At 42.7% G+C, this 144179-nt stretch overlaps 1 protein-coding gene across 5 annotated transcripts; it reads left to right on the top strand.

Annotated features, from left to right (window-relative positions):
* The first annotated feature begins 53310 nt into the window (after positions 1-53310).
* LOC147424229 (protein ZINC INDUCED FACILITATOR-LIKE 1-like) lies at positions 53311-126140 on the top strand. Of its 5 annotated transcripts, XM_086500932.1 has the most exons (18): positions 53316-53830; positions 54025-54065; positions 54294-54354; positions 55035-55137; positions 55238-55340; positions 101004-101057; positions 101151-101213; positions 104614-104663; positions 104724-104799; positions 116699-116929; positions 117014-117101; positions 117192-117277; positions 117592-117699; positions 123749-123793; positions 124683-124771; positions 125498-125541; positions 125668-125715; positions 125820-126140. In XM_086500932.1, exons 1-18 carry the CDS (start codon positions 53677-53679, stop codon positions 125975-125977), a joined length of 1602 nt encoding a protein of 533 aa, XP_086357058.1. In that variant the 5' UTR covers positions 53316-53676; the 3' UTR covers positions 125978-126140. The 5 variants fall into 5 exon arrangements, with proteins under 5 accessions (XP_086357061.1, XP_086357062.1, XP_086357059.1 ...); XM_086500936.1 differs by lacking the exon at positions 116699-116929 and having other exon boundaries at positions 53312-53830; XM_086500933.1 differs by lacking the exon at positions 123749-123793 and having other exon boundaries at positions 53313-53830.
* Positions 126141-144179: the final 18039 nt, after the last annotated feature.

Below are 144179 nucleotides of genomic sequence, written 5' to 3'. Positions count from 1 at the left end.
GATGATTATGTTATCACGGCAGTGTTTATGTGATGAGACTTGACATTATGAGATTGATGATGAGTGTGACCAATGATATCCTGATTCATCAGGGTATGACATATACTGCTTATTCTAGTGGTATGGGACACTAGAATAGGTAGTATGTGGATGACGACAGGCATAAGCAATGTTGTCTAGTTTTATGGATTTTTTTACTATTTGATACAGATTTTCTAATCATTGTTTTTGACAAGTATTGTTGCAGATTTTTATCTTCGCAACTGAGGACAGTTGCTTTCCAACGGAGAGGTATATTATAGAATTCACATTTTATTATTTATTGCAACTGACAGGTGGAAAAGACTAGACCCAGCTTGGCCTATGCAAATGTATTTGTATATCATGTACATTTTATTATTCAAGTGCTCTTTTATGAGCTTTGGCCAATTATGACCGGACGGCCAATTTGTAACCAATTTGATCATTCAAGAAATCTATGTAACAAATACGTTCAAGAGGGAAATGGTCACTCTTGCACGGGGGGAGATTGTACCCAGTGCTTGTGTCTTGTTCTCTCCTCTCTTCTCTCTTGCCGTGCCGGCGTAGCACTTCGCTCTAGGAGGTGCGCCTGCACGTGTTCTTTCGCTCTCTCCCGCTCTCTATCTCTCTCTGTTCGTGTACGACTTGATCATATACTCACAGGCTTTGTCAGGTATGCGTAATTGCGGTGTTTTGTTGTTTCCATCATGCTATTCGAGGTATTTTGCAGGGACGCTACGCTCCTGTCTGTAGCAGATGTTATAGAACTCAAATTTTATTATTTATTGCAGCTGACAGGTGGAAAAGACTAGACCCAACTTGGCCTATGCAAATGTATTTGTATATCATGTACATCAAGTGCTCTTTTATGAGCTTTGGCCAATTATGACCGGCCGGCCAATTTGTAACCAATTTGACCATTCAAGAAATCTATATAACAAATACGTGCAAAAGGGAAATGGTCACTCTTGCACGGGGGGAGATTGTACCCAGTGCTTGTGTCTTGTTCTCTCCTCTCTTCTCTCTCGTCATGCCGGCGTAGCACTTCACTCTAGGAGGTGCGCCTGCACGTGTTCTTTCGCTCTCTCCCGCTCTCTATCTCTCTCTGTTCGTGTACGACTTGATCATATACTCACAGGCTTTGTCAGGTATGTGTAATTGTGGTTTTGTTGTTTCCATCATGCTATTCGAGGTATTTTGTAGGGACGCTACGCTCCCGTCTGTAACAGTGGTATCAGAGCGAGGTGCTACGCTCCCAGACTGAACAATCTGAGAAGCAACAGCTAAGTGGTTTTTCTTTCTTATGTTTGCAGATTGTGCTAATTGCTTCACTTAATGTTGATTGCATGATGCAATTAATGTTTTTTTGGTTGAAATTTAAGAGAGTCCTTTCTTTATCGCCATAATTTAGTGCTTGTTAATTTAAATATTGTGTTAATTAAACACAGAAAACATGGATTAAACTAAAAATCATGTCGATATGATTAGTTACGACAAAGAGGAGTAATGCATAGCATTTAGTAGGTCGATATTAAGCAGAGCAGAATCTCACTTGAGAGGGCTTAGTGACAGTTTACATTATAGGATTACGAGGAGAAATTTTAATTTAAGGTCGTAGAAAAGTTGAACGCAGACAAGAATAGAAGCAAAGGAAGATTAAGGATCCCGAGTGAACCTTTGAGCTACGCTCAAACTTGATCGTGGAGTGGATTATGACAAGGAGATAAGCACAATCGTTAGCACCGATGCCGCTTGCCAAGGGGCAGGCATGAGTATTATACCGTTCTCCGAATTCACGATGAGATAGTTCTCAAGGGAAAAAGCCCTTGAGCTTCCCTTTACTAACAAGAGACAATGGAAGCATACTCCACAATAGGTGGCGCAAGATGGCAAGACACATCACAGAGAAGTGCGAAGATAAGCGATTTTGCTCTCCCCCTCGACGGCAGTAGGCAAAGGGAACCGCCACCAGTGTTGGTTTGGGCGCAACCTACTCGACCTGCATATATGTTACTTGGCGGTAGCAAATGATCTCATGGCTTCACTGCAGCCAAGGCATCACCGACATGGAATATCCAGGTGTTCAAACTCATCGTCATTTAGCCCTGATCATTTGCGCACGTCATCGTCATTTAGCCATGATACCTAATTGCCGCTCCAGTCTGAGTTCAGTGTTGTCGACCACATCTGACAGTCATGTACAATGCCGGACGCTTTTGTCTAACGCCAACATAGGGAGTGTCTGGTAGGTAACGAACTGAGAAAAATGGCAACACCACCCGGCCTGCACCACTCATTCGCATCGCATGCAAACTGAAGCTGCAGGAAACCAACCGTTCGTGCCTTTCTGAGAAGAGACGTCAACTGGACCTTTTGCGTAACCATGCAGCAGTCCTCAGCCACTCACCGAAGACTGCCACTCATCTTCCAACCACCCGCCACCCTCGATCTCTCTCTATCTCTCCTTTGCAGACGCCAGTCCCACTGCATGTCTCTCTCTTACTCAGGCCACCAACCACTCCGTGTGTTCTCCATGCAAGCTGGTCGAGACCACTTCCAGGTTCACCGAGCTTCACCCACTCCTCGACATGCTTTCTCTGCACCCAAGTAGTTACCTCTCTCTTTCAGTGGCGCCCACCTTGCAGCTATCAACCACCTACAGTTTTTTTTCTGTGGCCACCACTCCAGTAAAGTTTGCGGCATAGTTTTTTTTTTAACTACTCACGACCACACCAGCTGCATGTCATGGAGTCTCTCTCTCTCTCTCTCTCTCTCTCTCTCTCTCTCTCTCTCTCTCTCTCTCTCTCTCTCATGTGTTCGCATGGAGCCATCCATCTTTCTCCCTCTCATCTTCAACCATCCCCCACCCAACTTCTCATCACTCGGTGGGCCGCATGCAGTCTCCAACCACTCCATTGCAGCTGTGATCGTCTGCCAACCCACCCTTATCGTCCCGCTTCTCTCCCTCACTTGATGCAACCACGCTCTCTCTAAACGAGTCAGCCAAATCCACACGAGCTCTCTGCTCCCCTTGTTGGCAACAAGGAATGGGCAGCACCACCTTTGCTAGTTCCTACCATCGAAAAACAGACGAACTCCTTACAATATTGTTATCACTGTGGCATCAAGCCTTCCATGGCGCGTTGATCAGTTATAAGATCGAGGCTGCTTAAGTACGTGTGACCACTAGAGACGTAGCACCAAGCCAGGGCACCTCAGATTCGCACGCCTCGTCCACTAGCAACTAGTGCTCATTCGACAGCTCCGACAGTAAAACCATGGCCTGGAGCACTCTCTATTACTGAAAAATGCATGGCTTGGTGCTCCAAGGGTTTCTTGTACATGCAGCAAGCAGTGTGCGCTCCGAAGCTCGATCTAATTTTTTTCTTTGAGAATCCCTTTGTTGCTCTCGAAGAACTTTTACAAGTGCCCAAGTTTCTGAATCCTTGTGGGTTCCTCAACCTTCCTATTCCACCACAGGTGCTCCTCTCGAATGTATTGAATATGATGTTTATGTCCAGCGGTTCCCTTGTGGCAATTGGCCCTACTCCTACGGGGCTACACTCCGAGAGTACCTGCCACACTCGCCTTGTCATCATGAATTCTCCCTCCCTTGTTGAGACCCTATGGATGTGGAACGCTGGGCAGAAATGTTCCCTTCCATTATCTCTCAAGTTCACCCTGTTGAGATCCTTTCTACTTACGGCGCCCTTCAGCTGATGTACTCAGAGTTTTAGCTGCCTACCCAATTGGTTCCCACTCGGGAAAACTAATTCTTGAGATATTCGAATCGCGTAGGCCGTCGATGGGTTTTTGTAGATGTCTCGATCGATAGTCGACGTAATCTCTTAGCAAATAATGTACCAACTGGAGGTATGAATGGACATACAGTAGTCATAACTGCTTCACTTATTTCATAATGTGTTCATTGACTAACAATCGAGGTATTTCTATAAGCAATCTCAAACCTATTACTAACAATTTCGTGCAACTACTTCTTGCGTAATCAAAACAATACCGCTCACAAAAGCAAAATCTCATTCTATCAACAGTATTGGTCAGTGTTTTATTTAAATTGAATGATTTTTGAAACTGGCTAAGCAAAACCAAGGGTGTTTGATGTTGACGCTTCTGCATTTTCCTACGATGTCCCATCTTTTCCCCTATTCTCTAAATTTACACCGTGTCTCACAAAATATTGAACGACATTATTGGTTTGTCCAAGCTAATATATATTCTTTGTAAAATCATCTACAAATGCACCCACATTCACTACTCTATTCACTCCAAGTCCTTACAGGGACACGATACTTCATAAGAAGCTAATAATTAGCATGCTATCATGTTTGCAAGACTTTTATAAATATGTCGGTCAGTTGTTGTCACTCTTCCTGTTGTAATTTTTCAACGGTTGTTAACTAGATGTTAACTGGGAGGAGGTAGGATGGGAGTTGGTATCTTATACAAATTACCTAAACTTGACAAAACAATGCGTCGACAGTCGGTGAGCGCAGACCACAGTAGTTGTAATCACATATTTCGACATAAATAATAAATCATTACATAATGAAAATCATTGAAATCATAGGAGAAAGGGATCAACGTTCTCCTCGGTAGGTATAGCAATCATGGATGATGAGGGTTCCGTAAAGACTGCTTGATAAGCTTCATCATTGCCATAAATGGAGAAAGAGGTATCCAGGAACTTGCTCCATGCATCATCAAAGCCCATGTCCCCCGACGTGCAGCAACACTACAGGAAAGGCAAGCTCCTCAATCGGTGAATACCTTTAATTAGCACAGGCTAGCACAAAAAAAAAAAAAAAAAACCTGTTGATTTAGGGTTCATCAGAATCAAAAATGTAATACTGAGGCTATTTTTGCAAATTCATCCAGTTATAGCTAGGCTATACCATCTGATATTCTCTGTGATTCCATTCATCGATTCAAGTTGTCAATTGTCATGCATTCATAAGTCATCTTAAAATTTGTTGCACTTATAAAACACTGAAGATTTTCTTGTTTTTGTCCTCTTCAAATGGCTCATTGTGGTTTTTTTTGTTTTTTTTTTATTTTGTATTTTTTTAGAAAAGTTTTGCAGATAATCTCAGTACAATGTTCTCATATCAAAATTTAGATATTCTCATACCCCTACTATAGATACCCAGCACCGTTGCAACAGGCAAATTTTTTCAGATGCTCTCTTACTTGTTAACATTATGTTGCAAAATCCATTGTTTCTACTGTCATGGGCTCTCCTTTCTTTCATTGGACTCTTACTGAGTGACTTGTCATACCCCTACTTACATGAGCTCAGTTCGTATGCGATGACAGCTAAGATTTGGTACATGCTTCCACATTACAATATATTCCAATTTCATATCAAATAGGTCATTATTTGTCACTTCTTATGCCATGTCTAGTCCATTGGTCACAGGCACACAGATTCGCCGATTTAGGCAGTGTGTCAATGCTCATCTAGTGCAGATTCGCCGATTTAGGCATCACAACAACAAACTACAGATTCACGCTTTTTGAACTTATATCAAATGCAGATTCTCCGATTTAGGCAGCATTAGTGCAGATTCGTTGATTTAGGCAGCACATTGAACATTACAGATTCATGAATTTTAAACAATACCAAATGCAGATTCGCCGATTTAGGCAGCATTAGTGCAGATCCGTCGATTTAGGCAGCACGTCTTATTGGTGTAGATTCGCCGATTTAGGCAACACCAATCACAGAATCATGCTGCAGTGGCTGGCCACCATTGCAACTAGTATGATTTTGTTACATGGGTACATAATGAAAGTGATTTGGATTTGGACTTATATTGTGGAATTGGAATTGGATTGGTATTTGGTATCTGGTGATTATTATGGAACTGTTTAGGTGATGAGACTTGACATTATGAGATTAATGATGATTGTGACCAATGATATCCTGATTCATCAGGGTATGACATATATTGCTTATTCTAGTGGTATGGGACACTAGAATAGGTAGTATGTGAATGATGACAGGCATAAGCTAATGTTGTTTAGTATCATAAAATTTTCTTTTATTATGTGATGTTCTTGACACAACATACTAATCACTGTTTTTGACAAGTATTGTTTGCAGATTTTTATACTCGCAACTGAGGACAGTTGCTTTCCAAAGGAGAGGTATGTTATAGAAATGATATTTTATGATTTTATTATAGCTGACAGGTGGAAAAGACTAGACCCAGCTTGGCCTATGCAAATGTATTTGTATATCATGTACATTCAAGTGCTCTTTTATGAGCTTTGGCCAATTATGACCGGCCGGCCAGTTTGTAACCAATTTGACCATTCAAGAAATCTATATAACAAATACGTGCAAGAGGGAAATAGTCACTCTTGCACGGGGGGAGATTGCACCCAGTGTTTGTGTATTTCTTCTCCCTTCTCCTCTCTTCTCTCTCGCCGTGCCGGCGTAGCACTCCGCTCTCGGAGGTGCGCCTGCACGTTCTCCCTCGCTTTATTCTATTCTCTATCTCTCTCTGTTTGCATACGTTGTGGTTATGTGCTATGGATGACGGCAGGTACGTAGATTTAGTCGTTTATGTCTTGCTATGTGCTATTTTTGAGTATTTTGCAGGGCAGCCAGGCTTCCGGCTGTAGCAGAATGTTATGGAATTAATATCTTATTATTTCTTGCAGCTGTGACAGGTGGAAAATGCTTGACCGAGCTAAGCTATTGCAAAAGGATATCACATTTTATGTACATTTTATTATTCAATCGCTGTTTTATGAGCTTTGGCCATTTATGACCAGCCGGCCAGTCTGTAACCAATATGACCATTCAAGAAATCTATAAAACAAATACGTGCAAGAGGAAAATGGTCACTCTTGCACGGGGGGAGATTGCACCCAGTGTCTGTGTACTTCTTCTCTCCTCTCCCCTCTTCTCTCTCGTCGTGCCGGCGTAGCACTCCGCTCTAGGAGGTTGCTTGCACGTGCTCTCTCGTTCTATCACGCCCTCTTTCTCTCTCTACTCGTGTACAACTCGGATTATGCTTTGTGTGATTCGAGGTATGCAGATTTGTTCGTTTCATGGCTTGTAGTATATTGTTTTTGCTATTTTGCAGGGCCCGCGACGTTCCCGATTATAGCAGTGGTATCAGAGCGTAGGCTACGCTCCAAAGATTAAAGATAATCAACAGCTAAGTACCTTGGTTTTTTTTAATGTTTGTAGAGTTTGTTATTTGCTTTCATTTGTAGTAATTAGTGTGATTGAACAAGACAGATAGGGGTCTTGAAAATGAAAGAGAATCTCTTCTTTGTTGTCGTAATATGGTGATTAGCAATGTAATTATGATAATTAAACATAATAACATATTAAAATTGAATCTTATGAGAATACTCATAAAAAGAAGAGCTTGGAGATGTTGCTATATAGGGAAGAAATAGGGAGTACTTTATTCAGGGGATTAACATAGAGTAATAATGATTTTTCTTCTGAAAGCGTAGCAAGATGACGGTTTATGACGGCAAGACGAGCAAGATAGGGTAGCAATTTGGATATTAAGCCCGTTAGGAAGGAGACGACTCAAAGAAGAAGGTGAGCTTAAATAAATAAATAAATAAATAAATATATATATATATATATATATATATATATATATATATTACTCTCTCTCTCTCTCATAGGGCTATTGACTCTCGTCAGTCTGCACACACCACCTAGGCGAATAGCAGCGAGTGCGAGCACGACTTATAGACAAGAAACCTCATTTGTCATAATGGGGAGAATCCATAGATGTAGGAAGATGAGACAAAATAAAAAAAATGCAACTTAATAGCAACCTCTGGCGTCAACGTCTACAGCGCCCTCACAAATGGCAAGAATCTCCATTGCAGCCCCCTGCCAATCTCGACACTTTTTCAAGCATGCCAAACTGGCTCTTTAACTCGCACAAGCAGCAGCCAATCCCTTGCGTCCATGTATACTCCAGCCGTCCAAGTGAATGGGCACGAGAGTGCATGCAAAGACAAAATAAATAAATAAATAAATAATAATAATAAAATGCTTTCCATCTCTCTCTCACTGCGAGTGAACAGTTGTACGTTGTCTCTTTGCTCAATCAACTAGTGACCGTAGTCACCATCCTCAAACTCAGCCAATTGTCGTAAACGCTAGCTTGGTTTCTGCTAGCCAACTGCCGTCCACGCTTTTGCCCCCACTCATCAACCCACCTCTGCATGAGCCGCTAGTACTGATCGAAGGCTAAGGGCGGTCTGTAGGAAGGGGAGCAAACTGTAGTATGTTTCATTTTGCATGGCGGCACCCCTCGTAGCAAGTTGCATGCGCCACTGGTGTCAAACACACTGTGGGTTGCAGTTGAAGCGGCCTGTAGTTGGTGCATGCACTCAACAAAAATCAGTGGTGCTCCTGATCACACGCCGCCCACCTCACACCCAAACTCCCTTCTCATGAATGTAGAACACACAATCAACATATTGTTCTAACCATCTCTCTCTTCACCTTACGGCTGTGATCGTCTGCCAACCCACACATGCAATACACGGGATCCTCCCACTCTCTCTCTCTCTCTCTCTCTCTCTCTCTCTCTCTCTCTCTCTCTCTCTCTCTCTCTCTCTCTCTCTCTCTCTCTCTCTCTCTCTCTCTCTCTCTCTCTCTCTCTCTCTCTCTCTCTCTCTCTCTCTCTCTCTCTCTCTCTCTCTCTCTCTCTCTCTCTCTCTCTCTCTCTCTCTCTCTCTCTCTCTCTCTCTCTCTCTCTCTCTCTCTCTCTCTCTCTCTCTCTCCTCAACCAAATCCCTAACTCTCTACAACCACCATGCACACTTTCGACGGAGCAGTCGTTGCATGCAGCAGAAAGGGTCACCACTCTTTTGCTATCTTTATTATGCATGCTAGCGCCTAGTATTGAACGCAGGAGCCGCTCTTCTCTCGCTCTCTCCTACCAGTCAACTCCAGTCCGACTCATTCTCTCTTTGTCTCACCAACCTGAAGTTGATTGGACCATACCCATCCCCCACGTACCCATGCAACCATATCTCTCTTTTTGGGACCAAATTCTGGTCGCATCATCGCATGGCGCAGCACAAGATCATGCAATGCACTGGCAATACAAGCTGTGCTTGCATATTACAATGGGCAGCACAATAAGAAGCAAACGTGGCAGGGACTGCTTACAGAGGCGGACATCGAGGAAGCTCGGCAGCGGCTGCTGCAAGACTCAAACGACGTCAGAGCATTGACGATACTGCTTGATGAATTTTTTTACTTTGCTTCATTTCAATTTGTACCCAGATTGTATAAGTGAGGTCCCATAACCCTGTGAAAGATGGTTAATATACCATTTCATTTCATCTCTCTCTCTCTCTCTCTCTCTCTCTCTCTCTCTCTCTCTCTCTCTCTCTCTCTCTCTCTCTCTCTCTCTCTCTCAACGTTGATGATGCATAACCAATTACCCTCTCTCTTACCTACACGCCCACAAGCTTTGTACAAGACCCAATATACTTGTGCAGGTTTACGATCAATGCAATTTGACCACTGAAAAGCCCTCTTGTCAATCGTGTGTATCTGTTGCTAACAAAAGGTAGGCAAAATCTCTGGTAGATTGCCCCCATAAGGCAAGAAATCATGTTTCATTTGGTATGGCTTTGCAGATTACAATGAGACTTATCATGTCTCGTCTCGAGGGATACTCGACTTGTTATTCGGCTATCCGTGCTCACCTAGATCTAACAAAAATAATAATAAATAAATCTTATTAGTATGTCGTTGTTGTGATTTTGTTTTGGCTTTGCATACTCTCAAGCTGTAATATTCAAGATTTCCTAGTAAAAGTAGTCACAAATTGAACACCATTTTCTAGTCCTTGGTATGTTCTAATTGTTTGTGCTAGTGAGTCTATGGTATATCACAACATATTTGCTTACCTTCAACTAAAAATAATTTGAAATGAAATAACGATCGAATATGACCATGGTAAGGCTTTACTAAAGCTTTTAAACGTAAATTTATTATCTTTGATGGGCACAAATACTCATTCTCTATTACATTTTGTTACAAATGATAGTCCAAAACTTCTTTACATTGTTATATTTCTAACTTTCTATGGTTTGCTTTGATAGAGCTTGCCAAAGTATACACAATTGTCATTATTTATTTCACGATTCAAAAGCTACAAGTAGTGACACTGCTAACTTTTCAACCTCAACCCTTGCCCCGTATTGTAGACCACCCTCTCGAGAAAGATTGTGCGCTCCTTGCCGCACTGTCGAAGCAAGGGCCTTGCCTAACACTGTGTGCGAACCATAGACGGCTCCAAGCACACAACTAGCTTAATTAGTAAGCTCAAAAGAGGGCAATGGTGTGTCACTCACCGCTTTATGCTCCTGCCGTGGAGGATTCCTCGCTGCGAAGAAGAAGGAGACGCCGCTACGTCGCGCTCAACCGCTTCACCGCCGTCGTGCCGCCGCAATGCTCGATCGCTCTCTCTCTCTCTCTCTCTCTCTCTCTCTCTCTCTCTCTCTCTCTCTCTCTCTCTCTCTCTCACACACACACACACACACACACACACACACACACACACACACACGAGGAGGTGAAGTAGAAGAAGATGGAGATGGAGATGGAGCAAGAGCACTCTTCTATTGCACAAATGAGAGAATGAGTGAATTTTAGGTTTAGTTGGCTTTTATATGAGCTCACCCCATTCACACTTGGGCGCCCATGCTTAGCCAACTAATCCCTTGAATGTCCCAGTTAGAGTGCGCCTCTCATCGGCGATCACTCTTACCCTTTTCCTATTGGTCCGACAAGCCCGGTACCTGACTCTACCAAATACATAATACACGTCCGTCGTAGGTGATGGGGTGTTCGTGAGCCGTGAGGGTTAACATGGCCCCCTTCCTGATGTAGATTCCGTCCTCGGAAGCTATTTGAGTTGAAGCTCGTTCGTCAAGGTGGAAGAGCATTTGAGATGAATGTCCTTAGCCTTCTTCAGTCAGTGCAAAATCAAACAACATTGGCACAGTAATTGCATTCTCATAAGTGAGTAAAAAGCATATGCAGTTTTAGGTAGACAAATTGATTGGTAAAAGAATTTCAAACAATTTGTTAGCAATGAACATTAAATTGCAATGTAATCAAATGCATAAACATATGTAAAGGTAAAAAATTAAACAAGTCTGGGGTCGCTAATTTGACGGTCGAAAGGCACTAGAGATCGAATATTAATACCATGGGTAAGCTTCTTAATTTTCTGTGGTCAATTAAGTTGTTTAATCACGAGAGCCAAGTATTCATGTTCGAGGGCTGACTAGAGGCTATATCTAGAAGACCTTATAGTTAAGCTACCATAAAAGGAATTTCTCATGAAATCATCGCCTAACTGATTACTTTTTCTTTGACCCCCCAAAGTCTTTTCACAGTGATTCAATTTGATGTGTGTGCTTATTTTGTATGCCTTGGGTTTTTTGCTTTTCAAGGAAAAGCGCCCACACTGGGAACCTCTAGGGCTCTAGTACCATAGGCAATACATGTGAGTGAAGTACCAAATCAAGCTGAGATTTCTCTTCCAGCTTAAGATTTTACAGTGTGGCACTTTGATTTTTTGTTTGTTCATTTTCAGCATTTTAATTTTGTAACTTTGGGGGGTCATATAACACTGATACACCTCCCCAGGCTCATCACACTAGTAAACTCCCTTTATAATACTTAAGCTAAAGGTCAATAGGGTCAAGCCCACTAGAAAGCCCTAGTACATTTCACACAATGCTGCCTAAATCGGATTAAGAACCTAAGTAACCATTGATTATTAGGAAGGCATTCCCCATGGTATTAAGAGAAGATCTCTAACACCTAACTTGGTCAAACTAGCTTAGTTGGACTGCTTGATTTTTAAACCTAGACAAGTGATTGTGACAAAAAATTACATTGAATTAAATGTTTGTTACTAAGCAAATGTGTTGGATATTATCCTACCAATCACAATTAAAGCAGACAATCATAGATGCAAAAAAGATAAGGGGCAATGCTAATGGACAAGAAACACATGTTTGTGTCGATGGTCGCGCTTGATTTGAAGAGTGAGTCGAGATAAAGATTCCATGAAGGTCCAAATCCTACCAATAGCAACACGCTCCTGTACACACTAGGAAACAAAAGGAATACCTCCAGGAGGCACATTAGTGGAAAAAGGTACCAACACTTATTGAACACAACAAAAAACATAAGGAACCCTAACCTAATTATTTGCACTCCCCCTAGAGAGTCAAGGGAATAGGATATTGTAGAGGTTGGGGGGAAACCCTAAGGCTAAACCCCTATCCTCGCCGTCGAGATAAACAAAGTCATCATCCATGAGACCATATGTGCCATCCGTGTAGTCGTGTAAATTTTCTTCTTCATCATAGGTGCCCATGTTTACTAAGAAGGTCACTAGACGCCTATAGTCATCTTGGTCAAAAGGGTAGGCTTGTGCAATGGGAGAAACGCTCTCTACTAAGTATGGATCAGACGTGGTCAAGAGACGTATCAGCCATTCTAACTCCTCAAAATTCCTCTCACATGCTAGCGTACCTATCAAATCCCATTCACATGCAAGCACTCAAAAGACCATGTGAAATATTTGTGAAAAGTAACGAGGGTACCTCTCACCCAAGGCAGGAGTGGATGACTCTAGCGTACTAGCCATATCTATACACGCAAATAGATGATGGTTAGAGTGCAAATATTACAAGGGTCGTGTTCTTGTGCATAATTTGTTTTTATGATTTGTGTTATGGCTCTTGCTCTTTTACTTTTTTATCTAGTTTTTGTGAGTATAAAGCTTTATATGTACATTCCCTAAGATTGGGAGATATAGAGGTCAGGGAGGAAGGTTGAGAGGGAAACAAATGAATGATGACTGTCAGCAAACACTCCCCCCTTCCTTGGGTAGATCATTCCGTTTGAAATGAGCTTGTCACCCTTTGAAACCAATTGTTCCAGTTGGTAATAGGTGGAGATTTTTGCCAGTAGTTTTCTATTACCTTAGGCGACTCGTCGAGTTGCAAGGGTGGTAAGGTACTCTCCCAAGATCGAACTTGAAGTAGTTCATCAGGTGATTCTTGAACACTGGGAGGTGTGGATTCCTTTGTAGCTTTATGGAGGTCCACTATTGTAGATGGAGGCTGTGGAGAAGTTTTTACCTCTACGGATGCATTACATGAGGAGCTAGAAGCTTCATGGGACTCCCCCCTTCCTGAGCTAGGTGGAACAAATCGTTCTTTCTTTGGTACCCAAACTAGCTCGGGAGCGGGTGTGTAGCATTCTGTGATTTTTTTCTTTCCACGATCATTGATTCGTTTTGGAGCTACGGGATTGGGCTCACATGGGTCAGGTGATAGGTAAGAGCACAATCTACGTTTTGGCACCCAGATTTGATCATTTCCTTCAGTCATCCCAGGTAGGATATCCATGTAAGGAAAGTTCTCCCCAATATCCGTGTCTTCGTTACATGTGTAACAATACTGTAATGGAGCTGAGTGAATTGTTGTGTCTGATCGATTATCAATGATGAATTTATTTCCTAGAGGATGCGTTCGACCACTTAAAAGATCAACTCGAATGACAGAGTCTTGGAACTGTAAGTAGACGTGGTTTTTGGACTAGTCATGCACCATTTTTGCTTCCCTCATGAATGGACGCCCTAAGATCATCTCAAATGACATAGGATGCTTGGAAAAATCCATAACAATGAAAGTTTGCCTTACCTTGTGTCCCAAGACCTTGATTCTGAGATCCTTTAGCATTCCAATAGGCATAACAATAGATCCATTAGCCATTTTTACCACTACGCTTGTGGCTTCAAGGTGAGGTCGGCCCATAGACTCCCAACAACTCTTTGTCACCATGCTGACTCCCGCACCACCGTCAAGGACCCCCTTTACAGTTAATCCTTTAGTAGTGATTGGTAGAGTAGCATTAGATTCATCACCTTCAAAGTATTGCCCCAACTTGTTAACGGGTACTTCAATTACAGATTCATGTCCCGCCAGGTCAGATGGTGGTGCTAAATGTTCCTCATCATTCATTATCGAGTCAGGTTTGTTCATATGTGCAAACTGTGGTAATCCAGCCTGTACTTCTCCATTGAGGAAGGCTCGAAGAGCTGAGACTAGCTCGGGGTCTTTATATAGTTTGGACATGATGGTGGTTCTAACTTCTGAAGACATGAAATCCATCAATTTGGCAACATTTAATGGCATCTTGTGGGATGTAGGACCCTGACAAGAGAATGGTGAAGATGGAATCTCCACTTCCTCAAGGGGGTCGGGCATTCCCTCACCAAACATTCTCTCTAGTAGGAAAGGTGTGTGTCCACTTTCAGATGTCCTACCCTCACTCTCTTCCCGAATGATACTGGGTATAGCTAACGGCCTGTAGTTCTTGTGAGGTTGAACTTGTGTGGGAAACACTGTGTCCGACATCTGGATATGTTTGGGTTCAGGTTCTAATGTTCGTTGAGTTTCTTTCACCAAACCCCTCAGTTGTTGGACTCGTTCAATTTCCACTGTTGGGTTTGGATAGGTTCCAATCTTTCTCTTGCAATCCTCATTTTTCGTCTCTCGTGGCTTATCTTGGGGGTTTGCAACTGGGTGGTTTAACTTTGAATACTCTTTTGGTGTTCGTCGTAATTCCCTCTCGTGATCCTCCTCACTGGCTTTTTCCTTTGTAGTAATAGTTTTGGTCTCCGTGGTTTCTATCGAATCTGAGTCATCCTCAGGGTCATTCATATACACGGGATCCTCTCCTATCCCTATATTAGTCTTTGAACTAGGTTTTGAGCTAGAAGCATTAAGGGATTTCTTTCTTCGTGTTTTCTTCTTTCTCGCTCGGCCAATGGATGCAGCATCTCTCTCTTCGAGGATGTAATTTTGCTTTTGGAGCATCGACCGTGTGAGTGCATTCACTGGTGCTATGTTTATAGTTGGTGGTGTCCCATCAACAATCTCTATTATGTTCAATGGTGTGATTTTCGGTGCGTTTGGATTGTTAGGACACTGTGCGATCAAATGATCTATGCCACAACGATTACAAGTGAGTATTGGCATTGCCAATGCACTCCCTTGACTTGTTTGCATTAGTGCGGCATTCTTTTGCATTCTAATGGGGCACTCAGCTACTCGATGTGGTCCACCACATTCGTAGCACTGAAGAGGTGGTCTCTTGGTAAAACTATTAATGTTTTGGCCTCTTGCTGCTAGCGCAGTAGCTTGATATACCAGTTTGATTTGTCCCCAATGGTCTTCCATATAGTACATGGGACACTCCTCAATCATGTCGACTCCATAGGTGATACTAGAGTCTATGTCCTCTTCGCAATCTACATAAGTATTAGATGACTCACAACCTATTTGGTTCATAGGTGTAACTCTTGGATGAGGGGGTTGCGGTCCTAGCACTGGAGGTGGCAACGGTGTGGTTTGGACCACATTTTGGGTTCTAGGGACCATGTGCTGTAATGGTAACTGTTGCTCCATGGGTGGGGTAGGCATCAATGCAGGAACTCGAGGTGAGTCTGCCCAAGCTATAGGCGGTCTATTTTCCATGATGCGTTTAAGCATTAGGCAATCCTTCGCTTGATGGACATACCTACTGATAGCCGTTTTTCGGCTTTCCATAATTGCCATAGTAAGCTACCTCACCCTATCAAATCACTCAAACACTGTGGTTACCCTCACCCTTTCACTGTATATAGGTGAGTGTGAGTTAGAGGACATTTTCCCATATCTCTTTACTGAAATAAAAAACCCTCAATTAGCTAGTCATTGGGCTAGTTGAGCCAAAAATATAAAAAATATAAGTATATTATGGCCCATGCGTATGTAAATATTTCTTTGTATATAGGGCCTAAATAAAAGATTTTTTCATAATTATTTTGGTATTTATTTAAATATTTCTATCTATGTGTGTGTTATTTATGCTTTGTACATTGCCTCACCATTACCACAATTTTTCTTATCATTTTTCATACTCTTTATTCTATATAGAAATATTTTCATGTAAGCTTCTCTTATATTTGGTGTAACTCCACCCCAAAAAAAATCCCAAAAAACTAGTTTTATTTATGTGTATATTTTTTTCACTATTGTGATTTTTCCCTTCCTACATCTATTTTGTTTTTTTTCTAAAAAATTAGAACACCAAAAATATTTATCTTTTTATGATAGCCTGATAATGAGAGAGATTTCTTTTGACCCCGTTATATTTTTTCCACTTATATTATTTATATTTGACATGTACATATTTTTTTAGACCCCTCAATATTTGATTTTCTTAGTTGTACTATTCACTTATATCACAATCTCAACAATATCTTTAATTATAGACCTACCAAATAAAGTCAAGGGTAGGTGGCATGCATACATGCACTATGGAGGGCTCACTCTTGGAGGTATTCAAAAGAATCATCCAAAGAAGGACCCCACAAAGACCTTGTGCAGTGGAAAAAAACGGTCGGTTTTGCTGAATTTTTAAAGTTCACTTGCTCTCCGAATTTGAAAAGGTGATACAAACAAAAGTTGTAGCTCGTGGGCTGAACTTTTGTCTCAAATTTTTTCATATTTTTTTGAGCTACGAGCTGTGAGCTATGATTTTATTAGTGGACCCCAGTTTTCCCATGCTATGCAGCCACACTCTCTCTTCCACTTTATCATTTTCCTCTTTCACACACACTTCTCCACTTATCATCCCCACCTCTCTCACCACTCCTCTCTGCACCCTACTCACCTTCTCCTCAACCTTGAAGAATAAGAGAAACCATGGTGAACTCATACCTCCCACACACAATTCCATTCCAAAATTGACTACCTAGTCTCATTTTTCCTCCTCCAAATTACCCATATCTATCAAAAAAACCACAAAATTCAGCCTCTTCTCTTAAAAGACAGCATCATGGTGGTTGATTACTCAGCTTCAATTACCTTGTCTCTCAAGGAAGGTCAAGAGTGGAGAAAAAATGTATCGTCAAAGCTAGTGGACCGTCAACAAGCGTCAAAATTGGCCCTACTCAAGACACTTGGAGCATCAACCTTGTAAAAAATCCACCTTTTCTTACCTCTTAAGAGTTTTTCTTCCTTATTTGTATCCTACATGGATACTCCCATTGTAAATATCCAATTCCATTTGTAAATTAATACTAACTCTACTAACACTAACCCACTATGAAAAGTCCTATCACCTCCATTTCTCTCCTCTCTCTTTCCCCACCAACTTCTTGATAATTCCAAGCAAAAGAAATTAGATAAATTGCTGAAAATCTAACCCAACCATGGTTAGAGGAGTAACCCTAGCCTTCAAAATTGCTATAAAAGGAGGGTGTAGCTAGCACAAAAAGGAGGAGCCTTAAGCAAGAGCACTATGCTATAGCTTGAGAAGCCAAGCTCAACCTCTCTAGAAGGAGCTCTTGAGTGGAAGCTCATTGTCTTATGCATGTGCATGTGTTGTAATAGGGGATTAGCAAGGGAACTCTATGCCATTGTAACAGAGAGAGTGATCATTCAATTGAGAGTAGGAAATCTATCATTTCTCCTACTAGTGTAAGCCCAACATTTGCTGAATCAAGGAGGGTGGATTTGGACTAAGCTTGGATACTTTGTCTCCCTTCTAACGTGAAGTAATGGAAAACAATGATGCGTAAGTGTCTTGGTGTTTTTTGTTAAGTTCTTGATAGCTTGTCTCTGGTGTTGTCATCAATCTAGCCATAAATCCCACATACTGTAAGAGGGCGACAGGGTGGAGAGGACTCCCCTGGCCTTAAGACCGTGATTGGGGTGGCTTTTCTTGTGATGTGTTGTGGTGAAATTTACGCAAGCTATGTTGAACAAAGACTAATCTCACTTTGATTTGTCATGACAGATTTGTAAGAAGGTATTAATGCAACAAGCACCCCCTTCCCCCCTCTCTCCCTTTCTTACATATGTATATTTATGTTTGCTTGATCATTAACGATACACTTCAAAGCAGCCCGAGCACCATCTCTCTCTCATCTCTCTCTCTCGTGTTTTAGTGTGTGAGAGTGTTCCATTGGTGTTAGGGTTAGTGTAAATTCCTTGCTTGTTTGTGGGTTGCTCTAACGATTCTCCTCTTTTGCGTCCTAGTTCGCTCTTAAACTAGGTGGTGCCCCTTGTGTAGTTGGGATTTGGCTGGGGGTTTGTTGTTTTGGGTTGTGTTGTGTTGTGCCCCAGCCCCATTGAGCAGCACGGGAGCCTTGAAGGGTGTCTAGAGGTTGCTCTTCTTGCTGCCCGCCCCGGACCGCCTCAAATTGGTGCCCCCACGGAGGAACGACTTTGTGCTTATTGTTGTTGTATTGCATGAATGCTTGAATTTCAGCATAATCAAGTAGATTATATGAATCATGAAAACTTGTATGACCGAGTTTAATTTCAAGGCAACAAAAATTGATCTAGAATATGGTTTGGATTAGCATAACATAAGAAAGGAAAAAAACATTTTCACATAAGAATCTAGAATTCATGCTAAAAGACCTTTCAAAACTTTGTGTATTTAGTTGATGTCATGAGAGAAAATGATTGTTTGGAACTAATCTTTGTGTGGTTCTAGCATTGAGAAACTATGACACGCTATACCTTTGATGATATCCCAATCTTCTTCGGAAATCTAGAAGAAGACGTTGATGATTTTCTTGCTGATTTTAGAATGGTTTGTCGTATCCTTGGTAAAAGGGATGACATTGAAAAAGGGGATTTTCTATTGCTATGCCTTAGAGGCAACGCTGAGCAATGGTTTTGGAGTATGTCTTCTCAGATTGAAGATGGATATACCCAAATTTCCAAAGCCTTGAAGACCAGATTCTCTAAATTTCCAACAACAGAGACAGCATGGGCTTCATTAGGGAGACTTCAACAACATGGTGAAGACTACTATGCTTATGAGGATATTTTTTCTCGTCAATGGGGAAGATGTGGATTTAGTTCTACATTTCCAGATTATGTAAAAATGGAGCAATTTATTTCGGGCTTGTCTCCTTTCCTAAAGACTAAGGTTACTTGTAGTCGACCCTCTACCTTTGAAGAAGCGGTCACTATTGCCCGAAGGAAATTTCACAAGTACTTCTACATCAAAAATGGTTTCCATCATGCTGGAAGAACCAACCATCATGAAAGTGTTTCTATCAAGGAGTCATCTCCTTTGCCATACTTGTCTCCTTCTACTCCGACAAATGTTGAAGAAGTTACTTACATGCCAACTGATTATTCAAGTGCTAAAGTGTGTGGCCAAGACTCAAATGTGGAATCTCTTTCTTCTACCTCTATCACAAGCATGCAAAAATCGACACAAGATATCTCAAATGGCATTGATGATTCAATAATAAATACATCCAACCTTTTGGCGGAGGATCAATTTCTAGTCCGAGCAGATGAAGCTTTTGTGCAACATGACTCTATGGAGAATGAAGACCTTGAAGGTAACCTTGATCTTATGGAATGTTCTGAGAGTGTATCTTGTCTAAAAGAAGAGAGTGAAGAAGAAGATGAAATCATAGGTGGGGAGATCATAGACCACATTGATCATAAAGAGATGATTGTGTACATGGAATGCCAACTCCAAAACAAAGTAGAAGAGTGCGAGTTGAATCCATGTGAGGATAATCTTCGAGAAGTGTTTGAGTATGTTGAAAAGCATTGGTATGACCCATGTATATTAATCATGGAGAAACGTATCATGCAAGAAGCCAAAGTTTTCACAAAATCAAACAGTAATCCATCAACCTTTGAGGTGGTACAATGTGAGGAGTTACAACCTTGCCAAAGGGGGGGCTTAGAAGGGGATGAAGAACATGGGAGAGTAGTAAAAAATAAAATCAGAAAAGGAAACTGTCAGACGGGTATCATTCTCTCCAATGGTGTTTTAGTGGGTGGCTCTTCATTCATGGGACAATCTCTTAACAAAAAAATCCAAGCTTTTGAAGCCCCAATCATCTTCACATTGGGTTTCACCTCTTCAAAGTCAACTTCTCCTCTCTTCACATATACCTTTCATCGGGGGCACCATACCTTCTTAAGTGGAAGAGGACATGAATACTTGGTGATGAAGAGATGTTTCCAAACCTTCTACATTTGGTTCTTTGGTATGGAGGTCGCACATTGTGATGCTTCTGGTCTTCATCATAAATGAAACATTTGTTGATTGCTACATGTGGATATTTCATAAATCAGTACCAAAATCTATTCTCTTCCAATGTGTTGGAAGCAATAGAGACCTTCGTCTATTATCTACTTATGTGGTACACCATTTGCAATATCTTCCAATAGCAGTTGGAAGCATGGATCAAGCTTTCCTAAATCATGAAGATCATAGAAATTTTGACTTGATGAGCCTACCCAGGTTGAATGAAATTTATGAGCTACAGTTCAGGAATTTGCTCATACAAGCTCTTGAAGATCGTAGCAGATACATCAACTTTACACAGGAGGAAGAGCAACCAATCTTTTATATCACATTTATAGTGATAGATGCAATGATGGACAACAATAAAATCTACAAGTTTCTTCAACCAAAATCAGTAAGTGATTCCATACCATACATCTCTCTTTGGGAAAGATATTTCAAGATCTTTGATCCTGGGGAGTGCTTATGGAAACCTTCTCAATGGAGGAGGTTTACTCCGTCACTTCATTACATCCTGCTATTTGCTCTGAGAACCTTTCATATCACACAAGGTTTCTTAATCATACAACAAAGGTTCTTCAAAAACGAGAGCAGACAAAGACAGACGTTACACAATCTACATGTTGTATGATCGGATAAATGGTACATGAAAGTAGGGCATTCACTCGTAGTATGTGGGCCCAAGCAAATTGAGCACCATTGTTGCTCCCTTCTTGGATACATATGAGTGTTTTGTGGAGCACGATTACCCCTAAGGCTTTCTTGGATGGCCTTTGTGAGATCTACCAAGGTCATCTCAGATATCGTTTGCTCTTTCACGATTGGCTTTATCTTCATTGGCTCATGCCCTGATGCTTGCGAGCTACTAGACTTCGGCTCGGCAGACACTCTTTCTCCTGTAATCATTAAATTATCCTCCAATTGGATTGCATTCATGGTGACTGCTTCCCAAGTAGTGATACCTCTAATGACTAGGCCATTATAGATACTTTCATGTCGTAGTCCCCTAATGAATCTATCGAGCAATTGGTTGTTGTTGAATCGCTCGTTTGGATTGCATTGAGAATTCAAATTCTTTAGGCGACTAATGAAGTCTCTCACGGATTCACCTTCTTCTCGTTGGGCTTTCTAGAGCTGAGAGGCTACACCCCAAAGTACTCCCTCTCGTATGTATTCTTTTAAGAACAGTCTTCTAAGAGTAGAGTAGATCGTTTTCTCTTCTACTCTTAAGGTTCTATACCAATCTCCAGCCTTTCCGCTTAAGGTCAAACTCAAAGCTTTACACTTATGTAGCTCAGTGTGCTCTTCCAAGGAATCGCACACATGTTCAAAGACTTCTATATGCTTTCTAGCATATCCGTCTCCATTGAATTTCTGTGTGAGCTTAGCTACTTGAACTGCCTTGCTCCTAGGCTCTCTATCAGGTGCACTACGCATGTTTTCCGCAGTAGAGCGACCGATAGTTTGAGAAAATGTTGCCAAATCTCCTATTTGAGCAGGTATAATGGGTGTATGTGCTCCTGGAACCACATGTGAGATGGGAGTTGGCCTTGGCTTTGGCATACGCGCAACTCTTGGGTCCCATATTTCGTATGGTGGTGTACCAGACGGTGGTCCAAAGTTTACAGGCGTGACCCTAGGCATAGGGGGTGCCTGATATGGCATGTTATTATTAAATGGCATGGCTCCACTTGTATAAGAGCTTGGATAATTCCATTGTGGATTGTAAGCTCTTGGAATAATCGGAGGTGTAGGAGCTACATGAGGCTGAGGTACGACAGGTGCACATGATTGATACATACATGTAGGTATAGTTGGGGGCATTGTGCTACTAGGCATCGGCGCAGTGTTAACAAATGAACTCCATGGTGTACTTCTTGTCATGCTCACCATTGGGATATGCATGGTAGCCGTAGTGTCATTAAGAGAAAGATGAGCTAGATCTGGGAAGGTAAAGCTGCCACTTGTGGGCTCAGATTGTACTGAGGCTCCTGGCGAAACAACATATGGAGGATCAATGGGGCTCACTGAGGGAGTCTCCATTTGTGACAGGGTTGGTTGGTTGGCCTTTCTCGTATCCAAGAATCTCATTAGGCCTGTTGAAGGCATGTTGATCCCTGTGTTCTGTCTTTCTAACTTGACAATCCTATGGAGGACATCACAAACTTTCTGTTGTTTCTCATCTATGCTAGTAGCACCCGATGTGGATTGTAGAACATCTAACCAACCCACATGATAGGTGTGTCCTGTGTACCGATCAGTTAAAGCTTCTGCTTGTAGGTCATACTCCCAATTTTCGTTTAGGAATATCCCATCTAGGCCTGGCGTGCTGGAGGTTTCCCTTGAAGTGGAAGCATTATTGCTCCCCATAGCTTGCCCCTCTGTGACTGCTACCTTGGGAGCGGGGAGCACTCGGTTGCTCGGCTGGCATGATTGTTGTCATAGGAGACTTTGCTTTCAGGGCTCGACTTTGTTCTAGCCCTCGTAGGTTCTCAATTTCCCTCTCCCTTGTTGCTTGCATATAGCGTTCGATCTCTTGCACTTCGGCAAGACTCCTACCATCGGGTAGTAAAACCTCAGAGGGAGATAGTCCTAAAGGATCAGGAGGTGCAATGGATGGAACATTCACATGCACACTCTCAAGAAGCATAGGGTCCATTTTAGGCATGAATGACGAATTTACTTCCCCACTCCCTTCATTTATTTTATTAACCGCATGTTCGGAGCGAGTAGCTCTACTAAGGGTCTCTTTTAAGCGGCTAAACACGTTGGACCTGGGCCGTGGGCCCATGGCATGCATGTCTTGACTTGAACTATCAGGGTTTGGTGTACGATACCCCTCCATGACTTCGTAGTCAGAGGAAGAATCACTAGACGCGATATGAGGATCTTGGGTCGCGCTACCTTGAGTCCTGGCCGAAGGTCCAGAACCTAGGGTGGAGGAATAATGGGTGCCCGCATAAATGGAGGCACTACCAATATGCTCGTGCTCTAACACTCGTCCAGAGCGTAGGTTCATATGACTTGGATCCCCTAGAAGTGTCAGTGAGGGCCCGTGAAGGCTGCTCACCTAGTAATTTTGGGTGTTTTGCAACCCAAGTCTTTTCTTATTTATTTATTTTTTGATTTTTTGGTCCTTTTTTCTGACCCAGCTATAGAATAGAACGTATGATAGCTCAAAACGAGCGTTTCGGTCAGAGGGACGTGCCGTGCTTTACAGCCCTCTGTTTGGTCACTTTATGCCCTCGAAATTCCTAAAACCGTCAATTTCTAGTAGGGAACTAGGCCCAAAATAGAAAGTCTAAGGGTGCAAGTGGGAAGAGAAGGGAGGAGAGTGGAGGACTTGCCCCACATGCTCTCATTCCCTCTTGAGGGGGTAGGGTATATATATAAGATTGAGTCTAGTATACATCATAAGACTATGGACTAAGGCCTGGGCCTGGGCTTGGGCTTGGGCATGGGCTTGGAGAAATGATCCCGATCCCGATCAAAATTTTAGTATAGCCCCCCAGTCACTCACGCTTAAATATTTTTGGTTTTTAATTTTATTTTATTTTTTTATTTTTTTTTAATTTTTTTTCCCGCAATAGAGCGACCGCGCCGGTTTTGGTGACCCTTTCTTGGCCACGCACACTGTCACCTACCTAACCTCCCAGTCAACAGCTCACAGACAGCTCACTACCTTATCTACTTACTAACAGTGCTGCTAACCACTAACTAATCTACTAACTAATCTGTAAACTGCTTACTGACAGTGAGCTAATTGTCCACCTACTTCCTCTCTCACTACCTTACTATGCAAAGACTGTGTGCAGGCAAACCTTGACAGAAAACTGTGTACAGACTGTGTGCAAGCAGAAATTGCTAACTGCCTTCCTACTTATTCATTCACTGCAAACAAGCTAACGACTACTAATTGTGCAAAGACTGTGTGCAAACAGAAAACACAACATTATGCAGAAATCACAGAACTTGCAGACAACACATAAATTAACAACTTGCAGAAAACAACTCATTCCTCTTCCTCTTCCTCTTCTTTCCTACTACAAACAACTCATAGGAGAAGCACAAAGTGCCTCTTGGGCTTAGTGCAGGGCGATTCCCCGGCAGCGGTGCCAAAAATGTGTGCTCCTTGCCACACTGTCGAAGCAAGGGCCTTGCCTAACACTGTGTGCGAGCCATAGACGGCTCTAAGCACACAACTAGCTTAACTAGTAAGCTCAAAAGAGGGCAATGGTGTGTCAATCACCGCTTTATGCTCCTACCGTGGAGGATTCCTCGCCGCGAAGAATAAGGAGACGCCGCTACGTCGCGCTCAACCGCTTCACCGCCGTCGTGCCGCCGCAATGCTCGATCGCACTCTCTCTCTCTCTCTCTCTCTCTCTCTCTCTCTCTCTCTCTCTCTCTCTCTCTCTCACACACACACACACACACACACACACACACACACACACACACACACATACACACACACACGAGGAGGTGAAGAAGAAGAAGATGGAGATGGAGATGGAGCAAGAGCACTCTTCTATTGCACAAATGAGAGAATGAGTGAATTTTAGGTTTAGTTGGCTTTTATATGAGCTCACCCCATTCACACTTGGGCGCCCATGCTTAGCCAACTAATCCCTTGAATGTCCCAATTAGAGTGCGCCTCTCATCGGCGATCACTCTTACCCTTTTCCTATTGGTCCGACAAGCCCGGTACCTGACTCTACCAAATACATAATACACGTCCGTCGTAGGTGATGGGGTGTCCGTGAGCCGTGAGGGTTAACAAAGATCAATCCGTTCCTACTTTTATATGTTAAGTTCGTATAATTTGTATAGAAAGAACTTAGACTCGTGGACTTAAGAGGTATTATCTAACCTAACCTCTTACTCAGCACTTCATTTATTAAGTATGCTAACTCTATTGTCTACAACTGCGACCACATTTCGATGTGTCTTCTGCTCCCTTCAAAAAACTACGGTTCCAACCCTCTCCAACTTGTACGCATATTTTATTTTTGTGTGATCCCCTAATCCAAATTGTCATTCTATCAATTATAGCTTTCTATGCAAGCACACACAGCTATGTACATTTTCTGATGCAGCATGTCCTCCAGGTATGTCCCTCCAGTACATCATACATTTTATTTTTTTCTTTCTTCTTTAATTTCATTTTTCCTAATCTGCATTGTTTTGTCAACTGAATACTCCAACTCTGCACGGTAAAAACTTACTACTTCCACTATGTGAAATTTTTATTGACATGATTATTCATTAGCTATGCAGCTCCTCATATGAGATGGGGTGCTCTGGGATATCGAGCCACAATTTGTAAGTGTTTTGCTACTGGAACATACAATAATTTGGTGTCAAATAGATGGAAAATCTTTTCCTTTATGCCTTGTCTAGTCCATTGGTCACAACTACACAGATTCGCCGATTTAGGTAGTGTGTAAATGCTCATCCTGGTGCAGATTCGCCGATCTAGGCAGCACAACAACAACAAACTATAGATACACATTTTTTTAAACAAATGCAGATTCGCCGATTTAGGTAGCATTAGTGCAGATTCGCCGATTTAGGCAGCAGTCTTATTGGTGTAGATTCGCCGATTTAGGCAACACCGGTCACAAAATCATGCTGCAGTGGCTGGCCACCACTGTCACTGGTGTGATTTTGTTACCCGGGTATAGAAAATGAAAGATATTTTGGATTTGGATTTGGATTGAGAATTGGTATATGTCGATGCTTTTTTGTCATGACAGTATTTATGAAATTGGATTTGAGATTGATGAGAAATGATTATTGAATGATGAGTGTGACCAATGATATCCTGATTCATCAGGGTATGACATATACTGCTTATTCTAGTGGTATGGGACACTAGAATAGGTGGTATGTGGATGACAGCAGGCATAAGCAATGTTGTTTTGTTTCATAAAATTTTCATTTTACAACGTGCTGTTTTGACACAAAATACTAATCACTATTTTTGACAAGTATGGTTTGCAGATTTTTATCTTCGCAACTGAGGACAGTTGCTTTCCAACGGAGAGGTATGTTATGGAATTAATATCTTATTATTTCTTGCAGCTGTGACAGGTGGAAAATGCTTGACCGAGCTAAGCTATTGCAAAAGGATATCATATTTTATGTACATTTTATTATTCAATCGTTGTTTTATGAGCTTTGGCCATTTATGACCAGCCGGCCAGTCTGTAACCAATATGACCATTCAAGAAATCTATAAAACAAATACGTGCAAGAGGGAAATGGTCACTCTTGGACGGGGGGAGATTGCACCCAGTGTCTGTGTACTTCTTCTCTCCTCTCCCCTCTTCTCTCTCGCCGTGCCGGCGTAGCACTCCGCTCTAGGAGGTTGCTTGCACGTGCTCTCGCGTTCTATCACGCCCTCTTTCTCTCTCTGCTCGTGTACAACTCGGATTATGCTTTGTGTGATTCGAGGTATGCAGATTTGTTCGTTTCATGGCTTGTAGTATATTGTTTTTTCTATTTTGCAGGGCCCACGACGTTCCCGGTTATAGCAGTGGTATCCTTGGCCTATGCAAATGTATATGTATATCATGTATATTTTATTATTCAAGTGCTCTTTTATGAGCTTTGGCCAATTATGACCGGCCGGCCAGTTTGTAACCAATTTGACCATTCAAGAAATCTATAAAACAAATACGTGCAAGAGGGAAATGGTCACTCTTGCACGGAGGGAGATTGCACCCAATGTCCGTCTTATTCTTCTCACCTTTCCTCTCTTCTCTCTCGCCGTGCCGGCGTAGCACTCCATTCTAGGAGGTGCGTCTGCATGCACACTATTGCTGTTGCTGTCGCAAATCCTACTTGCTGACAGTTGAAGTTTCCATTGTGTGTTGTCCCACCATATCATGGTGTGTTGACTACCGTCTTTTGAGTCGCCGCTGTGGAGGTTTTTCTGGTTGTTAATTTGGGGTGGGCACCCATCTCAATCTTGAAAGAGATCTTCAGGATCTTTTCGATGATTACTTAGGATGGTCATTGGGCAGTTACTCAGTACACAATACTAAATAACGCTTATTACAAGAGGGATAAGAATTAGAGAAATTCCTCCTCCTTGCATTGTAAACTAAACGAAAGCTTCTTCTCTTTTTTTTCCCCCCCCCTTCTCCATGAAGTTAAAGCTATCCTACTCCTCTGTCTAACCTTGCACATTTAGGAGATATATAAATTTGCTTTATGTAATTTGAGCGCGCGATTGCCTTATGGTTCTGGTGAGATATACAACCTTTCCAATTCTTCTCTCTTAACAAGGACATCATCTATCAATGCATCGTTATGCTCTTTTCTCTCTAAACACAAATTGGAAAATTACCATCGGTATTGTAAGGCAAGCATCATGAAGTAATTGGAATTTTATATACAAAAACAAAAAAAAAGACTTATCTTTGAGGTTTATCATCTCCATAGCTTTGGTTGAACTGTGCAAGGTCGAGAACGTAGCCATCGCTCTGATACCACTGCTACAGCCGGAGACGTGGAGTTCCCTGCAAAATACCCGGAATAGCATGCGACAAACCATAAAATAGACTAATCGACATACCTGGCAACCATATAGACGCATAATCGCGAGATACACGAACAGAGAGAGAGAGAGTGCGAGAGAGAGAGAGAGAGCAATAGCGTGCGTGCAGACGCACCTCCTAGAATGGAGTGCTACGCCGGCACGGCGAGAGAGAAGAGAGGAGAGGTGAGAAGAATAAGACGGACACTGGGTGCAATCTCCTCCTATGCAAGAGTGACCATTTCCCTCTTGCACGTATTTGTTTTATAGATATCTTGAATGTCTCACGAGCCACAAGATCTGACACAAGAAGAGGAAGGGAAGCTGCGCAAGGCCATAGAAACAGAAATGAGAGAAACGGCCAAAGAATCTTTGGAATGGGAGCAGAGGGTTTTTAAATCCATGACCATTCATAAGATAGACGCCAGCAACCTTCGGCGTGAATGGCTACAGCCCTCTCTCCCATATCCTTTGCTAAAGTACGAAGCCGCCACCATCAACAAAAGAATCAGAGAAGAGCCAACAGTGCCACTGTACACAACAGATATCTCCAAGCCTGAAGAGGTAAAGTTGATAGTCAACTCCCAGCCCAGGTGGAGAAAGGAATGGCTGACGAATTATCCACAGTACCTAATCCATTTGGTAGAGGCACCAAAAATCATCAGAGATAACCTAAGCTTCTGCCCTCTACCAAGGATGCGGACGTGGAAGGCCCATGAGCTACTGCAAAGAAGCCAACCCACGTGGCTAAACTATCCAAAGCTTCCAGGCTTGAAGGCAGGTGAGAGAATAAGTGTTCAAAACATGGTGAAAACCCTAACGGGTGCCATCAAATTGTTCACTGGCTCGCCTGACCTTTCTTGCATTATGATGAGAAAGATCTGCAAAACCCTTTTGGCAGTCTTCAAGATGTTCAAACCGGGCCAGGTGACAGACAATATCTTCTTCTTTCAAGATACTTACAGATGTGCATATGATTTGTCTGGGTAGCCTTCCAAGGAGGTGATACATGCATTGTATCAAAGGATCATGTTTTTGCCATCCTATCACCTCTAGGCCTTTGAAGAAGCTTTCTACACCGCAAAAATTTGCTTTTGATTGGACAAAAAGTTGTTCAAATCGAAAACAAAGTTGGGGACTAGACTCTAACACTACAAGTAACCAACGGGCCAAGTTTGGAGTCTAGATTTGATGAAACATGGATCAAGATCCACGTACCTTTTTTTATTTTTTGGAAAAAGACCATACTAACTTGTAGCAGAGGACATTACAAACAAAACCTCCAAAAGCAAGGAAGCCAAAAAAGTTCAAGAAGTGGGTCAAAAGTGGGCAAAAGATCTTCAAGACCAAAAAAACCACCAAGCAAACCTAGGTTTTGACTTTTGGGTGACTAAAACTGATCAAAATTTGACAAAAATCACATAGTTGAGATCAATAGACTAAGGGAAAGCACAGAAAGTCACTTTGGTTAACATCGCAACACCAAAAAGAAATATTGAAACTAATACCTAGTAGCCCCATCCTCTCAACCCACTACTAAGAGATCTCGGCATCACCCGACCGCTCCTACTTGTCATCATCTATTGTGCACCATTTACTACATATTTCCTCACTTGTTAGGTGCCACGATAATTAGTCATGAGTTCAGATTCATTATGCTTATTTATTATTTTAAGAGCTTTATCATATGTCCATTGAGAGTCTCGAGCACTTGGTCTCGAGCAAGCCTTCATGTAGCAACTCTTAAAGTTGAGCACTCTAACGAAATGATAGCCCAAGTCACTTGTAAGTGATTCAAGCACATAAAGGTGCTAAAAAAACAAGGAGCACACAAACATGAAATGAAGAGAAGGAAAGATTGTTCATAGTTTCTTGCATTGCATTTTCTCTCAATTTTTTACATGTCTTTATGACACATAAAACAGATAAGTCTTTAACATTAAGAGAAAGCTACAACAAGGACAAAAGTCATGAAGAAAATTTGGGCATTTTTGTTTAGTACGCCATGCTACCGTCAGCATTCACTCACTTTGATGAATTTGGACACAACTTTGAGGAGAGGAGAAGCATCCCAACACTTTGCAATCGCCATTGACAACAAAACACAATGAAAAAATACTTGAAGATCTGAAGAAGGCATTCACCTTTCAACTCCAACATCAGAGTAACCCTTATGAAAGAACCATTTTGATTTTGGGGAGGTGTTTTGTTTGGTCTACTCCTACCATTAAATTTTCTAGGAGAGATGTTTGATTCCTGCACCCTACTCACAATCTCTAGGGAAGGATACTTTGTACTTTTGGGTGCTACTTTTACAAACAAAGAGGGTGGCTGGGATGTGTGCCACATCCACATCACCAACTAGTGAAAACCCCCTCTACTATAGAAGCCTACATTTGACATCATCACTTATGTCACTAGATGTTGTCTATCTCTACTCCTGTAATCGCAACCCTGTCTACACACTTTGTGCCCATGCATTGCCCCATCATTTGAGCTCAATTTGTGACCATCATTTTCATTAAGTTTGCTATCAATTGATTTTTTTATTTTCTACTTGCATTAGTGTTAATCCCTCTCCCTGACCTCTTGCAATTAACATACTAACTACATCATGAATGGCTCACTATCGTTTTTTCCATAGCCAACTCCTTTCACAGCTGATGAATCAAACGCACCATTGCAAAGCAACGTGTCAAGTGCAAGGCACACATCCCATTTGTAGTTACTACAAGAACATGACACCCTAGTCAAAAGAGATAGGCATCTCAATTAGATATGTTCATATTTTCATCACGCTACTCATAATACAAGTGCACACAAACCTAGGTTTATTGTTTGGGATCAATTCAACCCAAAACAAAAATTATAAGCCCTAAACATAAACTTAAACTTAAACATAAATATAAAATGGAAAAAAAAATATAAAATGTAAAGGCTAAATGTAATATGCAAAACGTAAACTTGAAATGCAAATTGTTTTATTTTATTGTTTGCAAAACTCACAATTGTGAGTGGTTGTTGTATTATAAAGTCACAAAGAGTAAATTATAAAGAAACCTCAAGCTCATGCCAAGCCTTGACATTAGGAAGGGAATGGGGTATAAGAGGGCCTCTTTATTTGGCATTTTAAGGAAATGCTTAAAGCTTAAGCCAAGTTTGACCAAGCCTAAAAGAGAGGGCAAAAAGGCCTATGCTGAGATTTTTAAAAATACCATTTGTATATTTTGTATTTTGAAAATAAGCTATTTTAACACAAAAGAGAGGTGGGTAACTGAACTTTTAAATGTCTTTTCTCCATCTCTCCTCTCTCTCTAACATATAAAACACTCTCTCTCTAACATATGAAACACTCTCTCTCACTTAGTTCTCATTAAAAGAAGCACTTTTCAACTGTCAGGCCAAGGGCCAGGACGGACATGCGGTCAAGGGGCGCTATATTTAGGGGCTAGGAGTCTATATATGGCACGGTTGGGTGGAGAGTTGCATGGTCCAGTCCCCCACGGTCTTACATTGGTATCAAAGCATACGTTAGCACAATGCATTCTGAATAGGTGATTCTCTCCTTATTCTAGGATTTGCTTAGGTTAGGTTTTCAACTTTGAACACCTGTTGTGGTGGGGTTGGATACTGATAGTTTCATAAGTCAAGGACTTAGTAGGTGTGATGACAGAGTATGTTGGCATGTAACCTTTGTTAGGGGTGAACATGTGGTTCTGTGTGTTCCCAAATGTTCAGAAGTCTGACATGAGGACACTCCCTATTCTATCTTTCAGTAGCTATGAGCTTTTCAAGATACTCACATGAGTTATCATGAGTTACCATTTAGATCCGGGTGGTTGCAAAAGGACAACAATGTTGAAAATCAAGATGTTGCTCTTGGTTTCATTGAACCTCCTCACTGCACCAGGTATCGGTCATATGGACAATTGGCCCGTGTAGAGGATGCCAATAAGGAAAACATTAGTGTTCTTACGAAGATACTACCACTTGTGTTTTCGAGGACGAAAACGCTTCTCCAAGGGGGGAGTAATGTCAGGCCAAGGGCAGGGCCAAGGGCCAGGACGGACATGCGGTCAAGGGTCGCTATATTTAGGGGCTAGGAGTCTATATATGGCACGATTGGGTGGAGAGTTGCATGGTCCAGTCCCCCGCGGTCTTACATCAGCCCCCTGCATTAAAAGCAGATTTTACATATTCTCTCACTGCATTCTCTGTCTAAAATATGAGCCAACTCTTTCTCTTTCCCCCCCTTTCCTCTCTTGTCACTTCCACCTCCAATCATGAAGAGGACATTCTATGCTGCCAACATCTGACAGAAAGTGCAGATCCTCCAAGGATGCAGATCTACTCTCTCTCCCACTCTCTTCATTTATATATTTCTCTCTCTCCCCCTCCCACTCCCTCCTCCCTCCCTCTCCCTCCCTCTCTCTCTCCCTCTCTCTCTCTCTCTCTCATGCTTCTCCCACACCAGCTTCAGGTAAGAGCAATGGAGAACTCCATTACCTCTATGTGCAGCTACATTTCTCCCTCTAAAGCTCTCATGATCAATAATTTGAATTCAAAGGAGATTGAGCTACACTCCCTCTCTTTCTTCCCTCCACAACATAATCCTTTTCTACTATCTTTGAGTACCTTTCACTTTTTCCCTTCGTAGCCAGCTTCCCCTACTTACAGTAGTCCCCATTACACATTCTCTCTCTAGTTTGCTTAATTAGCTAACAAACATGTCATTCAATCACTCTCCATTGCAAGACATTACTAATAAACCAAATCGATATCGATTTAACGCTAATTTGGAGCAGGACTACGCTACTGTGCGGCTTGGCACATCAAATCCCAATGTTGCAAATCAACTTCAAAAGCCTTGGGTGCAGGGCAATCAACTTATAGGTTGATGGCCACATTTACCCAGGTGATCCAATGACTAATGCACGACTACCCTTTCGTAATTTCACTGAGCTTCTGCTTTTATTGGAGATGGAAGAGACGGACTGTTTGACTACTGCTGGAGATTGTATTCAGCTTTTGTCAGTGAAAGGGAAGCAAGTAAACATCTCTTGTCAGTGAAAGGGAAGCAAGTAAACATCTCTTGGCTGCATATTCATCACTACAAGAGAAGTCTGTGAAAGATCTACAGCAAGTTAGAGAGGAAGCCAACAAGAAGATGAAGCAATTGAACAATGAGATGGCGAATCTCAAGGAGAAAGTACAACAACAAAAAAAGAGTAGGAGCATTGACTAGAGAATTAGAATATGCGTTGGCAAATTGATCATCTCACAAACATTCCCCTCGTCTACCACATTCGTAAGCACAAACAGACAAGCAATGTCCTTGCTATCCTCAAGTGGTGGAGCTCAAAAGAAACGTGTCCGTCAAACTCGGTAAGAATACTGTTGCAAGATTTTGATTTCCCACATGTTTTGCAGGTTGGTGTAATGGTAATTCAATATGCAAAAACTTGGCTCGAATGATGATGGGAATTGATCCTGATGATCAAACAATCGGACGTTCTCTGTTGCAGCATGTCATCAAGCCTAAGGAGTTGGTTGAGCTACTAGATGATCCATCCAACGCTGGCATTGCTAATGTTTTGCAGCAGAAGTATTTCAGTGAGCTAAAAAGCATTGTGTCGCCTCAAGAGATGATAAAGGTGTGTGACAGCAAAAGAATAAGTTTCAAGGCCTATGAATCTTTGTATAGAAGTGTCACACTCGGTCACCGGACAAAAGGTTTGTTTTGGTTTCTGCCAATGCCTTACAATGTTAGTGCTGCAAAAAAGTGCACCAATAATGATGTTGCAAGCTTGTTGGGCGGATTTCAGTATGTGGAGGATAACATGCCATTAGAAGACAACAAATTCTTCCTCTACAATGAGGTCAACAATCTGTATGTTGACTTGTCAAAGCTCCAAGAGTCAATGATAAGATTTTATTAATTGACACAAGAAGAGTGTGATGGGAAAGTGATATTTGTTATGAAGCTTGATGAGTGCCAAGTTATTAAAGATCAACGGTGTCGGGAGTTTTTTGGAGCAACGAATTGCACATATGTACATACACATGCATGGTGCATCGAATAAAGGATTGACCATTTTCTAGAGCCAGGTGGTTACATCAGGCCCACATGTGTACCGGTAGGACAGCATGTACATAGTGCATCGATTTTCATCCTCACCAGTATCAGTGTGTTTTTTCTATAATAATGAGGATTTGGTAGCACGTAAAACTTCTCGAGGAAGCTATCCACGGGCCGACGCCATGAGGTAAGCAGGTGTATCAGATGGCATCTAGTGGCGTTAGGAGGTCGAATGGGGTTAAGACTTGCACGTGGATACGTACGGACACAACATGGGTGTTTTCTTCTGATAATTATGCAAAAAGGTCATCATGAGAACTGTATTTAGGGACCACTTCACGTGATTGCAGGATGCATTATTGGAAAAAGTTGAGTGCCAGGTGTGCGGATGGATGCAGTTGGGTGACAACTATGCACTGCGAGGCCACTTTTTGCAATATTCGGGATCCTTTTTAGGTTAACTAAAAGGCCAAAGGTGCCCAAGTAATAAAGCTAAGCGTGGGAACTGAAAAAACTAAGAGAAGACCAGAAAAAACATGGAGAGAAGAGGAGGAACAGCCGCAACTGTGTTTTTGCTGTTTTTGAAGCCTGTTTTTGGCCATAAATTGCTCATCCGAGGTCGGATTTGAGCACTTTGACATTGTAGATTGGAGTTTTGGGCCTTCAGACGCGATGGCGTTGTCCATTTTGCCAAATTCCTCACTATTTTTCTACTATTTTGGCTGTGTAAGTTTCTCCTATGAGCGAAGCTTCTGCTCCAATTTGTGATTGTATCTATCATATTTTACCCATATTGTGTGAGCTATTTGCCCCATTGCTGTTGGCCCAAGCTCAACTGTATCTAGTCATCAGAAATTCTCCTCTTTTTAGCTGAATTTTTTGGGTGTGTGTGTGTGTGTGTGTGTGTGTGTGTGTCTGTGTGGAGTGGGTAAATGGGTAGTCTCTCTCCTTTCACTCCATCGGTGTGTTCCCTATCTTGGCCAGGTGGGTTTCGTAAGCTGAGTGGTGCCCCATAGTTTGTGTGTGTGTATCATCCCAAGAGTGTGTGTCGGATCATTATAGACGCATTGTGTGTGTTTTCATCCCGCTCACATTCTTTCGGCGCCCCCACGGAGAATCTTCTTTGAGTACCTTCAGTTTCGGGATTACAGGTTGTAGATTGCAGACTACAGGTTACAGATTACAGATTATAGGTTACAGATACAGGTGTTAGACACAGGTACAGGTAGCTGGAGTAGAGTGATATATTGGCAAGTGGAAGTCACTTGCAGTTGCCGTGGGTATGCATCAATTGGCGCCTGTTTGAGCGCATTGTAGCTGGTATTGTACGTTACTTCTGGAAACTGCCATTGTACGCCTTTGTGGAGCCATACTTGGTTTTATTTGGCAGTCCTATCCATTTCTAAGACTTGGTCTGGAAGATATTCATTGATGAAACTTGACTATACGAGATTTGCATAAGCTTTTGTGAGAGGGTCGATAGCATGAGGTTTTGTTGAGCTGGGGGATTCTCAAATGTGATATCCTTTCGGTGATACATGTGGATGGAGCATCCTTTTCATGACCTCGCCATAAGCTATGTAGTAGTGATTCCTACTTGATGCTCGGGTTCTATTCTTGGCATATTATGCATACATATACAGTCTATGTTTTGGGTTCTTACTACTCTACTTCTGGGGAAACTCTGCCAAAATTTTTCCAAGTTGTGATGGCTGGTTTTTTGGTCTTTTGAGCCATTTATGTTGTTATGCTGCTGAAATTCTGGCAAAATCAAGGATAAGTCAGATGTGCCTTCTTGGGAGCTGCATGGTTGTCTTTAGTGGATGATCAAAACGGACCTCAATTCACTCCTTTTCATTTAACACAAAGAATCCAAATAAATGTTCATGTGTCCAAGAATATCTTTTTCCAGCAGCGCATAGTCTTTATGTTTGGGCCAAGAAGATTAAGAGAGATACTAGAATGCCCTTTGCCTGTTGTAATTCCGATGATTAAGTATGAAAACTCATTTGATGTGCATGTGTTTGTTCTTATCTAAAGACAAGCTCCATTGAAGTTTTTAGGGATTGAGTCAGTCAAAAGTTTTTTATTCTTGCACGTGTGTTTGAAGGGGTTCTCAAAGCATTAAAACTTGGGTAGCCATGGCTTTCTCTTATCTGGAATTTCATGGAGGAAGTGATGAAGATGTCGAAGACTTTTTGGAACAAATGGAGGTTGCCTACATTAGCAATCAGATAAATGACCCAGCACAGATGTTACATCCTCTCCAGATTTGTTTGAAGAGTGATGCACAAGTTTGGTCCAAATCATTTGAGGAGGAGTTGTGTGTGGCTGATCCACCTGTAATATTGAGTTGGGACAATCTAAGGCATGGATTGGAAGTGGAGTTTGTGAAGACAGAAGATCCTGACAAAGTGTGGCAAGAAGTACAGGGTTTGGTGCAAAGGGAAGGTGAGCCAGTAGATGCATACATACGTAAGTTTTCAATGGCATGGGAGCAAATGTGTAAGGCCTTAGCACCATAGGTACCCCCACCTAACATAATGAAGAAGGACACGTTCTTGGCTGGTCTTTGGGAGAATATACATTGAAGAGTGGAACTAAAGAAGCCTAGAACATATGAAGATGCATTAGAGGTGGCAAGTAACAAAGAGTGGAAGCTGAGGAAAATAAGCCAGCTAGGGGTAGAGTCTTTGCCCATAAGGTTTGAATTTCAGCCTATGGATTCTTTGCAAGGTCGCATGCCAGGGGTTCATCATGAACCGGTGGTTTCTATTACTCCTCAAGTTATGCCAGCAGTGGTCACTACAGCAGTGCAAGATGATGGGCTAAGGCAAGACATGAGGCAAGTGGAGATTTTAATGAAGAATCTCAGCCTAAACATGCTAAGTCAAGTGGGAAATAATCAAGGTCAAGGGAGGTTTGAAAATCAAGGAGGTGAAGAAATACCTAGGAATGGTGTTGGACAAAGCAATGGTAGGTTCTGGAGGCAGACGCCCACATGTTATGATTGCGGAGAGTTGGTCCACATCAGCCCACAATGTGATAAGCCACCAAGAATGGGAGGAGACATGTATCCATTGCCAAGACAGGTGCTAACTAGGTCAAATGATTATGGCATTGAAATTAAGGGAGAAGAAGGAACAAGTGGATTAACCCAAGAGGAAAAGGGAAAGACAAAAGTGATAAGTGTAGTCACCTTGGCCAAAACATCAAAGCTAGAGGATACATTAGTGATGCCTATTGGGAAGAGGATCATAGAGGACAAGGAAGGAAGAAGTGCCCCAGGTCCTAGTAAGAAGATGGGAAAGAGCCATGAAGGCGAAGATGTCAAGGCCAAGAGGAAAAGAAGGGCTCGTCGCAAGTTTCATGTTTCAGATTTTCCACTCGGGGATGGGCAATTAAGCTATGACTTGAAGGAGGATCTTACGAGCAGGAAAGCCGATGTTACTTTTGGGCAGCTTATAGATATGGTGCTGAAGCTAAAGAGACAATGGAAGAGGATGGTTAACCCAATGGAGAGAGATCCAGAGAGAGGTTCAGTAAAGGTGTTGACAATGGATGAGCTACCAGATATTGTCCAATAGTAGATGTGTGGCACAAATGAAAAAATCTAGGACAAGGTTATGTTGATGATGGAGCCCAAATATGTGTCATAACACACTCATGCATTGAGAAGATGGGTCTTACAGTGACTGGGGTGTCAGGCTTTCGGATCAGATTGGCAAACCATCAGAAAGTAAAATGTTTGGGTGTTTTAAAGAGCTTAGAACTTGAGGTGTATGATGCAAAGGTAGTGGTTGATTTTCATGTGATGCCAGCGGGGTTGGGAGCATATCCTATTATATTGGGCCATGGTTATGTGCAGTGTGAACTGTTCAAGATTGGAGACGGGGTACAATTAGCCTCTATGGAAAGACAGATGCCAAGAAGCTATATAATATGGACACAAGGAAACAATTAGAAGAGATTTATGAAGATGAGGATGAGTCTAGTGATGAAGACTATTCCACAGTGACTGATGAGGACAATGATAGTACTACCAGCAGTGATGAGGATGTTGATGTTGCATTTTTTTTTATGGACAAAGAAATCCATGAGTCTGGTTTAGTCACATTTGCAAAGGAGTTCGAAGATGAAAGTGAAGGGCCTTATGAAGTGATTGAAGGGCTGATGCAAACCAAGGTTGAATTGTCAAAGAAGCAGGAATTGATGACACAAATGATCAGTGGAGACCTCTCAGCTATGGAGAATGAGATATATTTGCACATGTTGGCTAGTTTCCCTGATTTATTCATTACTTAATATGAAGAGATTAGAGGGTTCAAGGGAAAAGATATGCATATAGAACCGATGGTTCGTCATTTGGCATAGAGGGTGCAGAAGATGTTTGTTTGTCTCTGTCTAGTGGTGCATCATACATGCTATGAGATGTGCGCTATGTTCCTCAGCTAAGATAGAGCTTGATCTCAGTGAGACAATTAGCAAATTTTGGTTGTCACACACTTCTTAGAGAGGAGTCTTTTCATATGCATTGAAATTCATTAGTGATTGTCAGAGAAGCCCGCAACGGCTTGGTATATCCTATGCATGTGTCTGAGGTTCGAGATGGCATAGTCTCGGTTTTGTTGTTGGCATGCTTTGAGCAAGAGGCAAGATGTGTCTTCTTAGCGGGCTCCACCATGCTCATGAGATAGAACATTTAGTTGTGCAGGACATGCTAGTAGACTGTGTAGAGACAGAGATAGAGCGACAGTGCTCTAGTGAGACACAACAGGTGTTGTCAAAGTATGTACAAGTAGAGGTAGAGCAGTTTTGCTCCCTACAGACACAGGTAGAGATGACAGGCATGGACTTCTTTGATATGCTCATGTTAGAGGTTGATGAGCTGGTGCCATGATACACAGTTCCACCTATGGATGAGAGAGAAATAGCCATCCCAGTGTTGACGATGACACATTCATACGCGATGAGTAATCTTGATGATATAATACGTGCAGATAGCACAGGGAAGGTGAGTATAACAAAGTTTGTGCAGATTTCATCAGCGTTGGGCATCTCATGTTCAATTTGTTAGTGTCAAGGCCCGACCTAGCAGATGCAATGAGAGCATTTGCAGCAGGGGTTGTCAGTTGTACGATGCCTGACACTAGCATGATGATTCCTGGATCTTTGCAAACCATATAAAGCTATCTACGGGATCTACATGCATGCTCTACCATGGATACACATGCTCGCTTACCACTAGAGCTGATACAACTGCATGTAGATCGACTGAGTAAGGTAGTGGGCATAGATTGAGAGAGTCTCTCACCTAGTTTCTTGTACATACTAGTAGTTTAGCTATTAGGTCTCACTTATTGGCACATTGCCTTTAAGTGGGAGTTTGTTGGGGTAAAGGCGTTGCGCCTTTTTCCAGGGCCAAATGTCCGGTGTCAGACCGTCCGCCCATCGTGTGTACGTATTCTTATTCATTATATACATATGAATAAGGATATCCTCACTCATAATACATCCTGAGGTTGCTCCACCCACACACTTGTGCTTCTCCCCTTCCCGTACGCACTGCATCGTGCACGCATGCATCATTGCACACGTGCCCTCACAAGAACTTATATCTTCTTGGCTCTTGAAGCTCTACAAAATCCTCATCCAAAAGGAATCTCTTCATGTTGTTCTCAAGGGTCAACATCCTCTCTCTCTCTCTCTCTCTCTCTCTCTCTCTCTCTCTCTCTCTCTCTCTCTCTCTCTTCGCACATGTATTTGATGTGTGATTGAGTTTAAGTTAATGCTTGCTTTGCAATTTCATACTCGAATATGCTCAATGTTACAAAATTGATTGATTACTCTAGTTAATCTATTATTTCCATTGTACTTTAATTCAAATTATGTGACACTATCTCGATGAGTATTTACTCATGTAGTTGTACGAAAGGTTAGGACTCTATTCATATCACTCAATACGTGGTGGACCTTTTACTACCATAAGTACAAAACCAAGGTATTCCTACAATAGTCCTACTTTCAGCTATCTTTACGGTAGAGAGGTCTAGATAGAGTGGCCTCCTTGCCTCAAACAAAAAGATGATAGATCAATTTGTAGTGATGAGAACCCATGTTCATGGACATCTCTAGAGAAGACACACCCTAGGTTTGACCAACAAGGCCCTCTCCTAGTACCACAAGCATCTCTACTGCCAAATCCTACAAAACCAAGGTATTCCTACAATAGTCCTACTTTCAGCTATCTTTACGATAGAGAGGTCTAGATAGAGTGGCCTCCTTGCCTCAAACAAAAAGATGATAGATCAATTTGTAGTGATGAGAACCCATGTTCATGGACATCTCTAGAGAAGACACACCCTAGGTTTGACCAACAAGGCCCTCTCCTAGTACCACAAGCATCTCTACTGCCAAATCCTCACCCTTCAGCACGGGTTGCAATAGCATGTGCTTCCTTTCATGATTGAAAAAATCAACTCACTTATAACCTCAACCTGATAGAAAACTCTCTCTCTTAGGTTTTTGAAGCACTTAGTTGTTTAACATACTTACTCCTATGTATAAGAAGAATCACAACCTGTATAGCTGGCACCCATGCATAGTGATAGCTTTTGTTCGATGTATATGTACAATTTGTATAAGAAGATTTACGTACATGTGGGACTCAAAACATCGACTAAACTTTTCCAAGAACATTCTCATCATCAAGGAAAAACATCTCACGATCTGGCATTTTCGAGAGAGAAACTTCCTGAAATCATCAAGGAAAAACATCTCACAATGTGGCATTTCTGAGAGGTAGGCTGGCATGCCAAGATTACTTTGGCGTGTGTGGCTAAGTGATTAAACTCTAACAATTTGATGGCCTCCTCTTCAATGGGCCATAAGTCCTTCATAAGAAAGGTTAAATACTAAGTAATCTGCATTAGAAGAGCATGGGAGAAAAATAGAAATTTTTCCATATTGTCAAAATAAAGGCGGCCTAAAATAAAAACACATCCTTGAAAACAAAATTTAAAAAGGTGTTAAAAATAGGAGTGAGAAGTGAAATCCTCAAGTGTCAAAGCTGCCTTTGTAGACTTTTTATATCCACTAATTCTAACCTTAACATCTTCCAAGGTTATAATGTTCCAAAACTGGTATTCTTGATCTATACAATCCAAACATCTTGAGGTTATCTTTAAAAAGAAAATGCAAAAAATTGTGGCACTACCTTTGGATGTGTGTGTGTGTGTGTGTGTGTGTGTGTGTGTGTGTGTGTGTGTGTGTGTGTGTGTGAGAGAGAGAGAGAGAGAGAGAGAGAGGGAGGAGGGGGTAGGTGGTTGGGTGGTTGTACCTATTTTTTTTTACCCATCACATGGGAAGGTTAGAGAAAAGCATGCCCTTTTTACAGAGGCTCAAAAAACCTCTACCTCAGCACTCTCCTTCTCTCTGCCTTAGCTTGAAGAGTTTGGAGTTTGAACCAAAAAACCCTTAATTATGATATCTTATGACAAAGATGCATGTGCAATATATGTTAGCAGGTAGTGCTACTTCTTGACCCCATAGAGTACCAACTTTCATGGTATTTTTCAATACAACAGAGGTCACTCTTGTTGGAGCTATATATGGCTCACTCTACTCAACTTGGTCTCACCTATATATTTGTATCTTGTTATCAATATGAATCAGTCTTTGGGAGCGTATATGGTGTGTCTCTTGTCTCGTCTCTCTCTCTTTCTCTCAACATCTCAACATGGTATCAGAGCGATAACGATCACGGGCCGATTCAATTCATGGTGACAAAAGAGTATGTGTATGCGATTTGCATGTAAGATTCAAAATTGCTACAAATTTTATTTTTGAGCGTTGATTCTTGTTAACTGTGGTTGTTTTGTGTTAAAAAGAATATGATTAGTGTTTTGTGTGGCGTTTATTGCTAATCAATCTAATCGTTGATTACGTTTTCTTGTTGATGACACCCTGAACTTCATCTCAATTTTTCGGGGTGTTCTGCTCAAAATTTGGAGAAACGGGAAAAGCGCCATGGAGCATAGCGCAATGGCCCTTTTCATCCAAAACTTGTTCGTCTCCTCGAGCTCTTCAATTTGAGTTCTAGGTTTGCGTCAATCGGAGTTCGCAGTAGAAAGTTATATTGTTTTTACTGCAATTGAGCTTGACGTAGCTTTCTTTGTCCTACTTCTTCGTGAAGCGTCCGCGATCGTTTTTCTTATTTTGGCGTTAAATTTTTTGAGAAGATTTAGCTTTTTGCTATTCGTATTGTGGCCGTCAATCTTGCGTTTCACGCCACTCTATTTTGAGGACTCTTTTATTATTAACGTCTTCTTTACCCTGCCTTTTTTGGGTGACGTCTCTCACATCTTTGGACGTTCCTTGAGCATCCTTCTTACGTTTATCGTTGACAAAACGCAGTCCTCATATCTCTCTCATTCTCAATTGCGGCCTTCACCATATATGGTGTGCAAATTCTACGATCTTATCTTATACGTCTTCTCGCAACAAGATATGGCTATGAATATTCTCGTCAACGGCTTTCCTTCTGGCCAGCGTTTTGTTCCTCTTTTCCAAGGTCAAGGTTTTCCAGGCTGGAAAGCAAAGATGTTGTTAATTCTTGAAGGTGATGAACTCTCCGATGTTGTTCTTGGAAATCGTGTTTGTCCGCCTCAGCCTGTTGATACGGATAATGATAACGTGCTTATCACTGAAGGACCTATATTTGAAGATTGGAATGTTGCCTAGATACGGATTGGCAACGACGTGATAAAGCAGCTCGTCGGTATATTCTTTCTGCTCTTACTAATTCCCTTTTGCTTGATATGTATGAACTGCATACTTCCCATGACGTATGGAAGTACCTTATTGCAAACTTTCAGAAGAAATCTGTCACAGAAATACTTTATTTGAGAGGGTTGCTTAACAAGTTACAATATGAAGTTGGTACTACCATGACGGGACATATTGGATCTTTCAAATCTATTAATAATCAACTTGCTGCTGCCGGTGATCCTGTTCCACAAAAGCAACTGATTACACTTCTCCTTGATACGGTGAAGGACTCTTCTTATGATAACATTGTTACTATTCTCTCTAATAAAGATGGTCTTGATTTCGACCAAGCCTGCATGTCTTTAATTGAATACTCTCAACGTCAAGAACGTCGTAATGTTGGTCATGATACATCTATGATTTCACAAGAGGAGACTGAGTCACAACAGATGGAACGTGATTTTTATGCTCGAAGGCATCAAGGAAACCGCAGAGGTGGCCGTCGCGGTAATATTTTCTCTCGTCTCAAATTTCCTAATAAGCAACGTTCTTACTGCAACAGAAATGGCCATACTGAAGATGATTGTTGGGCACGTCAATATGATGAAGAACACAATATTACCACAAAACAACCACGTTTATCTAGAGACTCTTCTTCTTCTTCTTGTGAATATTGTGGACGATCTGATCATCCCACTCATATGCGCTATAAGCATCGATTCGACGCAGATCGGAATAGAGCATATGCTATTGAACATCGAAACAACATTGTACCAGAAACAAGCTACGTCATATGTTCAGTTGCTCTAAACATAATACTTCATGTACGTGATGGATCACTTTTTATTGTCGATTCTGGTGCTACAGGAAATATGACATATCAGTCTAAGTGGCTCCATAACTATCATCCACTGCCAGTTCAACGTGTTGTTTATCTTGCTGATGATACTACTTGTCAAGTAAAGGGTATTGGAGACTTATATCTTGGTACCTTATCTTCTTCCACTCGAATTTTGCGAGGAGTATTACATGTACCAGATCTTCAACATAATCTTCTTTCAGTTGCTAAACTTGTTGATCTTGGTCTGTTTGTTGGATTTGATCATACCAAATGCCGAATTGAGAAAGATGGACAGACTATAGCCATTGCTCCTCGAAACGGTAATTTGTTTGAACTCTTTCTCAACGATGCTGTAGCAAATGTTGTCACTGCTCCAAGTGATCATGATTGCAAAGTATGGCATCACCGTTTTGTTCATGCTGATTTCTCAAAACTCCTTGATCTTCAACGTCGTGATCTTGTTCATGGCATGGATCTTAAAGCCCATCCCCATATGGGAATTTGTGAATTTTGTGCTCTTGGGAAACACAATCGCAAACCCTTTCCTCTTTCAAATACAACTCATTCTCATGACATATTGGATCTTGTTCATACTGATATATGTGGACCTCTACCTTCTTCGAGATCACAATATCGCTACTTCATTACTTTCATTGATGATTTCTTAAGGTATACCACTGTATTTCTACTTAGACAAAAATCTAAAGCCTTATCTGTTTTCAAACAATTCCACAAGGCTGCGGAACTTCAAACTGGTCGTCGCCTTAAGAAGCTTCGTAGTGACAATGGAGGCGAATATGTTTCTCGAGAGTTTGTGAGTTACTGTGCTGATAGTGGAATTCATCATGAACACACTATTCCATATTCGCCTCAACAGAACGGTATTGCTGAACGAAAGAATCGCACTATTCTCAATGTTGTAAGATGTATACTGATTCATTCTGGCTTATCTCGTGTTTTTTGGGTTGAAGCTACTTTGACACCAGTATTTATTCAGAATCATCTTTCTACTACTACACCCTCTGGTAAGATACCCATCACAGCATGGACAGGTGACATTCCTTCTGTATCTCATTTTCGAACCTTTGGATGTATTGCTTATATTCATGTTCCCAAAGAAACGCGAACAAAGCTTGATGCTCCTGGTCTTAAAGTTATTTTTATTGGATATTCTGACACTTCCAAAGGCTACAAATTCTATGACCCTTCCTCCAAGAAAGTAATTGTGAATCGTGATGCTACTTTTAACGAACAGCTTATGGGAGGCTCATGGTCCATGGATGATTCTAATGATACTAAATCATTGCTTCAGACTTTTCCATTTCTTTCAGAAGATGAAACTCTTCCTATAGAGCAACTTTCCTCTTCACAACCATCCATTCCGAATGTTACCAATGATGATATTGATATTTTTGTTGATCTGCCTATTGATTTTGAACATGGCTCATGTCATGTTTATGATGACGATATCGCTGATAATGCTTTTTCTACTTCCGAAGATCCCATTACTTATGATGAAGCCATCTCTTCACCACAAAAGGATCAATGGCAAGAGGCTATGGAAGCAGAGTACGATTCTCTTATCTCTAAAGGTACATGGATACTAACTGAATTACCTCCTGGTCGTACAACTATTAAATGTTAGTGGGTGTATAAGACAAAAGTAAAAGCAGATGGATCTTTTGACAAGTTCAAGGCGCGTTTAGTTGCAAAAGGTTACTCCCAAGTAGCTGGTGTTGATTATCAAGAGACTTTTTCACCAATTGTTCGCATTACAAGTGTTCGAGTTTTATTGGCATTTGTTGTTCAATTTGATTTAGAAGCTCATCAAATGGATGTGCGAACTGCTTTTCTTAATGGTGACTTGGAAGAGGAAATTTATATGAAACAACCAGAAGGGTTTGTTATTCCAGGTAAAGAAGACCTTGTTGCTCAACTCCATAAGGTACTATATGGTCTCAAACAAGCTTCGCGAGCCTGATATACAAAATTTGATCTTTTTCTCACCTCTAAAGGATTCATCTCTTGCTCGTCGTACCCCAACTTATACATAAAACGCCAAGGTAGCAGTTTTTTGATTCTTGCTCTTTATGTGGATGATGCCATCCTTGTTTCCAATGATTTGGGATTTCTGCAGCAAGTGAAAAAGTTATTGTCTTCTGCATTTGATATGGTGGATCTTGGAGAGATTCACTCGTGTCTTGGCATTCAAATCCAACGGAACCGTACAAAAGGTATTTTATTCCTTCGACAGTCAAAGTTTATTGCAGATACTATTCAAAAATTTGGTATGGAATCTGCACATTCAGCCAACACACCTTGTCTTGCGAGCTCTACGAAGAACACTTCTGACAATGGCGGCGGTCAACTTGTCACAAATCAACCTTATGCTAACTTGTTTGGATGTCTTCAGTTTGTTGGCATGAACACTCGTCATGATATTCTGTTTGCTGCTAATTATCTTGGACAACATCTTGTATGTTCTTCTCTTAAGCATTGGTCTGCTGCAAAGCGTGTATTGAAATACTTGAAAGGCACTACAGATTTTGGTTTAGTCTATCGACGACAACTCACATCGAATTCTATACAATCTCTTTCTCTTTTGGGTTACACAGATGCAGACTAGGCAAGCTCACATTTATCTATGCGATCTACTAGTGGAAATTGCTTCTTTATAAATGGTTGTCTTGTTTCTTGGACCAGCAAGAAACAACGTTGTGTTGCAGTTTCTACGACTGAGTCAGAATATGTTGCGGCATCACTTGCAGCTCGTGAGTTGATTTGGCTTCGACAAATGCTGGTTGATATTGGTCACTCTCCTCTTTCTAGCACACCCTTGCGGTGTGACAACCAAAGTGCTATTAGTCTTGCAAAAGACTATGTTCAACATAATAAGTCAAAGCACATTGCTGTCCATTATCATTATGTCAGGTATGAAGTACACACAGGAACCATTATGGTTGAACACTGTCCAAGTGACCAAATGATTGCATACATTTTGACCAAAGGCCTCAACGAGTCACGTTTCATCCTCTTGTGGTCGGAGCTTGGAGTTGCTTCGACCTCACTCTTTCTAGATTAGCTTCTTTGCTATTGTAATAGCTTTGTACATATGACATTGTAATATTTTAGGTAGCATGCACTATGCACACTCCACATTTGCACATTGTGATCTCTAAGTCACTTGAATATTTGTACATAGATGCACAATTCACTTTCACATCATCATTGTTGGTTCATATTTTCACATTGTATAGGGGCTTGGGTTTTTCCCTTGAACTCCCCAAGGGTTTTTTTATCCAAAGCTAGAGACCTTTGTTTGAGTGGGGGTGTTGGAGCTATATATGGCTCACTCTACTCAACTTGGTCTCACCTATATATTTGTATCTTTTCCTCAATATGAATCAGTCTTTGGGAGCGTATATGGTGTGTCTCTTGTCTCGTCTCTCTCTCTTTCTCTCAACATCTCAACAACTCTGGCACCCCTTGTATGATCCTCCACATAAATGTCATTTTGATTTTGAAACAAAGATCATATTACGAGCAAAATGCTAGGAGATTATTCAAAAAAAAAATGGTCCAAAAATTGGCCATCACAGACTATAATTCTAATGCTACTGATTAAAAGATGATATAGGTTATTACTGGCTCTTGTGACACTTCCTTCTTGCTAGTACAAGATTATCTCACAACTATATCTTTTCATACATGACTAAACTGGTAAAATAGCATGTTTATTGTGCTTTTTTATATTGCTTCTCTAACTTACTCAATTCCAGAACCTGGGGAGCTATTGGTTTGTAATGGATATTGTTACTTTTTGCATGATGATCCGTAATGTCTCATTGTGTATAGGCTATGAGTTCCTGGTCCTTTGCTTCTGTATTTGATTAAAGGTCTTGATCGTTTGCTACTCTTGCATTGTATGTATACTTTTCATCTTGTTTGTTGTTTTGCTAACATACCATCCCAGCACCACTTATGTAGAGAGTAAGACTAGCTATCATTGTTTGTCACTTTCCTTATGACTACTCTATGCTGTGCAGAATAATCTCGGGTACTATTACTCTAACATCTTGAAAATTGAGTACCAAGGGCTGACCCTTGTGGTTTTATCTAGATGGTTTCTAATTACTATCTGCTATTTTTATTTGGATACTTACTTGGACAGAGGTGTTATGTGCCGTAGATCTGGTTGTTTATTATCTCTTAATATCTTTTAAACACCTAGTTTCTATTGGCTATCTGTTTTGGTATTTCCTAATTGTAGACTACTTACCATACTGGCCTTTGTATTCAAGTGGTTCTTTAAGGGCTTGTTGGCTTACTAAATTCTTCTTTCATGATTATAGATGGCCTAGCTATAACTCTATGATTATGTCTAAGCATGGGTGACCTAGTTATACGCCTATTTACCTAGCTTGTCACAATATGCTCTATGCATCCCTTTGATAGGCTGAGGTCATTGCCCCTATTAAGGTTTTTTTATTACAATCTTCATTGCCTTAATATTTGGGTTATTCTTTGTGATACCAACATTCTCCTCTTGGATACCTCTCTATGAGACCTAGTGTTTTTCTTGAAGAATGTATCAGGTAGGGTGACTGATATTCATGTGGATAGTCTTCCACTGCTACCGGCATGCTCCTTAGACATTTAATTGAATACTCCTTTCCTTTCCTAGGATGCTGACCAACTGTTATTGATATCATTGAACATAAATCTACATAGATTGTATGGAAAGGTTTTTATTTTTGATGATCTGCTAGAGTTTATGCAGGACCTTACTCATTGTTGGAATTAGGGTTGCAAAGAAACACAGACAGCTTGGAGGGAGCTCGATAGAACAAAGCTTAAAATTCCCATAGCAGGTAAAAGAATCAAGATGTTCACGAGGAGACATGATAATGATCCTTTTGATTCACAAAAACATGATGATGAAGAACCTGATGACATTGCTACAGATGAGGATGAAGAAGCAAAGGATGACCTTCTAAACTTTGCAGAAGATGAAAATGACGTCCAAATATTTGTGGATCTTACTAAAGATTAAACCTACATAAGGAAAATGTTGGCATATGCCGGAGGATGTGCAGGTTCAGAAGGGGTGGATGTCGTGCCGTGGCATGTACATAGTTTGAAATAAAAACATTCACCTCACTTTTGACACTTCTCGATGCATGGAAAGAAAAACAATAATGTACATATTGTGATATATGCTAAAGCGGTTAGTGCAGTCGCTATCATGTGCATACTTATCTGAGGAATTGTGGCCTTGGATGTGGTGCTTTGCGTGCTTATCCACTTTATAAGATTGATAATTTAGTTTGACAATGTACATATTCCAAGTGTTTCATGGTGGCACACTCATCTCGCCTATAAAGATTTATGCGGACAAATACTGTCGAAAATAACAGCTAACAGTTGTCGTTGCAGAATTGCATGGAAAGTGACCCAAAATGGTATCTTGATGAAAAATGATGCATATATATGCCTTTTATGCTTATGCAAGTGATCCCACAAATTTAGGGATTTTTAAAACTCCGTTTGGGATTTTTCACATAAAAAATGGTATTTTTTTGGTACAAATGAGATGAAAATAGCTTAGTTTTGGTCCAAAGTGGAAAAATGGCCTAAGAATTGACACATCAACTCAAAATTCCGTTGGGAAGAGAGAGAGGGCTGCTCTTTATAGAAAAAACCTACAATTTTTCTCTATTGTGCAATAGCTTCCATGGTTGCCCAATCTATGTGTGCTGCAGTCCTGCCTCTTCTCAATCTTGTATCTAAGCTTGTGAGAGAGTGAACTAGGGTTTCCCCTTATCAAAATGGTGTGTGGACTTCAAATTAGAAGCTCTTGAATCTCTAAAAATTCAGAAAATCGTCTCCGTGAAGGTGGAAGCTCGAGCATTCCTTTCAACTGTTTGATGTTGCGACTATGTAATTGGGGGCGAGGCTACATGGATACTATGAAAGAGGTTTGGGTTTTGATTGAGAGTTTTGCTCGTACGAGCATTGAGGTTTCATGGCTGAAACTTTAGTGTTTTTAAATGGTCAAAATAACCACAATTAACAAGAATCAATCCTCAAAAATAAAATTTATAGCATATTCTGAATGTTACATGCGAATCGCATACACATACTCTATTTTGTCACCATGAATTGAATCGTCGCGTGATCGTTACCGCTCTAATACTGTGTTGAGATGTAGAGAGAAAGAAAGTGAGACGAAACAAGAGACACACCATGTACGCTCCCAAAGATTGATTCATATTGAGGGCAAGATCTAGGTGAGACCAACTTGAGTAGAGTGAGCCATATATAGCTCCAACAGTATGTGGATGAAGACAGACATAAGCAAATTCATTTCTTTAAATTTAAGAGTTTTATTTTTGACACATCATCTTAACCATTGTTTTGACAAGTATTGTTTGCAGGTAACTTAGCAACTAAGAACAATTGCTTTCTAATGAAGAGGTATGTAATGAAAATAAAAAATCACTTATTTATTGTAGGTGATAGGTGGCAAAAGCTAAGGCCCGGATATGACATTTATGGACATTTCATTATTTAATTTCTTTTTTATGAGCTATGGCCATTTATGTCTAGTTGGCCAGTTTGTATCTATTTTGAGCACTCAAGAAATCTATAAATAAATACGTGCAAGAGAAAATTGCTCACCCTTGCACGGAGGGAGATTGCACCTAGTGCCTGTGTAGTTCGTCTCTTCTCTTCTCTATCCTCTCTCGCCGTATCGATGTAGCACTCCGCTCTACGAGGTGCACCTGCACGCGCTTTCTCTCCCTTTGCCTCTCTATGTTCACGTACGACTTTAATTACATACTCATGTGATTTGCCAGGTATGCAGATTTGTCTATTTCATGGGTTGTAGCATATAGTTTTTGATATTTTGTAGGGATCTCTACACCTCCGTCTATAACACTCCCTTTGGTGGTAGCGAATATCGTAGGTTTGGCTTCCTATGAAGGTGCATAGCTTGCCTTAACAACTTGTTGGTTATGTCTTCTTGCTCAGTTTTGGCTCCACCTGGGTGGTTGGTTGGTTTGTTGGTGTTTGGAGCCTTTCGAATGGTGATGGAGCTCATGAATCTCCCCTTAATCGTGGATGGTATGTTGCTCAAGTCTGTAATCTATTTTGATTACTCTGCTAAGGTCCCTTACAACCTTTTTGAGAAATGTATAGGTAAGGGCTCTTTGTATAGCCTTAGACTTAGTGGTGACATTGATCTTTAGAATAATTGAGCTCATTGTAATTCTTTATGGCTCTATGGCTCCTTGTGAACATGGAGGTTTATATGCTTCTTAGTTTTCAATTTAACATCACTTACTCATTTAAATGAGTACTCCTGAGAAAAAGTGAAAATCATTATGGCTTGCATAAGATGTTGAGAAGAATTTAATAAAAAGAGGCTTCTTCGTGAGAAAAAAAACAAGTAAGTAACATTAAGATTTTAAAACAATTGTTATCACAATAAAATATTATGTTTTTTGAAAGCAAGCATAACAATGAACCATTCGAATTAGAATATATTCCAAAAGCACAAAAACAATGGTTAAACAAGGTGAAAATTCACCATCCCAAAGCATTAAAAACAAAAAACAAATTGAAAAAACAAAAAGTATAAAAAGATGCTAAAGATTATGTGTGAGTCAAAATTCAATGTCCCTCTTTAAAGAGAGAGAGAGAGAGAGAGAGAGAGAGAGAGAGAGAGGTACACAAATGTCAACACCCTCTCACAAGGACCTACAAAAGATAACTAACAAGGAGAGATTTCACGATGGCTTTCCAGAAAGGAAATCAAGATATGATGGAAATACACACATAATATATAAATTAATATTTGTATTTTGGCTTTATAAAAAACACAATAGAGAGAGAGAGTCACAATCACTTGTCTTTATGAAAAAAGCTCTTTATTGTTTAAAAGCTTTAAAAATAAAAAAAGTAGTCCCATCCTAAGAAAAAAGAAGAAGTATAAATTGTGTGTTCATGTTCAAAAGAATATTACATGAAGAAAAAAAAAAAAAGAGAAAGCCTTAAAAAATCATGCTAGGCTCTGAAATGAAATGAAAGGGACCCATTTGACAAACCCCATGGTAACATTTAAGATAAGTCGCCATCATTGACACTAAAAACATTGGAAGGATGCCTATCCTCACCCAACACTAAGGCTTCTTTTAGAAAGCCAAAAAGAAAGTTTGTTGCTAAGTGACACAATGCAACAACCTTTATCCAATGGTCCACAATTGCACCCAAAACCAAGCCTTTGCTAAGGCCTTATGAAGCCCCAAAAGATAAAGAATTATATTGAGAGTTAAAAGAGAGATACTAAGAGATGCCTAATCGCTTGCAAGGAGGCCAAAAAGTAGAGAGTGTAAAGGCAAATTGGCAATGTACAAGTAAGTAAGAAGGCTATAGAACATCCACGATAAAGATGGAGAGAGGTACATTGAGTAAATTGTACAAAGCTCCAGACAATGCCTTTAATGGTACATTATACAAAGCCCCACTAGTGAATTGACTCCAAGCACAAGTCCCACATGAGGCCTCTTCTGAACCAATGTGAATTTTTTAAGAACACGTTACAGTTGGGGTTAACCAAACACGTCCATTAAAATGGAATATTCTTCGATTTTTGGAAATGTATATTTGAACATGGACCCACTGTTCCGGAAAAATTAATTTTCCAAATATACAAAATTCCTTTCTTTGATTTTGTCAAGAGGAAATTTTAAAAAATTAGGTTATTTTTTTAGGTTTTCACACTATATTTTCTCTGTTTTGGGGCGGAGTTTCTCATTTTCTCCTTGCCCTCAACCGGAATTTTTGAATTTGAAAACGGCACGAAATTAAGTTGAGACATATTTTTCCCGAACACTACATCGACCTTTGGATATCATCATATATATGGTTGAGCATAGACTCAATATGAGCTAGCTCACTAGGTTGTATACTTGGTTATATTTTTTGGCCTCTTATTTAAGGCCTGGTTCACATCAATTGGGTGGAAAAAAAGCTAAGTTGGAGTCTCTTCCAAGCGGAAGGTAGTGAACTCTCTTTCTTCCATCTTGCTAATGTTGACATAAAGGTGGAGGAAGGAGATGCTCTTAAAGGTGGGCGAGAGATGATGCCGGCATCCCATTGGTTCCCTTTTTTTTTGAACAACTTTGAAATTACAACACACACATTCAATCTTCGTAGGTGGAGGCAACCCGACTCTTAAGGTGAATCTTTTCGATTGGATAAGATTGGCCAACGAGTTGGTAGAGCAAGAGCCCCTTGTGTCCAAGGTCTTGGGTTCAAACCCCCTTGACAGCTCATATGACATATAGCCGTTACGAGATGTTCCCCCATTGGTTTCTTTTTGCTGTGTAAAGGGTGGAAGAGAGTTTGGCCCCCCCCCCCCCCCGGGGGGGGGGGGGGCGGGTTGGGGGGGGGGGGGGGGGGTGAAAGAGTGAAAGAGGGGGGGGAAGGGTGGAAGAGATAAAAGCTCTTCCTTCCATGACGTGAGAGAAACTTTTATTTCTTCCAATGTCGATGTGAACTCCATTCTTTTTCCTAAGCTTTGATTGGTTGGAGCCTTCGTAACTAAGGCCAGCCTAATATATGTTTTTTTTTTGCCTTTCTAAAACAAGGCTTAATGAATTAGTGAAGAAGACACTTAGATATACATTTGACAAAGAGTGAAATAGTATTTTAATATGTAAAAAGAGTCCTTTTATTTAAGAGCGGGCCCATTTCATTAAAGTGTTTTAGAATACCAACGTGACTCCTTGTTTTAGGGGATAAAAACGATTGACGTGTGATGTGAGAGAGAGAGAGATTGAAAAACAATTGATCCCTTCAATAGGTATTACCTACGCGTCTGCATGCGAAACTCCTCTACATGGACAATCTTTCACACGTTTTGAGGATACAACTCATGGCAGGAACTGGCAGAAGAGTCCAGCCCGAAAGCACTTTGGCCTCGTCAGGACGTCAGGACACAGGATAACTCATAGTGAACTGGGCAGCTAGACAGCCTGGAGTCCTGGACTGCTTGCAGCTAGAGCTTGATTTCAAAATTCACGCCGCCCGACCCACCAGCTTTCTGGGAGAGTTGGAGCTTTCAGCGCGGCTCGCCACCATAACGTTTTCTCAGTTCCATCTCTTCTCCCCCCTCTACACACACACACACACACACACACACACACACACACGAGCGCGGGCAACTTACCCACCAGCAGATGGGGCACAATGCTGGTGCCCACACGCCTCTTCTGCCTTTGAATATGGTTGAGGGCTGTCCTGGATGTCTTCTCCAGCAAAGAATGGTTGCTACAAATGGCGCACCTCCCAAGAAGGAGCTTTTTTTTGTGGCTTTGATTTCCCTCTGCAATGGTAATTGTAATGTGTTGCATAACTACATGGCTGGATAAACTTGTGCGTTTCAGAGCTTATTATAGAGGGTCTTGATTGGGAAGTTCATGGAATACCGTGTTGCCACCGCATATCTGCGTTTTGTGCCTAGCATTTTTAATCCAAAGTGATTGATTTGGAGATGATCTTAATTTGAATACTGCTGATTTTTGCAGCTCTGCCAATTGCTTCACTATTCCCCTTCATATACTTCATGGTAAGGTCTCTATTTTCTTTGACGTCACTCAACCATATCATGGCTTGTTTCTTATATAGTCGTGCATCAAAGTGAAGCAGCTACTTGTACATTGGTTTTTGCTTTGAACTATGTCATTCTGTATGCACCATCCAGAACATGAATTGTCAAAGTTTGAGATTTATGCTTTGAATGAAGGCTAGATTTAGAGCTCTATATGATTCATAAGGGCTTCGATGGCATATTCAGGTGGAAGACTTTGGCATTGCAACAACAAAGACAATGATAGGTGCATATGCTGGCTACATAGGTATGACATTGTCTTGACTTGTGTTTTCTTTGATGCTTTGTGCCACTATGCCGGGCATCTTTTCTTAACTTTTTGTCCGGAGAGGTTTGTCTTTTTATTCTCTGTTTATATGATGCACAAAAAACTATATACCCCAGAAGGTTTGAAGACCCTCATTCATGCACAAAAGAAAGAGAGGACCCAGGGCAAAGGGGATGGGGCTGTGTAGTGGATTTTTCTTTCTTTTGGGTAGGCGGATCCTTTTGGTCAGCTGTGTTGTTGCTTCAATAGTTCCAGTTGGTGGTAATTTTGCTACAGGGATTGCCATACACACAAATTGATCTTACATCAGTAAGATCTGGAGACGGGCACATGTTCGTTGGTTTCTCCTTACCTTCTGCAGGGCTCGTTATGCTTAGCTCGTCCAAATATAGCTAATTGTTATGAAATTTGGAGCTGGATGAAGGCAATCCTGGATTTGGAGAATGTAGGGATTAAAAATTCAATCAATTAGAAACCGCCAATCCTGGTTTTACTGAATGTGGAGGATTAAAAAGTCAAGTAGCACAGCCCTTTGTAGGTTTCATTGTTTATTCGAGGAAATGTTGAATCCTCAAACATTTGCTTGCAATCTTGTGATAGTTTTTGCTAGGAATAATCATGCGATGCGTTTCAAGAGTTTTTAATATCCACACTTGCAGGATCAGCATTGATGTTTGGGCGTTTTCTGACCTCAACAATCTGGGGTGTTATAGCAGATCGATATGGTCGTAAGCCTGTCATTCTTATTGGTACTGCTTCCATGTAAATGCTAAACTTTTCTATCTTTATTTTGAGTAGCAAGTTTGCAAGCTTTTGAGAAGTTGCATCTTTCATGATCATAGAGACATTGATGTGGTTTCAGAATCATTTTCAACACAATGTTTGGCTTTAGCACCAATTTTTGGGTGGCTTTGACAACACGGTTTCTTCTTGGCATTTGCAATGGGATGCTTGGGGCGATGGGGGTAAGGTGTTATGCTTCCTTGCCATTTTGAAATGACATGGATTGATGTTGTAAATTATTAGTTCAATTGTGGATGATATAGAGGACATAATAGCGCCAAAGTATCAATATAGATTTTGAAAAGGCTTTATGAAAAATTTTATATAAAAAAAATCATCGTAAGGGATCAAAACCCTTGAGCAATCAAGCATCCTGCTCGTAGCTTAGGAGAACGATTAACTTAACCACAATCATGCAATGTGGATGAACCCATGTGTCTAGCGGTGGTTGGCAACTCTTAGTCGTGACCCAACCCTCATTGTTATTTGTAATGCCCAGTATGCTAATGGATTTTGTGAAAATGTTTGAAGCACTTCTGCAAATTTCAAAATGGCAGAAGAAAACAGTCTGGTATTCAATAAAGTGTTGCTGGAAACCCATGGAGTTTACACAAGCTCAAATGTGATTGGGATTGATTCACCGGGTCATTTGCACCTACACTGACTGGTACATGACTTATAAGTGAAAATAAGTTGCAGCGACTCACGAGTCTGATTGCAATGCGATGTTTACGGTTTTATGAACCTGCTTGCTATCCAGATCCAGGTTTCTTTTCTTAAAAGTGTTGTGGATTTACAACACTACTTTGATCATTCTATGGTGTTTAGGCATCATAACTTCATAAGGGAAATCTCTGAGGGATAGGAGAGCAGCCAGACTTGTGCTGCTGACATGGAGACCTCACATAAGTTTTCAGTGCCAGTGCTGCAACATAGTAGCTTCTACCTCCCCATGTACTGATCAATAGGCTTGCACACTCCAACCGAGAAATCAATAGCAACTCACGAACTAAAACTGTAAATAACTGAACTGAACTTAGAGAGAGAGAGAGAGAGAGAGAGAGAGAGAGAGAGAGAGAGAGAGAGAGAGAGAGAGAGAGAGAGAGAGAGAGAGAGAGAGAGAGAGAGAGAGAGAGAGAGAGAGATAGATAGATAGATTTTATTATCGTCCTCGGAGGTCAAATATGACCTATGGGACCAAAGTTACATGTGATGTAGTATGTGTATGGCTGATGAGTGACTCTCGATGCTCCAAAATTGTAGTGATGAGAGTCGCAATGGAGAGCCCACACTTTGGCTGGGAGAGGAAAGTGTGTAGGTCTAAGTTATGGCTGAAAATGTGAGAGAAGCAAGTTCGGATGTGATCAAAAGCTGAGCACTCTAGTAGTGTGTGGTACTCAGACTCTCGAACTTGCAGTGAGCATAATGTGCACAATCGATTTGACTCTTCTCCATTGCCCCAACGCCCTATCTCGCATCGAAGGAAATGGGAGCTAAGCCGAATTGCTGCGATAGTGCGTATCGCGGACAAGGGAATAGGCTCAAGCATGTAAGTGTGAGTACGGTTTCCTCTCTCAGCGAAGAACATGGTTTTGTAGTTGGGGGCAATATAGGTGGTGTAATGTATGAAGCGTGACCCACCGGATTTCTCCCAAGCCGTAATACATTGGCGTTGTAGAAAAGCTTCATTCACTTGAGAGTCAATTGAAGCATCATGTAGCAAGTGTAATGCATCCCATCTCCCAAACCACTTCTTTATGTCTTGCATCCATCCCGTGCTCAAGATCTTGCTTTTATGCGTCTTTTGAACTTTTTTGCTTGCTTCCCATGCAATTGTAGGAAGTCGATGTGAGGGGTTTTGACGCATCTTTATCATGTACTCCACAACCCTTTCCATGCCCATAACCTCAATTGGAAGAGATCCCGACTCAAGAAGTAGGAGCATATATGGTGTTTGTGTTTTAACTTGGAGAAAGTTTGTAAGAAAACGCTTTTGGACATTCTCAAACTCTTTCCAAGTAGACTTTGAGATGCTCCCGCCCCACACTTCAACTCCATAAAGAAGAACCGGTGTCACCAATGCATCAAAAAGATACTTCTTGAGAACCCAACACTTGATGTTTCCCGCATTACACATGTTCTCAAATGCATAATATGCTCTCTTTCCCGCTTCCAAACGACGCATAGCACATTCATGCCACTTGTGGTTGGATGGAACCTCAAGGCCAAGGTACTTAAAGCTCTCAACAACTTCAAGTGTCTCGTTGTTGTACACAATGCATGGCTTCTCCTTATGGTTGGTTTTCACAAGCATAACCTTTGTTTTGGATTCATTTACAATCAGTCCACTATGCAAGCAAAAGTTCTCAAGGACAACCATAAGCTTTTGTGCATCTTCTAAAGTGTGTGCTAGAAGCACTACATCATCCGCATACAACAAAAGCATGATTACCGCATTGCAAATAGTGACCTCTTCAATGCCTTCTTCTTGCATAAAGTCAAGTACCATTTGTTCCAATTGATCGATGCATAGACCAAAGAGAGTTGGTGACAATGGACATCCTTGTTTAACCCCAATAGTGCTTACAAAAATTTCTGAAATTTCTCTTCCCATGCGCAATTGACAAATCACCTTCTCATAGATTCGAGAAACCGCAAGCATAAACTCACTTGGCACTTGGAGTTCTTCCATCCTTCTCCACAAATTGTTACGTGGAATCATATCAAAGGCTTTCTTAAAGTCCACAAAACAACAATACAATCGCTTGCCTTTCAACCGACTTTCCTCCATGAGAACACGAAGAGTGACAAGATGATCAATGGTGCTATGGCATCGACGAAAACCCGCTTGTCCCTTTGCACGCTTGTCATTCTCTTCAGCCCAATCACTCAATTTCATCTCCATTACGCACCCAAACAACTTTGCCATAAGAGACCCAATCATTATAGTCCGGTAGTTGCTTACATTCTTTACATCCCCTCCTTTATGCAAAGGCTTAACCCAATTAGTACTCCAATCATAAGGCATACCATGTTGAAGTGCAAGGTTGAACATATCACACATCCACTCATGGGTAAAATCTCCCGTCCATTTGATCATCTCCGGCTTGATACCTTGAAGATCTCCCGCTTTGCGAGTGGCCAAATTTTCAAGCCCACCGCATATATCCTCAATAGTAAAAAAAGACGGTATACATGGGAGTGAACCATAAAATGGCATTTTTTCAGTATTTTCTTGCTCATATAATTGCCTACAATGTGTGTACATATCCACTAGACTCAAGTTACCAAAATTCTCAACCCGCTTGCCTCTCAAGCTTCTCCAAAATCTTCCACATGCATGTGCCTTTTCTTGGACTTGAAATTCTTGTTGCTTTACTTCCCATCTTCTTCTCTTCTTTTGAATCAATGCCTTGTATGTACGCAAATGACTTTGATAGTTGTCTTTGTCCATAGTTGCATCAAGCTTTATCAAGGACTTTCGAGTATCTTGACATTCTTTATCAAACCACCTTTTGCGTGATCTATCTTTGTTGATACCATGGAGATGCTTTATGGCAAAGCATTCTTCCGCACAAGAACAAATAGCTTTCTTGAAAGCTTCCCGTTTAGTTTCCAATGGTGCATCACATTGAAGCTTTGTCATCCATAATTTTTGCTCAACCATTTCAATGTACATTGGTGCCCGTTTGAAATCCATACATAGTGATAACTTCTCTTTCCTTTGGCTGAGATTATCATGCTTAGTTGCTTCTCCACATGAAAGGTCAATACATAAGGTGCGATGGTCGGATTCCGGGGTCCATTGACCAAACATAAAACTCTTTATGCGATACATGATGGCTTCAGAGAGTAGCATATAGTCAATCACACTATCCCCATTATGTCTTCTACATGTAAATCCATTGGTTCCACTCCACAAAGATACACCATTGGCAATGAGCATACCCGTGCTATTACACATGTGTAAAAGTAACTTTCCATAGTGATCCGGCTCTTTCTCATCCATTGAAGTACGATCATACAAGTGAACTTCCTCCAACTCCCTTGAAATGTATGGCATATCAAATTGTTGAGTATCATGTTGCAATGTTTTTGTGCGAGTATTCATATCCCCAAATACAATAACATCACCTTCACCTTTGAAATAAGCAATGTCCTCTTCCAAATCAGAAAATGGTTGATCTCTATCCATGCAAGCATAAAAGGGAGAATCATGATGAGGAATGTAGCAACCGGCCACAAAAATGGGTGCTCTTTTTGGTGTCATAATTTTCAGCCATACATAACGTTTGTACTTGTCATCTTTCACAATTGATACAAAATCTTTCAATCCTTTCTTAACCATACATGCTAACCCTCCTTGTCCTCTTCGTTGCTTCAGATTCTTTGACCACATCAATGAATGTACATTGTAATCCTCCAAGCCGTTAATCCTTTGTGTATCATGCTCCCAAGTTTCAACAAGAAGTACAACATCGGCTTTGCTTGTTAGTTCATCAATGCCAACCCCCGCATTCCATGAGTATCCATTACAATTCCAAAAGCATATTTTCAATTGTAACTCGGTCTCATAGGTCACGCATCCCTATTTGCTTGAGAGACTTGCCTCCTCCTTGGGCACATTTTCTTCATTAGAGATCTCCTTGTTTTTATTATTCTTTTCCTCATATGCCTTGCGACGCATATTTTGTTGCTTAATAGTGCGATCTTCACATACAAAACATTTTGTATTCCTCAAATAGATCCAGCTATTATCAAGGATAATCTTTCGCTTGGTCTCATCCGGCATGGTGCATACAATTGGCCGTTCTCCCGAGCGAGGAGCTCCTTGCTTCCCCACTCTATGTGCTCCATAGACCATAACTCCGGACATGCCAAAGTGGGTTTTGAAGAAATCTTCAATAACAATGGCAAGAGAAAGAGGTGTCTCTAACTTCTCTTCGGGAATTCCACGAATAACAATGTTCTTGGAACGTCGCTCCCGTTCCTTCAACTCCTCCACATTCACATTCTCAACATTCTTTGTTTGAACCATAGCTTGCATGAGTGAGGAATTAGAAACCACATTGCTACCACATACATCAGCCCAAGACTTGTTTGTGCATACATTTTTCATGTCGCATACATCCCGGCTCATAGTGTCAAATTTCTCCTCTTTCAATACATGGTCATGTTCTACTTTGCTCATCCGCTCCTTCAAAGCATTCAAGTCCACAAGAGAGCGTTTACATTCCTTGACTTCCTCTTCAAGTTGCATCAAACGTGTTGTTTGCATCTCAAGTGTCCTCTTGAGATTCTCATTCTCAACCACAAGTACCCTTAGTGTGCCATTCTCCATTGCAAGTGCTCGTAAGTCTTCGCCTTGTTTGTTTACGGTCTCTTGCAATGATACCAAGTACGCCATGATCATGGTTTCCGATGTCGTTGGTTGGGTGGTTGTGTTGCTATTTCCATACTTAGGAGATTTTGGATCATTTTCCACAATGGTTGTGGACCTTGTTGAAGAAGAAGAACCCTTGCGAGTGCCGGAAGACATTGTATGTAAAATAGGAGATGAGAATCAATTTTGTTGAACCTGTTCACTTCGGAAATGCTGCTACAGAAATGCCTTCCATAACTCTGAAAATTTTTGTCTTTACATCAATGTGTAGAGGACTTCGTGCTCTTCGATTGAGGCTATAGATCACCCAAATCGGAGTTCGGATGAAGAAGTTATGATCAAAAGAGTGGACTGCTGTCTCCTAGGTCAAAAAACGGCTGCACTAGAGAGAGAGAGAGAGAGAGAGAGAGAGAGAGAGAGAGAGAGAGAGAGAGAGAGAGAGAGAGAGAGAGATGAAATGTTATATTAACGTCTCCAAAAGGCCAGAATGACCTATGAGACCAAACTGATACAAAAGTGGTGAATCTGTTACAATATTTGGGGACCTTAGTATTAAGTGTGAAAGTGTGAAAATAAATGTGAAAACCTAAATACAAAGTATTAAATAAACTTCTTAGGAGCATTTTGGGTGTTTGGCTAGAATGCTTCTAATCCTTTGTTGTAGTCTCCTTCGGTGAAGCATGCTTCTGCATCTCGGTCGTGGTCGTCTCGATTTCCTAAGCTCAATCGCCCTGTCAATGAGGGTGCCTTTGGTATGAATGTGGGTACTCCTTTGTGCTGGCTGCTGGCCTCTTGCTTCTCCTTCCACTCCTGCTTCTCTCGATCCGAAGAAATCTGTGATCTGCCTATTAGGTTGTAGTGCTCTTTGTCTTCTCATTAGATTATCCTTGTGCCGATGTAGTTCCAGTAGGTACAAGCCTAAGCATCTTTGATCTTGGTATTGCATGACTCTATCTAGAGGTCCAAAGCCTTCTTTAAATAGGCAATGGAAACGCCTACGTATCTCATAGTATATGGTGCAATGGCATATGTAGTGTAATTCTGTCTCCGGCTCCATTGCGCACAACTTGCAAATTTTTCTCTCAGGTGGGATTCCCCTAAATTTGCCAAATTCAATTTCCAATTAGTGTGAGGATGTACGAATCTAACCAATAGCACATCTCAAACCATGAGACAGGTGGGTATCCATGTAGCTCGGGCGAATCACAAATCCATCTTCAAATAGCTGTAGGAAGTTTTCTTTGTAGTCGGCCATCTACGTGCCCAATTCTTGTGTAGGGTCTACCCATGTCCTCTTAGTATCCAACTGTATAAGATCGTGACGGATGATTTTATTAATCTCTGTTCGTGTAATTGCCAGTGATGGAGCCTCAAGAGAGTATTGGATGGGGGGGTAATCTTTCCGTACTGAACCCGTGTCTCTGAAACCACGAGGACAGTTGCGCATACCAGCATGATGTATCTCCTTTCATTGCTAATTGTTGAGAGGATGTAACTAAGTCAGACTTTGTAAATAATTAATTTATTTACGAGAAAAGAATTATCTAATTAGTTGTGTGCACACCAGAATAGACCTAGCAGTTCTAAGGCCTCAGGTGAGCCTAAATGCAGGCTAGAACACCTCAGAGGGACCTTAGCAGAAATTACCCTGAAGCCCTAGTGATTGGGAAATCGGGTCTTCAGAAAGGGGTAAGCAGTAGCCTCAGATTTTAGGCTCAGGAAAAATACGCGCGTCAGTACAAGCACATGAATGAGATGGGGTCCTTAGAACAGTGACCCTAAGGCTAATAAAGCCTTAGGGTAAGTTTCGTTAAATTAAATTTAACGGTCCGTGCCCGGGTAGGCGGCCGGACAAGTGTGAACAGGTAAAGGCGGTGCAGTGTCAGTGCGGCATTGCGTCGGCAGACCTTTGGTGTTCTCATAAAAGAATCATTGGTAGCAGTTGTCAGTTAGTTGCACATTTTTTTTATGAGCTAGAAGTTTTTAAAGTCAAAAGTTGAATGGTTTTTAAGTTTTTAAAGTAAGTGTGCCAAGTGGCACACTTACCAATGCAAACTAATTCTCTCTCACTCTCACTCTTACCCTCTCTCTCTTCCTAGCGCCCCCTCTCCCTGATGGCTATTTAGGAGCCCCCCCTCCCTCATTTTCAGGGCTGGCAGTGCACCTACCCCCCCTAATGTGAGCGTGCTCTACACGGTGGAGCCCTCCATTGAAGCTTGAGAGCAGCCCCTTGCGACATATGTGGTAGCCTTGTGCTCCCATTGTCAAGAACAAGGGATCTCACAGTCATAGACACCTTCTGGTGAAGTTTCATCGTTAGAAGCTGCCGTAGACGCTCTCTTAGCAGAGTGCGGCTGCTGTAATTCTCTGTTTTCAGCCCCTAATCACCTCGATTAGGGCTGTTTTCAGCAGATCAGCCATAGAAATTCTCTTCTCTCTCCTTATCCTAAGTCTACATCAAGTTTGGCGCGATTCCATCGCGAAGAAGACCTCTGTTTCGGCGTAGGGGTGTGCACAGGTAAGAATTTCAGGTTATGTGCAGAAAATTACAGCAAGCATGTGCGTGTGCATTTTGCTTGTTTCTCTTTTGTGTTTGATGCATGAATGAATGAGCATGAAGGCAACACATAGCGGAAGATGGACTCTCCTCTGTGAGAGCTTCCGATGAGCTGTTTTGGAAGATAGACTCTCTTTTCGAGAGCTTCCAACCAGTCTCGCAGAAGAGGGGAAATCCCCTAAGCAGTAAGAAAGTGGAAAACACTTTCTCAGTCAGTAGTCAGAACAGAACAGAAGAAAGAATAGAGGACGGGCGTATGCCCCGTTCGTGTGCTTGTAAAGATTCTTCCTTAGTAATAAAGATATTCTCTTTATGGGGGGGGACCAGCCCATCTTCTGGTCCCCAATGAAGTGTCAAGTTTTCTCGCTCCCTCTAATTCTCTTGAGTATTTGAAGTGCAAATAAACGTCAGTTTACGCTTCCGTATTTTTGTGACAGTGGTATCAGAGCAAGGTTCTCTCTCTCTTCCTGAAGGGATTGACGACTCTTGGCAGACTGCAGAAATGGGAGGACGCAAGATAGAGATATCTCTCCTTCAACAGCAGGTGGAAGAGTTGCAGAAAGCTCTCTCCCATCCAGAAGTCCAAAAGATTCTCCATACTCTTGAAAAAGAGAAGGAGAAAATGCCGATGGGGTCGGGAGAAATCCCGTAGAACCCAAAGGCGCCACAACCAAGAAAAGATCCTTTGATTGGAACTTCCCGCATGCACGAGAGGCAAAAGAAATCTCTAGAACGTCATGTGCGGTTTAATCCAAAAGTTCAAGAGCAGGATCCCCCTGATTCCCCTCAGTTCTCTTTCATGAAGGATTTGGAAGACATAGTTTCTCCGGAAGACATGTTTCTCGATGATCCGTCGCAGCAAGAAGTACATTCAAGGGAAAGGACTCCTGTCCCCAAGGAGTCTAAGCATCGAAAGAAGGAGCACCATAAGAAGAAGCACCACAGGCAGAAAACATTCAAGTCGGGAGATAAAGATGTGAAATTCGACACCTACAATGGACGGCGTGATAATGACAAAGCTTTGGCTTTCATCCGCCAATTTGAAGTTGCATTTGTTGAAGGGAATTTTAAAGAAAGATCGAAGCTTCGCTATGTTAATTTGTACCTGAAAGGCATCGCCAACAATTGGTGGTTAACCCTTATCCTGGAAGATCGCAAACCCCAAGATTGGACCGCTTTCAAGAAGGAGTTCTACGCACAGTTCCTTCCTCCAGACTATGAGGAAGAGGTAAAGAAAGAATGGGATCGACTTTCACAGTCAGAGAACGAAACTGTTCCACGCTATGTGGATAGGTTTTGAGACGTTCTCTAGAAAGTCACTCCATTCAAGAAGATTCACGATTCGGAGAAGATGCGCAAGTTTGAAGCAGGTTTGCATGAAGCCTTGCAAAAGGCTATGAAGCTTTACCCTCGAGGTAACTTGCAGATACTTATGGAATCAGCCCGCATAGCTGATGGAATACATGACAAGGGTACTCCCAGGAAGATGGAGCAAAGCACTTACCATGCTAAGCAGAAGGCTCTCCATGAGCAGCCTACCTCTTCTACTTCTTCTCAAAAGAAGAAAAGAACCGCCTCCGAAGCAGAAGCAAAGCCAAATCAGCCCAAGAAAGGGAGATATCTCTCTCCTGCTGAGTTGCGAACCTACATTAGTGAAGGAAGATGCTTCAAGTGCGGACAAGTTGGTCATATGAAGGGTGACTGTCCAACCAAACCTCCACAACCACCCTCTTCCAATGCAGTCCCAGATGTACAGGGAAATACAACCAAGGATGGAAAAGAAAGAGCTCTTCTCAAAGCATGGGGTAGTATCAACAACCAGCGGGCTCTTATTTTGTTTGACCCTGGTAGCACAGACAACTTCATCTCTACCAAGCTAGCTGACGACCTGAACTTGCAACCCAATCGTTTCGGAGTCTCTATTCAAGCGCAATCTGCTTTCAAAGGGCAGAACTCAAACTCTACTCCAATCATAGGGAAGTTGAATCTAAAGGTCGACGACTACAAAGATCAAGAGTCTTTCTTACTAGCTTCACTTGAAGGATGCGATGTTATCTTGGGAATGCCTTGGCACTACAAGATGCATCCCATTCCTGACTATGTTCAGAAAACCTTATCTTTTGCTCATAAAGGAAAGGAGTATCTTGTACTTGCAGATGCAGGTGATAAGCGTATTCCTATCGCCAACCACATTGCCATCAAGAAAGAAATGAAAAAGTGTGTTTCAGCGTACTTGATTTTTGCAAGAGAGAGAGATGTGTCTGTTTCACAACTTTCTTCCTCTTTAGAGCAAAAAAGACTTAAGTTAATAGAAAGATATAAAGATTGTTTTGCAGATGAACTTCCAAATGAACTCCCACCTTCGCGACCTGAGGATCATACCATTGATTTGATCCCAGGAAGTTCTCCAAATCAGCCCCCTTATCGAGTTAGTCTAATGCAGCAAGAGAGAATTTCTAATGCAGCAAGAGGAAATTCTCAAGCAGGTTAACGAACTTTTGGAGAAGGGCTTAATAAGGCCTAGTACTTCTCCATATTGTTCACCTGTCTTGCTAGTACAGAAAAAGGATGGCACATTCCGCATGTGCATAGACTATAGATCTCTAAACAAGATCACAATCAAGAATCGATTTCCAATCCCTCGGATTGACGACATTCTTGACAAGTTACAAGGAGCAAGTGTCTTTAGTCGTATAGACTTGAAGAGCGGTTATCATCAAATCCGCATAGCTCCTCAGGATGTGCATAAGACTTCATTTAGAACAACCTTCGGGTTGTATGAATTCTTAGTGATGCCTTTTGGACTCACTAATGCACCAGCTACATTCAACAGAATGATGGATAGAATCTTCCACTCATATAGAAGTTTTACAGGCGTTTTCTTTGATGACGTCTTAATCTTCTCAAAGACGGAAGACGAACACTATAAGCATCTCGCCTTAGTGTTTGAAGAATTACGCAAACACAAATTATTTGTGAATGCTAAGAAGAGTGAGTTCTTTCTAAAAGAAATCCACTATTTGGGCCATATAGTATCTCACAACCAGGTGAGAATGGACCCTGAAAAGATTCAAGCAGTTGTAGAATGGCCTACGCTAACTACAGTACATGATGTACGAAGTTTCCTTGGCCTCTGTTCTTATTATCGGCGTTTCATTCGAGCTTTTGCCGCGATAGCAGGTCCCCTCCATGACCTGACAAAGAAGCGGATTCCATTCCATTGGGGGTCTGGACAAAAACAAGCTTTCGAAAAGCTTAAGTATCTACTCAGTCACGGACCTGTTCTCACCGTCCCTGATCTTCGCAAACCTTTCGAGGGATATAGCGATGCATTTGGAGATTGTGTAGGAGCAGTTTTGAACCAAGAGGGTCACGCGATAGCCTATGAAAGTCGGCGCCTTAAAGATGTAGAGTTGCATGCCTCCATATACGAAAAAGAGCTAATGGCAGTAATTCATGCTCTTTCCATTTGGAAACACTATCTATTAGGAGCTGATTTTATTATCAAGACAGATCATCAAAGTCTTCGCTACTTTCTCACACAGAGAAAGTTATCAGAAAAGCAGATGAGATGGGCCAACTTTCTTTCAATGTTTCATTTTCAGATTCTACACACTTCTGGAACAAAGAATGCAGTTGTAGATGCTCTCTCCAGGCGTCCAAAGATCAATGCACCAACAACAATTTATCATGAGGAACTAGAATCTCTCAGCGAGATGTATCCTCAAGATCCAGACTTCGCCACAATTTGGGCAGATCTTCAAGCTGGTCATTCAAAGCCACCTTATTGTATCAGGGATAATACACTCTATCGTCAACAAGCAATATGCATAGCTCAGCCCTTACGACAAAAGGTGATGGATGAAGCATATAATTCTCCTTATGCCGGGCATCGGGGAATTGCTTCCACCACTAGTGCCCTCGAAAGGTATTTCTTTTGGCCAACACTCCGTGCGGACATTGAAAAACATGTACGTGAGTGTTTAGTCTGCCAAAAGGTAAAATATGACAGACATAAAGTTTATGGCAAGCTTCAGCCGCTCCCTGTGCCTAACACGCCATGGGAAAGTATTGCCATGGATTTTATTACGGATCTTCCTCGATCCAAGAATGGAAATGATGCAATCTGGACTATAGTAGACAGATTCAGTAAGCAAGCCCATTTCCTTCCAGTAAAGAAGACGATCAAAGTTGATCACATGGCTAGAATATTTCTAACTCAGATTTTTAAACACCATGGATTGCCAAAGACTATTGTGAGCGACAGAGATGCCCGTATGACTAGTCTATTTTGGCAGGCATTGTTCGAAAACTTGGGAACTAAGCTTGATTTTTCATCAGCTTATCATCCTCAAACAGATGGTCAAAGCGAAATCGCTAATGCCACTGTTTTAGATCTCCTCAAGTGCTATGTTTCGGAACGACAATCCGAATGGGAACAGTACTTACCAATAATTGAGTTTGCGTATAATAATACCATACATTCCTCAACTGGTAAAGCTCCCTTTGAAATTATTTACGGGAAGCCACTCTTACTTCCTATTATGGTGACCAAAGAAAACATCTTCGCCGCAGATGAATTTGTGCGCAATATTGATATTGCCCATCAACAAGTAAAGCAAGCAATTCTTCGTACTCAAGAGCAACAGAAGAGAAAAGCAGACAAGCACAGAAGGAATCTCAATCTTGAAAAAGGACAATATGTCCTGCTTCGGTTTGAGAAAGCTAGATTGAAAAAGCGGGTCGGCAAAGGGAAAGTTGTCAAACTTTCCCATAGATTTTACGGCCCTTTCAAAATTACAGATAAAGTCAATGATGTGACTTTCAGATTGGATTTACCTTATAATTGGCGAATCCATAATGCTTTTCATGTCAGTCTCCTCCGATCCTATGTTGGACCTCCTCCAATGGCGCCCGTACAAGAAGATCCTCCAGAAGTCGAAGAGACTGAGGAAATTCTTCAACCTGAACAGATAATACACCACTCGGAGAGACAACTCAAGTCGGGGAGTCTACATCAAAAGTATTTAGTCAAGTTCAAGAATTACACTCCTTTAGATGTAAAGTGGATGACTGAGTCCGATCTTAAGGACTACCCTGACATCTTGCACAGTTATGTTGACGCTCTACAGTTGAGGTCAACTGTTTAGAACCAAGAGGGATGTAACTAAGTCAGACTTTGTAAATAATTAATTTATTTACGAGAAAAGAATTATCTAATTAGTTGTGTGCACACCAGAATAGACCTAGCAGTTCTAAGGCCTCAGGTGAGCCTAAATGCGGGCTAGAACACCTCAGAGGGACCTTCGCAAAAATTACCCTGAAGCCCTAGTGATTGGGAAATCGGGTCTTCAGAAAGGGGTAAGCAGTAGCCTCAGATTTTAGGCTCAGGAAAAATACGCGCGTCAGTATAAGCACATGAATGAGATGGGGTCCTTAGAACAGTGACCCTAAGGCTAATAAAGCTAATAAAGCCTTAGGGTAAGTTTCGTTAAATTAAATTTAACGGTCCGTGCCCGGGCAGGCGGCCGGACAAGTGCGCCGGCAGACCTTTGGTGTTCTCATAAAAAAATCATTGGTAGCAGTTGTTAGTTAGTTGCACATTTTTTTTATGAGCTAGAAGTTTTTAAAGTCAAAAGTTGAATGGTTTTTAAGTTTTTAAAGTAAGTGTGCCAAGTGGCACACTTACCAATGCAAACTAATTCTCTCTCACTCTCACTCTTACCCTCTCTCTCTTCCTAGCGTCCCCTCTCCCTGATGGCTATTTAGGAGCCCCCCCTCCCCCATTTTCAGGGCTGGCAGTGCACCTACCCCCCCTAATGTGAGCGTGCTGTACGCGGTGGAGCCCTCCATTGAAGCTTGAGAGCAGCCCCTTGCGACATATGTGGTAGCCTTGTGCTCCCATTGTCAAGAACAAGGGATCTCACAGTCATAGACACCTTCTGGTGAAGTTTCATCGCGAGAAGCTACCGTAGACGCTCTCTTAGCAGAGTGCGGCTGCTGTAATTCTCTGTTTTCAGCCCCTAATCACCTCGATTAGGGCTGTTTTCAGCAGATCAGCCATAGAAATTCTCTTCTCTCTCCTTATCCTAAGTCTACATCAAGTTTTGCGCGATTCCATTGCGAAGAAGACCTCTGTTTCGGCGTAGGGGTGTGCACAGGTAAGAATTTCAGGTTATGTGTAGAAAATTACAGCAAGCATGTGCGTGTGCATTTTGCTTGTTTCTCTTTTGTGTTTGATGCATGAATGAATGAGCATGAAGGCAACACATAGCGGAAGATGGACTCTCCTCTGTGAGAGCTTCCGATGAGTTGTTTCGGAAGATAGACTCTCTTTTCGAGAGCTTCCAACCAGTCTCGCAGAAGAGGGGAAATCCCCTAAGCAGTAAGAAAGTGGAAAACACTTTCTCAGTCAGTAGTCAGAACAGAACAGAAGAAAGAATAGAGGACGGGCGTATGCCCCGTTCGTGTGCTTGTAAAGATTCTCCCTTAGTAATAAAGATATTCTCTTTATGGGAGGGGGACTAGCCCATCTTCTGGTCCCCAATGAAGTGTCAAGTTTTCTCGCTCCCTCTAATTCTCTTGAGTATTTGAAGTGCAAATAAACGTCAGTTTACGCTTCCGTATTTTTGTGACAGAGGATTCGAAGGCCAGTCTAGTATATCGGCAATTATTTGTATCCCACAAACCATGTATAAAGCACACTGATCTGGTAAGAGCTTCAATTTCTATCGGAGGGGTAGTGAGTTCCGCTCGGGCAATCGCGTGTGGTACGGAGGCCTTGGCTCTAATCATTCGGGAAATCATAGATACCAAAGGTCTCTCCATTGACTTCCAATTATCTTGATCCACAGATGGTCCCCAAATCTAGACCCCATAAAGCATAGCCGAAGCCACCACAATATCAAAGAGCCAAAGTTTTGTTCGTGTTTCCTGAAACTGCACTTGTGAACACATCCTCTCCAACCCTCCGAAGGCCGCAGAGGCTCTGGACAATCTAGCATCCGCTGCTTTCTTAAGAGTAAACTTCGGTCTTGCAAATACCACACCAAGGTATGTGTATGCATCTGTGTACTCTATTGTATCCTGGCCATATGCAAATGTAGGTGCCGATCTCCTAACCCACTGCGGTGTGGTGTTAAACACCATAACTTTGGTTTTACCCAAGTTTACCGACAATCCACTGTCCTCCGCGAATTTATGTAATGCATCTAGCTTCCTCTGCATTCCATCTGTTGATTCTGCTATCAATACAATATCATCTGCATACAACAACAAAGGGATCCATGACCCTACAAGTTGAGCACCTTTGTCACCCTCTCTATCAGTGTAATCTGATACCTCATCTATGTACATACCAAATAAAGTAGGGGGCAGTGGGCATCCCTGCTTTACTCCAACGGTGGAATGAACAATGTCGGAATCCCCTTCAGGAGTACGTACATAACCAGTTACTGACCCGTATAAGGCCATGATCCCCAAATAATCTCTTTGGGGACCCCTAACTCTTGCATCCTGCGCATCAATCTGGCCCTTGGTACTATATCAAAAGCTTTCCGAAAATCCACAAAGCAACAATTCATCCTTCTCCCGCTTGCTCTTCCTTCCTCAATAATGGCTCTGAGCGTAAGAATATGATCTAGAGTGGAATAACCCCTCCTGAATCCAGCTTGCCCTGTTGCCCTTATGCCCTCATTCTCTGCCCACCTACTCAATTTTTGTTCAAGAATGGATGCGTACAGTCGGGTCAATGTGTGACCTACCATAATGGTACGGTAGCTCCCGGGTATCATAGGATCCCCTGACTTGAAAATAGGTACAATAGTAGATAATTTCCAAAATTTAGGTAATCCTTCACACATGACCCGATTAGACAAACGAGCAAGGACTTCTGAAAGTAGATCCTTGGCATGGATCAGATGTTCTGCTACTAAACCATCATGATCATATGCTCTTCTTGTCTTCATCTTATCAATGGCTTTTTTCACCATTTCCGTAGTAAAGAAAGTACTAGTAGCAGGGCATGGCTCTAGCGGATCTGGTAATGGAGGCTGTCCAGATACCATATATAATGATGTTACATATTGACCCCAAATCTCAGGAGAAGTAATTGTCGAAGGCGGTGAGTGCTCGTGAAATAAACGCCAGGCCTCATGTGAGTCCCGACTCAAGAAGAGCTGATATAAATCCTTCTGCAGTTTGGCTAGAACTGCCCTTTTCTTGTGACGTACTATACGCCGAAGAGCAATCCGAGATTGCTTATATGTGATGATCCCAAGTGTAAGCTCTTTCTGGACCTGGGTTCTCGTCTCTCTGCATTCCTCGTCATACCAACTGTTTTGAGGCATATTCCCAGGTACTCTCTTCTGATCAGGTTGAGTATGTGGGTATGCCTCTTGTGCTGCTCCATGTAGTATCTCTGTTAACTGAGAAGTAATCTCCTCTACAGTATATACTGGCTTGGCTGCCCACATCCTATTATAGATCTTTTCCACATAGACTGAATCAGTCTCTGGCGTGAAAGTATATCTTGTGTGTGTCTTCTTCTTTTGTACTTGAGAGGCATTGTATTGGAAGGAGATTGATAAGGTCAAGAGAGCATGATCCACTGCAATCCCAACTGGTCTTGGTCCCAACTTAAAGTCCTCGATACTAGAAATAAGCTTGGTGAAGTCATGACATAATCCATTGTCCTGGCCCCATGCTTGTGCGGGAAGCATGTGAATCCCCCAGATAAAGGGAAATTCTCTAGACCATTAAGTATGGCCAAACCATGTATAGTTGCCATCTCCATGAGATGTCTCCCATATTCAGTGTGTTCTTTATCTTGTGAGTTTCTAGTAAGCCCCCTCTGTTATAAATCCACTTGTCTGAGCATTTCCTCAGAAGTATCATAGAATACTGCTTGAGAGTTGGCCGTTCTGGCATTAAAGTCTCCTAAGAGAACGATGTCTCCATCTCTAGAGAACTCCCATATGTCATTATTCAATATGGAGAAAGGGGACTATCCTTTAGGTGAGGATTAGACTGATGTACTTGGAGGGAAGTAGCATATAGCGATATATAGAAATCTACCTGTCTCGGCTCTCATTCTCACCCACATATACCTTGCTTGCTTATCTTTCTTGATAATCTGTAGTAGTGGTTTCAGCTCCTCTTTAAATAAGACTGCTACTACTCCTGAACCCCGGCTACCTCGTAGAGATCTCTTGTTTGGTCGACCAGTTGTTTCCCATAAATAACCCTTCACATGTAGCATAAGTTGTCCTGGTATCTGGTGTGTCTCTGAGTAGAAAACTATGTCCTTGTCCCTAAAGCTGTCTGCAAAGGCACCTACATCTAGCCTATATGATCCATTACAATTCCACGCCGCTATCCGGAGCGTCGCCCCAGAGGTCTCACACGGTCATGATGAGCGCTTTTCGAGAACCACTACTTTCCCTCCTCTATAAAAGGTGATTTTCCCCTTTTCTCTTGCTGCCCTGATCTCTGGCATCGACTCTTGCACGTGTGCCACTTGTGCCAATGTAAGGTCATCTCCCAGGAAAATACCGGTTTTCTTAAGAGTTGGCCTCTTCTTTAGAAATTCTTTCCTTATTTCTATATTCGGGAAGCGGAGAATAAGTGCCCTATCCTTTACGTTTCCCTTCTCATCGATTCCTTTCTTGCCCACTCTCCATGCACTTGTGTGAGTAGGCTCTGTGATGCCCATGTGTTGTAGCAGTTCCTTCACTTCTTCATCTACATTTTCTTTGTCTTTGACTCCTGTGACCCGCACATGCAGAGCCCGATTCTTTCTTATCTGCTCTTCCTCGATGGTCATATTAATAATGGTGGAGGTAGGTGTAGTCTCAGGCATCTTGGCCTTCCCTTTCTTCGCATCCTCAATCCATTTCTCTGCTTCATCAACCTTTTCTTGTGTCTTAAAAAGACGTTCCGCCCATGAAGATGCCGTTTTCTATTTCTGTTCATCTCCTTCCCGTAGAACTTTCATCTGATCCTTCATGTCCTCGAGCTCCTTCAGCACCGAAGGTTGGTCCTCTCCCTTCTCCTTAGTTGCAGATTTGGAAGCCGCAAGTTCTCCTTTTAGCTCCTCGATTATTGCATCTTTTCCCCCCATGTGCTTTTCCATATTTGTTCTCCATGCTTCAAAACTTGCTACTGCCTCATCGAGATTCTTTTGCATAACGCATTCTGTTACATTTACTTCGGCCTTGATTAGGTTTCGTAATTCTGTTTTCAAGATCTGAATTTCCTCATTTTGTATCCCCCGGATCTCTCTCCTTAGTTCTCTCATCATGTCTCCATACATGGAGTTCCTGTAGCTCTCAGCGCTCGCATGCATTTCCTTCCTGATGTCATCCCTCATATAGTTTTGCTCTGATTTGAGCATCACCTGGACCTTCTCCATCATTAGCTCATCATGTATCTTGGAGGTTTTCCCAACTCGTAAGGATCCTGGTGATAGTACAATATCTCTGTTTCTCCGTTTAAATGTAGCTATTGTTTTTTTTGGGGGGGTGTAGTTATCTACACCCGGCCCTTCCCCTTCGGTAGGAGGATCCATCGAACCCGGGCCACAAATGTGCTGACCACTGGTACCTATGGAATCTTCGGCAAAGGCAGCGCCTGTCTGCAGCTGTGGTGGCGCCCAAATTCAGCAGCCCTTCGGGGTGGCGGGCAACGGCGCGACGGTGCCCACACACACACACACACACACACAGAGAGAGAGAGAGAGAGAGAGAGAGAGAGAGAGAGAGAGAGAGAGAGAGAGAGAGAGAGAGAGAGAGAGAGAGAGAGAGAGAGAGAGAGAGAGAGAGAGAGAGAGAGAGAGAGAGAGAAATGAAATGAAATGAAATGTTATATTAACGTCTTCAAAAGGCCAAAATGACCTATGAGACCAATCAGTTACAAAATAGTGAATCTAATACCATGTCTGGGTACAAAAGAACTAGAAAAGAACTAGAGAGAGAGAGAGAGAGAGAGAGAGAGAGAGAGAGAGAGAGAGAGAGAGAGAGAGAGAGAGAGAGAGAGAGAGAGAGAGAGAGAGAGAGAGAGAGAGAGAGAGAGAGAGAGAGAGAGAGAGAGAGAGAGAGAGAGAGAGAGAGAGAGAGAGAGAGAGAGAGAGAGAGAGAGAGAGAGAGAGAGAGAGAGAGAGAGAGAGAAATAAAATGTTATATTAACGTCTTCAAAAGGCCCGAGTGACCTATGAGACCAAACTGATACAAAAGTGGTGAATCTGTTACAATGTCTGGGTACCTTAGTATGGCCAAACCATGTATAGTTGCCATCTCCATGAGATGTCTCCCATAGTCAGTGTGTTCTTTATCCGGTGAGTTTCTAGTAAGCCCCTCCTGTGATAAATCCACTTGTTTGAGCATTTCCTCAGAAGTATTATAGAATACTGCTTGAGAGTTGGCCGTTCTGGCATTAAAGTCTCCTAAGAGAACGATGTCTCCACCTCTAGAGAACTCCCATATGTCATTATTCAATATGGAGAAAGGGGACTGTCCTTTAGGTGAGGAGTAGACGGATGTACTTGGAGGGAAGTAGCATATAGCGATATATAGAAATCTACCTGTCTCGGCTCTCATTCTCACCCACATATACCTTGCTTGTTCATCTTTCCTGATAATCTGTACTAGTGGTTTCAGCTCCTCTTTAAATAAGACTGCTACTACTCCTGAACCCCGGCTACCTCGTAGAGATCTCTTGTTTGGTCGACCAGTTGTTTCCCATAAATAACCCTTCACATGTGGCATAAGCTGTCCCGGTATCTGGTGTGTCTCTGAGTAGAAAACTATGTCCTTGTCTCTAAAGCTGTCTGCAAAGGCACCTACATCTAGCCTATATGATCCATTACAATTCCACGCTGCTATCCGGAGCGTTGCCCCATAGGTCTCACACGGTCATGATGAGCGCTTTTCGAGAACCACTACTTTCCCTCCTCTATAAAAGGCGATTTTCCCCTTTTCTCTTGCTGCCCTGATCTCTGGCATCAACTCTTGCACGTGTGCCACTTGTGCCAATGTAAGGTCATCTCCCAGGAAAATACCGGTTTTCTTAAGAGTTGGCCTCTTCTTTAGAAATTCTTTCCTTATTTCTATATTCGGGAAGCGGAGAATAAGTGTCCTATCCTTTATGTTTCCCTTCTCATCGATTCCTTTCTTGCCCACTCTCCATGCACTTGTGTGAGTAGGCTCTGTGATGCCCATGCATTGTAGTAGTTCCCTCACTTCTTCATCTACATTCTCTTTGTCTTTGACTCCTGTGACCCGCACATGCAGAGCCCGATTCTTTCTTATCTGCTCTTTCTCAATGGTCATATTAATAATGGTGGAGGTCGGTGTGGTCTCAGGCATGTGGGCCTTCCCTTTCTTCGCATCCTCAATCCATTTCTCTGCTTCATCAACCTTTTCTTGTGTCTTACAAAGACATTCCGCCCATGAAGATGCCTTTTTCGATTTCTGTTCATCTCCTTCCCGTAGAGCTTTCATTTGATCCCTCATGTCCTCGAGCTCCTTCAGCACCGAAGGTTGGTCGTCTCCCTTCTCCTTAGTTGCAGATTTGGAAGCCGCAAGTTCTCCTTTTAGCTCCTCGATTATTGCATCTTTTTCCCCCATGTGCTTTTCCATATTTGTTCTCCATGCTTCAAAACTTGCTATTGCCTCATTGAGTTTCTTTTGCATAACGCATTCTGTTACATGTACTTTGGCCTTTATTAGGTTTCGTAATTGCGTTTTCACGATCTGAATTTTCTCATTCTGTATCCCCCGGATCTCTCTCCTTAGTTCTCTCATTGTGTCTCCACACATGGAGTTTGTTACGTGACACATCCCAACCCTATGTGCCTGTGGACAAGCTACACCACAACATGGTTCAGTCAGTTCAGTCAAGTCTAGATTCGCAGTGATCTGGCACTTTTGTGAGTTTATTCGTAGACCGTGCATGCCCAGACACTTAGCATAGATGCATATCCTCCGGTTGCACACAGCATGATCATCGGAATTCCCATCAGAATCCATTAGCATCAGTTAGGGGAATTTTCCAGTGCATTTAGCCTATTTTCCTATTTATTGGGATTTTCACTTATTATTTTTAAGTGACTTTCCTACAAAAGTAGGTAGGGCAATTTTGCTAAGTTAATATATAAGCAAACCAAAGTTCACACTTTCTAGTAGAAGAGGCAGTAGGAGCTTCCCGCTCTACAAGCAATTTCTCAGCAGTACCCCCCAGCACCCCCAGCGTTTTTGGATCCCATCCTCGCCGGGCAAGTTCCCTTTCCCAGCAGATCTCCATCACCAGCATCTCCCCCTTCTTTGGGCGTTTCCCCCCACAGCAAGCATCGCCATCAACCATCAGTTCCTGGCGTTTTTCCCCCTATAGACACATCAGCCATGCAGCGTTTTTAACTCTGTAACCTCAGCGTTTTTTCCAGCAATTACTAATGCTAGGATCTGCTGGCATTTCAGCGTTTTCTCAGCATGGAAAGGCACTGCAGAGACAGCGTTTTTCAGCTCTTCATTAAGAGCAGCAAAACGCAGCAATAAGGAGACTTAGCATCAGCGTTTTGATCAATTATTCAGCCCCGACTAAAGACCATCATTTTCAGCCTTGAAGAAAGCGCAGGTTTTCAGCCATGACACAGTAGCAGATTCCCCCAGGTCGGTTGCAGATGATCCCCCATTTTCAGCCATAGAAACGCAGCCAAAACAGTCATTTTCAGCCACAAGACGACCCCGACTTCAGCCCTAGAAGATCACAGATTTCAGCCTTAGCCGTCGTCATCACCATCGTCGTCATCGGCATAGTCCAACTTGCGTCCATTGCATTCGCATTGTACACCCTTGTGCAATCAAAGTAGACCACTCTCGCCGACGAGAGTGGGGCCTTCGGAGGAGGGTTTTACAACCTCTCGGTGTCGTATCTCTTCTCTCTCCTTCTCTCAGTCTCATTCACTTGCACGCACAATCCACTCACTTTGTTCGTGACCACAACACTCTACAAGACGGAAAGCTCTCTCTTTCCCTAAGAACTAAAAGGAACCTTGAGCAATAAAGATCACTAATCTTGAGAAAATACAACATTTATTCCGCTGCACCTTACTGAGTTCCTGTAGCTCTCAGCGTTCGCATGCATTTCCTTCCTGATGTCATCCCTGATATAGTTTAGCTTTGATTTGAGCATCACCTGGACCTTCTCCATCATTAGCTCATCATGTATCTTGGAGGTTTTCCCAACTTGTAAGGATCTTGGTGATAGTACAGTATCTCTGTTTCTCCGTTTGAAAGTAGCAGTAACCCCGGCCACAAATGTGGGGTAGGGTACTAGGGTGGGGGACTGAGAATAGGGCAAGACTTAAAATTTAACTTAAACTTTAAAAAGCTTTATCTGGGGCGCGCGTAGGACAAGACTTTCTATGCGTAGAAAGTCTTTCTACGCTTAGAAGAGCTTGCAGAGCGGTTCACGCTCCCTGCCCAGCCTCGTGCGCTCTGCCCTAGCCTCGTGTGCCTTGGCTTCTGCCATGCAATGCCTATGCTACCCGGGCCTCACCAGCCCTACGAGCCTCACCAGCCCTACGAGCCTCATTGCTCACGTTGCTTGCCTTACATGCTTCACTTGCTGCCCCTGCAGAGTTTGGTACCCTCAGCAGACCTCGCGCGACGCGTAAGAGACCAGCTCGCATAGGAGGACCTGCTCGTGCGACGTGTAGGAGGACCAGCTCACGTAGGAGATGCTCGCGTAGGGAGAGAGAGAGAGAGAGAGAGAGAGAGAGAGAGAGAGAGAGAGAGAGAGAGAGAGTCGCTGAACTAACACCGTCTTTGTGCCCAATTCTTTGTAGTCGGCCATCTTCGTGCCCAAACACCCAGAATTCTCCTAAGAAGTTTATCTAATACTTTGTATTTAGTTTTTCGCATTTATTTTCACACTTTCACACTTTTCACACTTAGTACTTTAGTACTAAGGTACCCAGAGTCCCAGACATTGTAACATATTCACCACTTTTGTATCAGTTTGGTCTCATAGGTCACTCTGGCCTTTTGAAGACGTTAATATAACATTTCATTTCTCTCTCTCTTGTAAGCCTACCCCAGCCTACGCACTCTCTCTCTCTCTCTCTCTCTCCCTCTCTCTCTCTCTCTCTCTCTCTGTCCCCCTCCCTCCCGGCATCGCATGGAAGGGAAATCCACTTTTGTGGCTGGTTGTTATATGCCTCATCATGAATCTAAGTTTTATGCTTCTTTGGACAAAGATCAGCCTTTTATTGATCTAGAAGAAGACATTGTTCACTTCAAGGATAAGGTTGAGGTTATTGTTTTTGGAGATATGAATGCACGCACAAAAACATTACAACTTGACATGCAACAATTTGACATGCTACATGGTTTACAAAGACTAGATGATGTCCATATGTATCGGCGTACCTCTAATGATGAGAAAGAGCCGGATTTATATGGCAAGTCACTTCTACATATGTGCAATAGTACGGGAATGCTCATTGCAAATGGGATATCTTTATGGAAGGATACAAATGGATTTACATGTAGAAAACATAATGGTGGTAGTGTAATTGACTATATATTGCTTTTGGAAACCACTCAAGAGAAGAAGGTGGGAAGTTGAGAGACAATTTTTGCATGGTCAAGAGAGCGCAAGCATGTGGTAAATTTTGGCAAAATTTAAAGGGCAAGCGTGTTGAGAGTTTTGGTAACTTGAATCTTACGGACATGTATGTGCATTGCAAGAACCTTTATGATCAACCAAATGTAGGGAAGATGCCATGCTATGGATCATTTTCAGCTACACCTTCTTTCTTTACTATGAAAGATGTATGTGGAGGGCTTGAGAAATTAGCCACTCGCAAAGCAAGTGACCTTCGAGGCATCAATGCCAAAATGCTGAAATGGACATCTGAAAAAACACGCTTTTGGATATGTGATATGTTCAATCTTGCAATTCAACATGGAATGCCTCATGATTGGAGCACAAACTGGATTAAAGCGTTGCATAAAGGGGGAGATGTAAACAATGTAAACATGCCAGAGATGCAAGAGAAGGAACAATATCCGCAAGCTCAAGAAGAGATGTCAATGACACAAGAGGCAGAAGAAGAGTTGCAGCTTGCGATTGAAGCAGCATTGGACGACAGCACGAAAAAGGCTATTAAGTGGAAAAAAAGACCATTACAAGCATTAAGCAAAGCTCATCTTTCCATTGATGATATACGCATGACATGGTTGCCGCCAACTTTGCCGCTTGCTTTATTAAAGTATGAGATGTTGAGATACAAGAAGAATATTAAAGCTGAAGGCCAACAACCACTGTTCGAGGGGGATATAAAAGACAAAGATGTTCGCAAACAAATTGTGGATTCTCAGCCAAGTGGCGCAAGAAATGGCTTCAAATTTATCATCAATGCCTCATTCATTTAGTAGAAGCCCCGAAGGTGATCAGAGATGATGCCAGTTAATGCCAAGTAAAGAGGGTGCATAGGTGGAAGGAATACATGCTACTACGCAGGAGCCACCCTACATGGCTTAACTACCCAAAGCTGAGCGGGCCAAGGAAAGGGGAGAAAATAGGATATGACTATATGGTGAAAACCCTTCGGGGAGCCATAGATTTATATTCCGGCTCCCCTGACCTTTCGTGCCAAATGCTACGCAAAATCTGTAAAACGCTATATGCTTGTTTCGATCCTTAGAAATGCTCTTCATCAAATATTATCAGAGCAAGCATGACCAAAGTGGAATGCTCGTGGGATCTTTCTGGAATGCCGACTACAAACGAGCTCACTGCAATATATGCAAGGGTAATGTTCTTACCCTCCTATCACATGTAGGCATTCGAAGAAGCATTCTACACCGGCTTTTTCTCATATGAAAGCAAGATCTTTGGATGAGCGATGGAGGAAGACAAGGCAAGATACAAAAGCTTCTTGGAAACCAGAGGCTTTTGCAAGTTTGATTGAAATCAAACAAAGCTGGACAACAAAAATTTGAAGACCTAGGTCATGTCAGGGACGACATGATTTAGGGGGGGGAGTGTTACTTGCCAGGGTTAACGCGTCTTCTTATGACTAGTCCCATTTTGTAATGATGTACGGTGTTTCATAGATTGTCGGGACTCTAAATGAGTTTTCACCTTGTATTAAATGATTGAGTTTATTTGACAGTCAATAAGAGTAAGTGTAGAACAATTGAGTTTTTCTATTTAAACCCTAGTGGGAGGGTATAAAACCCAATTTCGTTAATACACTAAGGGTGCTTTTGAATAACTAAGGTCTACAAGTGAGTGTACGTGCTCTGTGTGTTGTGTATGACTATGAGAGTAGAGAGGTATATCCTATCGCTACGCGCCGTACGAAAGGGGAAATCAACAACATAGAGTACCGCTGCGATCATTGCGGAGAGGGCTACATGCCAACGCCAAGCTTGCAAGCATTCACTGGAATCTAGTGTATCTCATCCGCGACAAACAAACGGAGGTAAGTCACCACTCCTGTCTCCGATTTGATATTGTAGCATATCAAAACAATGAGGGCGATGTAAACTACATGTAGGATCTAACAAATCTTAGAAACGGCGACCTAGATTTCCACGCCTGTTTTCGTACGCGTTTTGAACATGTGTATCTTAGAGAGGGGTAATGGGGTCATAGGCTTGAGGTTAGTGTTCTTAGGTGATAATAAGAAGTTTCCCTACGTTTAGAGGAGTTCCGAGATCGTTAGGAGGCCTAATTGTTGTAGTTAGTCTCTAGTTGACTCTTTCGGTTTCAATTGCATCTAGTTAGGTATATCCTCGAGTAGATTAGCTTATCCTAAGGTCAGATAGGAGATTGAAGACCTTCTATTTGCTTCCATGCGCCTGCGGGTCAAGCTTCATCCTTGGTTGACAAAATAGAGGGGTAATGTTGTCATAGGCTTGAGGTTATTGTTCTTTGGTGATAATAAGAAGTTTCCCTAAGTTTAGAGGAGTTTCGAGATCGTTAGGAGGCCTAATTGTTGTAGTTAGTCTCTAGTTGACTTTCTCGGTTTCAATTGCATCTAGTTAGGTATATCCTCGAGTAGATTAGGTTATCCTAAGGTCAGATAGGAGATTGAAGACCTTCTATTAGCTTCCATGCGCCTGCAGGTCAAGCTTCATCCTTGGCTGACAAAATAGAGTTGTTGGTCTAGTTGTCGTTGTGTTGACGTCTGCTCGCGACGATCCGCCAACATTGGCACCATTGCCGGGGACGAGGGCCTAAGTAGGTGACCAATAAGTAGTCTACAAGGAGATTTCTCTAGTTTACCAGGGAATATTTCATCTAAGATAGGATCAAAGGGTAGGAGACTCGCTAGGTCTTAGAGAGGTGCTAGGGAGTGGAAGCTTGCCTAGGTCTTTCGCAATAGTTAGGATTAGGAATTAGGATAATTAGGAAGTAAATTGGGTAACGAATCAAGTGGTAATTCCATAGGATTGCAAGTTGACTGTCTGATGTGACTTGACAAACTCTTAATATCAAACTTCATCCCATATGACTTCTAGGAGTAGTATAAGTTAGATAATCTTGATTTTGATCTTGAGCAATCAAATAGTTGAAGATTTGCTAGTTTAAATCAAGCATCAGAAGGAAGATTTGTTGGAAAAAATCAAAAGCCATCATAGTTGTGCTTTCCACATGAGATTTTGATTGTAAAAAGGTCATTGTGAACTAAGAGCATAAGTTTTGCTCTCTGGACTTGAAAGAAACTGTCTAAAATCACCCACAGGAAACATACATGTATGTTTCCTGGGGGCTAAAATTGACACAATCCTACATCACATCAATGTTTGCAGAGGTTCAAATGAATGTGTGTAGCTAGGATATGCATCAAAATTAATCATTTGCATTGAAAAACAAGAGAGAGATAAAAAAGTGAACCTGAAAGACAACAAAACCCTAAAATTGGGAAAACAAGGTCTAAAAGGACTCAAACAACTTTTTGAAGTTGTAGGGGTACTAACTTTAAGCCAAGGAAGGGATGATTGGGCTTACAGTAAAAAAGAACATATACTCAAGAAACATTCGCATATGTTTCCCAAGTGATGCTTCTGGGTGTCAAACTCAACAACTCCAAGCTTGTATCATAAGTACATGTAGTGATAAGCTTGCTCAAGAAGTTTGAAGTCATTTGAACAAAGATTGATTAAATTAGAGCAAAATTTGGGAATGGTGACACACCAAGGGCTAAATTGCACAAGTTTGAGATTTTTCACTTCCTAAAGCTTGTCAAAGTGAAAATAAGGGTTGTATGAACACTCAACATTGAGTAATTGTACAAAATATTGAGAAATTAGAATGTAGGAAACATATGGGTATGTTTCCTATAGGTCAATTCTGATAGCCAAATTGGGTTTTGAGAAGTTGGGTCTTGCACACATCTTGAGTTACGCTAGTAAACTCAAATTGGGGGGATTTTGACCTTTCTATAAACTTGTAAGGAGTCATACTAGTAATCTGAACCATTTACTCAAAACACTTGCCAAGGGACTCAACAAGGCAGGGATAACCTTCTTATCCAGTCAAAAATCAAAATTGACTATCAAATAGTCATCTAGGAAACATATGGGAATGTTTCCTAAACCCTAATAGTTGTCATTAGCCAGAAGTAGCACAAGGGACAAGTATACATTGTAACATGAAATCCGTGAGTTCAAAAGGGAAGTTAGAGACAAAACAGGTCTGTAAAGATAGTGTACAATTGTAGAAAGGTTGACAGGCCGAGCCATCATCTAGTACACGTCTCCATGCGCACTGCCCTAATGTATGGCTGCCCTAAGATAAGTGGATAGCTAGAATACTCCTGCACAGAGAAGTTTTGGTCATCAATAACATCTCCTATTGTTACCTTGACACTTGGACAAGAAGCATACAAATCCCCAGGTAACATATTTGCAGCTCGGATTCTCCATCCATGGTTTGTCTCAGCAGGCCATTGTCCTTTGAGATACAAGCTCTTTGTCATCAAATTTGTCTCGGAACCAGGATCTATAAGTGCAAGAACTGGCTCACAAAGTCTCCCAACTTAACCAGTGTCTTTGTTGTGGCCCTAGCCCAATAATGAGTCCCTGTGAAGTGATTTCTAGCAATAAGACTTGTCTCTTCCTCATCATTGAACCGCACATGCTTCACATTTCTTGAAAGACCATTGCTATCAAAAACACTTGTAGGCTCTTCATAGTCTTCATATGCTTTCGCATATTCATCTAGTATGCTTTCAATTTCCTGCTGAAGACTATGTATCATCTGCGTCTTTATTGCCTCAGCTTCTGGCTCATTTGGAACTTGGCATTTTCTTTTAACTATGTCAATAATCTCTTCATGAAACTCCCGCTTGGCAATTCCAAAGACTTCGCGTAGAGTGAGATCTACTTTACTATTGAGAATCCTTTCCTCTAGCACTTTCTTTAGATCTGTGGCTAGCTCAATGTCCGACTTAAGCTTGAATGCAGGTCCTCTAGGCTTAGCTTGCTTTTTCTCCTTTGGTGCTTCTTGCATAGTTACTTCAGGTAGGGTTGGAGTAGCCTTCTGGCTTGGATCATCATCCTTCTTGTTCCCTGACCTTGTAACACGCTTTGAGGCACCAAGATTTTCTTCATCGCGCTTCCGCTTCTCTTCAACAAGACGCTCGTTGCGGGACTTAACCCAACACCTTACGGCACGAGCTGACGACAGCCATGCACCACCTGTGTCTGCGTTCCCGAAGGCGCTCCCCTCTTTCAAGAGGATTCGCAGCATGTCAAGCCCTGGTAAGGTTCTTCGCGTTGCATCGAATTAAACCACGTTGCTTTGAGCCTTTGTGATATATGCATAGACTCACAGTGAATCTACTGGATCCTTCTATCCAATTGTCTTTCTAATACAATTGCCCACTTGCTGCAAGGTTTTAGGAGCTACCTTTTGCTTTTTTGCTGTTTGTTGTGCATAGGGCCAAATGCTTCGAGTAGATAGATCTTCCCCATTAGATTCATCTATTGGCATATGCTCAACCTGCAATCTGTATGTGGAGGCTTCCCCATAAGAAATAGAGGCTAACATCTCATCCCAGATCTTCTTCATGCCTCCTTTCCCAAATGTCTTCAGTGGTTGACTTGTAGCTCGCATGTGGATCTTCCTATCCGGCCAAAATACTAAATTTCTGTTTATTGCTTCATCAAAATCATCACATCCTTTTCGAACATGATCAACACTATCACACCAAATGCACCTATTAACAAACCTTCTCTTTTCTGTGGTCGTTGGCTTGTCCCAGGTGTAGTACCTTTCTCTTCCAGACGTATAGCTTTCAAGTTCAGATTCAGTTCATGTATACCTTTAATAAGCTCCTCCAAGACTGGCTCTTCAAGCTTTGGCGTTCCTCCATTTGGTTTTTCTAGTGGCTCATCTTCAATAGAATCAGTTGTGCCTACCACAATCAATTTGTCTAATTGCTTCTGCCGCTTGATCGTCATGTTGACCGCTTCATTAACATCTTCCCAGTTTGTCTTAAGCCCTAATTCACCAGTTGGGTCCTCTAATAAGTCCACCAAACTCTTTTGAAGCTTAACATCTACAACTTGCACAAATAATTCAATCTTCTTTAGCTTCAAAGACTCCTACTCATTTATGGAAAGTTGATCAAACTGCTTTTCGAACTCATTTATGGAAAGTTGATCAAACTGCTTTTCGAACTCGTGGAGTGACTCTGGTGCTGTTAGCCCTTTGTTTTGCTGTTGAATCCACTTCATGAAGTAATGCTTTGTAACCTGGCCTTTGTCTTCTATGAAGTATTCTTCTTTGAGTGCTTGCCTAAATTCTTTCCATGAGCCTCCTTGAGCACTTTGCAAATCATTAATCTGCCCTTGCAACTCTGGAGTTGCAATGAAGATAAAACTATCCACTGCTTCATGCTCTTCTACACCATTATCCTCCATTGATTGTTCATAAAGCTTGATAAACTTTGATATATCTCGGCCTTCAAATGCCCTAACTTGTCGGTGACCATTTGTCTTGCTTTGCAAATGCGAAAAAACATGTCTTGTGTACTTTGTTGATCAAGAATTTGTTGTTGTTGCATCAACGCGGCCATCTGTTGGAGAAATTGTTGAAAACCTGATTCTTGCTGATTTTCCATCTTCCAATCTTCTTGTCAACACAGAACAAACACTCACCCCAGCTATTTCACGTGAGGTTCACCAAAGATATCGAGATGTGTGCGATCTAGCCGGGAAGGCGTTGGGCCTCTGGCTGTGAGAGTTCGTGAAGAGCCGAGCTGAATCGGAAGAGGTTGGAAGCAAATTACACACACAAAAATCTTCAAACACCAGCCATGAAAGTTTGGATCAAGTAAACACACAAGATTAGCTCAAAACTTCAAATTTTTGCGGTAGATGTGATAGCTTCTACTCCAATTGCAAGAGTACATCACCAATTGCTTGAGATCAAAACCCTAGCTCTCTCCCTTAATCAACCCTAAACCTGAGCTTGTGGAAGATTAGGCCCTTCCGTAGCCACACACACACACACACACATGAAATTGAAGGGAGAAAACCCTATTGACCCTCAAGAACCCCAAAACAGGTGTAGATCAGATTAGGACTGCACTAGTGAGTTGTAGTAGATGGGCATAACTTGAAGTGGGAGAGGAGTTTTCATGTGCTTCCAAGCTCCCAAGGGCCCTACTTGCTTAGATAAACAACGGCATCGTTGTTGCTCCCTCGTAAATTGGTATTTTTCACACTTTTGGGCCCATGTTTGGACCAAAAAACCCATGTTTTGGACCATTTTTGACTAAAAAATGGCCGTTTTGGGTGGGAAAAATAGCAAACGAGGTCAGATTGAGCCCAAATTAGACACGCCTGATCCTTGCATGGTCCACCACATGATCATACATCACATTTCCACATATGGTTACTCTTTCTTGCATTATTGACGGTGAGGCATGCTTGTTATCGCATATAGACAGCCACCATGTGACTTGTTATTTTTGGCCTGAACGGGTGCATCCCACACATACCCTTAGCTTAAAAACATATTGCAAACACCAAATTCATGTTTGGAATTGGAAAAGTCTACTTTTGCCACACGTAGCACTTGAACTCCGCATTCGATAGGTTTACGTCGGCAACCATCTAGAAACATAATTAGACCATGTACATAGTGACACTGGTTCTCACTTCACTTCAATTCACTATATGAACGTGTCATGACACGCCAACGTATTTCTTTTGATAAATGTTTCTCCACTGTGCCAGTAGTAGGTCACTTCACTTCAATTCACTATATGAACGTGTCATGACACGCCAACGTATTTCTTTTGATAAATGTTTCTCCACTTTCACATATTGGATTCATGTGAAAAGTCTATCTTAATGTGATTAATGGATGGAGAGAGAGAGAGAGAGAGAGAGAGAGAGAGAGAGAGAGAGAGAGAGAGAGAGAGAGAGAGAGAGAGAGAGAGAGAGAGAGAGAGAGAGAGAGAGAGAGAGAGAAATGAAATGTTATATTAACGTCTTCAAAAGGCCAAAGTGACCTATGAGACCAAACTGATACAAAAGTGGTGAATCTGTTACAATGTCTGGGTACCTTAGTACTAAAGTACTAAGTGTGAAAAGTGTGAGTGTGAAAATAAATGCGAAAAACTAAATACAAAGTATTAGATAAACTTCTTAGGAGCATTCTGGGTGTCTGGCTAGAATGCTTCTAATCCTTTGTTTTTCTTTTTCCGAGAAAAAGATCCTTCTATTAGTTAATGAAAACTACCCATAGGGCCACAACCACCTCTGCAAGAGAGGGCTACAACCACCATGATGGGGAGACTCTCCCAATGAAAGAACAACATATATACAACGAGGCTAAATCAAGAGATGGGAGGAGGGAAGAGCCACACAGGTGGACGGTAGTGCCATCTGAGCACACCCTGGACAATGGTGTAGAAAGGCCCAGTTCGCCAGAGTCGAAGGAAAGCCTCGCGGCGCTCCCGCATGCGATCGGAGCTGCCCTGTAGTCCCTCAAGCTGTCTTTTGAGAGTATGGATCAGCTCTAGCCAAAAGTCACGAACAGTCTCTGCTGGTGGCACAGAGCGAGCCTCAAAAATGCGGAAACAGCGGGCCCGCCAGATGAACCAAAGTGTCAGGCCACTGATGAGCTCCTAACACTCCTTTCTCTCACTGCACCACTCCTGTGGAGTAAGCTCTGTAGCAGGCTGGAGTGTAGGTCGCCCCCCCTGTATCACTATCATCCTGCTGGTGGAAGATAGCTCAAATTGAAGTGCCGGGCCCGTGAGAGTGGACCAAGCTGCTGCCCCCCAAGTGTACTATCTAGCCGTGGAGAGAGTAGGCATCAGCCGAAGAACTCGTAGCCACACCTGTTGGGCCAAGGGACAGTCCCAAAGACAATGACGCTGACTCTCCACCAATTGGTCACAAGCTGCACATGCGGCCGAGAGACCACTATGCACAAGCCAACTCCCTATTGTTGTAGCTCTGTGTGCAACCAGCCATTGAAACAAAGTGACGCGCCTCGGCTGTCTGGAGTCCCACAGCCTCTGCCAAAAGGTTGCCAAGAACTCGATTGTGAGGCCCTCCTCCTGCCAATGACGTGCTGCAGCAGGGCGGGTCTCTCTCTGTGCTGCAAGTATATGACGGCCAAGCCGAACAGTGTACTGAAAGAAGGGGACTCCTGGGTGGTTTGCAGAAGAGAAGGGGTCCCTCCATAGCCACTCACCAGGATCCCACTGTACTCGTGCCAGTGGACAACACTCCCAAGCCCATAGCCTCGAGTGTCCAGTCTCAAGAGCTGTTGGATCTGGGTCTATGACGCAAGTCCTCCCACAAATGCCCATAACTCGGATCCTCTGGAAACAGCACTTTGCTACCTGCAGGGCCTCTACTGTAACTCGCTGTAGTCATCCCCCACCTTGAAGCTCGAAGAACAGGGTTGGGACAGTCTCTGAGTAGGCCCTGACTGAAATGAGAACCTCCAGTCGTGTGAGGGCTCCCATCCACCGGGGTGCTATTGGCTCGAGAGGCGTGAGCGACTCAGCTGGAACTGACTCTGAGATGTCCTGACACATGCTTTGCACCCCTCTCATGCCCTGTAGCTAGAAACCCTGCACCTCCTCTGACAAACCTGTGAACTCTAGCCAGTCACCTAGAGAGCGCGCTGGACCTGCTGCCATGGGACCCCAGGAAACATGAGGTCGGCTACCAACCAAGTGGCCTCTCTGAGTGCTAACCATGGGGTTCCAGACGAGGGGCTGCCGTAGGTACTCCTCCGTGCATGTCGACTGTCTCTGCTCAGGGCCATGCCGTAAGAGCTCTTAAGATCGAAGCAAACTCACAGCGAAGCGGTCCTCCAGTCTCCTTCTCAAACCAACTCGGCGCATCTCTGTAAAGATCCATCTGGTCGAAGGTTGCCAAGGGCCTCCTGACTGAGGCACCCTGGCACGAAGCCTCTGGAGCAAGAACTCTTTCCAGGGCTCCTCACCTGGAAGAAGTCCTCTGACTATGAACTTCCCAAGAAGGGCTCTGCTTTGCTGTGCTAGATCAATGATCCCAAGTCCTCCTTGAGAACAAGGAAGCGTGATGACCGACCAAGCCACCTTGGCTGGGGCTATCTGAGTGTCACGCCTTGACCAAAGGAAGTTCCTGATCAGCCTCTCTACCTGGCTGATACAAGAACTCGAGAAGATCCAGTAGGAAGTGATGTACCACATAGTCGCCAACAACACCTGGTTGGCAATCACTACTCTACCAGCCAGCGAAAGTCGTGCTGAGCTCCAATGTAACAGCTTTCTCTTGATGGACAAGAGAAGAGGAGCAATCTGCTGCTCGGGAGACAAGTCCAAACCAACCTGACAACCCAAGTATCGAACTGCAGTCCCTGGGGGAATTTACCTGAAACCCTCTCCTGGCATCCAATCTGGCACAGGAGCACTACCAACCGAGAAAGCCACTGTCTTTCTCCAGTTGATCAGTGTGCCCGATGCACAACAGAAGGTCTCCAAAGCCTGCTCACATCTGTGAAGATTGGCCTCCTGGCCATCTAAGTACAAGACTGAGTCATCGGCAAACTCAGCGTCCAATAGCTCATCTCCCCGAATAGGGAGTGCTAAGCCCCGTAGACCAACCTGCTGTGACACCAAAAATCTGCTCATCGCCTCCGCATAGAACAGAAAGAGAAAGGGGACAAGAGGACAACCCTGTCTGACCGAGCGTGTGAGCATGAAGTGCTCACCTCTACCTCTTGCCAAAAGCACCCGACTGTGAGCCTGTCTGTACAAAGCTGACACCCCTCTGATCCAAGCATCTGAGAAGCCCATCTTGCGTAGAGTGTCCTCTAGAAAGTCCCAGTCAACTCTGTCGTATGCCTTCTCAAAATCGAGAAGAAGAATCACAAGGTCCTCACCACGGAGGCGTGCCAGTGTAGAAGCCTCCCAGAAAGTAAAGATGTTGTCAAGGATACTGCGTTCCTAGAGAAAACTTGTCTGAGTCCCATGTATGAGGCTCTCTAGAAGTGGCTGAATCCTCAAACTCAGAGCCTTGGCAAGAATTTTGTAGGCTGAGTTGAGGATGGTGATGGGACGCCACTGTCCAATCTCATCCAAGGAGCCACCCTCCTTGGGAATGAGGTAGATCAGGACCTCACTCATGCTGTCAGGCATCACTCCTGTGTGCAAAATGTACTGAAAAGCACTACAAAGATCTGGGCCAAGCAGGTCCCGGTACTCCAAGAAAAAGCTGAGAGTCAACCCATCCTCACTTGGACAGCTACCACGAGGGAGGTCTCTAAGAGCTGTGTGCAACTCCTCAAGCTGAAGTGGCATCTCTAGCCTCTGGCGCATCTCCTCTGTCACAAGACATGGCATCTGTGCCCAAACCTGCTCCCTGCATGCATCCTGCCGCCTTGACTGGGGCTTAGCTGACAGTAACTCACGGTAAAAGTCAGTAGCAATTGCACGCATATCCTCCGGCTCACAAGCAACTGACCCATCGGGCCTCCTCAACTGATTGACCTTGGCATGCGAGTGTCGAGGTCCCACTGTCCTAAAAAAATCACCAGTCACTCTGTCACCCACCTGAGTCCACTGAGATGCCTGTTAGTGGAAGGCAAACTCATAACACCTCTCCTCTGTGCTAGCAAGCTCCTGCCGAGCGTGGTGTAACTGCTCCTCCAATCATGGACTGTTTGGATGTTGCGCCTGCATCCTCTGTAGTGAAGCAATGCCTCGTCTGAGACGCTGCTCCGCCTCTCACTGCAGCCCGGCGAGCCAGAGAGTCCTGAAGAAAAAAGTGGCTAAGCTGAGCTAGTCCTGAGGCCACTCTGTCTGCAGGTGAAACCTGGCTGTCCATGCCCTCTGTCCAGATAGCCTCTACCCTCTCTCTGAGTGCTGAGTCCAACAAGACCCTCTCTGGGATGCGAAGCATCGTGCTCCCACTCCTCTGCCTGTCTGCCACTGTGAGGATCATTGGTGCATGGTCCGAGATGGATGTCCCTGCCAGGATGCCCAGTGATTCCCCTAAGTCACTGAAGTGGTCACTAGTGTAGAAGCGATCTATCCGCGATAGATTCACTCCTCCCACTCTGCGGTCCGATCTAGAGAAGGCAAGACTGTCTGGGGGCCTCACAAAACCAGAGTGCTCCCATGTATCCGAGACCCTCAAAGTCATACACAGCCTCTCCCAAGCTGCCAACTCGACTCCATGCACAGTAGCATGGCTGCCACCAATTCTGTCAGAAGGGTCCTCCAACATGTTGAAGTCCCCTCCTATACACCAATGATCGGCCTGCGGCAAAGACTCAACAATCTGTGACCAAAACTCTGCACGAGCACTGGCCACATTGGGCGCATAGATGTTTTGGAAGCTCACAAGGCCACCTTGAACCTGCATAGTAATCCACTGAGCCGTGCCTGACACAATAGTCCATCTGTCCACAATGGCCTGCTTCAATGAGTCCGCAATAGTCATACATACGCCACCCTGGATGCCTCCAGGTCCAAAAGCAGCTGACCAAAAGATATCATATCGTCCACGCAAAATCTGACCACATCGCCGAATGCGGCTCTCACATAGATGGTGCTCTTGAAGCATAGGGAGATCAATCTCTCCTCCCGCAAGGCAACGCTGAAGCTCCTGACACAATCGGCCCCGCTGTCGTTGAAACTGGGGCCCACCTAGTCCCTGTACGTTCCATGAGACGATCCTCATGGGGAGCGAGAGAGAACAGATGCTGCGGCAGCAGCAAGACGGGCTATCTTCGAGGCTGGCTTGGGTGGGGAGTAATCCGCATCCGAGCGTCCTCTAGATAGGCGTGCCTGCAGTGAGTGCCTAGCCCAAGCCAGATTTACGAGTTTGTTTGGAAGGCTATTTGGGAGAACATTGGCATGCGGTTGCAGTTCTGGTCATCTTTCCACCGGCAGATTGACGGGCAATCTGAGATTGCCAATTGAGTAGTACTAGATTTATTGAAGTCTTACATCTTGGATCAGAAGACTCAATGGGAAAAGTATTTACCTTTGTGGAATTTGCCTACAATAACACGATACACTCTTCGACGAGGAAGGTGCCATTTGAGATTATTGAAGGTGCTACGAAGGTTCCACCCTTCCTAAGCACGAAAGATAAGAATTTTGAAGTCGATCAGTATACGTGTGACTTGGACACGGCTTTTGCGAAGGTCTGCGAGGCTTTGCAGAAAACTCAAGAAAGACAGAAAAAGGCAGCAGTCGCCATCATCGCGATTTGAAATTGAAGGAGAACGATTGGGTGCTCTTACGTTTTGAGAAGGCACGCTTGAGAAAGAAAAAGGGAAAGGAGAGGCTTTTTTCAAAGCTTAGTATGCGATACTACGGACCTTTCCAGATTTTCGAAAAGATAAATGATGTCTTTGTTAGATTGAAGCTGCCTGAAACTTAGAGGATTCACAATGCTTTTCATGTGAGTCTCCTGAAGGCTTTTAAAGGCGATGTGCCCGAAGATGGGGAGCCTGATGAGCAACCCGAAGTGGAAGAAAACGAGGAGATCCTTGTTCCCGAATAGATATTGCCACATAAAGACATAAAGGTTAAGGGTAAAGCGATAAGGCGGTTCTTGGTTAAATTCAAGAACTATCCCGCATTGGATGCGAAGTGGATGGAGGAGGAGGACCTAGCAGATACTCCTCAGATTGTGAATCTTTACCTTGAAGCATTGGATTAGCATAGTCTATTCTAAATGGAACCTCGAATTCAGCTTGGGTGGAATCTGGTGCAGTGGGTATGCACAAGAGGGGAGTTGATCCGCTCCTTTGTCAACAGATTGCCTCGATTTTTGACACTAAAGTCACTGATGTCTCTTTGAGTTTCAAGGATACTGTGAGCTGACAGTATTCTCTTGTAATGACTTTAGGAACTGGAATTCCCGATAATATGATACTGATTTGTTCTTGACTTGTTTAAGTGCAGGAACTGATAACGAAATGACTGTAGCATTTTGGTCTGAATGATCTCGATAGACATGGTTGCAATAGGGATTAGTCAATCGGGCATCTATGAGGTCCTGAGTGGATCTAGATGCGATTGCTAATTGCATTGTCGATAGATCATGGTCTGAGATCCGAATGAATGTTGAATGTGATTTATCATGTGATGTCCTGTGATGTCAAGTGACGTCTTGTGATGTCGTGTGATGTGACTGTCGATTGGTACATGTGCTAGATGTGTGTTCCTAGTGCGTCGGTATTAACAGTCAGTGTTTGCTAAGACAGTTTATGACTTCTGTCTATTTTGCAGGCGTAATCGAGGGCGATTACAATGCTTTCAAGAGGGGGGTAACTGTCTTATTCAGTGGCGATTGTCACAAACTGGTGACGTGGCTGCCTAGTACACACACACACACACACCTTTCTTTGGCATGGAACAGTCCCGGTTGCAGGCAAAAATGATGATGTGGCAACCCGTGTACGGAAAAAGCTGACGTGGCGTGACTGTACGGAAGCCCGCGTTTGGCGGCGCAGTTCACGGAAAAGCCTTGCTGATGTGGCAGATTGCGTACAGAATTTCTGGGAGCTTTTTACGTGGGCTGGACTCTACGCAATACTTGAGAGAGAGAGAGAGAGAGAGAGAGAGAGAGAGAGAGAGAGAGAGAGAGAGAGAGAGAGAGAGAGAGAGAGAGAGAGAGAGAGAGAGAGAGAGAGAGAGCTTTTGAGTAATTGCTTTATTATTTGAAAAAGGCTTAAGAGCTTTTGATTTACAGCTTTTGGGGCTCTGCTTTTGGCATCCCTTGTAAACCCTTTATAAGTGTGGGCAGGCCTCCCACTTCTGAGAGCATCTGGACGCAGAGTCTGAGAGTGAGAGCCTCCCACTCCCTGGTACTTTGAGTGGCAGATTAATACAAAAAGAAATACCGAAAGGGGCGCCAGTTTTTGGGGCCAATATCTCTAGGCACGGAACTCCGCCGGACCATGTTGAATCAATTATGAACTATGAACTGTTTTGAAGTGAATTCTTGTTGTGTCGCGGTAGAATCTTGACTTGGAGTGTCCAAGTCTGTTACAACATCAATAGCAGGTTTGCAAATCTTTATTTCCTTAGGGTTAGGGTCCCTCGGCTGGTGACCATAAGTTGGTTTGGTTAGGTTTTTATTAAAAAGCCTTACTCCTGTCAGGCCCTTGGGTGCTATGCTTCACAAGTTCTTTTGAGTTCCCTTGTCCTTTTTGTCAGTTCCTCAGGTTCGGCACGCTACGTCACAAAATTGTGACATATCCCCCCCCGCCTCCCTCGCAAGAATTGTAATCGCCCTCGATTATGCCTGCAAAAAACAGCCAAAGGACAAAAACTAGCTCAGTAGATACAGACTCTATGTACTCAGGTAGCCGACCCCATAAATTCAACACTTCTACAAAGACATTAGTCACATGAGATCACATGTCCGCTGAGGGTCTTAGACACAAGTCATGATCATTGTAACTATTTAGCAATCACATCCAGACCGCTTTGATCTTTTCATGGATGTCTTGATCGACTAAATGGTTTAATCTTAACAATGTGTCTTGTGGGTGACTACCATGGGTCTATACCTTGCACTTTCCTTTAAGGGTGAATCTGGGCTTATCCTGGATTCATCTAGGTATATTTTTTAGTCGTATAGCGGACATGCAGACTTCACATTGTGAAGTTTTCGTCCGAGTTACGACCAGTTGATATTGTGCTAATTCTTTCTATCTTTTGTGGTGCGTATGCCCTATCAACTACCTCATTTTTGTGCTAATTTTTCGATTTAATGCTTCTTTTAGTGCTAGGCTTTATTATGGCTGAGTCTGCCCTTGATCTCCGGAGTCATGATAGAAACTCAGTACGTTGAACTTTGTGTTGATGTATGCTCATGTGTGTGTGCGTGTGGTGTGTGTTGTGTTTGTGAGCATATGTTAGTACCTAGTTCTAAACCCACTATTGGGCACTGACAACGTTAGTGGGGATGTCGTGGTATTTAGTCAATACTATGCATGATGGAGCTGATGGTTATTTTGTCTTGTGGGTGACTACCATGGGTCTATACCTTGCACTTTCCTTTAAGGGTGAATCTGGGCTTATCCTGGATTCATCTAGGTATATGTTTCAATCTTTCAATCTGGCCATCTCATCTAGTTCAAAGCTCTTGATGCACCTAGATCTCTATGTAGTCATTCATCCTTTTGGAATAGTTGATGCACTCACATCACTATCCAGTCATCTCATCCATATAGAACTCTTGATGCACTAGAATTACATTCACCTCAATTCACTCAACCATTACATTTAGATCTCGTTGATCTCTAACAACTCTCTAGATGCACTAAGTTCAAATCATTCATTAGACAAAATGCTGTAGACATTTCATGTTCCTTTATTATACTCTTAACAATACACGCAAAAGAGTACATGTAATTAGTTCAATTTGGGAAATTTCCAATTCTGTGTACATATTTTCATAGTCATTTGGCAAAATACTGTCTAGTGTCAGCCTGTCAGTATCCCTAAAATCGCAAGGTGACCTTATTCAATCTAGGCAACGTGTGACAAGAGAGTGAAATGGCTCCCCTCTTGTGTAGTCTGCACGACACTGCTATTAATCCAAAAGTCTCAAGGTACAACTCAAAAGCGAAGAGAATCTGCGACATTCTCTTTCCCCCATCCACTTTGCTTCGAGAGCCAAAAAAAAGTACCCTTGACCAAATTACCGGTGGACCGAGCTTACCTTTTTGTTCGCTTTTCTTGTGCCTTGGGACCTATTGGTTGCTATCCTGGCCTCTTGTGTCCACTTGTACATCAATTTGAACTGCGGAATTCTTTGATGAACTATCAACGGATTTCTTTGCTTCTTCGGAACTCTCTGATAAACTGTTAACTGATTCACTTGCTTCTTTGGCGGAACTCTCTGATAAACTATCAGTTGGTTCCCTTGTTCTTTCTTTTCCTTGGAAGATTCTTGCCCCGTTGAGGTGGACAATGACTTGCACTTGCTTGTCCGCAGGATAGATAAATGAGCCGGCATGCATATCAATTTCCAAAACCTTCCTTGGCATGTCCCATAAGTCTCGGAAGGGAGTCCTTGTAGACAAAATCGTCGTATTTTTTTGGGTAGACTACAACAAAACCGCTTAATCTGGTCCTTCTAAGCGATCCTCCAAAATGAGGACATTGGCAAAAGGTATCCCAAAACCTTTGGTAATAGTCATCCAAAGTGTCTTCCTTCTTCATTCTCCGATGATGGTAAGCTGTGATGATATCTTCATATTCTTTCGTCAACCATGGAGAAGTGAAAATTTTATTCACTTCTTAGGTGCTTCTCTGTGCAATAACAGAGTAGACTACCATGTCTATTCGTTTCCTTTTAAATAAGATGCCGCTCTTCTTATCTTGAAGCGTTTTGAGAAACAACCTTTCAAGAAGGTGATTTCAAACTGCTATATGAATTTAGGGCTCAATGGATATCCTAATAGCTTGAAAACGTATTAAACTTGACTGCTTGACCTCATCCTTGAACTCCTTGGTCCTTTTGTTCTTTCTCTCACTGTCTGAACTGTCAGTAGAGAACGAGACCTCCTCCTCTGAAGTGCTAGATTGATTTTTGTGCTTTCTAAACTTTTTCTTGGATCAGCTTTTCTTTTTTTTTCTCCGCTGTTGCTTTTTCTCATCCTCACTGGAACTAGAGGGTGACGATTTGTTGGAATCCTTTGAAGACGAAGAAAAATTTGGGTCATCTGCGAAACGAACACGCTTCTTGGATCATCTGGCCACCTCAAAAGTCAATTTTGGGCCCAAATAAACGGGGAAATTGTGCTTCATGCTTTTCATCAATTGGTTTGTCTTCTTTTCAAGAGCTTCGTCAAACTCTTACTGCGAGTATGTAATATTTTTAGCTACGGCTACAAATAAATGAAAATGATTTTTGTGCACACAGAATGAATTTATAAATTTATTGGTACCAACCAATTATTTAAAATAGACGGATAAATTTTCCGGTGCAATGTGCCATTTGGAAATTTATTTATGTCCGGATAGTATGATAAGTAGAACAATAGCCGGACGTAGTGCAGAATAGATCAGAACAAGCGCATGAAGAAGATGGTGTCCCCAGTTTTGTCACGTGCACATCTAACTGTATGTGCATGTGGACAAGCTATCTCAGGTCTAGGGTTTAGATCAGCTTAGGAAGTGTTCTGGCGTTTCCTGTAGTAGATCAAGTCTAGCGTTTTGCAGTTTCAAGACGCTAGATCAGCCAAGCACTTCAGCATTCAGCCATTGCAGATTTAGCCCCTAGCCTCGCAGATCTCACCTACCCGTAGCAGATCCTCGCCTACCGTCAAGTCAGCCAACGTTTACAGTTTTAGTCGCTGTTTTCAGTTTTCAGCATCTGCGTTTTCAGTGCATCGTCGGCGAGTCGTCGTCATCACCATCCTCACCGAGACAGTGTCAGAGGTCAGCAGAAAGTCAAAACTTTGCAGGTTTCAGCAATTCAGTCCTAGCGTTTCAGTTTTGAGTCTGTCCTCGTCGTGGTCATTATTGTCGTCGACATCGTCGGCAAGTCCATTGCATCTAGACCATTGTACAAGATTTGTGAAATCTATAGCATAGAATTCTCTCCCCGGAGAGAGGGGGGCCCTTGGAGGAGGGTTTGAGAACCGTCTATTGTCGTATTCTTCTCTCTGTCTCTCTCTCTCTCTCTTTGTCTCAGGATCTTCATTCACAGTAGCATTCACTTTGTTTGTGATCATTGCATTCTCTCATTAAAAGAACGGAAGGGAGTAAGTAAAAGGAACCCTTGAGCACAGTTCGGAGCACTCATCTTGAGCAAGATCAACATTCACTTCCGTTGCACTTGACATTGGTATCAAAGCAAATCCTTATTCTCTTTTGTTGCACCTGACATTGGTATCATAGCTTTGGCAGTGTTTTGTATCATTGAAGGAAAGAACCACAAGAATTTTTTTGCTTGTTGCGGTCGCACATAACTCAAGTCCACTTGGGTGTGTCGATTCCTAATCGTGTTTTTGAAGAGTGAAAGGTAACCCAAGAAAGAAGGGCTTGTCTAGCCTCCCCTTGTTCCTCTTTTCACTCATTGAGAGCGAACCGTGTACTTACCGGCTGGTCAATCGAAGTGAGGTGGAAAAAAGCAACTTTGGTGTGAGCGCAAGTTTGCAAAGGGGTGCGCTTGCAAGGAAGAGTCGAGCTCGGGTAAGAGAAAAGCCTTCTCAAACACCGATTGCAAGCTAAAGAACTCAAGAACCTCAAAAACCCAAGTTCCTCGCGAACTTAGGTACCCAAGATCGTAGTGTATGGTCATCACCCGAAGCGGAATGGATACTTTGCGTGAAGGTCATGAGCATGGAGGTGGTGACGAAGAATTTTTTTTCATTCATAGAATTTTTTTCCGACCCTTTCCCTTCCCCTTCCCCTTCCCCATCCACGCCACGGGTTGTACCAAATCCTATGGAGGCTTTGGTCAAGTCGGTGATGGACATGATGCTACAACAAGAGGCACAATGTGCCGCCTTGGATCGTGACCGCGAAGAAAGAAAGACAGCCTTGGAGCGTGAGCGTGAGCAAGCACGCTTGGCAGCTAAAGACGGAAAGGCAGCCTTGGAGCATGAGTGTGAGCAAGCACGCTTGGGGGCCGAGCAAGCTCGCGAAGCTCTACGCATAGCAGCCGAAGAAAAGCGAACGGCTATGGATTAAGAACGTGAGACGCAGAGAGACCGATGCATGCAAGAGTTGGTCCTACAGGTACTCACCACGAAATCCGAGCCACTCAAGGACGTGGGCGATTCATCAGGTAGCACAAGTCGAGAAGTTGATTCCAACAACCCCGTCATTGAGAAGTTGACATTCAGTAAGTATGATGGTAAGATGGATGCTAATGTTATTCATTCTTGGTTGCATCAATTTAATGCTTATTTGCGAGAACGAAGAAAACAGGAAATAGCAAAGTTTTGACGGCAACCATGTATCTTGCCGGTGATGCCATTAATTGGTATCAAGCGTTGCAAGAGGCACAGTTAGCCGCACACCCAGAGGAAGCCGAGGAAGACGTGCCCCTTTCTTTCAATTGGGCCGACTTCCAATACAAGCTCAAGGCGCGGTTCATGCCACCTCAGTACCTAGCGCGGTTAAAGGAAGATTGGCGCAAGCTCAAGCAAAATGGTAACTAGTCACGTCCTTCTCTAACCGTGTTATGCAGCTTGGCACCCAATTCTCTCGCCATAGAGAGGGAGGCCCTTGGAGGAGGGTTTGAGAACCGTCTGGTGTTGTATTCTTCTCTCTCTCTCTCACACAATCTCAGCACCTTCATTCACAGTAGCATTCACTTTATTTGTGATCATTGCATTCTCTCACTAAAAGAACAGAAGGCTTTACCTTTCGTAAGTAAAAGGAACCCTTGAGCACAGTTCGGAGCACTCATCTTGAGCAAGATCAACATTCACTTCCGTTGCACCTGACATGGACAAGTTAACTCTGAAAAGTCACATTTGAAAAAAAAAAAAAAACTATGAGCGCCCAAGAAAGTGGTCAATCAGACACAGTGGAAATACGTCTCGATGGAAGCAGACAGACTTAGTCGGAAGAGGCCAAGAAATAATAGAGTTAGTAATGCGAGTTTTAATGCTCGTTTTTATGTTACACAGAAATCCGAGTTTTAATGCTTGTTTTTAAGTGTAACTTAAAAACGAGCATTAATACTTGGATTTCTGACCAATCTAGAGCATTACTAACTCTGCTATTTTTTGGCCTCTCTCGACTTGGTCTGTCTTCTCTTGTCAGGACTTATTTCCACTGAGTCTGGCTGACCACTTTCTTGGATAGTCACAGTAAAAAAAAAAAAAGATTGTGACTTTTTGAGAAAACTGGACACCGTTTTATTCATGTGCTTGTTTTGATCTATTCTGCATCGCGTCCGGCTATTGTTCTACTTATCATACTGTCCGGACACGATTTCTAGATGGCACATTGCATCGGAAAATTTACTTGTCTACTTTATATAATTAATTGGTACCAATAAATTCATAAATTCATTCCGTGTGCACAAAAATCATTTTTATTTATCGACACACAAATAACAAGAGCTTCTGAGTAAACTAGGGACTCCATCTTATTCAGGCGCTTGTTTTGATCTATTCTGTAGTGCGTCCAACTACTGTTCTACTTATCATATTATCCTGACACGAATAAATTTCTAGATGGCACATTGCATCTGAAAATTTACTTGTTTATTTTGAATAATCAATTGATACCAATAAATTCATAAATTTATTCTATGTGCACAAAAATCATTTTCATTTATCTGTAGCCATAGCTACAGATATTACAAGTACAGTCTCTCCTTTTTTGCACTCGGCTTTGCTTTCTGCTTCATTGTGGTCTTGAGAGGAGAATGGACGGCCTCTTGCCATCTGGAGTGAACCTCGTCAAGCGGGTAATACTTTAGGTGATTCACATATTTCGTGTCCTTGGAGTACTTGATCATGCTTTTCATGCACGAATCAACCTGCAGTTTACGTTTGCACTCAGCTCTGTTGCCCCAAAAGCTCTGGTCCAAAAGCACTTGGCACCATAAGCATCTGCTCTCAAAATCATGCGCCAAAACTGCCCAAACCAGCCAGCACAAAACGCAGAAATCCATACACACTCTTGCCACGCCAGCAATCAATGTAAATCACGTAAACTGCCATGTAGTGCCTTGTTAGAAGCAGATTTGCAAATCTTTATTTCCTTGGGGTTAGGGCCCCTTGGCCGGTATCCATAAGTTGGTTGGGTTAGGTTTTTGTTATACACCCTAATCCCTTCTTTTCTCCCCACTGGAGGAGCAATGCTTGGCACCATCTGATGGAGATAGTGTGCTTAGCAGAACTGCTCCTATGACATGCGAGTTGATGGAGATAATTGTGCTGAGCAGAGACTGCTCCTATGAGATGCCAATTATACATTTAGTTCCATAGTGTAGCTTGTAGCTCTAGAGTCTGTTAAAGAGCCTCTTCTTTTCTATTCTAGCTAGGGTTTCAGTTAGAACTTTTCTTCACTTTTATGTTGAGATATATTATCCTTGATTGTATCTTGTTTTGGTCTCATGGTGCATTTTGGCCTCTAGAAGAGGTTAAAATATCTATAGAGTATTAGGACACTATCAATTGTTTGAGTTCCTTCCTATCCAAGAAGAAACAATCCATTTAATTTTGCAGCTCCGAAAAACTGTAAATCAGTGTCATTTCTCTAAGTTGAAAAGATTGCCTGCAAAAAAGTAGAGTTTCTGGGAGTTTCAAATAACCATAAACTAGATTGTTTGATTCCTAAGTTGGAAACTGTTGTGTTGTTAACAATCATTTTCTGATTATAATAAGTTTTATCATGCTGGTTTCATGGCTTTAATAAATTTTACTTTATGGCAGGCATATGCATCTGAAATTTGTAGCAAAGAGAATCAAGCATGGGGTCTCTCGATGGTTCTATCTTCTACTTTTCTCATTTATCATTCTGTCAATACCTTGCTTTACGTACAATTTATAGATTTTTTTTTTTTTTCATGTTTACAACAGTTAGGGACAATGTGGGCTCTGGGTTTAATAATTGGTCCAGCAATTGGAGGGTATTTAGCACAGGTATGAAGCTGTTATCTTCCCTTATTAGCCTTTGACTTCAGCCGTCAGAGTTTTTTGACTAAATGACTCGAGCAAGCTCAAAAGGCAATGATTCTAATTTGATGTATAATGTGAGTGAGCAGTGAAAGATTTATTTATTTCTGGAATTGCCTAAGAGACCTATGAAACAACAAAGTCACATCCTTGTCATGTATGATCCAAATGTGTAGTATGCTGTGTACCACGATGATAAAATGATTCTTGCTGACTGCAACCTGCTTGTCAGTAGGCGGCCTATGAGACTTTGGAGATGACATTATGGAATTGTAATGGATCTCTGAGATTGGATGCCGGTTATTTCAAAGACACGTTTTGGAGCTGAGATATTGCTATGGATACGGAGACACATCAATGTGCTGCAAGCAAATTGCCAGATGTGCTTGGTTATGGATGGGAGTCTTTACTGACCTTAGGCCAGAAGGCTAGGAGCTTGAGTAGCTTCGTGATGTAGTGCAATTCATATATAGAGATGCACGGGCTATTGTACTCAAGGGGGGTTACTCTGTCAATGTTCATGCTTTGTATTGTAGGTACTACCCCCATCTCTGCTTTCATGATGTTTTTTTGAAATCGAGGCTTTTTGTCACGTGCGCACTACACTTGCGCTCCGTGGACAAGCTTTTGCTACAGTCTAGTGTCAGTCTTAGCTTAGGACCTAGCCTGGCACTTTGTAAGCCTCTAGAAGGACGTGCATGATCAAGCCGGTCATAGTTGCATACCCTCTCTTGCACAATTTAGTCACTTAAGCATATAGGCATATGAACAGTCACTTAAGTCATTTATTATTAAGTGACTTTGACATGATACTTATTAAAAGTAGGTAGGGAAAATAGCCTAAGGACCTATAAAAGAAGCCCTTTGGGCGCCAGTAGAAGGTAGAGGAGCTGTAGAAGAACCTCTCAGTAGTACCAGCGCTTGGGCAGCCATCAGCCAGCGTTTTCTCTAGCAGCCATCAGTGTTTTCAGCCCTATGATCGCCATCAGATTTCAGCCCTTAGCGTTTTCAGCATGGCCTCGTCGCGCTGCAATCCTTGCCGCATTATCACCAATGTTTTCAGATTTCAGCCATCTTCATCTTCAACGTTTTCAGTTTTCAGCCCATCACAGTCCCTGGCGATAGCAGATCAGCCCACAGCCTCGTCGTCGTCGGAGTACCAAGTATCTCCAGCAATACCCATTAGTACCTCAGCAACACCGCAGCACAAGTACCCCTCGTCGTCGTGGTCGTCGACGTAGTATCCCATCATCTGGCACCCCTTGCGTTTTGGCTTGGCTCCTGCCTAGCTCAGAGTAAGGATCATCAAGACCTCCGTGTCCTTAGCACCCAAGTACCTACAGTATCAAGCACCAAGTACCCATAGTACCTAGTCTTTAACCTCGCAATATCAAGCATTTATGCAATACAATATCAAGCACCAAGTACCCGTAGCACTCAGTCCTTAGCCTCGCAATATCAAGCATTTACGCAATACCCTTCAGTACCTCATCAGTACCTAGCATCAGTAGCATCAAGTACCCATTAGCATCTCAACATCTCATCATTTAGCATCATTGAATCAGCTTTTTTGTGCAAGAAGCAAGTACTTTCTGTGGCTCTGTGATAGAGCAAGGAGGCCCTCAACTTGAGGGTGGTTGGGACCCGACATGCCGTGTCGTCTCTCTCTCTCTCTCTCTCTCTCTCTCTCTCTCTCTTTATATATATATATATATATATATATATATATGAAGACGGGCCTCTACTTCCCTCCCATATTGTCTACACATTGTATTGCTTAGTTCACACATTTCACGCCTTTCACCTTTCACACCTATCAGCTTAGTTTAGGATTCCGCAGTATTTATATTTTGTTATCCTAGTTTAATTTATTTTGTTAATCTGACTTTGTATCAAATACTCTGCATTGTAACTTTTTGGTCTCATAGGTCACTTTGGCCTTTTGAAGATGTTAATATAACATTTCATTTCATTTCTCTCTCTCTCGCTCTCTCTCTCTCTCTCTCTCTAGATAGAGTCATGAGGTATCAGGATCAGAGATGCCTTGGCTTATATCTACTTGAGCTACACGGACATAGAGATAGTCTGCTGAGGAGACATGGAGTACGACAGTCACGGAGACAGATCACAGACTTCTTTGGACCGAGGGAGCCAGGAGACCAACCACCAGCACAGGGTTGTACCCGCATTCATACCAGAGGCACCCTCATTGACAAGGCGACTGAGCTCGGGAGATCCAGACGACCACGATCGAGACACAGGAGCACACTCCATCGACGGAGACTCTAGTAGAGGATCAGAGGCATTCTAGCACGACACCCAGATTGTCATTGAGGGCCTATTCTACATTTTCACATTTCACATTTCACACTTCATTTTCAGTTTTCATTTTTTACAATCAGTACTTTTTGTACTTGTACTTCAGACATTGTATTAGATTCACCATTTTGTATTTGATGGTCTCATAGGTCATTTTGGCCTTTTGAAGACGCTAATATTTCATTTCATTTCATTTCTCTCTCTCTCTCTCTCTCTCTCTCTCTCTCTCTCTCTCTCTCTCTCTCTCTTTGTGTCTCTCTTTCATTCAGTTCAGTTCAGTTCTTTCAAGCGACGTAAAGTTTGTGTGGAGTACTAGATTTGAGCTAAATCCTTAAAACACTTCCGCTGTACCTGACACTTTTGGTCTCATCCTATCAGATATCATTATCACTAATGGTCACTCCATATGCCCCCCTCCATCATTAAATTCCCTTTTTGGTCCATCATACTTTGTTAGAGGCTGTTTCCTGGAATGGTAAAGGCCTTCTCCTCAAATAGCCGCCTAATAGAGAGGAAGAGAGATGAGGAGGAGGAGAGTGAGGGAGGAGGGAGACAGAGAGTTTTAATAATGTATACTTTTCAAATGGTTTGCAACGAAGCCTTCACAATACATTTAAATTCACTTGGGGACTTAATAATACCAAATGATTGCCAAAAGATACCTTTCTAATTCTGTCTGTAATGACTTCTTGATCTAAACTCGTCTTACTGAAACACCTGTGTGTATAATTCAGTGTTCTGCTTTTTTTGCTTATCATATCTGGGCAGTTAATGCTTTGTGAGGCTTTAACCTATCATATTTTTTTAAATATTTCACGACGAAACCTTCACACTACAATTAAATTCACCTGAGAACTTAATAATACCATAATATTGCCAAGAGATACCATTCTAATTGTGTATGTAATGACTTTTTGATCTAACTCTTGCCATACTGAAAAACCTGTGTAAACTTCAGTGTTTTGCTTTTTTTGCTAATCATACCTGAGCAGATGATGCTTTATGAGGCTTTAAGCTGAGTATTTGTGATGTCTTGCCTTTTTTTCAGCCTTCAAGACAGTATCCTTCTTTATTTCCCGAAGGATCATTGTTTGACAGGTAACATTTCAGAATTTAAGAGAGTGCATGTTCTGTTTGATATTCAAACTGTTTATGCAGGTTTCCCTACGCTTTACCTTGCTTATGTATTTCGGCGTTTGCAGTTCCAGCACTTGTTTCAGGCTTTTGGATTCCTGTGAGTGATTTATCACTAGGCAAACGCCAGTTACTATCTTCCATTCCTTTTGCATTCCTGAATGGCATGAAGCTGTAGCTTGCTATGCCAATCAAGTTGCTATTCAGAATGCTTTTGGAGTTGAAAATTGTGGTTGAAATTGTGACATAGATGGCTGATGGCACGTGTTTCTTATACTATGAGGTTGATGTGTGACATGGTACCTCACCATGGACTTCTAGGGGATGATCATATCTCAAGATTGACATCATTATCTTCGTATGATTTGACTCATGGGAGATTTTCAGACACATTTGAGGCCTCTGCCTCTTGCTTAATCCCATGGATCTATCATGCTACCACATCTCGATGTGTTTTTTTTTTCATTTTCCTTTGTCTTTAATCTTTTGCCTTCTACTTTACTCACCTTCTGCAATTCGAGGATGGTTGCTCTAATATCAGAGGGCGATATGACGGTCTTTAGATTTAGGGTTTCTTTTGCTAGGCCAAAGAGGCAGGCGACTTGATCCCTAGAAGGTGGCTCGTTCTTAAACTCGTCATACGGGGAGTTCCTCTGTGCCAGAGTAGATCTCTCTATCCACTTTCCAGACACCATTTCTCTGGAAATTCCTTATTTCCCCTCTAGAGCTGTTCTCTCAAACATTTTATCAGAATCTCCGGAGATGCAACTTTTTGGGTCTCATAGGTCATTTTGGCCTCTTGAAGACGTTAAATATAACATTTCATTTCATTTCATTTATTCATGGCAGATTTTCTCTCCCAAGGAGAGGGTGGATTTTCTCTCTAGATAACGTAGAGAACTCATTTCTGCTAGCAATTTTACTTTTCATTGCTTCCTATTGCCCTCTCAAGAAACAAAAGAACATCTTATGCTTATGCTTTCGTGGGTGAAAATTGCGAGAGTGGAGTTTTTGATATAATTTATCTCTCTCTCTCTCTCTCTCTCTCTCTCTCTCTCTTTTGGGAATTTTATTTACATTAATTGCATGAGATCATCTTGCACTTATGTCTTTCTCTCTCTCTCTCTCTCTCTCTCATCTTGCACTTCTTTGTACTTTTTTGGTATTAGATTCACCACATGTAACCTTTTGGTATCATAGGTCATTTTGGCCTTTTGAAGACGTTAATATTACAGGACTTGGCACTCGACACGGAAGCCGTCAATGTCTTGCCTATTTGCAAGTCGCGTGCAAAGGCAACCTTCATGCAGCGGATGGCGCAGATGGAGAGGGAAATGAAGGAGTGGAAAACAGAGTTGGAAGGATGGTGGAAGGAGAAGGCCAACCTCCTTCAGATAGTCTTCAATGAAGGCGCACAATGGAAGAAGGAGAAAAAGATTAACGCAGAAATATAAACACTCAAACAAGAAGTCTCAGTCCTCAAACAGGAGAACCCAAACGCCGAGATATGGACAATCAAAAAAGAAGTCTCTGCCTTTAAACATGAGCTTGCGTATAGAGTAAGCAATGGACTAGAGGAAGGCGAATTTCAGCCCTAGGTAATAGATGAAATCAAGGAAATCAAGGAACAGGTTAGGATGATCACAGAGGAAGAGAAACTGAGTGTGGCAAAGACATCTTCATGGGCGGAGATGATAACAAGGACACAGAAAAAGGCGGATGAGGCCGAAAAATGGATTGAGGTCGCCAAGAATGGGAAAGGTCAAGAAATCCCTTGTACACCGACGCTTATCAACATGACCCTCGAAGAGGAACAAAGAAGGCGGATGCGAGCACTACATGTGAGAGTGACCGGTCTCAAGGACATAAGCAATGTGGCGAAAGAGGTCACAAGCCTTACATCCGTGATGGGGATGGAGAAACCTTTGCACACAAAGGCATGGAGGGTAGGTAAGAAAAGTGACGGCACGGGAGAGTCTTCAAAGGAGAGAGCTCTCATACTACGCTTCCCCTCGTTGGAAGAGAAGAAGGAATTCTTGAGGAAGAGCGCCTACTCTCAAAAGTATTTTCCTCGGGGATGACCTGACTCTCTCACAGCTTGCACATATGAGAGAGGTAATGCCAGAGATTACAGCGGGAACAGAGAAGGGAAAGATAGCCTTTTACAAAGATGGACGGGTGGTGATTTTAGAGCGGCGCACTGCATGACGGTGCGAGACCTATGGGACCACAATGAAGATGGCTACCTAGAATTGTAATAGGTCTATGAGGTTGGACGTGGGTGGTGCATTTGAGGACAGTTTCAAAGACAAGGATATTGTATTCTTCTCAGAGACTCATCAAGCCCCTAGACAGGTCATGCCACATGTGATGGGATAGAGATGGGAGACAGCTCACAGGACAAATGCGAGATCTAAGCATAGGAGTAGAGGTTCAGGAGGAGTAGTAGTGCTATTCAGAGAGGAACTACAACCATTACTGCATATTGTACGAAGAGATGATCATGCTAGATATGTGTGGGTGAGACTGAGAGCTGACACAGGTCGATTCCTATATATTGCCATATGTTACTATCCTCCCAGTACATCCGTGTATGTTGCATCCAGAGGGCAGTCGCCTTTCTCTATTCTAGATGATGACATATGGGAGTTTTCTAGGGATGGTGATATCATTCTGAACGGGCAACTCGCAGACAGTCTTCTACGACACTTCAGATGAGATGCATAGAGAATTGGATGTGGGTGAGTTGGGACTTGACAGATGTTGAGATGACAAAGAGCAGATGGAGTATGGGAGATACCTCATGGAAATGACGACTACACATGGATTAGCCATACTTAATGGCTTACAGCGATTTCCCGAAGCAATCGGTTTCACATGCTTTCCACACAGACATGGGGCCAGTACAATGGATTATGTTATGACACAACCGAGCTTTGTTTCTTGCATTCAAGATTTCACAGTGGGAGCCAGAGCAGTAGATCATGCTCTCTTGACACTGTCCGTTAAATTTCAGTATAGTACAACCTTGACATCAAGAGGCAGGTCACACACCCGTTATACATTTACACCAGAGATTGATTTCGTTTATACAGAGGAGATCTAGGACCGTCTATTGGAAGGCACAACTGACACAAATGGTACAGGCCTCTCAGTGGAGGAGTGCACCACTCTATTGACTGAGACACTGCATGGGGCTGCATCAGTGGCATACCCACACACTCAGCCGGGCAAGAGACGACATTCTGGGAGCATGCCCCAAAATAGTTGGTATGATGAGGAGTGCAGAGAGATGAGAGTCCAGCTTCAGAGGATCTTCTTTTAGGAGTCATCGCTTACAGACAGTCTCGGATTGCTTTCCGACGCCTTGCGCGACGGAAGAAGCGAGCTTACCTAGCTCAGATGGAGCGAAACTTATATCAGATGTTCTTGAGTAGGGACTCAAGAGAGGCATGGCGACTCTTCCATGAGCACTCCCCTCTTCCAGTGATTACTTCACCTGATGTGTGGGGCCAATATGCGACATCGTTATATATTGTTCCTGGACAGGAACCCTTCCAGATCCTACCAAGCCTTGCCCAACTACGAGCACTTTCTTTACACCTGAGATGGTACAAAGGGCCATCAACAGGATGAGGACCGAGAAGGCATATGATCACGATGATCTAGTAGCGGAGCCCTTTATATATGCCAGGGATACGCTGATGGAGGTTCTCGCAGTGTTGTTTAATCGTGCCATGTGTGAGGGATTACCTGAGACTTGGAGGTTGTCTAATATTGTGCCCATTTTCAAGGTTGGTGACCCTATAGAGCCTGGGAACTACCGCACTATTATGGTTGGACACACATTGGCACGGTTGTATGCATCTATTCTGGAGCAACACTCGAGTAATTGGGCAGAGGGCGAGGATGTACGAGCAAAGGGTCAGGCCGGCTTCAAGAGCGGTTTCTCCACTCTTGATCATATTCTGACACTGAGGGCCATCATTGAGGAGGGTAGAGCACATGGGAGACGGATCTATTGTAGCTTTGTGGATTTTCGCAAAGCATTTGACATGGTACCAAGAGCTCGATTGATGCGTAGATTGCAGGAGATGGGGGTGCCCATAGAGGTGATTTGGGGGATTATGTCTTTGTACAGATCAGTGGTGGGACATCATACATGTACGCACTCCGGAAGGGGTATCTAATTTAGTTCACTCTACTATTGGAGTGAAACAGGGCTGCCCATTGTCTCCTACTCTATTTGGTGTGTATGTTGATGAGGTGTCCGATTACATTGACAGAGAGGGTGACAGGGGTGCCCAGCTGGCAGGGACGTGGATCCCATTGTTGCTAGCTGATGATATTGTGCTGATATCTGACTCATCAGAAGGTATGCAACGACATTTGGATGCACTACGCAGTTTTGCAGAGGATAGTGGACTGTGTGTAAATCTAGGTAAAACCAAGGTTATGGTGTTTAACACCACACCGCAATGGGTCAGGAGATCAGTACCTACTTTCAAATATGGTCAGGAGATTGTGGAGTATACAGATGCATACACTTACCTGGGGGTATTCTTTAGTGGGCCGAGATTTTCTTTGAGAAGAGCAGCAGAGACTAGATTGACTAGAGCTGGTGCGGCCCTGGGAGGAATGGAGAGGATGTGTTCGTAGGTTGAGTTCCAGGAACCTAGGACAAAGTTATGGCTCTTTGATATTTTGGTTGCCTCTACTATGTTATATGGGGTGCAGGTTTGGGGACCTTCTATAGGCCAGGATGGTTGGAGGTGTATGGAGAAGCCCCTGATATCTATGATCTCTCGGCTGATTAGAGCCAAGGTTTCCGTACCGCATGATATCATTCGAGCGGAATTAGCTGCCCCCCCTATGGAGATTGAGGCGCTTACCAGATCAGTCTCCTTTGTACACAGTCTTTGGGATACCACCTGAGACAGATATGCCAAGGTGGCTCTAGAGTCCTCCAGACAATTAGCTCTTAATGGGGATACATCATGCTGGTATGCATAGATGGCATCATGGTTTCAGACACATGGTTTCACCATGGACAGGTTGCCTCCTTTTCAATACTCTCTACAAGCACCCTTGAGTTCTCTAACATGGGTAGAGATTAATAGACTCATTCGTTAGGATCTGATCCAGCTGGACACGAGGAGGACATGGATAGAGCCGGTACAAGAGTTGGGCACGAAGATGGCTTTCTATAGAGAGCATCTGTCACCAGCGTGTGACTACTATCTATCCTTTTTGTTGATTTCTTTCTTATTATCTATTTACTTTCACTTTTTGGAAACACCCCTCGGGAAATCTAACTGCCCTGCATTGCATAGCTAGTGTGGAACTGTCCAGAGGGAGTCCAGGCTTGAGGGCAAGAGAGCACTAAGGTTGGACAAAGACTATGGTTAGCCAAAGTGGGGTCATTGACTAGCCAAAGTGGAATCCTTTGCTACAAAGGCTACATTTCAGTTCTGGATGTGGCCGCAGTGTACAAAGAGGGTCGGATGACCTAGAAAGATACAATGGCAGCATCTCCTAAAATTTAGGGAACTGCTATTTTGGGACCTGAAAATGTGTTGACGTCATTACCTCCGGAATGACAAAGGGAACATTTTCTTACTCTGCCGTGAAGTCAACTGGGCAGCCGGTTGGGAGATTTTTAGGCGGCAACCCCGAAACGGGAAAATGCTTGTAAATGTGCCAAGTGGCACCTTCTGGTGCACTTGCTTCATGCAACAAGAGTTGGCGCTGAATTTAGGAGGGGGAGAGCCTCATTTTCAGTTTTGTCACAGGTTAAGTGCTATGGAGTGCTTGCTTTCCCTCTTATGCACAGTGCGGTGCCAGGAGTGATGCCCTGCACGCTACGCACTGCCCTCTCTCTCCCCTTTGGCAGTATGTTATGCCCCACTAGTGGGCTCTTCATTTGACCAATGTACAGTTGTGTGGGTTCATGCACGATTGCCGAGGCAAGAGCCTCTTGCACAGGTACTGGATTAGCTAGCGGCTAATCCCCCCGCAGGTACAGGTGAATTCGGAGAGGTTTCACGCGAGAAATCTCGTCCGATTCAAAGGGCAAGTAGCCCTACAGGTGCGGGAGCTCGAGGACTTGCTACGGATGCGACCGGCACGCGAAACGGAGCCCGAAACAGTGAATTACAGCCTGCTGTGTATTTTTGCAGGTTTAGGGTTTTGGCCCTAAACGGACCCTAATACCCCCAGGAGGTTCGGGGACGCAAGGGGACCGTTGTACAGGCGATCTGGCGCATTTTCAGGGCTGAAAACAGAGAATTCAGCGTGCTGCAGATTCTCGCCAGGGTGTACTGAAGGTGGTGGGAAGACTTGTTGCATTGCCTGTAAGTTGCTTCCCTGCACATTAGAACCAGCTATAGGCTGCTGAAAAGTGGCGGGCTGAATTGGTACAGCTTGAAAAACTGGCATCTCAGCCACGTGTTCTTGCACCTTAGGCATAGGTTGTGGAGGTTGCATGTTCTCCGTCAAGTGTACAAGTGTTTCCATTGACTGTGCGGTATGAATTTTCTTGTGCTCGAGCCTTAACAGGCTTTTGAATATGATCCAGTGACCCAACTTGTTGAGACGGAACAGGAGGTTGCAGAAAGGCTAAAAACCTCGGATTCTGCATTACTTGTGTGAACATAGCCACAGCAGTAGCCAACTGGGTCCTGAAGAGATCATCATCTGTCTGTGGTGGTCTTGAGGACTCACCCACTTCATGTGTCTGTTGACCCTGTGAAGAGGAAACCTTTTCAGTCACATCATCTGGTCTGTCAGCCATAATTGCAATTCCCTGTGTCTGGTCTATGATCCCCTGTGTCTTCAAGCCCAAAACTGACCAAGGCTCACTTCTATGGGAAAAAGTGATTTAATCCCGTCGATGGAACCATGAAACCGGCCTGTTCAATCCAAAAAGGGCGGTAGACTTTACTTCAAACCTTGATTTAGCTTTCACCCATTATTAGTCGTCTATTATACCTGCGCTATAGTGACACAAGAGAGGGGAATGGGATACAGATGCTAGAATGCACCTGTATGAGAAGACCGACACTAGATTGGCCCCTAATTTAGGCGCCCCTTTCGGTATTTCTTTATTGTTTAAAAGAGGGAATATACGCTGTGGTTCTTTCCAAGCTGCCCCGCATAACCTTGACTGAATTTTGACTGTTCTGGCTTGATTTCGGCAGCATAACTGTACTAGAACCCTTCACAATCAGTATTCCCACGCATTGGCCGACTTTCCCGACGCATAAGGTAGGTTGCAAATCGAAGGCTTCCAGGTAAAGTGATAACACAGTTGGTGACTCTGCAAGTTCACCTTCTTCCATCCACTTAGCATCCATTGGTGGATAGTTTCAAAGCTAAATGGATTGTCAGTGTGACAATGGCTTCTGAAACAAATGATGTACATGGTATTTAAAGTGAGCTCAAATGAAATACCTGTTACATGAATGTTAGAGCTCTACAGATTGTCAGTTTGGCAATTGCTCTTATGGAATGTCCAAAAGTTTGGTTAGTGCTATAGAAGTGAGTATTTCTTGTCAGTTTGTCAAGGATACAATGATTGCTTCTATTGAAGAGTACATGTGTAACTGCATTCTTAAACTGTCGGTTTGGGTATGCTCGAAAGTGTTACGAGATCCAACGTGTACTATAAGACAATGGCAAAATGTGCAGCTATCATTTTGTCATTGGAAAGTTAGTGACTCAAAGCAATGGCAGAGTGCGAAGCTACCACTATGTCATTGGGACAGGGTTCACACGCAGGCAATACATGAGTCGACGAGGTGTTGAATACACCAGGGTTGACAATGAGCATGTATGTGTCGTATATGTGTCGACAGGTGTTGAATACATCAGTGTTGACAGTAAGCATGCACGACATAGATGCAAACGAGGACGTTTGAGATTTCAAGAGGGGGGTATGTCACCAACGTGTGACTACTATCTATCCTTTTTGTTGATTTCTTTCTTATTATCTATTTACTTTCACTTTTTGGAAACTCCCCTCGGGAAATCTAACTGCCCTGCATTGCATAGCTAGTGTGGAACTGCCCAGAGGGAGTCCAGGCCTGAGGGCAAGAGAGCACTAAGGTTGGACAAAGACTATGGTTAGCCAAAGTGGGGTCATTGACTAGCCAAAGTGGAATCCTTTGCTACAAAGGCTACATTTCAGTTCTGGATGTGGCCGCAGTGTACAAAGAGGGTCGGATGACCTAGAAAGATACAATGGCAGCATCTCCTAAAATTTAGGGAACTGCTATTTTGGGACCTGAAAATGTGTTGACGTCATTACCTCCGGAATGACAAAGGGAACATTTTCTTACTCTGCCGTGAAGTCAACTGGGCAGCCGGTTGGGAGATTTTTAGGCGGCAACCCCGAAACGGGAAAATGCTTGTAAATGTGCCAAGTGGCACCTTCTGGTGCACTTGCCTCATGCAACAAGAGTTGGCACTGAATTTAGGAGGGGGAGAGCCTCATTTTCAGTTTTGTCACAGGTTAAGAGCTATGGAGTGCTTGCTTTCCCTCTTATGCACAGTGCGGTGCCAGGAGTGATGCCCTGCACGCTACGCACTGCCCTCTCTCTCCCCTTTGGCAGTATGTTATGCCCCACTAGTGGGCTCTTCATTTGACCAATGTACAGTTGTGTGGGTTCATGCGCGATTGCCGAGGCAAGAGCCTCTTGCACAGGTACTGGATTAGCTAGCGGCTAATCCCCCCGTAGGTACAGGTGAATTCGGAGAGGTTTCACGCCAGAAATCTCGTCCGATTCAAAGGGCAAGTAGCCCTACAGGTGCGGGAGCTCGAGGACTTGCTACGGATGCGACCGGCACGCGAAACGGAGCCCGAAACAGTGAATTACAGCCTGCTGTGTATTTTTGCAGGTTTAGGGTTTTGGCCCTAAACGGACCCTAATACCCCCAGGAGGTTCGGGGACGCAAGGGGACCGTTGTACAGGCGATCTGGCGCATTTTCAGGGCTGAAAACAGAGAATTCAGCGTGCTGCAGATTCTCGCCAGGTTTTGCAAAGTGCCCGTATGCGTCGGGAAAGTCGGCCAATGCGTGGGAATACTGATTGTGAAGGGTTCTAGTACAGTTATGCTACCGAAATCAAGCCAGAACAGTCAAAATTCAGTCAAGGTTGTGCGGGGCAGCTTGGAAAGAACCACAACGTATATTCCCTCTTTTAAACAATAAAGAAATACCGAAAGGGGCGCCTAAATTAGGGGCCAATCTGGTGTCGGTCTTCTCATACAGGTGCATTCTAGCATCTGTATCCCATTCCCCTCTTGTGTCACTATAGCGCAGGTATAATAGACGACTAATAATGGGTGAAAGCTAAATCAAGGTTTGAAGTAAAGTCTACCGCCCTTTTTGGATTGAACAGGCCGGTTTCAGCATCTCCTTCACCTCACGTGGGATGGGTTTGTGATTCGACCTAGCTATATGGACACGCATCTTTCGCATGGTTTGCGTTGTGCCATTGGCCAGATACGCACGTCCTCACATCAGCTCGAGATTGACACTGGCAGATTCAGAGGGACACCAGCAGATAGCAGGATATGCCGCTTATGCCATCTAGAGCCAGAGACAGAAGTACATTACATATGTCATTGCACACAGTGTACTATGAGATACGAGGCCGTTTTCATTGTCTATTCAGAGAAGGTTTTGGGCCTTTATCTAGGGTCATGAGTTATGAGGATCAAAGATGTCTTGGGCTATATCTACTTGAGTTACACAAGCATAGAGAAACTTTACTGAGGAGAGCTGAAGAGAGACATCGCTAGAGACAGACCATAGATTTCTTTACACTAGATATTGTACACCCAGAAGAACAGACAGAGGAGCAGCCAACGGTGGATAAGTCTACCCGCACTGCTGGCATTCTCATAGACTGAGCTTTGGAGCTAGAGAGATCTAGACGACCCTGATGGAGAAGAGGAGCTACACAGTTTCGAAGGAGGCTACAGCAAAGGATTCAAGCCATACTCTCTCGTCGTCCAGAGTGCAGATGAAGATGGATCTCTACTCCCCTCCCAGATTGTCTTCACATTGTACTGCTTAGTTTAGGATCCCGCAATATTTATATTTTGTTATCCTGGTTTAATTTATTTCGTTAATCTGACTTTTTATCAGATACACCACATTGTAACTTTCTGGTCTCATAGGTCACTTTGGCCTTTTGAAGACGTTAATATAACATTTCATTTCATTTCTCTCTCTCTCTCTCTCTCTCTCTCTCTCTCTCTTCTCCAACTCACGGAGGATGGTTTTGTGATCAGACCAAGATACATGGATACTCATCTATCCCACGGGATACGATGTGCTATTGGTCAGATACGCACATCCTCTCATCAGCTAGATATCGAGACAGGCAGATTTAGAGGAGTACCTGCTGAGTCCAGGATTTGTCAGGTGTGCTAGATAGAGCCAAAGATAGAGCTACATTACATATGTCATTGCCCAGTATACTATGAGATACGAGGCCGCTTTCACTGTCTATTCAGAGAGGGTTTTGGGCCACTCTCTAGAGTCATGAGATACCAGGATCAGAGATGCTTGGGATTATACTTACTGAAGATTCGCAAACACAGACAGGACCTCTTGAAGAGGGGCACAATGAGAAATGAAATGAAATGAAATGTTATATTAACGTCTTCAAAAGGCCAGAGTGACCTATGAGAGAGATCCAGCGACAACAGAAGATTACAGTTTTCTTTCAGTCACGGACAGAGGAGTTCGAGCAGCCCCCACAACATAACAACACCAGAGGCACCAGAGGCATATTGCTTGATCGGGCGATAGAGTTGGGGCGGTCCCGTCGCCCACGGATGAGGGGGCCCTCTCGACATCGACGCAGTTTGCGATAGAGGATCCATACCATACTGGCGCGACATAGGAGCCGTCTCGACAGAGTGCCTACCTTGGAGGACATTGAATCTCTATAGCCTTTTGGATACTGATGTATATGTATATGATGCCTCGACTGTCAGAGAGCTCCATTGTATCAGCTCATCCTTTGTATTCCCTTTGTATCACCTTTTACCCCACCCCTACCTACTATTTTCTTTTCAGTTCTTTGTACTTTTTGTACCCAGACCTGGTATTAGATTCACCATATGTAACCTTTTGGTCTCATAGGTCATTTTGGCCTTTTGAAGACGTTAATATTACATTTCATTTCATTTCATTTCTCTCTGTGTTACTGGCTTGTGAAAAGTTTTTTTAAAATTGCCTGATTCATAAGTTTGTAGCTAAATACCTTGAAGAGCTGATTTTCATAGCTTTGGGGCACCTGATTCTCTAAGGCCTTTAAATTCAAAGCCTTGGGGGCTGGTCATTGTCTAAAAGCAGTCGCACTTTCATTTCAGGATTAGGCATTCTTTGTCTTTTCATTGTCAGCTAAGTCATCGCCTGCAAGCATCAGATCATCTATGTAGAGCACAATGATTGTTGTAACCCCATTTTTACTCTGTGGATGTAGACATTTGGATCATTCCAGATCTTAGATATCTAACAGCCTCTGAAGGAAAGTATCTACCATTTCATTTGAAGCTGTTTAATGCCATATAGGGCCTTCTTCAACTGATAAAACCATTTGCTCTTTGAGTTGGAATCATGGAACCTGGGAGGTGCTACTCCAAGTGCATATGTCCTTGAGAGATTACCATTCAGAAAGGAAGATTTCACGTCCCTCCTTGTTAGCTAGGCTGTCCTGATAGTGTGCCATCTGAGTAGTGGGAACAAAACTGTTGATACTGGGAATTCTCTGCCAGTTCCTGACAGATTTGTCGATTTTCACTTGTCCATGCTTTTCCTGCTTTTTGTGTCGATAAGACCTGGTTAAGTACATTGTGTTTTTCATGCTTTTGATGTCAATAACCCTAGTAAAATAGATTGCTTGTTTATGAAAAATTACTTCAGTGTCTCAATGTTTGAAGGGTTGTCATTATAAGAAGTTATGGTGGTTTCTCTCTTTCAGGAAAGTCTTCATAATCATCAAGTGGGGTCTATAGGCGATGATATTGAGGTTCAGGAGGCCTTCAGGAAGAAACTCGGTGACACTGAAAGTGGGAACATAGATACTTACTGTATACAGGGTTCCAATATCGAAACACCCAAAGATAAAATGCCATTATGGAAAAACACTGGGACAGTATTGTCTATGTATGTTTACTGTGTGTGGGGACTACATTCAATGTCATTTTCTGAGGCAAGCAGTATAGTCTCATTAATGGTTAGATTTCTCTATTCACTCCAGTTTTTCAAATATGACATTTTAATCATTTCAATGCAGATATTCTCATTGTGGGCGGTTAGCCCTACTAGTTATGGCGGATTAGGCTTTACAACTAATGAAGTTGGTAATGTGCTTTCTTTATCTGGTGAGTTGGCAGCAATAATGTTTTGGTGAGCTGGATCATGATATGCTATTTGGTTCTCACACTTTTATGTATTTTGTCTTCTTTTGATAGGAGCTGCACTCTTTGTCTTTCAACTTTTTGTGATCGCTCCACTCACTAAGTTATTCGGAGCTGTGCGGATGGTTCAAATTTCTGCGGTAAGAGTCTAACTTTCTTATGTCAATTCGACATGTTGTGGTGTGAAGTTATCATCAACATTATCTGTTACTGGGGTCTGAGCATGATGCGCTTGCAAAGGTTATTGAATACTTTGGCAAAGCATTGAAAGTGAAAAAGCATCCCAAAAAAATGAGCATGTGGTTCATGTTGGTTATGAGGGTTAGGTCGTCTGTAGATACATGCATTTAGTTTCCAGAGAGAAAGGAGATCACTGGAACTTATTATGAATGCCTACGATTATTTGTACAGGATATTTATGCATACTCTTTATATGAGGAATGTTGTTTTTCAGGTGCTTACTATATTTCTGACTGCTGTATATCCTTTGATGGCAAGACTAAATGGGGTGGCACTTTGGGCTGTGTTAATCCTTTCACATATTATAAAGAATCTGCTATCAGTAAGTATTGGATCTACACTTTTATTGCTATCAGATGAATCTGGCCTCTTCATGGATTCATGTTAGAGGACATTGAATTTTTGCAATATGAAGCTTTTGTTCAAGTTGTGACTAGTTGATACCGTGATGTGTATGCCCCATCGATCACCGTTTAAAGTAATTATGGTTTGATTGATTGCTTTACTTAGATTTAGGCTTGATTATGCAGAGTCTATTCTGCATCACTATCGCCATGAAATAATGTCTACGATGAGCCCTTTGTATTGATGTTGTGTGCGTGTGTGAGGAAGAGCATATTTTGATAAATACACACCCACTATCAGGAGGCTCGTATGGCTGAGGATATGTATATGCATTTGATACTATGCGTGGTGGAGCTGATGGCTATATTGTCTTGTGGATATCTAACTTGAGTCCCAATCTGAGCCCTTCCTGGATTAACTAGGTGTATAATTAGGTCAAACAGATTCTTTGTTTGCTATCAGGGTCAGATTACATGCCATGCTGTAGTCTCATTTGAGCAGTTTGCCTCAACAGGGAGATTGTCATGGTATGCTAACTCAGCCTCAACCTAATGTACGACGATGGTCCTACAGAATGGACTTACCATGGATAACCTCACCATTAGACTATCTTTTTGTAAATCAGTTTGATTTAACTATCTGTGGGAAACCTCAAAGAGAGGAAAACCCACCAAAAAGATGTACAAGGAAAGGAACACAACAGTGTTCAGCTGTACAAAATATCTAAAAGCATTCATAAAAAAGCTGATGTATCTCCGCCGTGATATCACCAACTTCCAAGGCAAACCGCAGAGACTGTCGAAGGGAAATCCTGAAGAAAGGTAGAGGATCCGCATGAATGCTATGGAACATATAGCCATTACGTTGTCGCCACAGGCTCCAATATGCCCAAAACCTGACCCACATAAAGAAGACTGCAAAGCATTGCAACCGCTTATGGAAGACCGTCGAGGGAAAGGGAGCCGCATACACGCAGATACCTGACGAAGGAAATCTCGATTGACACAGCAATCCCACAAGAGGTGACAAACATCCTCCTCGGCAGATAAGCAACGGACACATGATGAAGGGCGGACACGGCACTTCCGAAGAAAGGTACCCTCTGGGAGCACACCAAGTAAACACCGCCAAAGAAACAACCGCTCTTTTAACGGCAAACGGCTTTCCCATATTGCAGATATAATCCTGCGCTACCAAATGTCCGATTTATGCATGATCAACAATCCATGGACGAGGCAGAAGAAGAGCATATGGCCGGCCAACAGAAATATCTTGAAGTGGCATTTCCCCAAGCTTCCAGTCAGACATTCGATCACCATCAGCCATAGGTGAAACGGGCAAAAAACCTGTCCAACATTTGCTGTAATTCTCTCCAGAAATGGCGATAATGCATGCCCAATCCAAAGCGGCGAGCGGCAAATGGAAACTTGAAAGTAAAACCAGCTGCATCCACTACATCCTCAACCACTCGAATGCCACGGCAAGAGAGAAAATACGCCTGGCGAGGCGAGCGGTTGACCAAAGTAAGAGAAAAAACCCACCATTCGACTATCACATGCTAAGATTTGGTACAGCTACACAGTTGCAGGTGCCTCTACATAGTCTTTGATGAATCCCCAGCTAATTGGGAAAAAGTTCCTTGAGTATTTGGGATACAGGCAGGTTCGTATGATCCTTAGTTTCGATGGAAGGAGGACCAGAGTTTAAAAGCGAATGCATTACCTTTATGCATAAAAATGGGGGCAAAAGAAAAGCTGCCCATAGATGCATGGAGTAAGGAAGAATAGATCGAAAGAGAGACTATTTCTAGTCAAGTTTGCTGATTTGGACAAAATGAATGAATTTCTCTCCCATTGACGCACCTTGTAAGGTGCTGGAACATTTTTGGAGGAAGATCTCACTCATGCTCAAGATTAAGCGCGCAACTGCTTGTTGAAGTCAAGGATTTTCCCTGTTTGTGAATCAAATAGGCCCCCCCCCCCCCGTTGCTTTAATCGTCAACTCACCAGTATGGCCTGAAGCTTTGAAACTTTAGCAACCATTCTAAGACCGTTGGCAAGATGAACCTCCAGGGCAAATAGCTTGTGCACATGCAGTGCAGTGCAGTGGTGGCTACTTCCGATGCGAAAGTGCACAAAGCCCACCACAGGTCCACCAGAGTCCCACCATGTCCCTGCGCACATCCATTGCATCCCTCTCACTGGCACCATCGCAACGTCATGGTAGAAGCCTAAACGGTCACCCCCGGTGGAGAGCGGGGAAAAGGGTGGTGTGTGTGTAATAAGTGTTAGGTGCAATGGAATGAATGTTGTTTTTTCTCAAGATTAGTGATCTTTATTGCTCAAGGTTCCTTTTAGTTCTTATGGAAAGAGAGAGAGCTTTCCATCTTATGGAGAGTGCTATGATCACGAAAAAAGTGAGTGGATATTGTGCGTGCAAATGAATGAGATTGAGAGAAGAGAGAGAAGAGATACGACACCGAGGGGTTGTAAAACCCTCCTCTGAAAGTCCCACTCTCGTCGGCGAGAGTGGTCTATTCTTTGATTGCACAAAGGTGTACAATGCGTATGCAATGGACTGATGCAATGGTCTATGCCGACGACGACGACGGTGACATGACGATGACGACTGGATGGCTGAATCTGGGATCTTCTTTAGGCTGAAATTCTTGGACTGTTTTAGGGCTGAAAATGATTGTTTTGGGCTATGTTCTTATGGCTGAAAATGGGGAATCATCTGCAACCGGCTAAGGGGAAACCTGCTACTTTATCCTGGCTGAAATCTTTGGCTGCGTTTTTAGGTTGCTTCCATGGCTGAGAAAATGCTGGATTAGGGCTGCAATCCAGAGCTGAAAACGCTGCCAAAAACGCTGGTCAAGGCTGCGTTTTTGCTGTTGAAAACGCTGAGGGTCTTGTGGCTTGGGGGGCTGATCTGCTAACGCCAGATGCAAGGGGTTCTTGCGATCAAGCAAGGGCTGAGAAAAACGGTGAGGAAAGAGGGTTCTTGGCGATGGAAAAGTGCTGAGGCTGATGGGGGTTTGAGGGGGTACTGCTGAGAAGTTGCCTGTTGAGCGGGAAGCTCCTACTGCCTCTTCTGCCAGAAAGTGCTAACTTGGGTTTGCTTATATATTAACTTAGCAAAATTGCCCTACCTACTTTTGTTGGAAAGTCACCTAAAAATAATAAGTGAAAATACCATTAAATAGGAAAATAGGCTAAATGCACTGGAAAATTCCCCTAACTCATGCTAATGGATTCTGATGGGAATTCCGATGATCATGCTGTGTGCAACCGGAGGATATGCATCTATGCTAAGTGACTGGGCATGCATGGTCTACGAATAGACTCACAAAAGTGCCAGGTCACTGCTAATCTAAAACTGACTGAATTGACGGGAACCCTGCTATGGTGTAGCTTGTCCACGGACACATAGGGTTGGGATGTGTGACGTGACAATAAGCAATGAGTGTGTAGGTTTCAATTATTAAAGTTATAGCATCTCAAGTGAAAGGCCCAATGTGATTCCAATATTTATTTTGACACTAGGTATTTATTTTACTTATTGTCAAAGTCTTGGGTAGGGTAATCTACTAAGGGGGTTACTTAAGGGCCCCCAGACTAGTATATAAGCAACACCTTGCCCCCATTGTATAATCACTATGTTTTAGAATGTAGTCAAGAGAAGTACCGCCACAAGCAACGTTTTTTTAGAGAGCAAGTAGCTTCCAACGTTTCCTGCATGGCGTTTTAAAATGCTACCGTGGTGATTTTTTTGGCAAGCAGAAGCGATAGGGCAATTTAGTGACAACGTTTTGAGACGCTATAAGCAGGAAGCACCGGCAACTCCTTCGGCCTCGGGTAAGATATTTTTTGTAGTTCTCTCTTCAATTCAATTCTACCTTTCTCAAAAAAAAAAAAAAAAAAAACTCCTTGGGCCTCCATATTTGGTGCATTCGAGAATGCTAGTAGAAAAGGTACCACGGAGCTTAGTTGAGCGTTCTAAAACGCTAATCCATCAAAGTCATTTGGAGCAACTCTTGCGGGAGGTGGTGGTGGGCTTCCCCTTTGCGTATCGAGACGCCTTGGCTAGGAGAAGTGGAGTGCAAAGACGAGGTCCACGGCTTGCCAAGGCTAGAACCGGCAAGGTGGTACTCCCTTACTCAAGTACCATCGACCAACACCAACTATCGGCTATGGAAAGTAAATCAACCAGCACACTGTTAGCAGCCTATGCACGGGTGAAGTTCTCAAGGAAGCCGTCAATATGTTTGGCTCGGGATTTTGAAGCCAAAATCAAATGCATGAGTTTGCTAGAGGACAAAGGCAAAGGCACGCTTGACGAGGACGACATGACCAATGCTCATCTAGCTGCCTCGGTACCCATGAGATTTGAGAGCCGTTGTTATAAATGCGAGACGATGCTTTGTTTGGCCGAGGCAATAGTAGGAACTCCCAAGAGGACAAAGGCAAATGCAATTGGACATAGATAAAGATTTGACGGAAGAGATCGGTATGGCACTCGTGATGGCGGCCACGATGCCAGATTTCTAGTTAGGTGGCGGTTGCCGCAACTAGCTTCAGCCCAAGGGAGGCTTGTGAGCGGCAAAGAGGGGCAAACAGTGCTCCCTACAAATGATTTGGACCCATGTGTTGGAGTTTGAGTTATCCGTGTTTGAACCTGTGGGTCGCAGTTCAAGGCACATGCATCTAGCAAGGAGCGAACGCAACATATAAAAACACTATGGAGGGGATTATGGACTAGATGTGTTTCAAGGTTCATTGTCTAGGAAGGTTTGGACGTGATGTGTTCGTAGGTCATGCATGGGGACTCTTGGACGTAGTATGGTCTACGGTTCAATTTTTCTACGAGGAAAACGGTGCTCAAGATGGCATTCTTCTAAGGTAAATGTTGGAGGTTGCATAACCGATGTGTATGCAGTGGATAGGATCCTCTGTTGGGTAGTATGCAGTGGATAGGATCCTTTGTTGTGTAGTATATAAGCAACCCCTCCCCCCCATTGTATAATCACTAATTCATTGCCCAGTTTGTTGGTTCAACAATACATCTCTCTCTCTCTCTCTCTCTCTCTCTCTCTCTCTCTCTCTCTCTCTTTCTCTAGCTCAGACATTGTAACAGATTCACCACTTTGTAACAGTTTGGTCTCATAGGTCATTCTGGCCTTTTGAAGACGTTAATATAACATTTCATTTCTCTCTCTCTCTCTCTCTCTCTCTCTCTCTCTAGCTCGACATGCAAGACGCCCAACTAGAGTTCTGAGATCCGATAGCGACCGATGAGAGATTTCATTTGAACCCACAAACCCCCCTCCCCCCCCCCCCCCCTTCCTCCCCCTTATTTCCTTTCTCCTTAGTGTTTTAGTGTCAATTCTTTGTAACTTGGTAACTTTGTAATTTCCGTTCTCAGACATGGTATCAGATTCACCAATTGTAACTTTTTGGTCTCATAGGTCATTTTGGCCTTTTGAAGACATTAATATAACATTTCATTTCATTTCTCTCTCTATCTCTCTCTCTCTCTCTCTCTCTTATTCTCCCCATTCCTCTATGCTTCCGCATCTTTGTCTTTGATACCAATTGCGTTTCATTTCTTGCTATTTCCTCAACGCATAATTTGCTTAGTTGTCGAGTATAGCTGAATATGAACACTACAATATGACGATGAGGATGACTAAGAGAATCAGAATGGCAGGTCTGATTTATACAAAAGTGCATCTGTTGATTTAATTTGAAGGTCAGCTTTGTCTTTTAACACGTTCTCCCTTCCTTTTCCATTTAAAAAAAGAGAGGAAACAAACCTTGTAGATTAAGGTGCTGTATATGGAGTTGCATACCTAGGATTGGTATGGTTGACCATACAAGGAAGATTACTGGTTTTCGTATGAGCCAAAAAGTAGTGATGGAATTTAGATGACTTCAATTATAATGCCACTTGAAGACCTCATTGAATTTTACATATTATGTATGCTACCATAATTTGTTTTCCTCTGATTATTCTACTTTGTGCAGGCAAGCGTGGTTGTTGGGTCATCTATACTCATCAACAATTCTGTTGTATGTATCGTTTATGGTCTTCCTTGTATCTAGCATTTGTGTGGTACAAAACTGTAGCTCGCAGTGTCTTTTTGATCTCTTCTTTTGCAATTTGTATCAAATGAAAGAATTGGGCAAACAATACACCAGTCTCATACACCAAAATTTATATGAAGAAATGTGACATTTGGGCATCATTGCTTGTGTCAAGGCATGTGAGTGGGGTTGCCTTTCAAAAAATTGTGGTGGCTAGCCTTTGAGGAAGAAATTCCTCTGCATGCTGCTCTTAAGTCTTGTATCTGTGCCTGCAAATTGGAGCCAATACAAATAGATTTTATAAAATTCTTTGCATATTGATTTTAACCAAAGAGGAGCACCTTTTGATGCCATTGAGGAGGTTGCTATGCCCTTGCTTTCATTGTAGAAATGTTGGGTTATTCCCCCGATATTGACAATGGAGGGGTTATTTCTCAATGAGTATAGCACTCTCAACTAGAGGCTGAGTAATTTAGATTTGAGGAGAGGATGCCAAAAGCTACATGCAAGAGCATTCACCACCCGACCAGAAAGCCAAAAAGCTGCGCACAAGAAGCCATATCCGAGTTGAGGGCCATGGAGTCAGACCCAAGAATGAAGTAGATGGTGATACTGTGAGGCTAGCCCTTGTGTTGTTGGTTTTACCTTGTGCCTTAATATGAACAGCAAGAATGGTAAATGGGCCATTATATCCTCTCATCCCCATCCAGGTCTAAGGATAGATTTATGATATAGCGCAGTTGGTGCTCTCTCTTTTTCTAGCAATGATTCTAGTTGGTTTTGTTTTTGTTTGCCTCAACATTAGACCCTCCATACCATCATGTCAAACTTTGTGCTATGTACAAACCATTGTGATTGTCTGAAACCAAACCAGATTGCTGCACACCGTGGAATTGCCAATGGAGTTTCAACAAGCATCATGTCACTTTTTAAGGCTATCGGACCAGCAACAGCAGGATTGATGTGAGTAAATATGTTCTCTTTGTTTTGCACATCTTGAGGTCCTTGTCACTCAGCAAACGGAAGACTTTTTAATGCAAGGGGGTATCTTATGCAAATGTAATACTTATCTGCTCTTACAATTTTTTCTTTCATTGCTTTTCAACATGGAAGCTGTCAGGTTGTTGAACATTTACAGCTTGTATATCTGAAGCTGTATTATAATCAGGCTGTTCTTCTTCAATTTAAGTGAAGTGAAGAGAAGGCAAGTAACTCCATATACCAGGATAGGGAAAAGTGACCAAAGTGTAGTCATACAAAAATGCTGCCTAAGGGCTACAACTTACTCCATGAAATGACAGCAGCATAGTATTTCTAAATTTGGTAGTCAAGCTGTTGCATGAAATCCGTTGGACTTTGGCAGGGCTTCCTGTTAATTGGATAGTAGGGATGGATCTTGCTAGCTTGGGCAAGGGAGAGGTTGTTTCAAGGTTGTTTATCTATCTTGGGCACTCTTGCCTCAAATGAAATATTTTTGGTGAACACTGGGTGAGAGAAAGGGTGCTAGAATTGCATGATCCCATATGACGGCTTAAGACGAAAATATTATATGACGTTGGCTTAAATGAAGGGACCCATTCACAAACTAAAGAAAGACATTCAGAAATTTGTATCTCTTTCTTCCTTGTCCTCTAAGAAACCTACTTCTGTGGTGAGTAGGTTTTGGTTAATATTGGGTTTTTTGGGCAGATTTTCATTGGGTCAGGCAAGGAATGATGCGGCTTTTCTTCCAGGTTGGTCAATTTATTTGCCTCCTCTTTTACTGTGAAAATGTGTGTGTTTTAGAGAGAGAGAGAGAGAGAGAGAGAGAGAGAGAGAGAGAGAGATTCTTACAATGTGGCTGTGGCAATGTTTATCAGGCATGTGGATGGTGTTTGCGTTGCTGACTCTGTTTGCACTTGTTGCGGGTATACCTTCATTCGGACCATTTTTACCAAAGTCTCTTAACAATCCATTGCCTGAAGAGGGCCTGTAAGTCATAGCCAACCATTAGCTTCTTGCTTCTTTTTAGGAAAGAACCAATCAGCAGCCCAAAAAAGAAAAAGCCTATTTTGCTATGACCCAAAAGGACACCAATCAGCCCATTTGCCAGATGGTGGGAAAAGTTGCCTCTCTGGCTTTTGCCTTTTTTTGATTAGTTTATTCTTTATACAGAGCTTCAGCCATTAGCCGTTGCATCCGGAGTCGAAATCACCAATATTTGACCTCATGGGTGTAATTCTCCCCATTGACTTTGTATATGTATATGTATATTTGTTTCTGCCAATGGCAAGTGGATTCAACCCCTTGCCATTGGCAGCTATGTGGTATTCCCCATTGATGTTTCCATTCATCGAGCGATCCTTGTTTTGAGCGAAGCATGGCATTACTTACCACCAGTGGCTGGGAAAAATTGTTTTTCCAATCCATATAATAAAATTCCTCTGCATTTTCGAGGAGGAAATTTCAGAAATTTGAGCTATTTTGTCGCGTTGCTACACTATTTTCCTCATAATTTAAGAATAATTTTTCTGGCTCCAAATCGACATGGTATTGAATTTTCAAGTGACGATCGTAAGCTGAGAAACGTGACGCCGTCATTTTTTGTACTTGGGTTGGATGCAGATCGACTCAGTGCCTGCCCATCACTTATGGGGGATGGGCGGCTAGGTGTTACACAGTGAAAGGAAATAAGTTCTAACAAAAGCGTGGAAATTGGAATGTCATCTCGTAAGCCTAGCATTACGAGCCTGAGTTTGGGCAGGGAGGCTCAGTTGCCTAGCATTTTGTTTGCTGCCCAATTCATTTCGCAAATGAGGCTTTGCTTGAGGTTATGTGCAGAGCTTTTCAAATTGCTGGAGCTTCTCGTAGCGCTCAAGTTTAGGCCGAGGTGGTTTTAACAAGTGTCACTGTAGCAGGTGCAACTAAATATCTCATAGCCTCCACAAAAGACCAATGATAGTAAGTCTCGGGTCAGATGAAGGCGGCGGCAAAGGCAATCTTCCTTTCTCGTCTCCGCCTCCCCAGTTCATAAGAGAGCCGGTGGTAATGCTTGAAGAGGTTGTCGATCAGGTAGTTCAGCAAATGAAAGTAATTGGTGCTCTCGCTTCTTGCACAGCCTGCAATTCTCGCTGAAAAGGAAGGCGGCAGCTTCCAATTTTGGGGCGGAGGGGAGCGGGCGCTGCGTAGATACGATGGTCCAAATCATTCGTGCCGCCGGTAAAGCACCCCTGCAGTCGATCCCTTGTCTCTCACCGTGTGTCATTTACAAACAAACGGGGCAGGGTTTTATACACCCAGGCTCACCATATGAGTAACGATGCGCGTCAACGCACATGGATAGGGCTTGGGCCTGTGGAGTGGGAGTCGCGGGTTCGAGGGGCTGAGGTGACGCAGGAAGCCCTTTTTTTTTTTCCCATTGAGATGGATCAATGGCCCCAGCCGTTGATCCATTGTCTCCCCTCGTGACACTTATAGGGCGGGGGTGGGGGGCTGGGGGGCTCACTTAATTTCAGGTGGGTCCGGCAGAGAAGAGAGTTTCTAGTAACCAAGCGCTGCAGCGCACGAAGGATGCACACCCCTGCAGCTTTCTCCACCTGCAACATACTTAGAGTTGCATCCCACTGAAGAAATTCACGATGAGATTGCTAGACCTAGGAGGTTGGAGAAACCTATTGTGCTTGGCAATGTTTTGGTCTTCATGTATGCAAAATGTGGAGCCCTTGTAAAAGCACATAAATTTTTGATGATCTTTCTTTTCAAATTGTAGTCTGTTTGCAGTAGGTTGGCTGAAGGATATGCCCAACTTGCCCTAGGCTATTTGACCAGATGCAAAGGGATGACCTTTCCACACATACAAACTTTCTGTCTGAAATGTAGTCTCTCGGACTATGTTGGTTGTAGGGAATGTCCAACATGGTTGTGGTAAGGAAGATCTCGGCTATTCATGCAAGATATGCCCTACATGGCTATGGCTCTCAATTGTTTGAACCAGATATAAAGGGATAGCCATTCTACACAAGCGAACTTTTTGTCTAGATGTAGTCTCTTAAAACGTGTTGATTGTAGGATAGTCCCAACATGTTGTAGCTATGGGCTACTTTAACCAAACGCAAAGGGATGACCTTTCTTCAAATGCAATCACCTATGCATGCACTTGAAGGCCTAAGGCCTTAGGCAAAACCTTCAACATGGGTGACAGTTCACAAGAGCTTGCATGACGAGGGCTATTGGAGAAACACGTTGTGCTTGGCAATAAGCTGATCTTTATGCATGCAAAATGTGGAGCCCTTACCAAAGCACAAAAAGTTAGATTTGTTGAGATTATGCATGAAATGCAGTGATGTGCTCAACATGGTTGTGGCAAGTAAGCTCTGGGCATTGACGCAAGATATGTTGAACATGGCTATGGTTGTGGGCTGTTTAAACTAGCTGCACACATGAAATTTCTGTCCGAATTGTAGTCTCAAATGCGTTGATTAGAGGATATGCCCACCATGTTTGTGTCTATGGGCTGTTTTAACTAGTTGTGAATGGAAGACCTTTCTCTATATGCAGCCACATATGCTTGCACCTTTAAGGCATGTGGCCTTCCTTCACACGGGTTAGAGAAATGAGATTTCTAGAAAGGAAAGGTTGGAGAAACATGTTGCGCTTTGCAATACCATGGTATGCCCTACCAGAGATAAATTCAAGCTTGTTATCTTATTTTTGAATACCATGACTATGTAGTAGGAAGTGGACTACGAGGGAGAGCACATTTCTATCCTATTAAACATTGACTAATATGACTACTATTCACGCACTTACGCCAATTCAGACATCAACTTCTATGACAAGGCCAACCAAGCAAGGCTAACTGTTATCAATAATGGAAGACGCACTATTACTTCTGAGGAATTTCAATCTTTCCAATTATACTTTTGGGGGGCAAGGGAGACAAAGCAAGAGTCTTCCTCTTCCATAGGTGAGCTTACCCCTACCATGTGCATGTGTTTGTTTATGTGTGGTTTTCTTGCGTTGCAGATTTATAAAGGGGGAAAAGTTTGTAGTAAAAAATGACCCATTAATCCTAACAACACAATCATCATTAGGTTCACAAAGACGCACAAAATAATATTTGAGGATGTGTCATAATAATCAATATCTAATTCTCCTAAATGATTTTCTCATGTTAAACTGATTGATATGGGGAAGTGTCAGGGGAGAAAAAGCTAGAATATTGGTTAAGCTAACAGACTGGCTATAGTAGGGATCCAAAGGAGGGAAAATAGGGATCCAAAGGGGGGGCCATCTGCAAAAGAGTCATGTGCAACAATGGGCTAAAAAGACCCTAAGGTTCAGCCCATTAAGACTTCCAAAATGCTAAGGTTCCAAAATTCAAAGGTTGTGTCCAAAGGTCAGCCATGGGAAATTGGATGCGTTGTGTGTGACCCAAAAAGTCATTACAAATCCCTACATAGGAGGGGACGAGCCTTGGGAGTAGGGGATGAGAGAGAAAGACACACACACAAGCTCTCTTTACACAAAGGGAATGAGGGACACATGTTAGCTCCTTAGCCCAGATGTCCACAAGGTGTACCCAATTCCTATTGGATGGCCTTGGAGGTGGACCAATGAGAAATAGGCTAGAGTAAATCTAGTTTAATTAATTTAAAAACACTTAATAAAAGAACCAATGAGAAGTAAGTCCTCTAGAAGACTATTGGTCAGTCTCCCAAGTGGTCCAATGAGCATTCAACAGCCCAATGACTTGCTTGATTCCTATTGGCCAGGAGGAAAAGGGGTCCAATGAGAGTTTAGTTGAAATGCCCACTATGTTCATGCTAATTTTCGCTACACACAAGTTTTTAAGCCATTACATGTTACATTGGTATCAGAGCACAAGGTTTCTCTTTTCTTGCTCAAGAAGGGAGGTCCTCAAGCTAGCTATAAATGGTTGGTATTATTAATTGCTTGTGAGTAATTAGAATAGGGAATTTTCAGCCTTGCAGTGCGCCTGCCTTCGTGGAGTTAACAGGGAATCACCGTCGAGAGCTATGGTCTTAATAGTGGAGTCCTACGGGGCTTGCCTGCGGCTTAACCACTATTGAGCTATTAGAAGCTAGACAAGAGCCAATGCTGTTTTGGTGTTGAAAGACCCTCTCTTCTATTCCTTGTAATTAATGGTATTCGAGCCACGGGTACAGTAGCTTGAGTGCTTTTTCTAAAGGGGTAAAGAGGAGTAGCAACTAGGGCTTGAAGTGCCAAAGTACACCTAAAAAGTTTACACCTAAAAGTTGTTAGAATAACTGACAATAGTAAAGAGAGTGAAATTAATGTTGATAACTTTGATTTTGCTAATGAGCAAGCTACTAATGATGCTCCGATGCTTGTTAACTATCTTGTTTCTAGGCTTCAACAAGCCATGGGCAATCCATCTCTCCAAAGTGAAGTGCAACGGCAGCTCCGTGCTCACGGGATTCTCCAAGCTTATCACCATGACGAGAGAACACCTAGGAAGCCTCCTTGTGGGACTCCCAAAAGAGGTCTCTCTCCGATTCGGGAAGAAGAAGAGAATCTATACGAAGGACTCAAGAATTTACTTCTTGATGATGCATCTCCTTCTCAAAGAAGAACTCAAGAGCCTCCACCAAAGGAACGAGAAATAAGTGAGTCTCTCGCCACCTCGGCGGAGATGGCTCCATGAAGACGGCGAGCTAAACGCTCTCCATCACCACCAAAGCGGAGCAGACCATCACACTCTTCTCCACACCATAATTCAAAGAGGGATGATAAAAAGCAAGAGAAGAAAAAGGCGAGAAAGAGGACACCCTCTTCTCCATCTTCTTCATCCTCTTCCTCTTATGAAAGTGATGGTGAAGACGACGAAGATCAAGACAAGAAAAAGGCGAGAAAGAGGTCACCCTCTTCTCCACCTTCTTCAAATTCTTCACCTTTTGAAGAAAGTGATGGTGTAACCTTTGAACCATAAAAAAGAAGAGGCCATAGGAAATCCTAAGCCGCATGGAAGAGGTCATTCAAGCTGAAGAAGTTCAAAGAGGGAGGGAAGAGCATCTCTTTCCTTACCTATGATGGCACCTTTGGTGCTACGGACAAAGTCTTGGCCTTTATCCAACAGTTTGATGCTGCGTTTGGAGATGAGGGCTTCACGAAGTCCTCTAAGCTACGCCATGTAGCTATGCACTTTCAAAAGTCCGCCAGGCAATGGTGGTCTAGCCTACGAGCCAACGGTGAAGCTCCACAAACATGGAAAGCTTTAAGAGCTTCCATTATGAAGCAGTTTTTGGCCACCGATGCCAAAGACAAAGTACTCACCGAATGGCGAAGCTTAAAGCTCTCCTCCTATGAATCCATCCACAAATATGTAGACAAGTTTTGGGACCTACAACTCAAAGCCACTATCTTCAAAAAGTTGGATTTTGGAGAGCAAAAGCAACAATTTTGTGCGGGCTTAACCGAAGAAATGACGGAGTATGTCAACTCGCAAAGGCCACATACCATATCGGCGGTAATACACCATACTATGGTGGCCTCTCGAATCAATTTTCAAACGGGGGCTAAAAGAAATAATAAGCCCACGAAAAAAAAGGGTTCCAACGAGCCTAAGGGGAAGGACAATGTCCAAAAGTCTCCTAAGGGCAACTCCAACAAAGCTAAAGAGAAGGGAGTTTACAAAGGTAAAAACAAAATCTCTCTCCTGAAGAGCTTGAGCGTTATCGCAAGGATAACCGGTGTTTCAAGTGCGGCGAGCAAGGGCATGCGTACCGCCCTTGTCCCCAAAAGAACAACCGCCAAGATCCTCCTAGAGCTTCCTTGGTTGAAATCCAAGAGGAGGAGACTCACCAAACTCACCACAAAGGATCTCCTCTATGCCATGCTTGGGGAAAGGTAAGAGAACATGATGCTTTTATTCTCTTTGACCTTGGTTCTACTCACAATTTTATATCTTTATAGTTGGCCACCAAGCTAGGCATACAAGCTTACGAGATGGGAGATGTCCTACCCGCAGACAGTGTCTTCAAGGGGCAAGAAGCTTCAGTCACTCCCTTAATCGGGAAATTGAGGCTTCATGTCCAAGGCTATGTGGACAAAGAGGACTTCTTTATCTCTCCTCTCAAGCATGAGGCTGTAATCCTAGGGGCACCATGGTTGACCGCCTGACTGCCAATGTTAAATTTCCTGAAAGGAGAATCTCTTTTAAGTTGAGGAAAAAAGACATGTATATAGATGCTAAGGAAATGGGTAACACTATCCCCATTGTACATACACCAGCTTTCAACAAGTCAATAAAGAACTCTATTTCCGTGTACATGATTTTTGTTAAAGATTCTCAAAATGAACCTAATGATTTAGCAAAAGAAAATAAAAGCAACCAAAAGGAATTAGAGTTATCCAATTTTCTCAAGGGGTTTCAAGATGTTTTTATTGACGACATCCCTTGTGAGCTACCTCCTAAACGAGGTAATGATGACCATGCAATTGAACTTCTTCCAGGAAGTTCACTGCCTAACAAACCTCCTTATAGAGTTTCTCAAGCTCAATAAGAGGAGATTATGCGGCAAGTGCATGAGTTAGTTGAGAAGGGCATGGTTAGGCCTATCTCATCTCCATTTTGCTCACCCGTGCTATTAGTGCAAAAGAAAGACGGCACATATCGTATGTGTGTCAACTATAGAGCACTAAATAGGATCACTATCACGAATAGGTTTCCCGTTCCATGGGTAGAAGACCTATTTGATAAGATACAAGGATCGACCTACTTGAGTAGGATTGACCTAAAAAGTGGCTATCATCAAATAAGGATAGTTGATCAAGACATTGTAAAAACCGCATTTCGCACCACATTTGGTCTTTACGAATACATTGTCATGCCTTTTGGCTTGACCAATGCACCAGCCACATTCAACCGCTTGATGGAGAAGCTGTTCAGGTCTCATCGAACCTTCACTGGAGTGTTCTTTGATGATATTATCATCTCCTCTAATTCATTAGATGAACACAAGCAACACCTCAAGGTAATATTTCAAGTTTTAAGAGAGAATAAACTTTATGTTAATCGAAAGAAAAGTGAATTTTTCTTGCAAGAGATTCAGTATTTAGGCCACATTATCTCTCAAGATGGCATCCAAATGGATCCATCAAAGTTGGAGGTAATAAAAGGATGGCCTAAACCAAGGAATCTTCATGAACTAAGAAGCTGTATAGGTATGTGTGCATGCTTCATAGAAAAGTTCTCACAAATTGCGGGACCATTACATGACCTAACAAAGAAAAGCGTTAGGTATACATGGTCTGCTAAGGAGAACAATGCTTTCTAAAAGCTTATCTCTCAACCTGTGCTTACACTACCGGATCTCTCAAAACCATTTGAGGTCCAATGTGATGCTTGTGGTGTATTCCTTGGAGCTGTTTTGCTTCAAGAAGGGCACGCCATAGGCTATGAAAGTCGAAGGCTCGACCTTGTTGAGCAAGCTCTAGGCATATATGAAAAGGAACTCCTTGCAGTTCTACATGCCTTAGACTCACGGAAGCACTATTTATTGGGGACTCCTTTCATTCTGCGAATGGATCACCAAAGTCTTAAGTACTTCATGACGCATACCAAGCTTTCCGACAAACAAATGAGGTGGGAAAATTTTCTTTCGCAATTTCATTTTCATATTGCTCACATTGCTGGCAAGCATAATCAAGTAGCTGCTGCACTCTCAAGACGACCGAGAGTGAATACGGTTTCCATAGCCACTCACAATGATCTATCTTCAATGATAGATGTGTACGCTATTGATCCCCATTTTAGAGATGTGATTTCAGCCCTTGCATTAGGGAAGAAAGAAGAACCATTTACTTTACAAGATGGTTATTTTCTCTACGGCAATAGACTATGTGTTACTAACTCACTACGTGAGAAAGTAATGTATGAATCTCATGCTCCACCTTATGCGGGGCATAGAGGGATTCAGTCTACCTTAAAGGGAATTGAAACATATTTCTATTGGCCTACCATGAAAGTGAACATACAAGAGTGTGTTTCTAAATGTGTGGTATGCCAAAAGACAAAATTTGATAGAGGGAAGCAACTTGGATTGCTTCAACCCTTGCCAATCCCTAATTCACCATGGGAGAGCATATCCATGGATTTTATCTTTGGATTGCCTAAGTCTATCCATGGGAATACGGAAATATGGACGATAGTAGACATGTTGAGTAAACAAGCTCATTTGATACCTGTCAAGAAGACTATCAAAGCCCATCAAATGGCAACCCTCTTCATTTCACAAATTTTCAAGTACCATGGCTTGCCAATGTCCATAGTGTCGGATAGAGATCCTAGAATGACCAATAATTTCTGGAAGGGTCTCTTTGAGAATCTAGGGACAATGCTAAACTTCTCTTCGGCCTATCATCCACAAACGGATGGCCAAAGTGAAATAGCTAACCTAACAATCCTCGATCTACTAAAAGCCTATGTAACGGAAGTAGATCAAAGATCCCAATGGGAGAAGTACTTACCCTTAGTGGAGTATGCTTACAATAACACTGTACATACTTCCACGGGAAAAGCACCTTTCGAGGTAATTGAGGGAAGATAAAAAAGTCCCTTGCTACTTAAGGTACATGGGAAGATCTTCGCTGCAGATGAGTATAGCCGAGACCTACAAGAATCTTTTCAAAAGATTAAGGATGCTATCTCTATCTCATAGCAAAGGCAAAAGGCTGCTGCTGACAAGCACAGAAGAGCCCAAGCCTTTAAAGAAAATGATTGGGAAGATTGATAAGACTAATGTGCAGACATGCTTGCGGCAGCCTCAGGCTCTCAAGCGCCAAATGGACTAGTCATCCATTGTGGAATGATATCGTAGGGTAACATAGGGATCCTCTACCCGCTAAGAAAAGGACTCATGAATATGCTTTATCTTCTGTACACCATAGTCGAGGAAGACTATGATTTCAAGAGAGAGGTAATGTCATAATAATCAATATCTAATTCTCCTAAATGATTTTCTCATGTTAAACTGATCATTTAATATGGGGAAGTGCTAGGGGAGAAAAAGCTAGAATATTGGTTAAGCTAGTAGACCGGCCACAGTAGGGATCCAAAGGAGGGAAAATAGGGATCCAAAGGGGGGGCCATCTGCAAAAGAGCCATGTGCAACAATGGGCTAAAAAGACCCTAAGGTTTAGCCCATTAAGACTTCCAAAATGCTAATGTTCCAAAATTCAAAGGTTGTGTCCAAAGGGCAGCCATGGGGGAATTGGATGGTTTGTGTGTGACCCAAAAAGTCTTTACAAATCCCTACATAGGAGGGGGCGAGCCTTGGGAGTAGGGGATGAGAGAGAAAGTCACACACACACACACACATACACACACACACACACACACACACACAAGCTCCCTTTACACAAAGGGAATGAGGGACACATGTCAGCTCCCTAGCCCAGATGCCCACAAGGTGTACCCAATTCCTATTGGATGGCCTTGGAGGTGGACCAATGAGAATTAGGCTAGAGTAAATCTAGTTTAATTAATTTAAAAACACTTAATAAAAGAACCATTGAGAATTAAGTCCTCTAGAAGACTATTGGCCAGTCTCCCAAGTGGTCGAATGAGCATTTAGTAGCCCAATGGCTTGCCTGATTCCTATTAGCCAGGAGGCAAAGGGGTCCAATGAGAGTTTAGTTGAATTATTAAATTACCTTAAGCTATCACAAAAGGGGAAAGGGAGACACATGTCAAAAGGCTATCACTTATGCTGCTTAATTGTCATTAGCTAGCTCTAGGGAGGTCCAATGGGAGGACAACAAGAGCAAATAGCAAGGGGGCTCGCCCAAGAGAGAGAGGGGGCTGATTTTTGTAAGGCATTATCACACACACTCACACAATCTCATGTGTGAAGTAAAGAAGACTCTCTCTCCTTCTCAAGCTTTAATGGAGAGCTTACCACCTACTCCAAGATTGTGAGAAGGGAGGCCTACACCAACAAATCTTGGCTTTGTGATGCAAATCCAACCAAGAGCCAAGCTTCAATGCATGCTCATATCCTCTACCATGCTAATTACTAAGCTAAGCTATGCTATGCTAATATGAGTGATTATGTGAGGAGATGTACATCTTTCTCGTAAGATACTCCTTCTTCCTCTCAATCTACTCTCATACCCGGCTAGCTCTCACCATCTTCGAAGGTGTGTGAGGTCTTGGGTATGAGAACGGGGATAATTAATGTTGTGTTTGCTAAGTGTTTTGCTTAGTGCATGAAGCTTTCATCTTCATTGCACTAGCTAGTCTTGAAGGAACACAAAGAATTGTATTGTACAATGTCTCTCTTGATGGGAGAAACCATAATACAAAGCCTTTTGGAGGGGGGATCGGCTCCATGCAAATCCGGTCCTCAACTGTTGTCAATAGCTTAATTTCTCTCCCTTTTGAAAGTATTGTTCATGCTATCTAACTAGGTGTTATGCTTTTTGTTGCTCTCTCCACCCAAGCACTCTTGTAATTCTCATTAGGAATCTATTCTAATGAAATGCCCACTATGTTCATGCTAATTTCCGATACACACAAGTTTTTAGGCCATTAAATGTTACAGGATGAGCAAGCCATTGCGAAGCTTCACGAGACACAACTCATAGTGGAAGAAATATGGGATCTTGTGTCCATATTTGAGCACTCATGATGATGGTAGCAACGTAGAAGCATCATTGGCAATCAACAAATAAAACATACTTCAGGTTCCATAAGATGAGCTCAATGAGAACAAAAATCTCTTGTGGAATAGAAGGGTTAAAGCTCATTTGATGTTGACTTTCACTATACGAATACAAACCGTGAAATCATGGCCTATTGATCCATTAGTCTTTTTGAATTTGAAGTTAGAGGTGTCAAAAAGTTAGCATAGGGATAATTGGCTTGTGGCAGCCAATCGTTCATATAGCGACATTGCTTTTTGATCCGACGATAGCTCCTACTATAGTGCCTAAAACTAGCAAGTTTCAAGATGGGACTCACACGATGAAGGGTGCCCAAGTTGTTGTAACAGCACCATGAAAATGAGTTAATAGAAGTTTGCATGAAGATGAAGAAGACTTCCAAAAATAAGAAAAGACAAACCTCTTTTTGACGCTAATTTTGGTTGAACGAGCCAAAAGTAGAAGTGAAGGTTATTAGTGGATTTTTTTTGATGTTTTTTTCGGAGGGTATTTGTTATCATTTGGAATAGTTCTTTGGGGAGCTCTCTCATGGCGAATAGAAGGAGGGAGTTATTTGATGCTCTTGGCGGGGAAGAAGAATAAGAAGGTGTAGGGAAAGGACACTCAATGTCCTTTCTTTGAAATCAGGGCGACCCCATGTGGCGACCGGCGGAGGCCGGGAGCCATGGGGGAGCGCTGATTTCAAGAAAGGACACTGAGTGTCCTTTCACGGCCGTCAAATGTCTAGGGAGAGGGGGGCTAGAAAATGACAGCTATGTAGTGAATCCCTACAACCATAGTGACCCCAACAAATTCCATGCGGCGATAGCGACCCACTGACAATTCCAGATTCTGATAGTGACGGACGGGGTTCCGTGTGCTGATGTGTCAATGTAGTATAGGATTTTAATGCTTGCGCGTGTCAATGTGCTAATGTTGCTACATTGGTCTTGCGCCCAGATTACGGATATTACGGATGCACGCAAACATCAGCTGGGTAGCAACATCAGCACATTGCATAATATGAGACCATCCGTAATATCCGTAATCTGGGCGTCCATTTACTGGCGATTAAACATCCGTAATCTGGGTAGCAACATCAGCACATTGACACGCCCACATTGGCACAATGCTTGCGTTCCAGGTGCTGATTTGGCAAGCATCGAAGCATGCAGGTCTCATATTACGGATTTTTATCGCCAGCAAATGGACGCCCAGATTGGCGGCCCCCCTCCCTTGGACTTTGATGGGGTTGAGGGAAATTCCTTTCTCCCTCTCATTCGCTTTCCCTTGTTTTTGAAAGACGGCGCTGTCAAGGATTTTTGAGATATTGGAGAGCTCTTGGGGAGAAGAAGAAGAAGAAGAAGCGGAGCTCTCCCTTGATCACAAAATCCATAAAGTTGAATTGGACTTGGAAGCAGGTTAACGTGACATGGATGACGAGGCTAGATAAAAATTGTGTTTCCAAAGACCCCGCCCCCCCCCCCCCCCCCCCCCCCCTCCCCAAGGGCAGAACAACTACAATTTGTGCCCCATTCTCTCACACATACCAACTTGCTTCACCCTCCCTCACAACCTCATAATCTTCTCTCAACGAGACGTGGTTTTGGGGCGGTTTCGGTCTCGCGAGCGAGATCATGCCTGCAACCTGCCTCAACACATCCTCTAGAATAGCCACTGTTAACGCTGAGGCATATAACCCTCAATTCTCACTGATACATACAACCCTCATATCTTGGATGCATGCCCACATAGATTCTCCTTCTCTTGTTCTCACTCAAGAGATCCCTAGAGATGGCATATGGTGTAAAGAAGGCCTGCATACACCTTTCATCTCGCACCATGCAGTTAATCCTTCACACACAAACACACGCGCGCACACACACACACACACACACACACACACACACACACACACACACACACACACACACACACACACACACACACACACACACACACACACACACACACACACACACACACACACACACACACACACACACTCTTACAAAGTGTTAATTATTTGTTCCATTTGGTAGCACATGGAAATTCATGTGTAGAGCATTAATTTAAAAAAAAAAAAAAAACAAGTGGCACATACTAATGATAGATAAATTTTGATTCTCTTCACATTCCGAGCAAAACAATAAAAGTCTATTTATCTCGAGTGTGGAATGCATAAGAACATCATAACCTTGCGAGGTTCTTCGTCAGACTCTGTCTCTGCCTCTCTTGCATGACCCTCTTTGGCTATCTCTTATTGGGAGGACATTGTATACATGTATGTAAACCAAGTTGGTGGTACTGTCATGCCAAGGGAAATCCTGGGGGTCAAGGACCAGGCCGCGGGCCACGGGCCAATTGCTAGTGGGAAGGGAATCCTAGGCCAGGTGGCTATATAAAGGGAGGTTGGACAAAGAATTCACTTGGGCAGTTTCTAGGGCATTATGCTGTTATCAGAGGTTGTGGACTGTTGGAATTAGGGTTGCAAGAAAACACACACGGCTTGGAGAAGACGAAGAAAGCTCAAGGCACACAACAAAGAGTATATTACTTAGTGTGCAATGGAAAGATAGATAGCCCTAGAATGATGGGCGTATATACAATGCACGGGAGAAAAAACCTCCTAGCGAGAAATACAATTCCCTGGCGGTCCTAAGTGTGTTCACACACATCACTACGACATGTATATGGTAACAAATCCCCCTTGGAGTGATGCGGTGAACGGGAGCTGGCACATGAGTAAAGGGAAGTGCCATGCCCCTGAGGACATGATCATTCCATAAAGGGGAGTAAGCCCAAAGATTTGCAGAAAGCTTCAAACTTCTCACAAGACAATGCCTTTGTGAAAAGATCTGCAAGGTTGTTCTGTGTTGGCACATAAGCCAAGCTGATCTCTCCTACTGAGAGCCTCTCCTTGACATAGTGGTAATGCACCTCAATGTGCTTTGTGCGAGCGCTCTAACTGTCATTGTAGATAGTGTTGGCACTGTCATGTCCAACACGCAAATCACCCATAAGGCGTCTGAGCCATATACACTCAATCGTAGGTGTGAAGACTGCCCTGTACACAACCTCACAACTAGAAGTGGTCACAATAGGTTTCTTTTTGCTCAACCATGGTATGCATGAGTTGCCAAGCATGAAAGAAAAACCACTTGTAGACACTCGAGTGTCAAAACAACCAGCCCAATATGAATCCGAACAAGCAAGTAAGTCTGGTGGCAATGATCTCCTCTTGGGATAAAACAAGCCAAGATGTAAAGGGCCACTCAAGTAGCGGAAAATCCTCTTGACATCCTGCCAGTGCTTAGATCCTGGGCTATGCATAAATTTGTTGACCTGAGAGACTGCAAACTGAATAACTGGCCTCGTGTTGTATACATAAATGAGGCATCCAACAACAGTTTAGTGAATAGTGACATATGCAGGATCACCAGCATCATGAAAACTCAATTTCAAACCTGTTTCCATGGGAGTGGCAATAGGTTTGCAATCCTCAAGTCCAAACATAAAGCAATGTCTCTATGTAACTTTTCTGACATAAGACAATACCACCATCACACTGCTTAATTTGTATACCTAAGCAATGATGCAACAACTCCAAATATTTCATCTTGAAAGTAGCATTCAAATCAGTCTTAAATTTAGCAATATGTCTCTCACTTGATCCAATGGTCAACAAATCATCTACATAAAGAACCACAATGAGAAGTACATCACCCTCACGCTTTACATACAAGGTGCTTTCTGTTGGACTGTTACGAAAGACTCGTTTGACCAAATGAGTGTGAGTCTTCTTATATCAAGCATGAGGAGATTGCTTCAACCCATACAAAGCTTTTTTACATTTGCACACCTTATCCTCTTGTCCTTTCTTGACAGAACCGCGAGGCTCTGTTACATAAACTTCCTCAAATATGTCACCATTCAAGAAAGCAGTAACAATGTTTGATTGATGTACATCCCAGAAAACGCACATTAGTTATACGACAAGTAGGAGCGAAAGTCTCTTCATAATCTATGCCTTTTTGTTGTGCATAACCCTTTGCAACAAGTCAAGCCTTATAGCAATCAATCTCACCATCCGGCTTGCGTTTCAACTTGTAAACCCATTTTGTACCAATGGCCTTTTTGCCAGGAGTCAAATCACATGATGTCCACGTGTCATTTTCTATAAGTGCATTATATTTTGATTGCATGGCAGCCATCCAATTTTCTGAATTCTTGCTTCATCAAAATACAGAGGTTCCTCAACATCATGTAAGCTAGTCACAACCAAATTATAACAATCTGGTGCATAAGATGCATGGCAAGAACCTGAACGAGTAACACTAGCCAAAGGTGCATCCAATTTACTGTCACGCAAAGTATGCACTAGCCATTTATGCATACCTCTAGCTTGCTCATTCAACCCTTTCCTCATCAAGTACATGTACATCTGCATCAGTGATAGCCTGATTTATAACATTTTCAAAAAACCCCATAGGCTATACATTTACCTCATTGGAATTTACATTCGTACTTCCACCACTAAAAAGATGCAACAAAGTGTCATAAATGTCCTGCGAGCTTACATTACTATCTCTAGTACATGACAACAAGGGATGAACAAAATCTTCCACAAACACAACATCCAGTGTGAAACCAGAATACACTTTGTTTGCGGATGATACAACCTATAACCTTTGCTTTCAGCACTATAACCAACAAAAATACATTTGACAGCCTTATCATCCAATTTTTTGCGCTGTGTTTGTGGCACCAAAGAATATGCCAAACATCTAAAAACACGCATGTGCTCAATCGAAGGCTTTCTATCATGCCATGCTTCATATGGAGTAATAGACTGCAAAGCTTTTGTTGGACACTTGTTTAGTATATAAGTGGCACACATGATGGCCACAAGCCAAAAAGAATGCGGCAAAGCTTGACTTTTGACCATGCATCGTGTCATTTCCGTAAGTAACCTATTTTTCGTCTCAGCAACACCATTTTGCTGAGCTGTATAAGGCACTGTACATCGGTTTTTTATCCCACGAATAGCCAGAAATACATTAAATACATGAGAAATATACTCTCCCCCTCGATCGAAACGGAGGGTGCCCATAGTACATTTCGAGACATTTTCAGTCATAGCCAGAAATTGTTTGAAGCACATAAATACTTCGGACTTCGCTTTAAGCGGAAATACCCATGCATGCCTGGAGTAATCATCAATGGAAGTCACAAAGTAGAGGTAATTGCCCAAGGATGGAGTTTGCATGGGCCCACACATCAGTATGTACAAGCTAAAACCTGCATGTGGTCCTAGCTGAACCATCCTTTGGAAACTTTGAACGCTGCATCTTCCTCAAAATATAGCCTTCAGAAACATGTTTGAAGGTGCTTCAAGAGACAGCAAAGAAGCAACCATATCAGATTTCTGCAAACACAGCAAACTGGCAAAATTCAGATGATTAAAACGTGCATGCCAAAATTTTGCATCTGAAATAGCCTTTGAATCCACAATTGCATTTGCAAATTTCTTCGCACACTTATCATACAAACTGAGCTTATACAACCTACAACATAAAATGCCAGATGCAACAATTTCATCACCAAAATTGAGATCATGTACTTTACATCTGCCATCCACAAATTTTACTACCAAACCAAGTCTAGCAAGTGCAGATATAGACAAAAGATTCTTCTTGATCCCATGTACATAAATTGTAGCAACAAGTGTGAAAGAACTGCCATTTGCAACAGTAAGCACAATCTTTCCAACTTCCTAAACCGGATAAGAGGCGTTGGCACAAGTAACTGAATTCCTGGAGGGATAGACTCAAGAGAGGAGAACAAATCACGATGTGATTTGTAGCACCACTGTCAGAATACCACACATGTGAATCTGCACCAACTGACATGCATGCATCATGTACATCAGGATTATAGGTACACTCGGCACTAAAATCCCATTCTGCATCAACATCAACATCACAATCTCCTTTCACAGAACACTCAACAATAGTTGCATTTGTAGTGGAACCACCCTCTTTCTTCTTAGCCTCTTTGGCCTTCAACTTAGGACACTGCTTGATCAAGTGATCATTAGATTTACAATAATGGCAACGCATCTTCTTTTTGACCATATCACCAATATTTCTAGAAGAATTGCTACTTGTAGAAGCATTAGAAACATGTGATTTTCCACTCGCAGAAGAACCATAGGAAGTGGCTGCATTGCTGTTATCACCCTTTCTTTGAGCAACAATAAAATCCTGTTCAACTTCACACTGTCTAGTCCTATTTTATCTGGAAAGTGACTCTTGCAACAACAATGTGCACAATGCATCAAACTTGACAACTTCAGGATTTCCTTGGGTCATGAGTCTCCAAGCACTAGCAAAAGTCTGGTAAGAGTCTGGCAATGCATCGAGAACAGTCTGCACAAGGAAACTGTCTGAAATGACTTCAACTGCAGAAATAAGTTGCTCATTGATATCCTTGACACCATCAAGGAAAGTGTCCATATCATCTTCGTCATGCATAATCTTCGACTCCAGCTCTTTATACAACAATGCAATTTTTGCCTCATTGCGGCTTGCATAAAGATCAGCTAGAATATCTCAAGCCTGTTTTGCAAATCTTGCTGAACGAATGAGGAGTAATAGTGTGCTTCACAGACAATGCAATCAACACATGAGCGTGTGCATCCTTTACATTCCAACGAGCTTGTTTTGCCCTAGGTAAAACAACTTTAATAGTAGCAATCCTTGCAGCAAGACTTGCAACATCCCCAACATCGCTTGTATCCTTAGAACCACGACATACATCAATGCCTTGCACAATATTCTGAACACCCTTTGACACAATTACATGTTGCATCATGTAAGTCCACGTAGGGTAATTTTCCCCATCCAATCTGTTCTCAACAACAAACATCTTAAACACATCTGTGTTGTTGTCGGCTATGACGAATGCATGCACCTGATGTGAAAACTGTCCGAAAAGAGGAGAAATGAAGCGAGAACAACACGTGCTATATATCACAAACCGTAGAAAACTGTAAGGGACTTGTTATGCAGAAGATGACACTGAAAAAATTTCTACACAAAATGACAAGATAGCCTGTGCAGTACTGGCTGTAGTTGGAAACAGAGGCCGAAATGAGCCCGAATAAAAAATATTTTTCGACCTACGAACGCTCGCCAAAGCTCACAAAAATTGAAGAAAATGAGTAGGTGTGTGCTGGAGCTGCTGGCGACTGAGCCTGGGAGGACGCAACATTCTCCGATACCAATTGTTGGAGTTAGCGTTGCAAGAAAACACACACGGCTTGGAGAAGACAAAGGAAGCTCAAGGCACACAATAGAGAGTATATTACTTAGTGTGCAATGGAAAGATAGATAACCCTAGAATGATCAGCGTATATACAATGCACGGGGAAAAAACCTCCTAGTGAGGGAAAAAATGACCTGGCGGTCCTAAGTGTGTTCACGCACATTACTACCACATGTATACGATAACATGGACGTATTTTTAGAAAGAGAAACTTTTGCATGTTGCATGTTTTTGGGTGTGGAGAAGACCCATGTACAAAAACCCTTGCTAGTGGGGAGGAAACCTTTGTCAACACCCGCATGTGCAAGACCGCTTACGGCAGGGAGGGAGCAAGCTCGAACTCCAACAAACAGAGCGCCGAATGTGAGTGCAAGGT

The sequence above is a fragment of the Adiantum capillus-veneris genome, chromosome 26, assembly GCF_014529385.1.
Source record: "Adiantum capillus-veneris isolate H3 chromosome 26, ASM1452938v2, whole genome shotgun sequence".
In the NCBI taxonomy this organism is placed as follows: domain Eukaryota; kingdom Viridiplantae; phylum Streptophyta; class Polypodiopsida; order Polypodiales; family Pteridaceae; genus Adiantum; species Adiantum capillus-veneris.
This window is presented reverse-complemented; position numbering and strand designations above follow the sequence as displayed.

What these genes read in the sequence shown, in the direction of transcription:
- LOC147424229 (XM_086500932.1), top strand. Translation starts at nt 53,677, where the DNA reads ATGGGGCACAATGCTGGTGCCCACACGCCTCTTCTGCCTTTGAATATG. An exon ending in CTTATTGGTACTGCTTCCAT is followed by an intron (nt 55,138 to 55,237) that starts GTAAATGCTAAA and finishes ATGTGGTTTCAG; the next exon opens with AATCATTTTCAACACAATGT. An exon ending in TTTCAGGCTTTTGGATTCCT is followed by an intron (nt 104,800 to 116,698) that starts GTGAGTGATTTA and finishes TCTCTCTTTCAG; the next exon opens with GAAAGTCTTCATAATCATCA.